General features: G+C 40.6%; 1 protein-coding gene and 1 pseudogene across 4 annotated transcripts; one reads left to right on the plus strand and one right to left on the minus strand.

The window, feature by feature from the left end:
* The first annotated feature begins 31,292 nt into the window (after positions 1-31,292).
* Positions 31,293-96,824, plus strand: Cpeb4 (cytoplasmic polyadenylation element binding protein 4). Of its 4 annotated transcripts, NM_026252.4 has the most exons (10): positions 32,129-34,601; positions 51,047-51,128; positions 70,014-70,064; positions 79,990-80,013; positions 81,598-81,771; positions 85,815-85,904; positions 86,538-86,656; positions 88,830-88,944; positions 91,227-91,408; positions 92,494-96,824. In NM_026252.4, exons 1-10 carry the CDS (start codon positions 33,477-33,479, stop codon positions 92,719-92,721), a joined length of 2,190 nt encoding a protein of 729 aa, NP_080528.2. In that variant the 5' UTR covers positions 32,129-33,476; the 3' UTR covers positions 92,722-96,824. The 4 variants fall into 4 exon arrangements, with proteins under 4 accessions (XP_006514856.1, NP_080528.2, NP_001277605.1 ...); XM_006514793.2 differs by lacking the exon at positions 70,014-70,064 and having other exon boundaries at positions 31,293-34,601; NM_001290676.1 differs by lacking the exon at positions 79,990-80,013.
* On the minus strand, positions 74,116-74,650 carry Gm18743 (predicted gene, 18743; annotated as a pseudogene).
* Positions 96,825-111,189: the final 14,365 nt, after the last annotated feature.

Genomic DNA, 111,189 nt, shown 5'->3' on the forward strand with positions numbered 1-111,189 from the left:
AAGATGAGGATGGCAACCTGAGAGTGGCTGGGGGAGGGGAGGGACACTAGGTTGGTAGTGAGTCATAAGACCCAGCGGTAACTCCTTACAAATACAAATACACAAATAAAGGACCAAGGGACTGAACCAGCTCTCCTAAGGCATGCATGTTACTGTTTTCCCCAATGATAGACTTGGATGAACTATGCTTCAACTCCCTGTCATAAAAAGCACAGAGGGAATTGTACAGCATATTAGAGATAATTAACTTCAGCCAAATCAGGGCTGCCAGAATTCAGAAAGGACAATCTTATCCTAAACGGGCACTGAGGCTCACGTACAGGAAAGAAAATAGAAGGCAATTGATTCAAAACATTCAGTACCTCGCAGCCTCAGGAGGTTTGAATGGAGGCATTAGTGCCTGCGACTAAAATAGCAGGTTCATCTGGCCGCATGTGACAGGCTGGGGAGAATTTCCTTGGCCATTGTGTAGTGGCTCAAAGTGGTGTCTGTTATCTAGGGACTGTTAAAGCAGAGGCAGCAAGATGGAGCTTCCTTAGGGCAGCTGGGTTCTGATGGGGAGATGACACAAGGCATCTCTGGGGAGCTATGTCTCAGCTCTCCTCTATCCACAAAGACTGAACGATGGCACATCTGCCATGATGGGCTGACAGGGTCGGAGGCAGCATTGCATCCTCAGAAGCAGCAGAGGCAGGAGAGGAAGCAATACTCAGGAGCTTTGCCTGTGTGCTGTCTTAACCAGAGAGGAATTCAAACTTAGGTTGTTCTCAGCACCCCACCATATGACTCAAACACATTAGCCAGGCTCTTGGGGCATGGTCTTGGCAAGCCTTAAAGAAACAGTGTTGCTGTACTATGGACAGAGATGTTAAGATCGCCTGTGGGTGTCTGGGGCTGGCCTCCGAAGGTGAAGGATGCTGGAGACCCACTCCTTCAGAAAAGGCACCAGAGACATTCTCCTTTACTTTCACATGGGTCTCTATATCCATTGGTACCATGGGGGGACGTGGTGCTGCTGGAGCCTGAAGGGCAGTGGTACAGAGGATCCCTGAGCCCTGATGGCAGGCCTGAGCAGAGCTGTATCCTCCCACTGCCTACCTTTCCACATCAGCACTTGCAGCTCAGTAAGATGGAGGTGGCCTTCTTAAGGAGGCCATCTTGAGCTTGGCATTTCTACTTCTTTCAGTGTGGGGGGGTGGGAGTGGGGCTTTGGGGGGGCTGTTCTAGCTGGTACTCAGCTTCAGAGCGGTGTGACACTATTTCCACACATGACTCCTACTGATCCTATGGTGTCCATCAGGTCCCGGTCAAAGTTATTCCTCCCTGTTAACTATGTGCCTCCACCTATCACTCTATCCCATCCTGTCTGCTTTCTGCAGAGGCCCTGGGTCTCATTTGTGTCTCTTCTTTGGAAATAGCAACCCCTCCCCATATTACTAGATGGGCCTGAGGGCAGGAGCATGTCTGTCTTCTTCTCTCCACATCTCCAGGATTTAGCACAGTACCTAGCATATAGTAGGTACTAAATAAGTCATTTCAGAACCATAGGCAGACGGCTGGGGTTCTAACCCAAGCTAGATGCTTTTCAGATCTCTTTATCTGCCTCTTGGGATTCAGGTTTCTTGGCTCTCCAGCAGTGCCTGTTTCTGTAGCTCATGGATACAGCTTCCCTGGCACATGCTGCCAACTATAAGCATGCTTTCTTTGCACATGAACTCCTAAGAAATAGACAAGCAGCACTTCCACCGGGGCTGCACCTCATTTCAGGTTTGGAGACTATATTCTCTAGGCCAAGATCTTGGATACTGACCTGAAGGGCCTTATCATCTCCCTTGCCACCTCCCCTCTCCCTACCAATTCCTCTACCCAATCTGATCCTAGGGGAGTAAACTGAGGCAGCAATGACATCATGAAGCCCAAGAATTATCCAGAAAATGGGAACTGAGGCTCAGATGGAGAAGTGAGCTTGCTATAAGCAGTAAGTAGTTGATGGAAGAGAAACTGAGTTCCCTTTGGATCCATATTCCGTGCTTTTTCCAGTAGACTTCACCAGATTTTATCTCTAGGGTGAACCAGAGCCCATCAGGATAATCCTGTTGTCTCAGCTTTCCCATCAGCAGATTGGGTGGTGCTCAGTCAATTTCTGTATGTTATGTGTGTGTGTGTGTGTGTGTGTGTGTGTGTGTGTGTGTGTGTGTGTGTGTGTGTATGTGTGTGGGGGGTGGGGGGGTGTGCGTGCATACAGGTTCACACTCCTTAGAAGTCTGTGTAGAGGTTGACATGAGGGTAATAAAAGCGCCAAAGTAGCTTTCCCTTGACATCTAGGTTCAAAGATCAAACCGGGAGTTTTGTGATTCGATCACTATAAATACACAGATGTGTCCTTCACAGGATGCCTGGTGTGAAGCGCCCATTGTCTGTTGGCTTCTCCACTGGGCCATCTATCTGTCCCCAGCTCCAGGACATCTGGTGCCTGTGGTTGATCCATTAGCAGTCCTGCCTGTCCCAGAGCAGAGCAATCCAGGACACCATGAAATATTTACGCAGTCTTGACAGCAGATAGCTTCCTTTAACTGGATTCTGTTAGGATCATGGGTTGGGTTACAGATGAGGCCTGACCAGCTAAGGCTGAGAAGCTGAAGGCCTAGTGCAGGATTAACCACACCCAGCAAATGGACAGAGAAACAAACAACAGCTATGGTTCCCTTTTGAAAGATACATGGATAGAGAGCTCAAATGTTGGTCTTGCAGACCCCTAATTTTTAAGTCCTTGGTAAGAACCAAGGACTTACAAATCCATCCCAGACTCTGGAAAATCACAGTCCTGAGTCAGATCTGGGTTCCAATCCAGCCTGGCCTATTTCTAGCTCCTATGGTGAATTACTGCAGTGGGCCAAGACTCGGTTTCTTAGTGTGTGAGTTGGGGAGGAGCCACCTTACCTTCCAAGAATGCCATGAAACTTAACTGCTGTAAGGTGTGGGGAGGTGTGTGGCAGGCACACATGTTTGTCATGTTATGTTATGTTATGTTATGTTATGTCATGTTACGTCATGTCATGTTACGTCATGTCATGTTATGTTTCTCTCCTCGCTCTGTGTTAGAAGGTACAGCTAGGGCATGGTCTGGGAGGTGGAACATGACTGTGTTCAAGGTCACCTTCACTGGAATTTAATCCATGCCATTGGGCATCAGAGCACAGTACTAAGTGTATTTTACGAAACAACAAGTCTGAGGAACAGTTAATGCTCAGAGGTGTGAGTTGGGTACTGTGTTAAGTGCTTTGTCCACCATGCTAAAGGATAAAGAGTCATAGAGCACACTGGCAAAGCCTGTCTCCTAAGAACTGATGGCCCTCACCATGCTAAAGGATAAAATGTCATCACAGCACACTGTCTCCTAAGAACTGATGGTCCTCACTGGCTTTGTAGGCAGACCAACCCTGACTTCAAGTTCAAGGCTATAAAGTAAATTGTTTCAATGGGACTGAGGAAAGCTGGTTGGGGAGTATATAAGAGTGCTTTAGAGTCACAATAACGAAAATTATTTTTCTTGTAGAAATGCCAACACTGAAAGTGTTTTTATAGCTGCATGTTCATGGCCATAAAATCCAAATTCTCCCAGCTCCCTTAATGTTACATCATGTTGGGCCTTCCCTTTCCCCACCAGCTCTGGTACAGGGAAGCATGCTGCCCCCCTCTTACCCTCTTTGTCATCTTTCCTCACATGTGATGATGAAGTCTCTCCAACAAGGCCTGTGTATGTTCACAGCTGCAGCCTTTCAATTTGTTGCTCCTGTGGTTTGGTGAGAGGAAGAGGGACCCTATAAAGCCAACTGTGTGTCATTTGTAAGACAGACACTCAGTGCAGAAGAGACGCTTATAGTTAAATGGCTGTGGTCTCTCTAAGCAACCTGGCAGCCACAGCCCAAACTCTAAAGTCCGAGCAGTCCACTTCTGCTGAGAGAAGCAGATCCTCTGGGCATTATCCCTGTTAGTGCAAAGCAGGGTGCAGTGGGACAACACTTTTGATTCGGTGGTAACGCTGCACATGGGGTCTGTCAGCCTCTATATAAAAACAAAAAAACAATAACCAAGTATCTAGAATCTGGATGACTCCTATCTCCATTTAATAGCCCAGGGGGAGGTAAGAGCCTTCTGAAGCTCACACGGGAGGAAGCAGTGGGGTTGAAATCTTCTCCAGAGAATTACATCATGTTCATTCAGGGCAGGATTCAACGCCAGCTCACACCCAACTCCACCACACAACCTGCTGGCTCCTATCACTTGCCAGGGATGATTGGAGATATTAGAATATGGCAGTGAGCAAGAGGGGCAGACCTGTGCCCCCAAGGGGTTCCCTTTGAGAGAGCAAAAACAAGCAGGCAGGTTCTACTTGAGATGAGTCTTGCGGTAAAAATGTTCAGGTCTACAACAGGCAGAAAAGATGAAAGCACATGGCCACTGTAGTAAGGGAAAGTTCCTCTGGGAAGGTTCTATTTATGACCCAGAAGCTGTGTGGCGAATAGGAGTCAGCCATAGCAAGGACATCAAGGGTGAAGGTCCAAAGGTTAGAACTAACTCACACTGGGACACGTGTGGAAGCAGGAGCAGCATGACCAGAAGGGCATAGGATGATGGTGGACAGAGGCTGACACAGGGTCCAAGTAAAGAGATAGAACATCAAGTTGAGTTCAGGCCTGGAAGGTTCTGGCATGGGGGTGACAAATCAAAATGTATTTAGACGAGCCTTTGATGCTAGTGTGTCTGTGTCTGCATGCGTATGCATACATGTGCGGATGTGCATGCTTATGTGCACTGAAGTGGCACATAGGAGGCTGCATAGAGATCAGGGAAGCAAGGTGACACTGCTTTAGGCACCAAGGCAAGCAGGAGTGAGCTCTGTGTCCTAAGATAGGGGAAGATGTGGGATCCATTTGGAAACAAAGCCATCTGGACTCAGAAGGCTTGGAGATGAACGGCAAGGGAAGAGAGGACACTCAGAATGGCTGCCACACTAATGATTCCAGTCTTGTGCCTTGAACACAGCAGGTTAGGTATAGGGCTGTCTGCCTGGGCCTGTTGTAGCACAATGTGGGAGCACTGAAGAGCCCTGTTTCAAGACAGGCATGCCCCGCCTCTGCTCACATAGCAGGCAAGACATATCCAAGATAACACTCCTCTCTGCCCAGCGTCTTCCCGGAACACCAGCCAGCCAGGCCCTGCAGCAGCCAGGGTGCTGCGCTCTCTAGATTGGGTTCCTGGAAAAACTGTTCCATTATTGATAAGGAGCCCTCCTGACATCACAGCAAGATGAAGAAGCGTTTCTTTGCTGCCCTGCAGATCTGAGTTCTCTGGCTCAGCAGCAGGCTGGGGAAGGGACAGTTTAACCATGAAACACTGTCATCTGAAAATGCCAGAGAAACATAGCATTGTAATAACTCACATTTGCTGGACACTTGCTCTGCATCAGCCATCTCCTTCCAAAGAACCATGGTCCTAAGAACTCTTAAGACAAAGGGCCAAGTCCTCCCCACCTCACAAGACTAGAAAACTGAGGCAAGGGGAAGCCAGGCAAGTTGCTCCAGGTTACCAAACTTGAAAAGGGAAGGGCCAGGATTAAACTCTACACATATGGCTCCAGTTTGCGGCACCCCACTCTGCTGAATGGTCCCAGCCCATGTGAGAGGTAGGTCAGAAGCAGAAGGTGCTCTCTGCCTTTCCTAACGTAAAAGGAATTAGTTCGAGCTAGGGGGGCTGCTATGTGGTAGAGCATTAACCTAGCACGTGCATGGCCCTGGGTTCCACTCCGACACCACAGAAACATGAGTCAATGAGATGAGATGCCATGGAGAAACACTGAGCGAAGGCCATTGAGCCGCCTGCTTCACTCCTCTGAGTAAGGAATCATGCCTAAACTGGGACAGCTAGGAAGCAGAAGTACTGGGATCTGAACAGAAGTAATATAACCTGAGGGCAGAGACTCCCCAACTCCACTGCACATTCTCATGTGTGCATACTGCACAGAATATTAGTGTCTCAGTGAAGAGCCCCCTCACAAAGCCCAGTCGAATAATCACTCCAGAGTTGGGCTCCTGATGCCCTGCTGCTCCTTAAGTGTCTCATCCTCTGACCTGGAGTCAGTGACTTTCTTCTTGTAACCTCAGAAGAGAGCCTAGATCCATTCCTCTAACATGCCAGTGTGCTGCTTGGAAATACTGGCTTGTTCCTTTTTAGTTTGCTGGATCCCACACTTTTCACCCCCCCCTCCTGCCTACTGACTTTGGCTGGGCACCTGCAGACTAGTGTGAGGCTGGAGAAAGATCAAAAGGAGAAGCAAGCTGATTCTCAAGGCCAGTCTCACCTTTGCTATCTCTGTGGCCTGTTCTTTCACCACTCTCCTCTACCTACCATGTACACCATCTAAACTGTCCCAAAGAGGAAGCAGTCCCAGCTCTGACATACATGATAAGCTGTGTCACTGCTCTGACATGCATGATGTGGTGCATCACAGCTCTGACATTCATGATAAGCTGTGTCACAGCTCATACATGCATGATGCGGTGCATCACAGCTCTGACATTCATGATAAGCTGTGTCACTGCTCTGACATGCATGATGTGGTGAATCACAGCTCTGACATACATGATAAGCTGTGTCACTGCTCTGACATGCATGGTGTGGTGAATCACAGCTCTGACATACATGATAAGCTGTGTCACTGCTCTGACATGCATGGTGTGGTGAATCACAGCTCTGACATACATGATAAGCTGTGTCACAGCTCATACATGCATGATGCGGTGCATCACAGCTCTGACATTCATGATAAGCTGTGTCACTGCTCTGACATGCATGGTGTGGTGCATTACAACTCTGACATACATGATAAGCTGTGTCACTGCTCTGACATACATGATACGCTGCCTCCTACTCCCATATTCTAGGTCAGGAAATGTGAGAGTTTGGGCCTGGAAGGGGACAAAGAAGGACTAGATGCTGAGCTGCCTTTAACTAGCTTCCTGCTTGGAAAGGAAGGTAAGGAGTAACCTGAGACAAGGGCTGCCCCACAGGGCTAGAGAAAGAGCTCTAAGGACTCAAAGGAAGAAGAAACACTTGTCATGCAAAGCCTTAGGTTTTAGAAAGCAGTCTGGAAATAAGACTCTCCCTGCCTGCCTCCCTATCCCAACCCCACACCACCTACCACGGTCAGGAACATGATTTTCTAGACCAGATCCAAATCTTCTTTGAATCCTTAGTAAAATAAAGCAAAAAATGATGAGCCTAGGTCTGGTCCCACCCAAGGACAAGAGCCAGACAGGCAGATATGCCCCGAGAACAACTCCCTTATCACCGCAAAGCCATTGTCTCCAAAACACAACTAACATATATGGGGAATGGGCATATATGGACCCTCATGTATCATGTATCATGTATCATGTATGTCAGAGCTATGCGTGCCTCCTCTTTGGGGCAGTGTAGACGGAGGACACAATAGGTGAGAAGATAGAGGTGAATGCAGGTTGTGTTCAACGGGGAGCCGCTTTCAGTATTTATCCTCTCTTTACAGTTTTAAAGTTGTTTGTCAGTGGTGGGAGGCAGTGCAGGCATGTGGACCACTGCTCCTCTGTGCAGGTCAAAGGACAAAGGACAACTGTTGGTTCTTCCACTAGGGATCCAACTCAGGTCCTCAGACTTCCACACTTCCACACTACTCAGACATCTTACCTGCCCCTGTTCTCTCTGTCTCTGTCTTTCTCTGTGTCTGTGACTATGTCTCTCTGTCTCTGTCTCTGTCTCTGTCTCTGTCTCTGTCTCTCTCTCTCTCTCTCTGTGTGTGTGTGTGCGCGCGTGCGCGCGCGTGATTCTTCTAAGACAGGTGGATGTCACTGGCAAATATTTTGGCAGCTCCATTTCAGATCACCCAAGGGGGATGCACTTGACAATTTCATTTCAACCATTCCTCAGAAGAAACTGCCAGCAATGTATGTGTTCTGAATTAATGGAGAAAGCCAAATGTGACATCACCAGGCTCTTGTCTCTAAAGTAGAACCAAGACCAGCGCCAGCATCCACCTTACTGGATCATCGCAAGCTCATGCCGCATAATGGGTTCTAGTTAGGCAGACACTATGAATGCTCTTGTTGGCAGTGTGCTCAGAGGAGATGAGCAGTTTGGGCATCAAAGACATTTAGACAAAAAAAATAAGTGCTAGTGTTCTCCAGCACAGGGGAGGACTGCACCTCACAACGGTCCATTGTCTGGTTTATGAATAAGTAGTGGAGAGAAGCTCAAAGGCCCCAAACAAAATAATGACAGAAAGGGAAACAGAAACTCCCTGATCAGTTCACATGGTGTGCATGTATTGAGACATCACACCACAGCCCCTAATTATGGACAACTATGTTAACTGAAATTATTTTAACTCGGTTTTAGAAAGTGGAATGACAACTGCCAGCAAGCCAGCACACTCAGTGGTAGGCTCAGAGATGCACAAAGCACGCTGCAGACTCTGGGGGACTCATTCATGCCGTCAGCCCATGCATATGCATGAAGTAACTGTTCAGTGACCAATCCAGAGACGGCTTCAGAACAGAAGAGGATGAAACATTCAATCAGGGAAGCAACCAAAAACCTTATTAAAACCCACGGTCTGCCTCTTTTGTCTTTCCGAGCCTTGGTTCCAGTGTTTATAAAAGTGAGGGTAAGATAAGTAGAGTGGTTATGAATATTAAATTAGAATACTGAGATGAGAATGGCCAGAGACAACGCTTGGAAAGTAGTAAGGGCTTAATAAATGCCACTCAGTGGGAATCTGAGGGCCACAGAAACACACACATAATAAATGCTTATTGGAATTCTATGGTATGTCAGCCTTGTGGCAGGTTCTGGGCATACGGAAACAAATAAAACATGGCATTGTGCGCTGCAGGTGCATCCCATACTTTAACTGGAAATACTTGCCCCTTTCTATCTATGGCTCCCGCAGCCATGGATTCAACCCAAGGTCAAGAATAAATAAAGAACAACAGTACTATGGCCAAACACGTATAGACTCTTCCCCATTTTTTACTTCCTAAATAATACAGTACAGTTACTATGTACGGAGCACTTACATTGCATGAGGTGCTGAGATAATCTAGACATGTACACAGGCACAAATATGTGGTTATATGTAGGTACTGCATTGTTTTATGTAAGGGACTGGAGCATGTGCAGACCTTGGTACGGGGGAGGGCTCTCCCAAATAAACTAAGGAATATCACATGCTTTATTTGTGCATATGAAACGAACACAAACAAATCCATGAAGACGAGCTGATTGTGAGGGACATAAGGGACTAGCAATCCTCTTGGGCTATCTCTTGCGTGGCCCATCAAGAGCATGGCCATTTTCAGACCCAACTCACTTTGAGTGGGTTAAGAGACTCTCATATGATATGTAAGGGACAGAAGGCAATGTCAGGCATGCCTTAGTTCCCTTTCTTCACAATACAAGAATCAGACTATTATCTCTGGGACCCCAAACTTACGCTTTGCCTGGAAATTTTCAGTTTCAAAGTAACAATAGCTTTCCTGGGTACCAATGTTCCTGAGACTTCCCCTCGGGAATTGTACCCAGACCCTTGCAGCCTGTGCGCTCTGTCTTCCTGTGCCTTGGGAGACTGCGACTTCCCCTGTAGGTCCTGGTGAAGAAAACAGGATTGAGAACTCTGATGAAATGAGGATGGCTGGGATATTTACACCCCCATCTTCTCACGTACAAGTCCACAATGTGTGGTGTGGGTCCCTCTGACAAAAGCCCTACTTCCTGCCAGGTGGCTGCCTCCAGGGTGCTCTCTATCCCTGGACCCAAAGGCCCAGGGGAGATGACCAGCCCCAGGGAATTGTACCCTGTCTCATGGGTCTCCCCTCACCTTTGGTCCACGTGAACTCTGTCCCCACGTGTGTGACAGGCGCACAGTTCCCATGGTCCATGTAAACTCTATCCCCACATACTTCTGAAGTTCTTGGTCTGAGAACAGACCTCTTCTTTATTAAACTCTCCTCACATTTTGTTTAATTTGAATGGTGCCATCTGTTTCCTCCAGGCCACTGACGGACACCTCTAGGTATCTGGCCTAGAGGCTGCTATGCCTTGTGCATATATTTTTGCTGGACTGGTGGAAAATAAGCCTGGAAATTTGGCCATTCAAATCTTCACACATCCTGTGTGCTGGTCAGCTGGGGCTGACAATTGGAGTTGTTTTTCTTCCCACCTCTTAGGAAAAGCTCTCAGGTCTGTTCTCAGACCAAGAACTTCAGAGGTATGTGGGGATAGAGTTCACATGGACCATGACCTGTCACTCATGGTGTTTCACAGGACTCCATAGCATCATACCCGCTAAGCTCCCAGGGGAACAGCCAGCACTCACTAAGGAGTTTGGATCCTTTCTTCTTCCATAGTTGCCTGGTTTCATTTCCCAAGGACTCCATGGATGCTGCTCTAAATAGCTGTTAGGCTCTGTAGCCTCTTTTTTTGTTTATACTTCAGCAATGTGTAGAAATGTCATTCTTATTTTTTAAAAATCTCCTACTCGTGCCAAGCACCTCAAACCATAGAGAAGACAGTGGTCATTGGCATGGTAAGGAGTCTAATTATCCACTTACTAACTTTTGGGTTGAGCCAGTTTCTTAACCTACCTATTAATGCCTCTATTTCCTTGTGTGTAAAATTGCATATATTACCTATCCTTAGATTTGCTAAGAAGAATCAATGGGTAAGATTTGAGAGGCGCCGATGCATATGGGTGAGTATACCCATTGTTCCAGTTCATCCCTATGACAGTCCTGGAAACATAGGAGACTGCCACAACTTTGCAACTTTCTGATGAAGCTTGGTTCCTACAGGCTGTTACTGAGGAGATGTTATGTGACCAAACTCAAGCATCAGAGTGTAAACTATATATTAGCAATGGCTGCTGGGTATTAGGTCATTACCATGTACCAGGAACCACGATAAGCACTTCATATGCAGTGTCCTGATTTCAGGTCAAAATGATTCCACAGAGAACCTGAGAACCCAAGGGTTAAGTTTCGTGCATAGGACCATGCAGAGAAAGGGCCTCCAGTGGAACTGCAGCCTAGTCTCTTGACCCAGGCTACCATGCTTTTAACTACCAGGAAAAGACAGAACCCACCAGGCCCCTCCACTTCAGGGATCCTCGGAAGTTGTCTCTGTAGTATAAACTACCATAAACCAGGTTGGCTTTCTGCTGTGACAGTGAGAAGCACAGCTTAGTGCTGAGGCTGGCAAGTGCAGCATCTGATGTAATCTGCTCTAGTATGGAATGTGCAATGGCTCACATTAAAACGAAAGATGGAGAAATAGCAGGAGCACAGGGATGTCTAGAGCTTTACCAGCTGAAAAGTGACAGTTGACACCAGCAAAGCTGATCACAACAGCCACCAAATGGAGACATGAGAGAGCCCTAACTATCCAGGCCATGGTGTCCCCAGCCTGCAGAGCAAGGAAGATGGGTGCTCTGACAAGGGCCATTCAGGCTCCCATGGCTAGACCCAGCTGTACAAGCAGCATCCCTGCCTTAGAGGAGCCCACCCAGAGAACAGCAGTTGTAGTACAGTCACCCTTTCAGTGTTCTGTTACTCCTGGCTCTGTCTGAGCTTGTAGCATGAAGCAGAACAGGGAGAGTCCGCATTTCCCCTTTAAGAAGGTTCAGTCACTATCCTAGCTTTCTTCCTGCTGCTGTGACAAGCCAGAGCAACTCAGCAGGAGGAAGGATTTATGTGGCTTCCACATCTAGGTCACAGTCTGTCACTGAAGGCAGACAGGGCAGGGACATGAGGCAAAAATGATAGAAGAATATTGCTTGCTGCCTCATTCACCAGCTCAGGCTTAGCTAGACTTCTAAGACATCGCAGAATCACTTGCCCAGGAAATGGCATCTTCCACAGTGACCTGGGTCAGTCTACAGCCATTACCTATTAAGACAATTTTTCACAGACAAACCCAAAGACCAACACGATCAAGAAAACTGCTTGTCTGAAAGTCCTTTCTAAGGCGATTCTAGGCTGTCAAGTTGGCATTTAGTGCTAACCAGGACACTCCGGTGGAGAAGGCGAAAAGTATTTGGAAAAGATGTGGTTTAGTCAGTTACAACACGAATATGGAGCAACTGTGGGTCAAACGTAATATGAAAGAGACCAAGATGAGGATAAAAATATAGGGCACCCGGGACAGAACACCGATGGGACCTTGAAAAAAGCAGTACCATGATAGCGGGGCTGGACTTTTGTTAAAACTAGCTCAACTGTGTATTGAAGCCTTCTGGTCCAAGGGACTTCCAAGACAGGCAGGGCAGTCTGGATTCCTCATCTGGCTCCTCCCCCGGAACTGGCTTTTAGCCAGGGCCACATGACTCTTCCCCTGGGAATGACAATTGGATTAGCAATAGAGATCAGCTGACCATTCATAATCTCACTGGAAGTGATACCTCCAACAGAACTGGGACTTCTCTTCTTCCTCTTTGTTCCCCTTTAAAATCTACACTACTATAGCCCAAGTGCCCCAAGTAAAGCTTAACACTCGCAGGTGCTCTTTCTGCATGTTTCAGGCCAAAGCGCTCTCTAAAGAGAGAGCTGAGGTTCCTTTAACCCAGGAGTCCATGGGTGCCCGTGCTGTGTAAAACAGATGGAAACCGTCTGAGGGACAAGGAGGAGAAGAAGGAGAAGGATGGAGGTCACGACAGGCTTCTAAAACACCTTTCAATACTCTTTTCTCCTTAAGCTAGCGTTCAGGTGTCTCGATATTTAAAACCACATAGCAATGCCCCACTGAAATGCCTTTCTCAAAGGAACTGAAGAGAATTCTGTGAACTCTAAGTGTTTTTAGCTGAGTGCACTTGGGGGCCCTAGGGACAACTTCAGTGTTTTTCCCCAGATACCTTGTCTGACCTGCCTCACAAGACAGGCACAGGAAGGTAGCAAGGATGCCAGCTCCAGAGTCTAACAGCCTGCTTCCAATCTTGGTTCATCTCAGACACCCTGCAGCTAGAGACAGCTAATGCAACTGTGTTGAGTTTCAAATCCTTCCTAACAAATGGAGGCTGAAGCTGCACCCATTCTGCAAGTGATCTTGGGAAAAGAAAAACACTGTGGACATGCTGGTACTGGATACTGTATGAAGACACCGAACAAGCAGGGCTTCTCCTTTCTCCCACCTTTCTTTGAAGGTGCTCACGGTGTACCACATGTCTCTTGCTCCTGAATGATTGTTTTACAGACAGATCCATGCACTCTGTGATCTCTAGTAATGACAATAATAAGAGGCCTGTGGCCTCTCTAAGTCAGAGACACTGCCTAGTTCATTGTGTAATTCTTCCTTCTTCTTCTTCCCGCTTGGGCTGCTGCCAGCCAGAACCTGTGGAGCTGGCATTTCTGCTCTTCCACTAGCTCGGGGACTTAGTTTCTCATCCCTCCAGGAATCATGTGGGGGTAAGGAAGGAAGTAAAGGGGGTGGAAAAACTCTTAATTGGTTGGTACTGTCAAAGGTTGGCTTTGTCCTCTCAGAGGCTGGCAGGTGCTTTCAATTAACATTCTCCTTCCCAGATGAGCTGTACAGTTTCTGGAGGCAGCCTTCCCTGGGCACCTGTGATACTAGCTCTGTTAATGTGGGCAGGTTTCTCATTTGGCTAGCCCTTCTCATTTCCCAACATGGCCTCTCCATTCAGGTATTTCCTCCTAGACAAGGTAAGTTCCTCCTAGATCCTAGGCTGGCATTGCTATTGCTGCTCTAAATATGATGTTCCTTCTTCCCCTCCTTTACTTGTCAACAATATGGGTCACACCCCTACTTCTTCCATGCTGCCACCAGCCACTGTATCTTCCATAAGCAGGGACAAGACTCAACCCCATCTCATACCTCAGTTGCAAGCCACAGAGCTCTCCCAGACCCTCCCTGGACCAAAGCTGAACAAAAGAATATATTCCTTCAGTAGAAGTCTTCATATATCCACCCCTAGTCACCAACACTCCAATTCAAGCTTTGAGAAGTTTGTCACTGGCTTTTATACTATACTTTAAAAATTCTACATTTGCTCAGCTTTCCTCAGCTAGATGCAAAGTGTAGCAGCCATGGATCTCTAGGTCTCCTATGGGTCAAGGAGCTCTACTGATTCTGAGGCTATCCCAAGAGGCCTGCCTGAAGAGGCAACAGCAAGGGAGACGCACAGGGGAACTTCCTTGAAGTGTATGGAGTCAGTTTGTACGAGGCTGGAGCTGGATCAGAGAACTGGCCAAGGAAGGCCTTATGTTTTTCACACATTACCTTCTCAGCCACCCACATTGGTGGACTCACAGACCAGAGCTGCAAAGTCTCAATAATTAAAAGGACATAGGAAAGAGCAAGAGTTTTGCCCCACCCCCTTTTCTGAACCCAAACCCAACTAAACACAAAACACTTATATGCAATGCTCATATGCTTTTAGCATTTTCATAGAGAAGGTTGAGATTACTTGTATCAGATTTTGAGAGGCAGATGGTAGGGGAAGGTATGTACAAAGATGGCTTGACAACCTATGAGCATTTCTTCAAAGGGTGAAAAGACAGCAGGTCTTTTCCTGGCATGTCTTTAATACCTGCTAGCCTCCATTCCTGAGCTAGCTAGCTACAGTACCATGAGATAATCAACCCCTTCCCACTTTCCAGAGGCACCAATTCCAGTGAGAAAAGCTAACAGAAATCCAAGGCAACATTGTAATGATTGATATGGTCTAGAGCCACATGGTGACATCACAGTTATCCAAGGAAGCACTTATTTAACAGTGATCCCACAAGGGTAATAGAGCACTTGAAAAAAATCCTTGTTGGTTCAAATGAAGTGCGCCTACTGTGTGTCTGTGATGCTGCAGACATAACACTAGTAGGTAGTACATTTGGTTATGGACAGTACCTAGTTCTTGATTGCATACCACCACCAGTAATTTATTTACTATTCATTTGTCACTATTTTAGAGTCTGCTCTGGTACTTATAAAACAAGAATTTACTCTAAATGTGTGCTGTTACCTCAGTAGCAACCATATACTTCATATTTGTCTCACAGCATCAAAAAGATCACACCAAGAACTTGACCTGAACCTACAGGTACATTTCCCAGAATATCCTGCATCCCTGCTGTGGGCACACAGAGTGGGGTGAGCTCTGAGGTGATCTTCCAGTGTTTCATGACTGGTACTGACTGACCAGGCTGAAGACTGCCTGCCCATGAGAATAGACTGCAGCTCAGTGCTGACAGAAGCCGTTTCACGAAGGACTGATGCTCGTGGCCAGTCATGACTTGTGTGCTCACTCTCCAGACCTACTTTGAATAGGAGCTGCGCTTGCTAAAGAACCTGCAAAGACAGAGGACACCGGGCCTATTAGGGGAATGCTCAGGACCTCTTCTGTTTTGACCCATTACAGCTAAATGCAGCCAGGAGATCTTAGTCGAATTTACAAAAGAATAAAAAGTGACTGAAAGAGGAGAAAGTGTCATAGAGAGCCACAGCGGAGGAGGCTGAACAGCAACAATGTAGCAGTGTATGGTGTGTGCCATACATTGTATGATTCCATCCTGCCTGCCATGGCAAGAACAGCAGCCAGGATTACAGATGTGAAGCCATGTGGGATGCCTACACTAGTCCCTGCCATATATTCTTACATAGGGATTTGTCTTATGCAGAGAGAATATCAGCTTGTACAGACAAAATCTCTTGTAGAGACCCAAATCTCTTCTCTTAGCCCATATTCCCAGTGTAGCAAGGCAACTCAGTTTAGGTGAATTGGGCACAGAAAGAAACAAAGTCTTTTGGTTTATGTGTATGATTTGCATACAGCGTCCACTATGTCACATGGGTTTCAAAGATACCACAATGAATGTGGGCCAGCTGTGGGAATCTAACAACCCTTACTATGCCCTGAGCACCCAATATGAAAGATAGGACCCTTTGAGAGGTGATTTTGGTAATTTGCAAGGCAGTCAAAGCTGTCTTTGGAAGGTAACAGACTCAATAATTGCAACTGTGTTGTCTGTAGCCTGTGGGTCAAAGGATCTTGGCAGTAATCTTGATGTGTTGGGTGCCCTGTGGTCTTCTGATTCTCAGTGGCCAAAACGTCCAACTTTTATCTAAAATCTCGTATTTTTTCTAGCTCTGAGAACATAATCGCATATAATAAATGGCTTCCTGGTTTTGTAGATGCTATTCCCAGGCTCTCTCCACAATTCTGGCATTTCTGTAATTAGCCTTCAGATCCCAGAAAAGGCTCTGTAGCAGTCCAGGAGCTCTGAGGGTGGGCCCTTCCCCCTGACAGCCTGTGCATTCAGCCCACAGAAAGCAGCCACTGCAGGATGCAGCTCTCTGAAGTACACCAGCCTCATGAGGCACCAACATTTTAACTTGTGCAAATGTTGCCTTGTACAGCAAACAGAAAAGGAAAGCAAAGCAAACTGGTAGCTACTCCACGTGTTTCTCTTGAACAGAACTGATTAATATTTTCCTTCAAATGACGGATGCATTGACATGTAGAAAACCAGATTTGTGTGCATTCATTAACTTTGAAGCATAGTCTGGTACTAATTATTTTTAACTAACTAATCAGAACATTTCATTCATAAATCAGGATTTATCAGTATAGTACATGAAAGGAGAGAACATATTATTATTTTAATTTGGTTAATACGCAGAATTACACTGTATATGGAATCACCTGCTGTAGCAGCAGCTGGAACCACCAGTGGCTGTGACTGAGAACAATGGCTTCCAGTACCAGCAGCTCAGGGCTGGACATGTAGTTTGCAACCTGACCTTTGATGTACATGCACTCCCCCAAAGCTACAGTCTCCTGTTACTTCTAGAACCAGTTACATTTGCTTTGGTGGTGGCAAGTGTGGGGAGTGGTGGCAGTGAGAAAGGGTCTCCCTTCCTCTCCCATCTGCTTGCTCATTTCCCTCCCCTTTTTCTCTCTCCCTCTCCCTCCCATCTCTTGCCTCCAGATACTGACAAGAAGAAGGCCCGAGGGAAATGCAGCTCAATGGCAAGAACATATTTATAATGCATGCCATTTCTTGCACCAAAAGTTAGGTGCAAGGACCACTAGTTGCATTTCTAGCACCCACATCTGGTGGCCACTGTCATACGAAACCCCAGCTACAGGGGTATATGACTCCTCTGCCTTTGTGGGCACTGGTACTCACATGTACGTACATACATGCATACATGCATGCATGCACACACACATGCCCCTCCACACACACACAGAGAGAGAGAGAGAGAGAGAGAGAGGGAGAGAGAGAGAGAGAGAGAGAGAGAGAAAATTAAAAATAAAATAAAATTTGAACTAGGTATAGTGGCTTGAGCCTTTAATCTCAGCACTTGGGAGGCAGAAGCAGGCAGATCTGATTTTGAGGCCAGACTGGTCTACAGAACAAGTTCCAGGACAGTTGTGGCTACATGGAGAAACCCTATAACAACAACAAAAAAATGAACTTAAAATAAAGATATTTTTAAAACTTAATGATTGCAACTCAATTACATTAATAAGGGATTCCACACTAATCTACTGACTCTTCCCATACTGTGCCTGGTCATCACGCAGCCCGTCTGCTCTGCAAGCCAGCTCCCTGCTCTTATGTCCTCCCACAGCATTTCACTCATGGATGTGTCCTCTCACAGTCTGATTTGAAGACCAATCCGGACCTCGGGGTTATGTAGTCTGTAAGGTGTCTGGGTTACCTCCCCAGGCCCTCTACACATGCTGTTTACTTCAGAACTGGGGTCTGCATGGCTCCCTCACCAAGACAAGAGAACTTCTTTGGCCTCACCTAGCAATGAAGAGTGGTGGCTAGTAGGGATCACTATGGCCTTTCTGTGACACACTGAAGCTAGGTCCAGTCATGTTCTTTCTGTCCAGTTCTGAAACCAGACTGCTGAGGTCTCTAGCCTGGGGACATCCTGCTGTAGCACATTCTAGACATAGGCTTTGCCTTTGTGTTTTAAAAGAGGACAACTCCTCGTATGTTTTCTGGCTGGTTTGAAACTCTTCACTAAGAAGCTCTTTTTAAATTGTGGAATGCACGTTCACTGAAGAAGATTCAGAAGGACAGAAACCTATCTTCTTGAGAGCTTGTTCTAGCAGGGGGGTGCAGCTACTCAAATACCTTTGACCGAAGACCGGTCCTCCTTTATTTGGGGAAGGTTGTCCTCTTCGACTGAGCGCACGGCTTTGGGAGGGACGCGCGTGTAGCGGTGAGGGAGGAAGGAGATATTAGCCTAGCCAGCCAGATCAGCAGAATCAACCCTGGCAGATCACCCTCACATCCGAAATCTATCTTATTTAAGTCTGAAAAGAGATATGGCTAAGAATGGAGATGCATACTTTTAACCCCTGCACTGAGGAATCAGAGGCTGACAGGTCCTTCTGAGTCTAAGGCCAGCCTGGTCTATATAGAGAGATTCAGGACAGCCATATGTAAAGAGACCCTATCTCAAAAATAGATAGATAGATAGATAGATAGATAGATAGATAGATAGATAGATAGATTAGATAGATAGATAGATTAGATAGATGATAGATAACAGACTAGATGTTGATAGATGGATAGATAGATAGATAGATAGATAGATTAGATAGATGATAGATAACAGACTAGATGTTGATAGATAGATAGATAGATAGATAGATAGATAGATAGATAGATAGATAGATATAGAGAGATAGATAGATATGTTAGTCTGTAATCCCACTACCAGGAGCTAGTCAACATGAACACTCACCTTCAGAGTAGCCGCTTCAGGCTGACTGCGCAGTGACAGAACTCAGCAGTAGGGGAAGCCTGGACTTCCTCTCTCTGAAGCTAAGAGGGTTTTGGTGTATATGTACCATAATAAGAGTCTCATGAAAAAACTGCACGCTTATGTCTGGGATTACGCCTGATATAATTCAGAACATCCTTCTGCACTGTACAGCTGCACATAAGAAGCTGTGTCAAAGTCTAAATAAATACAGGCCCTGGTCAAATGGCTCTTCTGGCATCTAACATCCCAACCCTCTGTATGTACTGCTATTTTTAATCTCATATACGAGAGCACACTATCTTCATATTTTTATATTGATTTAGTGTTATTTTGTGAACCAATACACAAGTCAATAAAAACTCTTCTATAGCAAGGACTTAACAGCTACCCATAATTCCATATAAACTTACCATTTAAACTCTTACCCACTATTAGACAACTTAGATGAATCTGTTCCCTTTGTCATTATAAATAATAACCACATTGAACATCTTCCTGTGAAAATCACTATTAATAAATAGGGCTATCTTGTTTGGATAGATTCCTAAAAGAAAATTACTGGGCCATGGAGTAGAAAATGTTTTCTGAATGTCATGTTTCATGTTGTTCAATTTTTTCCCAAAGAGATGGTACTGAGTTACCATGGAAATTAGGGCATTTTCATTATTTTCACTAATCTTTAGTTATACAAGTGATTCATGGAATACAATCTCCTTGCAAAAAAATATTTTTAAAGAGTTATGTCTCTCTTAATGGCCTCTTGAATGTCTTCAGCCTTTGGGACTTACCAGTTTTCAGTTACACAAGACCTCTAGCAATATACTGGCTTCGTTATCTGTGTCTCCTACAAACTGTGTTGGTGAACTAACTGAGTATATGCCTCTATTTTTTTCCCCATTTTAATTAGGTATTTAGCTCATTTACATTTCCAATGCTATACCAAAAGTCCCCCATACCCACCCACCCCCACTCCCCTACCCACCCACTCCCCCTTTTTGGCCCTGGCGTTCCCCTGTACTGGGGCATATAAAATTTGCGTGTCCAATGGGCCTCTCTTTCCAGTGATAGCCGACTAGGCCATCTTTTGATACATATGCAGCTAGAGTCAAGAGCTCCGGGGTACTGGTTAGTTCATAATGTTGTTCCACCTATAGGGTTGCAGATCCCTTTAGCTCCTTGGGTTCTTTCTCTAGCTCCTCCATTGGGAGCCCTGTGATCCATCCATTAGCTGACTGTGAGCATCCACTTCTGTGTTTGCTAGGCCCCAGCATTGTCTCACACATATGCCTCTATAACTACAGATAGGCAGCATTTCTGTATAGGGACAGCCTCTACAAGGGCAGCCTCGCCTCCACACGGGTGATCTCCACAAGGGTGGCACGCACATTTTGGTTCATGCCTCCAGCAGTAGGCCTTGGAGGTTTCTGCAGCAATATGGATATTCCCATACTTTTCCATGGAACAGACATCCATCTCCTTAGTCATTCCCTACACAAACAGATTTGAAACACCCCAATCTAGTTTCCGCAAGCTGTGCTGCCAACAGTACTCTCTACAGGAACTGTTCTGTTGTTATTTGTTTGTTTTCTCTGCTTGAAACTAAGCGGTGGGATTTCTGAGTCATTCATGGGATAGTCACACTTTCAATTTTAATAGATTCTGTCGATTGTACGGGGTATTTGAAACTACTTTTATCGACAACTCAGATATACTTATCAAGGCTGTAACTGGGGTGTTCTGTTAGGTAGATTGCCACCTAAAGGCCTCTTCACATTTTATCCATCAGCTCTCCATCCCTGTCTGTCCACTGTGGTCCCTGAGCTGTGGCTCCTGAGCTGTGGTCTTCAGTGAACAAATGTGGGTTAGGTGCTCTCCATCCTCTCAGGGCCCCGCTGGACACCTGAATCCTTTCGGCATCTGCCAAACCCCGGCTCATCTTTCCAGACAGCACTCAAATGTCCATTCTTGGAAGCGTTCCTTGGAGATGAGGTAGAGCGAGGCAGCTAAGCTTCCCTGTCCCCGTGGCACCCTTATTATTCATGCGCTCTTCTTGCTTACTTCAACTTGTGCTCAACTCTAAACAGAGTGATCTGGATAGTCTGTCCTTTAACGGTGCATCAGAGTTGGGGGTCGCCTTAAACATGTTTGCGGGTCACTGAAAAGGGTGTGTTGAAAGGAAGGGACCAAGCACATACAATACAAACAACACAGACAACACAGACAACACAAAAAGAAAATAAAAATTAAATCGCCAATAGTTGACTCTCCACGGTGCTCATGAGTTCAATAAAAAATGATGAAAAATCGGAAAGTAAGGTCAGGCAGGATCTCCCACATGCACATAGAAACTGAGCCACATCCACTCCTCTGGAAAGTATAACACTCTTGGTTCACTAGATCTTCATGAAATCTACAAGAGTTTAATAGAGAACGAGAGAGACCTGCATAAGGTATTGGGATATGACGAGCTCGCTGTCCTAATGGTCTAGTGAGGGTGTCAACTCTGAGGGGATATGGATGAGGAAAGGGGTCTGGGAGCAAATAGCACAGACACCCAGGGCAGCCACTGCTGGGGGGCTGCATGGCAGGGCAGCTGCCTGTATTTGCATTTCTAAGCATCCAGCTTGTTTTGCCATGAGCCTACTTTTAAACCAGAGAAACAGAAATGACCAAAACACTTTTTAAGACAGTAATCCAGTTTCTCAGAAGAAAAAGTCAGGTATACTTACATGGATATGTGTGTAACAGGAGAAAACAATTCCAAAAGAACTTACTCCCCAAATCCCTCTCTCAGATTAGATAGTCACTTCTTCGGGATGGGGCAGAGAGTATGGTGGCAAACAAGTCAGGTACAATTCCTCCTCTCACAAAGCTTCCACTCTAGTAAGCCAGCAGCTCAAATACCAGGCAGGGTGGAGAGCAAGGGGGAAGGGCGAGCCCACCAGCAGGCAGTGCACTAACATCTCAACACTTGGGAAAAGAAGTTAATGGAAGCCTATCTCCCACATGCTATGCCAATATGCAAAAATACTACTTCCAAGACCCCTCCAAACATTAAAATCTGTGGGTGTTCAAGCTCTTTATGTAAAATAGCATGGTATTTGCATGTAACCTACACAATCATCGATGACGTGTTTCATCACTTCTAAAGTACTAACACAACACATTTTATGGAAAAAGTTTGAGAAAATATAGTTTGAAGAATAATACACGAAAATCTCCATATTCAGTAAAGATACAGCTTTTCCCAAATATTTTGACCAGTACCGACTGAACCTACAGATAAGAAAGGCAGCCAGCTTTTGTGTAGCATCTAGGAGATCTCTGCAGAAGGAAATTAAGAATTTTATTTATATGCTGCTTGACTACTGTCTACTTCTGAAAATGATATTCTTCAATCCTTTAATACCATGTGGGTCTGTAAATAAATGATAGCAGGCTCAATGTCTGTCTAGACACATGCTCAAACTTCATGCATCCTTTGCTCCCCAGTAGGAATCCTGTACTTGGAATTTGATGTGTTCCCAGGAGCTATCAAAGAGAGGCCTGACGTAGGAATCTGCACGTCTTCCTCTCTGGTGATGACTTGGACCACATTCTCCTTCTCTAACCTGGTGTCTTAACCTAGGCACATGGCTCTTAATGCATTATATATACACTGTGGTCATTATCTCTGGCATACAGTTGTCACTTCAAAAATTATCAGCACGTCCCTAGGACCTACAAAAGAGTCTGTCAGATGTAGATACCTGGTAGATTTTGTTTGTTCCTGGGCATATTCATTGGTGTTTGGCACCGTAGAACGACACATATGTCCCCAACCAAAGAGTTAACAATAACCATAGCCGATACACTGCTAGAGCCTATAAACTACCCTAAGAACTTGGCATGTCTCCATTTATTTAACTCTAGAAAACTGCCTGGACATCTCTGTCATTGTTTTCCAGGCATAGAAACTGAGAGTCAGAGAGACAAAAGGCCACAGAAGTCACTCAGCTGGTGACAGAGAGGGGACTTGAACCATTACCTAATTAAAACATCTGTTTTTTTACCCAGTGACCTAGTATTTCCTGAAATGTCCCCATCAGACAGTTCACAGAGCAACAGTCTCTTTGATTACAACATCTGCTGGACTCAATGTGCATTTATTTCAGCATGTATTAGAAAACAGTTAAGGATGGCATAATATATGTGCTATGTTATACTGAGCTTTTAAAATATGTATCAGCTACACAAGTTTTCTTTTAGCTTATTTACTTACATTCTAAAAACTATGTCCATTTAAATATAATGTTGAATAACAGGCAGTAGGACAATGAATACAAATTATGGATCTGCATATCTTAAAGGAGAACTGGAAAAAATGCCTCATACAACCATATATGGATTTAAAAGAAACACACATACACATGCATTCACACACACACACACACACACACACACACACTAGGAAACTAAATTTTATATTCTCACTATGCACTTACAGGGTTATATAATGCTGCTTATTATTTAAACTGTATCTCAGATGTTGTCAAGTGAGACTCTACACACTCCCTAAATTTCTGCATTTGAAGCATATTTCTTTCTTTTTTCTTTTTCTTTTTGGAGCTTAAATAGCTGAATAGATTAAAAATTGCCTTTAAATAAAAAATGAGCTTGGGGCCCTGAGCTCTCTCCTCTGCCTCGTTTCAACTCCGAGCAAATGGTGAATTACTACACCTCGGGATGTGGTGGTTTCTAACTACCAAGCTGTCAGCAGCACAGAGTGTGGCCATAATGCTACCTATTTTCCTTGCTAAAATATTTATGCACTTAGTAGACTTTACACAGGCTGCTGTACGTGAAGGTGCTCCAGTGGGGGCTGGGTTGTTTCAAGAAACCCATTACTGAGACTCACCTCAGCTACATTAGAGACTGAAGCATCCACTTATCTGTGAGATCACTCATTAATATTAGACAATTTCTGTCTCTGCACTTGTTCGGAGGTGCTGATAACATTATGTATAAGCATGCATATGTGTAGACACGCATTGGCTGATGGCTTCTGAGCAAGCCACTTCATTAAGAAGTAGTTTAACTTGGAGGGTGTATCAATACAGACCAGCTTAATGCAACTACAGCACTGTACCTAAGATGATTCAGCCATAATAATCGAAGCAATTATTATGTATAAAGTGTTTTATACAAGGTTGAAATGGCTCACTATTTATAAACGAAATCTCTGGGACTTATAATGACTGACTTGCTATGAGATCCATGGCATAGCAGAAGTTCTATGTTGATAGGAACTTCACATATGCTTGTAAGACACTGCTGTATCTCCCCTCCTGGCAAAAACCAACTGAAAAATGGAACAAGGAGTGCTGTTTGTAAAATGGTCAATGTTGTTTTCTTTTTTTTTTTTTTAACCTAATGTATATTACTTTGGACTTACTTGTGTTTTGTATAGAAGGAAAAAAAAAAACCTTAATTTCAAAAATGCTTGCTAAAGGCCTACCACGGCTGGTACAAAAAGGAGGGAAGAGCCCTAAACTTGAAGGATGGTTAGTCAGTGGGAGTCAGTTGATTACACAATGGAGACTACATGCTGAATGTGAATGTCCACCTTGGAAGAGAGACCACATCTGCTGGTGGCCAGAGAAGGGCATTTAGGAAAGGACCCTGGAAAAACCAAGTAGGTGCTCTTGGCAAATGGGCACAAGTGGGCACAAACACAAAGCTGTACAATGGCGTGGCTGGTGTGGACATACCTGCTCTCTCAGAACCTCCCCTCCTCTTGTCTAGAGCAGCTTACTGTTTCAGCTTGACACTGGATCCTCTAACTTAAGGGAAAATTGGTACAGATCCGAGTGTATGACTCAGCCCCCACCAAAAAGTTCTAAGAGTGTGTTGTTAAGGATGTGGTGGGCCTCTGGAAAAGATCCTCAGACGTGGGGAGAAATTAGGCTCTGCAGCCCTAGTTTCTGAAAGGCACTATATGACAACTGGGCCTGGGGACTGGAATTGACATTTTATGACCTCAAAGAAAGCCAAGAACCCTGACATCACTAGCCGGCCAGCATCAGCAAACACACATAGTCTTCTTTAGGTGTGACAGAAATCTCTTCAAATGGCCCAGAGCGCTGTTGCCTATGTTTTGTTGCTTATAGCAAATGGCACTCATGGCTCAGAGTTCAGTTCATGGAGACAAGTCTTGTGGGACAGTGTCCCACACAGCAGCAAGAGAGGTTCTGAGACAAGTCTTGTGAGACAGTGTCCCAGGACAGCAGCAAGAGAGGTTCTGAGACAAGTCTTGCAGGGTGCTGGGCAGTGACCCAGGAGAAGACAAGAGAGGTCAGGTGGCAAGTAACAAGTGATGGGCCCTTTCACTACATTCTAAGAGTTGGGCATTGGCTTTCAAACAACGAAAGACTTTCTACAGGGTAAGTGAGGTGACTGTGGTGCACAGACAAAGGCAGGACATTGAATCATACAATGAGGAACTTCACTATTCCTTTCCAGTACTTACTGTAAGAGGATCTGACACAATTTAGACTAGTACCTCTTTAAAATCCTCTCCCACCTTATTACTCTTTCCTTCAAAACAGAAGCTCTCAAAGCCAGGGCCTTTGACATGCACACAGGGTCTAGGAGAAAGTCAATACCATCCTTTGTTCCCATTGGTATAATTCTCAGAATTGTTTTTTGGTGATACTAAGTGATACTAGGCTTTTAAATCTCTGTTTCTTTAAAAATATATTTACGTTTTTTGAAATAAGCTAAGTAACAGAAAAATATCAAGTAAGACAAATGGTGATTTCAGAATGAAAATCATCAAGGTTTGATCGGAGTTGAATACACATGATAGCCACTGAAAACACTTCAATCGTATAGTAATATAATTAGATTTCCCCCATAAAGATTCTGTGAACAAAGCCAGGCATTAAGTCTGAAGATTGCTTTGACAAAAGAATGAACAAATGAGAGAAAGAAACAAATATACAAGATGAGACACGATCATACTAGATCCAAAGGAGGAGAGAAGAAAATAAATGGTAAGGAAAGGTAAAGGAAAACAAAAACAAAAACAAAAACCTTAAGGATGGATCAGAAGAAGGTTGGGACGATGTCTTAAGGTTGGTGTAGGTGGCCAAAGGATGAGTGAGCTAGAGAAAACAGGAGGAGGGTGGGAGTGAAGGAGGGCAATGCAGACAATGGGCTGCATGAGCCCATTACCCCGCAAAACCCAGATGAGAGCCAAACCCTATAGTCCAGTTCTCAAAGTGTTTTCACCAAATCAACATTGCCAGCATCACCTGGAAACCCGAGGGCCACAGGGCCAGGTAGAGAGCACCTAGCAAAGATTCCTGTGAAAAACCAGCTATATGATTCCACATAAGGCCTTTTGTCAGGCCCCAGTTTCCTATGAAATCAATGGCTGCAAGACTGTGAGCAAGTCACTAAACCTTGCTGCTTCTGAGAGCCCAACACTCAACCACCTGTCACTTTGCTTTAATAGCAGAGCCAGACCTTTTTTGTTTGTTTGGGGTTTTTTTGAGCATTGTTTATTGATACCTGGTTATATAGACACAAGGGAATACAATGGCTAGACTCAGGCACATCTATTATGCAGTTCCCAGGGACTGGCAATTCTTTTAGAGAGGACAGAGACTATTGGAGTCCTTAATATGTAGGAGGCCAATCGGAGGTGAGGAGCCCTGAAGAACAGAGCCTTACAGGTAGTCTACAAGCTGGCCTTGGAGGTTATCTGTCAGCAACCTCATTAATCTGTAAGTGGAGGGAAGAGGGAAGAGGCATTCAAGGCCAATCTAAGCTATAATACATCATTAGAAAGAAAAAGGATTTAAAAAGGTTGCTGAGGCCCCATTCCTTTGTTCTTCGTTGTTTCTTCTGGCAGAGCCCGACTTTTAACAGAGAGTTAGGGAACACCTACACAGCCATGCTTTCTGACTCCTTCCATGTGGTCTGTTGTGGCCAAAGGGAGAATGGAAGTGATGCCTGCATCTTCTGAAAAGCCTCCTCAAAGAGAAGACTTATATCACTCTTCATCTCCTTCTCTGCCCTCCAGTCTGGAACACAGACCACACATCTTGGCTATAAGGGGTAAGGTACACTTTGAGGAGAGAAGAGTCATGGAAGAGAAACCCTAGGTCTCATGAGTCCTGAAAACCACTCACTGCATCAACTCTCTTTTAGTCCCCAAACTATTCTATGTACAAAGGGGCATTATTGTTTTACCAACTCTTAATTTGGCTTCTCTGTGTTCTTACATTATCACGAAGAAGCCTGTTCTACCTTGTAATGTTATAAGAAGATGCTGTGAGAAAAAAACCCCAAAGATTAAGCCAGCACAGTTAGGCAGAGCTCTGTGAGTCTGAGGCCAGCTTGGTCTACATCGAGTTCCAGGATAGCTGAGGCTACACGGAGAGACTCTGACTCAACAAACAACAAAAGCATGATCTCCTGTATCTTGGAGCCCAGCCTGGGAATCTGCATTTTATGAGTTCCCATAGACTAATATTTGCTAGTAACATATGTTCATAGGATAGGAGAGGAAGAAATTTGGACACAAAAGATAAGAATCATTTTTAGTCACCCTCTTCCATAGATAGATAGCACATTTTTAATATAGAAAACAAAATTCAGAATTGAGGTTCTCTTTGCAATATGAATTTCAGACATGACCAAATCGTAAGACCAGCTAGACCAGTATTTGTGAGTTTATTTATATATTGGAACGAATTGTGATCCCTGACTAACAATTTTCTGTTCTCTGGACCCTATAGTTGGCAGCATGATCAACGGTTTCGACGCAAGACAAAGTGAATCTACTCAAAGCAGCAAGATTTGATAGAGATGAGATAGAGATCAGCATCCTGCCCACATAGGGGGCTAGAGTCCTGAGAGAGACCAAGTTACTCTGTGTGTGATGCCTGGCTGAGTTTGCAAGAGGCAGCCCTGCTCTTGCTAACCTATGTCTGCAGGATGAGGCACTTCATGGGCAGCATGTCTCCATGCTGCGCCTCACCTTTTCAAACCAGTTGTTTGGTAAGGATGCATTAAAGAAGCTGGCTATTCCCACCCAAACAGCTTGTTAATTAGTGCTCTGTGCCAGAACTCTGCGGGAAGGTGGGAGGAAAACTCAGAGGCTTGCACACATTACAGAACATCAAGCAAGAGAAGAAAACAACCTATCATTAGTCATTAAAAATGGTGTGTTCTAAGTAGATATGCACCATTTTCCAGTTCTGGGTCTCAGTGAAGAGCAGAAGTGGAATTTGAGAAAAAATCTGTGCTGGGGGTTGGCTCCACCTCTAGCTCACTTTATGATAGCGAGTTGCAGGCACTCCTAAATGAGATGATTCAAAGTTATCCCATCCTCTCTTTGCCTTCACAGGAGTTGCCTTTAACCCTTGAGATCTTTATATTCATTAAAAAGTGTATCGTGGCATTTTATTAGGAAGCTCATTAATGTTGCTAGTCAAGTAGCTATTGAGTATTCATTTCCTATACAGTCAGCCTTTATACCTGTCTAGACTTACCTTTTTACTAAAACCAATACTAAAGACACTAAGTTCTTCAATTCAGTTAAAAACCTTCTGGGTTGCTGACTCTAAAAAGATAAATTGCTTTAAATATTTCTGCATGCATAGATATGAGCTTATATCATTTATGTTAGTATCTGGTAGCTTCTTCCGTAGGGGTGCCATACTTTTTAATGTGTCCCTATGTTTTATAGAAAGGAAAGGTACCAGGGCCCATGTACTGTATAACTCTTGTGGATCTCATTCATATACTAGTCTATGGTACCTTATGGAACTGCACTGTACACAATATAAACAGCCTTGGGTGGAGGCTATGACTGCTAAAGTCATTAGATAGGCTTCTAGGTAGCTTGGGTGTGGGCTATTTGGAAATGGCTGGCAATGTATGCTTCAAAAGCAGTAGTGAGGACATTAGAGCTCTAGGGGGCCAGAGTTTACCCTGTGTGATTATGGTATGAGAATTATGTCATCTGCCAAGCTTTAGAAGAAAGAGGCTGGTACAGACATTAACATTACTTCCTGGAAGGCTCCAAGTTTGGGGTATGGTTGGCTTCAAGACCTAGAGGGGGCTAGGCAGCAGCTAGCAGGCTATAGGCATTCCCTAGTCTATAGTTTCTTTAAGGGTCTGTATTCTAGACAGGAAGGGAGCTTTCAAAATTTATTTTTGAACCAGGTAGCACCTTAATGGTTGGGCAAAGAATGCTTTCCCTGCAACCTGCCAGCTTCCTGTTGAGCATACTTCATGGATAGGACTCCTACTGCAGGCTGAGTGCTCCATCCAGCTCTTATCTGCAACAATAGATCCCTTTAAAGATCCCAAATAGAGTCGCTGAATTGTTGTCATGGTTACCAGGGGACAGTTGCTGAGGCCACAATGTTTTCAAGAAGGATAGTCTTGGGTTGAATATCCTGAGTTTCTGAGTAGATTGCAGACTTAAAGGAACCGTTTCTCCCTTCCTTCTCTCTTCCTCTCAGTGTCTAACCACCAGCCTGACCCTTGATGACTCAGATGTCCCAGTGATCATCCTAGTCTCAGCCCAGACCAAACCTTAAACAAGTAGAGTGACCTGGTACGGAAGCACTGACTGATCCTGGAATGTCTTCTGCAAACCAAGAGAGGTTCCTGAACACTGGTCCATGCAACTTCTTCTAGGTAGAAGATGCCGCTGAAGCAACTCTCTGGACTCAATGTCTTAATAAGGAACACGTATCTTGATCCCTGCATGTGGGCACTGCGCTTACACAGACCTCATGTAACTCACTATCCTAGGAAGGTCTGGGGATACTGTCCACATGGCTCTATGGGGAAGAAAGGACTTGGAGTGGTGATGCTGAAGGCTACATAAGGAGGAAGCAGCAGATCTGAGTTCAAATTGAGGGCTGTTTGGTTTTCAGGTCAGTTTCCTCTAAGACACAGTTGCCATTTTAAGATACTGAGAAGAACTGATAGCTCCAAGTGACCCACAACCATCTACTGGACACAGAACATCCAGCTAGTCATTAAGTAAACATGTACTAAGTCTGTTCTGAGCCAGATCCTCTATTGGTCACTGGTGACATAAAGACAAATCACACACACACACACACACACACACACACACACACACACACACACACACACACAAATCACCCTTAAGAAACTAACTTACTGACACCCAGTAGTAATTTAAAAAGAGGAATCTTACAAGACTCTCTAGTAAGGGGAAGTTAGGGAAATCATTCTGAAAGAAATAGTACCTGGCTGAGCCAGCTCAGTCTCAAGGTATGTGTGTGTGTGTCAAGGGGAGCGGCAGAAAAGGAAAACAACAGAGTAAGATCCAACCTTACCTATGCTCAAAGAACTCACAGAACTGCAGAGGTCAGTATGATACATATACACGAAGGAGAATAACATCCCCGAATAAGATCCACATAGGCAAGCCATACAGGAAGTGTTGGAGAATTGAGACACTTGATATAGAAGGAAGGGTTAGATGACGGTGATGATGAGTCTTTGAGACAAGATGATAGCCCTGGCTAGCCTGGAACTTGCTTGATGTGTAGACCTGATGGCTTAGAACTCAGGGATTAAAGGTGTGTGTCACCATACTGGGTAGATAGATATAGATATAGATATATGATTTTGTTGGAATTACTTTGGGCTCTATCTTAGTTTTTTCTTCAGTTTCCATTTCCCAAAGGAAACATTTATTCAACACATATCTAAAACTTATGCTGAGGACAATATATTACTTCAGGCCCCAGCAGAGTAAACGATAGTAGGCCTATACAAAGGCAAAGACAGGGAGGCCTTGAGTAGACAGCAAATAACCAACATGTGAGCTCCAAACCAAATGGCATAAGAAACTAAATGATGAATTCAGATTTGAATATCAGACCTTTCAGAAAAGATTTCATTCTTGCTGCTTTTCTCTATGTATGTCTCCATTCAAGATTCCTCTCTGGTGCTTCCAATCTTCAATGTCAAATCTTTCGAGCAGTGGCTCTCAACCTTCCTAATGCTGCGACCCTTTCATACAGTTACTCGTGCTGTGGTGACCCCTCCCCACCATAAAATTACTTTTGTTGCTACTTCATAACTGTAATTTTGCTACTGTTATGAATTGTAATGTGAACATCTGTGTTTTCTGAGGGTCTTAGGCAATCCCTGTGAAAGGGTCATTGGACACCTCCCTGAAGGCATCACAACCCAGTTGTTGAGAACTACTGTTTTAAGCACTGATTTAGAGACATAAGCCACCAATGTAATATAATGCCATATAAAAGCATGAGCGGTATCGAGGGTCATGTATGCCTGTAAAAAGAGATTCCGAAGGCAGAGTAGGTAGGTTGGAGACTTACTCCTAAAACGAAATGAGAGTTTGCCAAGAGGAGACGACAAAGGCGTGGAAAAAGGCACAGAGAATACTGCCCACAGGACAATACGGAGTTTGGTCTTTATTCTCCAGGTAACGGACTGCCATTTTTAAAAAGGTATGAGCACAACAGGACCGTGACTGGAATTTCGTTTTTAGAAAAATCCCTCCGTTCTGCTTGGAAGGTGGAGTAGAAAGCTAATAGTTGGTGGCTCAGCCATGGACGCCTACAGCATCTGCATCTCAAAGGGAGGATGGGAGAGTAGGTGGTTCGGGTGGAGGAATGGAGACTGAAGGGAATCCCTCCGGAGACGTGCGTTCAGGATAAGGACTATGCAGTTCTAGGCACAGCACAGATGCCGGGAAAACCCGCCTCTCCTTCCATCCCTCGGGGGCGGAGCTCGGGCCAGAGCACGTGATGCCCGGGGCACCCACCTTTACTCAGGGCAGGCCTCTCGTTTATTCTAGGTTTCATGGGTTGCCACTTCGACCCCCAACACTTTAGCTCAGTGTTTCAGTGTGCAAGATGTCCATTCTCTTCCGAGCGTCTCTCTACGGACTTCCTAAGAAGCCTGCTTTGGGAACATAAATCGCAAAGGAATCTTTGCCCATAAAAAAGATGGCGGTGCACCGCTTGCACTGGGTGCGCAGACCCGAGGCCGACGCCGGCCCCGCTGGGCGAGGCGCAGGCGGAAGAGGCGGCTCTGAGATGACCAGAGACCTTCCTGGGTGGAGCTCTGAGGCTGGGAGGCGTGGCCTAGTCGGGATTGTGGTGTCGGATTGGTCTTCCGGCTGCTAGGCGTGGCCTCCGCAGCACCCCGCCCCTCCCTCATCGAACCGGAAGTGTCTCTCGGTCTTTCCAGCTGGTTGTCATTTCACTCGGCTCGGTCCTGAGGAGAAGGACTCAGCCGCGGCTGCGGGACCTGGGCACCGGAGGCAGTGGCGGCGGCGGCGGCGGCGGCAGCGGCGACAGCAGAGGAAGACGAGGAGGAAGAAGGAAGAAAAAGAAGAGCCAGACGGAGTCCGCAACGACGACAGCTGGGACTGCGGGACCGGGGAAAAGCGGCGGCGGCGGCGGCCCAGCAACCGTGAGGAGAAACAAAAGCCTTCTAAATTATAGTTTCCAATCAGTCTAGGGGAAAAGAGAGCGCGAGCCGAGGGGGGAGGCTTTTCTCCTGTAGAGTAACTACGGTAGCGGGGTTTTCCTTTTTGTCCATCCCCCTTCCCCCTCCCCCCGGCGGAGAATCGAACTGAGAGAACTGAACAAACCGCCCCTGGGTCCCATGAGGGAAAAAAATCCCGGAGCCGCAGAGAGGGGAAGAGGCAGAAACCGCAGGACCTTCCAGGTCGCCCCCTTGCTCCCCGCACCCCCGGGCCGCCAGCTTGCCCTTGTCCAGTCTCGCTAATCCCTCCTGATCGCGACACCCCCCAGAGGGAGAAACGGGTGTTTCCAACCCCTTTCATGGGGGAAAGGAGGCCGAGGGGAGCCCAAGAACAGCAAACGCAGCAAGATCTGCACCCGGAGCCCAAGGAACAGCCCCAGAGGCCCACACTGCACCCTACAAAAGAACAGAAACAGGACCAGGAACAGCAGAAATCTCCCTGCAATCATCTTTCCTTTAGTCAAGGCTGATTTCCTCTTTGGCAACCAGAAATTCACCTCCCGCCCCAGATAACCTAATATAATCTATCTATATATAAATATATAATATATAATGTTCTTAAATTATTCCTGATTTTTTTAACCAAGCTGCCAAGAAAAGAACGTATTCACCCCTTAATCCTATTCTAATTTTTATGTGAATCTAAACTGCTGAGGAAGACCATATGTGATTGTTAAATTTTATATATATATATTTTTACTCCGCACAATGCTTATTCTTCTATATCCATAGATGCTTGAGAAGCTGTGTTTTTGTCATTCATGAACATTTTCCTTTGGAAAAAGAAAGCGCCTATTTTACTAACCAAAGACTTGATTTTTACCTTTTTCCTTTTTTATTCCTTCCTTGAAATAAGCCCAATTGGATTCATATCAATATTTTAAGAGGTTTTTTTTTTTAGGTTCTTTTCCATTCAGAGAGACCAGAATTCCAAATCAGAGATACGTAGGGTGATAAGCTGTGATCTTTGAGTTAGCTATAAATAAGATACTTCAAGCAAACATATTTGAGATACAGGGGAGGAAAGACGTGAGACATTAGGTTGTCTTTTTTTTATTGTGAGATTCTGATCCTAAAAATAATAAATGGGGGATTACGGGTTTGGAGTGCTAGTGCAAAGCAATACTGGGAATAAATCTGCTTTTCCAGTCCGATTCCATCCACATCTGCAGCCTCCACACCATCACCAAAATGCCACCCCCAACCCTGCTGCTTTTATAAATAATAACACAGCTGCCAATGGCAGCAGTGCTGGGTCAGCCTGGCTCTTTCCTGCCCCGGCTACTCATAACATTCAGGATGAGATCTTGGGGTCAGAAAAAGCAAAAAGTCAACAGCAAGAACAACAAGACCCTTTAGAAAAGCAACAGCTCTCCCCGAGTCCAGGTCAGGAAGCTGGAATACTGCCTGAAACTGAAAAGGCAAAAGCTGAAGAAAATCCAGGGGACAGTTCTTCAGAAAACAGCAACGGAAAAGAAAAACTACGCATTGAATCACCAGTGTTGACAGGGTTTGATTACCAAGAAGCCACCGGTCTCGGGACTTCCACCCAACCCTTGACATCCAGTGCATCGTCCCTTACTGGTTTCAGTAACTGGTCAGCAGCGATAGCACCTTCTTCCTCCACTATAATCAATGAAGATGCAAGTTTCTTTCACCAGGGAGGGGTCCCTGGCGCTTCAGCTAATAATGGTGCTCTCTTGTTTCAAAATTTTCCCCATCATGTCAGCCCTGGCTTTGGTGGTAGCTTCTCCCCTCAGATCGGGCCTCTCTCCCAGCACCATCCTCATCACCCCCATTTCCAGCACCATCACAGCCAGCATCAGCAGCAGAGGAGGTCTCCTGCCAGTCCCCACCCCCCACCTTTCACACATAGAAGTGCTGCTTTTAACCAGCTGCCTCATTTGGCGAATAATCTTAACAAACCTCCTTCTCCATGGAGCAGCTACCAGAGTCCTTCTCCAACCCCCTCTTCTTCCTGGAGCCCAGGAGGTGGCGGCTACGGTGGCTGGGGAGCATCTCAAGGCCGGGATCACCGCAGAGGGCTGAACGGTGGAATAACACCCCTGAACTCAATCTCACCTTTGAAGAAAAATTTCGCAAGCAATCATATTCAGCTCCAGAAGTATGCTCGCCCTAGCTCAGCCTTTGCTCCAAAATCCTGGATGGAAGATAGCTTGAACAGGGCTGACAACATTTTTCCTTTTCCGGTAAGATGTTGTTCCATTAATATATTAAGATGAATAAGGAAGTAGTGTGGTGGAGTGTCTGTGGAATGAGAGAATCAGACTTGTCTGTGCTTACATTAGAGATCTTAGGAAATGAATCAGTTACCAGCCTTTATTTTAGCAAACGGGTGTAATTGGAAGAAAATAGTTAACTGTTTCTTGGGCCTTAATTTTTCCATTTATAATTACAGATACTGAGTAGTTAGTGATGTCCTAATTAATTATACCTTTCTTGCTTAACGAGAATTTTCCTCACTTGAGGAAGAATGGTAAAACAGTAATATGTAGCAGAAATGTATGAATTTTATTATGGAAACTAATGAATGTTTTCTGTCTAGGAAAATGACCTTTTTTTGACATTGTAAGGTAGGGAGTCACTGAAAGCAACGAGTTCCAGATTTCCTCCTGGTTATATTTAGATGTGGACCTTGCAGTCTGAGCAGTCTGAACTGATCAATTCAGCAATTCCTTTTAGACTTCTCTGCAAATTCTGACCTTTCTTGTGTCAGTAAGGACTACTAGTTAGGGAGAAATAGTACAGATGATTTCTTTGTCATGCTTAAAATGTATGTATGTATGTATGTGTGTATGTATGTATGTATGTATGTATGTATCTATCTATCTATCTATCTATCTATTTATTTATTTAGCAGTGCTGGGTATACCCGTTTCTTTTTGAATACCGTGAAGATGTTGGTTTCAGAAAGCCTGTTTTGTTTTTGGGGGGTTATTGTTTATTTTGTTTTTTGGTAGGTGATGCCTTTCACCTACTTGTTTATTTTCCAGTGTTAACACTAGGGGTGTAGATAATTAAACCATTCCTAAAAATAGGTCCAGGCAAAGATCACTTGTCTCTGTTGGTATTAGTATATCCTTTTTCTGGTAGGAATCACATTGTTTTTGAACTAATGAGCAGACAGTTTGTCTTGCAGAAACAAGGTAAAGGGAATTTCATGTCTTAGCTCAACATCACTTGCCACACTCAATTTCTATACTGTAGAACAGTCATTTCTATGTCTTTAGAAAATGTATAGAAAGTAGTAAGGTCCGTTGAGCCTGTCCTCATATTAACTGCGAAAGGTAAGTTCTGCCATTATCCTACTCACAGATGAGGGACATAAGCATGGGCTTAAAGCCATGTATACATGAATGTGTCATGCACATGTGTTACAGCAAAAGGTTTTTTTTTTTTAGATACACTTCTATAGGGACTAAAGCATATTATAAGACAGTTGTAGTGTTCCTATTTAAGGGAAGTAAAAGTTTGCTAGACAGAGAGTCCCATGTCAGTCCAAGGAGCTAAATAAATATCTTTTCATTCCTTAAGGGTACAGGTGTAAGGCATCTTAAAATATTTGGTCAAATTTAGTTTTAAATTTTTGCTTTTAGAAAACATTATTTTTTGCTCAAGCCAAGTTCAGTTGTCATTTAGTGACAGATAAATAGCTGTTCAGAACATTGACAGTGGCTTTAAAAAGTTGTTATTAATATTCCTTAGAACATAAATATTAAAACAATATTTAATTTAATTTAATGCAAAGGTGACTTATGAACTATTTATATATTGCTAATTTTAAAAAACCACACCTTTTAGCTAGATTATGATTAGAGTGGGAATTGAATCTAGATTATGATTAGAGTGGGAATTGAATACGCTTTTCTTTCTTGCTGCTTCTTATGCTAACATTAAATTTATGTGATGTTATGATCATTTTCTCATTCTGAGCATCCTAATTTATGATAAAGATTTGTTTGGGGAAAATGAGAAGTGCAGGAAATGAACTATCTATATATGTGTGTCATGTTTTCTCCCTATGGGACTGATAGTATTTGTTGAACATGTGGAATCCTTTTGATCAGTTTCACTAGTAATTAAACTGATTTATTAAATAACAGACTAAGATTGATACTAAAAGCGGTTGTTGGAAACTAGTTCTTTCAGAGGGTTGGGGATGTCACTCAGTAATAATAGAGTATTTGTCTGACCTGTAGAAGGCTTTGAATTTGATATCCAGCACTGAAAAACAATTAATTACTTTCCTCTTGTCTTTTCTTGTCTATTGTGCTGAGGATAGAAAAGGGGTGGCCAGTAAACCCAGTTCAAATACAGAAAAGCTGGGTATGATAGTGCATGCACTATCTAGTACTTGGGAGGCAGCTGGATCTTTGTGAGTTCAAGGCCGGCCTTGTCTACATAGCAAATTTTAGGCTAGTCAGGCTACATAAGGATACCCCGTCTCAAAGAATACATTATTTTTCAAATATGAAAAGATTAGAAAATATATTTTTTTCTTCTCCCCATCTTCATCATTTTTCTTAATGGGTTTAGTATGAGGTTATAATATTCATATATAATCAGGATAATTTGGAATTCTTATACTAAAAAGAAATTACCTCAAATATATCTAATATTGGGCAACAGTTATTTAGTTTGAAATGAACCAGAATGCTTTTTACATTCAGTTTTTACAGGTATGTTTATGTTAAGACTACATGCAGGGTTTAAAAATTAATAATATTTAAAAATTAAAATGATTTTATTTGTGTTTGTGTGTGTGTGTGTGTGTGCACATGTGTACATGTGGGGGTCAGAAGATAATTTACAGGGCTGGTTTTGTTCTGTCACCAGGACTCAAACTTTCTTTGTCAATTTTCAACTTTCTGTTTTGTCCACATTTATGAAACCTAATTAGGCATTCCAGTAGCCCCCAAACTGATCCACCAAGGAGATATAGTTTGAGAAAAAATAATTGATTAAAAGTTGCTTTTGACTTTTTATTTAGCCTAAAGCTTCAAGGTATGAATTGAGAAGGCATGACTTAAATCCTGTTTTCTGATACATTAAATTAATATGCATTTAATAATATGTAAGATGCCTTTATATTCTAAGTGCTTTATATGTATTTACTCAATAATCCTGTGAGGTGGAAATTATTATTTACATGAAAGATTTGGCTCTTAACTATTAGTTATACTATGGTGCTCTTCACAAAATCATAATATAGATGGGGATGAGAGGAATTCCTCCCAGAGCAAGTAAGATGAAAGAAAAATAGTTAACTATATGTATGACCAAAAGCTGAGTGTAAGCCAGATACAGTTTCTGTTACCCTGGAGGCTGAGGCAGGTTGGAGAGTCTAGAAGTTCTGGGCAGCCTGAGTAACATAGTGAGCTTTTCCACTAAACAACAAAAGTCGGCTTATGGAGTTTTAAAAGAAAAAACAAAAACATATTTATCAACTCTAAATGTTAAACTTCATAAAGTTAAGGTCAATACTTAAAATTTTTTATTACATTTATTTATTACATATATTTAGTTATATAGTATTACAATAATACTTAAATTTATTTATTACTTTTATTTATTGTATTTGTTCATGCATGCTAGTGCTACAGCATGTGCATGGAAGTCAGAGTACAGCTTGCAGAAGTTGTTTCTCTTCTTCCACCATGTAGGTCCCAGGGATTGAACTCAGGTTAGCAACAAGGGCATTCACCCAATCTCACTGATCCAAAATCCTTTTGCTTTTAATTCTTAGTAGTTACTATAAGTCAGGAATGGGTGAGGTGCTCTCACATAGGCTATCACAAGATCTCTCAACTCCATGACATTTGTTGTATTGTTCTATCTTTGAAGTAAAGAAACAAGGCCCATATTCATGTGACTAAGTAAGGGTATGGTTTGACCCTTATGTTTAAAAAAAAAAAGTCCTATCTGCCCTGCTAAACATATCCTGAAGCTTCAATTTCCAAATCAAATAATAGATTGGGATGCTTGCCAGTAATTTTATTTGAATATAGCACCTTTTTGGAATGATGCCTAGATCTGTCCTTATAGGAAAAGTAGGGCAGAATCCCTCAGTCTATATACTATAATCTAAAGCTCCATTTATGTTCCCATCTGCATTAGCTAAAAACCAGGAAAGTGGCCGCACAAAGATAGTCCTCCCTCTTGATTGGTAGAGAGAGAATTCAGTACTTTACTTAGGACTCTGTTTGCTCTTACTTCAGACACATTGCTTTGTTAAGTTTTCTAAATTACACAAGTAATTCTTGTCACTATAATAACTTACCTGGTGTTGTCAGCTTAGTATCCTTAAAATTATGTCTCACACTGTGTGCTTAGAAACAAGGTTACTGCAGTGCTTTAGGTCAACCAGACTTGGTGAATTATTAAAAATCATAATAACATATAACCTCATTCCATTTTATTTTTTTCTTAATGTGACTCCAGAGAGGGGTTTTTTTTGGTGGTGGTGGTGTTTGTTTGCTTGCTTGCATAGGAAATCTCTTGTTTGACTTAGAGAGAAACCAATTTTGTAATTGGGAAATATGTGCTGGATGGGGAAAATCCTATGAGGTTATAATATCTTCCTCTTTGTAGAGAGCTTCTAACTAGGTCCATTATTTCCCAATGGAGCTGAAAATAACTGGTTTTTTAAACTTTTTCCCTTCTATGCTTTCCTCATTTTTAGAAAAGAGATTTATTAGTTCTTATTTTTTGTGGTCTGGGTGATTTGCCTATATGTATGTCTATGTACTTTACGAGGCCTAGTACCTGCAAACCTGAAGAGGGCACTAGATCTCCAAGAACTGGAGTTGCAGATGGTTGTGAGCTGTCATATAGGTGCTGGGAACTAAGTCTAGGTCCTTTGCAAGAGCTCTTAACACCAAGCCTTCTCTCTAGCCACCAGGGTAGGATTTTTAACTGCATTTTGTGTGTATTTGTATGTTCAGGGAAGCCATGAAATGTGATCAAAAATTGTTGTAAAATCTATCAGGAAAAGTTTACTTATTGCAAGCCTAGTGAATGTGGTTGTTGCTAATTAAAACTAGGAAGGTAATATTTAGTTCACCAGGGTAAGCTTGTGAGAATAATCCTGGTGGTTCTCGTGAGAAAGAGACAGTTGAAAGTACTCTTAAAATTAACTTAGGTTTATGTTTGAATTTTACAGTCTAAATTCATTTTTCTTTCAACTTTTCTGTCTTGGTAGAGTGAAAATAATCTTGACAGCTCATGCTGTCACATTGTTTCCAACAATGTTTACAAGCATATGAAGAAGCTTATTTAAGAATTTATTTCCAAATTTCCAAATATTTTTGGAAATTTTGGAAATTTCTATTTTAGTAATTTAGCATTTACATATCACTTCTGTTATGCCTAAACTTCAATCTTTTAATTTACCTTAAAGCTTAATCAATTAGCTCCTGGATTAAAGTGGAATTAAACTACTAGGTTAGTATATGATTTCCTAATACTGTTAAAAAATGCATGCTAGTACCCAAGGAGCTAAAGGGGTCTGCAACCCTATAGGTGGAACAACAATATGAACTAACCAGTACTCCCACCCCCACCCTGAGCTCGTGTTTCTAGCTGCATATGTATCAGAAGATGGCCTAGTTGGCCATCATTGGAAAGAGAGGCCCATCGCTCTTGCAAACTTTATATGCCTCAGTACAGGGGAACGCCAGGGCCAAGAAGTGTGGGGGGTGGGGGGAGGGGAGGGGAGGAGGATATGGGAGGGCTTTTGGGATAGCATTGGAAATGTAAATGAAGAAAGTACCTAATTAAAAAAAATAAAAAATAAAGTTAAAAAAATGCATGCTGAATATTACTCAATCATTAGAAAATGTTAGAGAGAGATTATAAATATATTATCAGTTCATTTTTGTTAGAGTCCTGTACCTATTTCATAACATAGTTGCTCAATAAATTTATGCCAAAAAGTTAAAGTATAAAATTAAATTAAATTATAATAAAATAATATAAAAACCTAATATTTTAATATTATATATAAAATTAATATTAAAATATCACACAATATCCAGTTTACATCTCTGATACTAATTCCAACTTGTTATGAAAAGTTACACATTTTCTATTAAATATATTGTTCTTTTAAGATATAAATTTAATGTATGTATCCTTTAATATATACAGTTTCGTATTTACAGCAACACATAATAAAGTTCATTTTCATAGTTTAGTCATAGTGTCACTGTACAGTCCAGGATGACCTGGGACTTGCTATGTAGCCCAGGCTGGCCTTGAATCTGTTATCTCCTATATCTACCTCCCAATTTCTTAGATTATAAGCATTTACCACCATACCTGTGTCTAAAACTTTTAATAATCCAACTCAATTCAAACATTTGGAGAGCACAATTGTGGTCCTGCTTCAAATAAAACCCGATCAACCATTTAAACTTTGATTAGCATTAATCAGCCTGTTTCATTCAGTATTTTGAAAGATTTTTACAGAGAGTTGTTTTAGACATCAGGTATGGTGATAAATGCCTGTCTCATGTTTATGGCTCTAATTAGTAAACTTTAAAGGTATATATAAACTATGTAAGTATTTCCCATATTGTACTGTACTAAAGCTAGACAAATTTGAATTTGCTGAGTATTGTCAGTCATCTTATACACCTAAAGTAAGGTACAGTTAATCTTTTGGTATTATGTATTTCAAAGCCATACTTGTCTTTAAAATGTCATGTAATGTTTTAAATAATAGTTCTTTTAGGAATCCTAGAAGGGTATATCTACTTTGTAGGTTAATGGTGCTAGCTAGTGAAACATATGCTGTCATTTTGTTGTTTATGACCTCAAGAACATTTCTACCCCTAAAAGAATCTTAATTTTAATAAGTCTTATCTAGACTCTAAATATGGCTTTACTACCTAACTCATCATATAATCCAGGACATGCATGCTACTTTCCTGATTTTTCCTTTGTTCATTTCTTCTTTCTGGCCCTTTTGAGAATACAATGAGATGTCTAATATTTATCTTCGAGAAGATTCCGTTACTAAAAAAACAAAAAAGATTTTCAATAGTAGTATTAGTCAGGGCCAGCAAGTTGGCTCAGCAGGTAAGAGAACCTATAACCAAGACTGATGATGTAAGTTAGATTCCTGAAATATGTGAGGTAGAAGGAAATAGCCAACTCCTACAAGTTGCCCTCTGATCTTCATACATGCACCCTACTAGATAGCATTTATGTGTACATGCACAGAACACTCACTCACATACACACACACACACACACACACAAAAAAAAAAATTAAATTTGAAAAATAATAAGTTCTGGAAAGAGATGGATTATTGGTAAAGAGTACTTTCTACTCTTGAGAAGACTTGAGTTCTATTCCCAATGTCAAAAAACAGTGGTGAGGTAGCTTAGTGGGTACATGCACCAGTCACCAAACCTGGTGACCTGTGTTTGATCCATAGAAGCTTCATGGGAGAAGTAGAAAACTGATTCCATCAATTTTATCTTCTGATCTCTATGAGGGGTGCATGGCACTCATGCACCTGTACACATGTGTGTGCATAACCCCTACCCCTACATACACTAAATAAGTGTCATTTAAATGTGAAAATCATTGTATTACTGGTACATTATGATTAAACTTAAAGAATTTTTTAAACAAAATTGTTGCACATGAATAATAGTGGAACTTGGGCTACATAATAATCTTTATTTTTCTGAACACAGATAAACACAGTGTCTAACAGGTGGCTTTATCCCCTTTTTGGTAAGGTTTTCTTCCCCCATGTGATATTTAATATTATGGAAAATTTTAAACATTGACTAGACAAAATAGTATCCTGAACTCCCAAGTACATATCACATGGTTTCAGTAGTCACTGGCTCCTGGACAGTCCTTTCACCTACACGCAAAACTCTTCTCTGCCATATATCTTAAAGCAGTTAAAGGAACTCCTAGACATGGTAGGATTTCATTGTAAAAGAACACACTTCTCAAAGGTACAAAGTCTTTAGAGGATATACACAGTGTTTTTCCAAGGACCTTTTAAAGATAGTGATGGCTCACTTATCTGTCATGTCTGCTTTAGCCTATTTTCCTTGCTCAACCTAGTGTTACTCCCACAAACACCAGTGGTCTCACCTCTTTCTGAGACATCAAAAAAAGTAAATAAAGTAAGATCAGCTAAAGCAACAAATGAGTAGAGTGTAATATTTAATTTGGGCCTTCTAATTCTAGGCTTCCGTGGAATATAGGTATGTGATCTGAGACGAATTCAAAGGAACAGGACAGGACTGGGCTTTGGGGATTGTTTTTCTGTTTGTTTATAAAAGGAATTCAGGGATTTGAGGTCTTTTGGAGGCCTGTGGAGTTCTTTAAACCTTATTCATTCACCTCTCTTTCCATATACAGGTATTCACTTTTTGTGTGTTGTAGTAGAAATATGTCAATGGTCAAAGAGGGCCTTCTCATGAAGAGTACAGTCTGGGAAATTCCTATTTTGTTCTTGTGAGTTGAGTGTGTTCTGCGTAGGAGACTATGAGTATGGGGTGGCCTTGTTAGAAGCTTAACATTGGGTGCTTTTTGTCTCATTGTCAAAGGTCACAAAAAAGAAGAGATGTCAAGGGTTGCAAAATGTAAGTCTCAGCTTAGGCATAAAGATTGTACATTTTGATTTGTAGTCCCTTTGCTAACTGGGCCCTGAGCTGGCCAGGCAGACATTGGAGAAGAGGAACCCTCACAGCTATTTAGGAGCTTTCGTGTGTCTTTATGACCCAACTTAGTCTCTCAGGACAGCATTTTAGTTTTGTTTACTTTCTTTAAAACAATGGCCTCTTGTGGCAAGTAGCTTGTTAAATAGGAGAACATTGCCTGTGATCTCTTTTGGATGCAGAAGTTTAGGTTTATATGATAACCTGCATGAAACTGGCCATAGTAAAGCAAGGAACAACTGGATTATTCAGAAATGCCAGTAGCCTGTTTTCAAAATGTGACTTGTGCACTCTTTTCTCATCTACCACAGAGAGAAGGCATGCAGGAATGTATACTGAGTGTGCCTGCTAGCAGGCAGCTGTTGGGCCTCACTTTCACATACCATGTCTCTTTCATTTCTCACCAGTTTTTTATTTGTGTGCGTGCATGCATATGAGTGTGCAGGTGCAGATGCCTGTGTGCACACATGCATAGACACATGCATAGACCAGAAGAGGATATTGGGGAGAAAAGACTTCTCACTGTACAGAAAGCGTCACCATTTTGACTAGGCAGGCTGGCCAAACTCCTGAGATCTGGCTACCTCACAGTGCTGAAGTTACAGGCACATGAAGTTGTGTCTAGCTTTTTTTTTTTAATGTATTTATAGATCCTAGGTATTTTTCATTTTTTTGTTTTTATTGAAAATATATTCTTTTCTCATATAGTATGTCCTGATAGAGTTTTCTCTCCCAGTTCCTCCTTTCCTTCCCTTCCCTTCCTTCTGAATCTACTCCTTTTTTTTTTGTCTCTCATTAGAAAAGAACAGGTAACCACCAGACATGACAAAATAAGATATAAGAAGATAAAGGAAAAAATATCATATCAAAATTGGACAAGGCAACCCAACAGAAGGAAAAGAGACATAAAAGCAGTGAGCCTAGCTTTCCAAGTAGGTGCTTTGAGCTCAGATTCCCATGCCCTGCAGAGCAAGCAATCTTACCTCAGCCATCCTTTTAGTACCTCATCACAGTTTTACAAGATATTTGTGTGTGTATGTGTGAAGAGTGTCAAGATTCCTTGTCCAATAAGTAGAGATTTAAAAATCAAGTCTTACAATGGACTATTTTTTTTTCTTCCAGGCAAGGCTAGAATGACTAAATAGCCTAGAAGAAGTAAGTCCATTGAACTAATGGAATCTAAATTACCAGTTTTGTTTTTTAATTCAAATAAGTGGCAACAACTTTTTTAAAAATCACTTTAAGGATTTTTATGATATTAAAAATATATAAATACATGTTGCATTTAGTGAAGGGAAAATAAAAGGCAGTTTCCTCAAAGGCTTTCTGAAGAGATCTTCTGATTTATCAATTCATATGGGAACCAAATGGTTTATGAGCAGAGCAGACTGATTCATCTATAGTTTAGAATTCTGGGAGGGAATATTTAGTAACCTAAGCAAGACTCTTTACTCTTGTTGAAGGTGTTAAGATGAGAAAGTACAGACTCTGAATAGAAGTGGTGAAGAAATGTGAAGTGCTATTAAATGTCTTTACTTTGCTCCTCTTCACATTACATAATTACCTCTTTTATGTCAACCCCTGACACCTGCTTCCAGGCCATGCTGACCCAACAAAAAGTTGTATATCCTGTGGATGACACTAATGAACATTTTAGGTTATGGCATGACTTAGTTAAATAGATTTATTTTTTAAACTAGGTCTTCTGAAGCTAGACTTCTTGCCACTTACAGTGTGACCTTAAACTTATGGGATAACAACAGCTAGTGACTCCATATGATACTTGTAAGAAACTAATGCAGATAAATGAATACATAGTTTGTGAGAGAAATGCAGCTCAGAGCCAGGAGAAACTGGGCAGCCTCTTGCTTTATTGGTGGTAGCAGATTTTTAGCAAACTGTACCTGTGCTGTGGGAAGATTATAGTCCTATCCAGGGAGATAAGCAGCAGCCTGTCTGTCTGCTGCAGCCTGACAATGTGGAGAGACTCTAGGGAAAGAAGTGTACTCTGTGCTGGGGTGAGAGGCCTTTTGGAAGCAGAGTCCTGAAGGCTAACTGTACAGTCACCTCTCTGTGATTTGTGGACATAAATAGCATTTCATCTAAGACGAATATTTATATTTTGGAAAATCTTGGATTAAAACTCCCATAGTTAGCTTTGATTAACTATGAGCTCTCCCAAGGCTTTTCAAGCTTCCTATTTGCTTTGGCAGCTGACACACTGGCATAGTCTTTCCTTTTGAACCAAAATATTTTCCTTTCCCTTCTTCACCAGGGAAAATTTAAGCCAGAAAGAGAGACTTCCACAGCCTGATATGGATTAAGAGCAAGCTGAAAGTGATCATAGGAAGTGAAGGATGAAAGTAGGCAATTGAATTTTGGCTTGAACCTTATTAATCTAGTTACATTAAAATAATTATATTTTGTGTATCATAGCAGTCTGGTAGCGCCCAAATACAGGGACGCATGTTCATAAAAAGAGCCAATAAAGAGTTGTGGTAGTGGTTAGCATGGGATATATTTAAATGAGATTTAGTCTGAAGACAGAATCTCTGAACACAAAACCACATCCAGTACAAACATGATGGTCTGTTTTTACCTAGTGAGCATGAATATCCCTTTAAATAAGAGTGAAACATGAGAAAAATATGCCTCAGGTGTCTCAAATACTAGGGAATTGACAGAGGTAATAATTACCCTCTAGAACTGATTTTCAAGGAAATCCATAATGTTAAACAAATGGTAGGTACTGATATTTTACACAAAGATTCATTCTTGGTGTATGACGAGATCACATTTGGTAAACAGTGTGGACCAGGATACGCTGTACAATTCCTTAATGGTAGGCCGTGAATTTTAAAGAGGAATCTAACAAAAAGGAATCTAAGAATTTTAACTAAAGAGGAATGAGCATGTGTGTCACCTGCCTTTTTAAAGGGAGATGGGTCATAGGGCATTTGATCAACAGTTTTGAGAGGAGATACATTCAATTAATAAATGTCTGAAGGCAGGTATGCTATGTTGTTGGATGAGAACAGAATCATATGCCTAAAGTAACAGATTATAGATGCCAGAGGTAGTAGTGATAGTCCAGGTACCAGGTTTGTATTTTGTTTGCTGTTAATGGTGAACTACCTGCTTTCTTCAAGAGCAGCTCCCCATTTGTTGAAATTGAACTTGATTTGTATTTTCTGAAGGTATGTGCTATAGAGTTTGGGATTTTTCTGTTTGAAGAACAAAGCCCCCTCTCTGTAAGGAAACTTAAAATGTTTCTTGTTGAAGGTGAGAACTGACTCCTGCAAGTTATCTCTGATCTCAACATGTGCATCATGGCATACGTTCACCTTATCCCAACATGCACACAAAGGACGTAAATGAAAATGTAATTTAAAAAGGAAAGCTAGAGATCAGCTAGAGCTACACAAGAAGAATCTACCTTAAAATTAAACCTGTAAGATTACAAAATAAAGTGAAGTCAGAACATTGCAATAAAGGTGTTTGTGGAACCTTGATATTATTGCTGTTCTTTCATATTTATGGGTAGTTATTAAGTTCATAGGTTTTAGAGCTACAGGCCTGGGTTCAAATTCTGTTGCACTACATACCTGGCATGATAGTCATCTGTCACTGTAAGCTTGTTTTTTCATCTGTGAAAGGAGATAATTGAATATACTGGATTATATAAAGCTTTTGTGAGGGAAAAGTGAGAGTATGCATCTAATGTTTGAAATTAGCTACCAGCATTATTACTATTAGAACCAGTTCTGCTAATTTGGTTTGTAGTTGATAATTTGCCAATGTGTTTGTCATGGATGTAATGTGTATTCCTTACCTAACTGTCATCCCAATGGAGAGACAGGACAGGGCTTTGTGTTCTCATGTGCTTCTCAGATTTCTGTTGCATCCTTGTCACCATTACACATTTTGTTCTTTGTTATTGTTGCTGCTGTTGGGCACTATTTAAGTACTTACTGTTTTCCAGACATTTTCCATGTGGGTACCCTCAGAGACCTTTAAACAGGCCTCCTCCCCCACTTTGTAAATAAGTTTTAGCGATCCTGTGATGTCTAATGTAGGGTCACTGACTTTGGAATGAGGCTTGAATCATAGCTGTGCTGCTGAACTTAGCAGGGACTTGCTTATGCAGTAAATTGTATAAATGTTCCTTATTCTTAGCTTTTATTATTAAATGGGACTAACAGATTCTAACTTAGGAAGTCTGAGGCTTATAATAAAGACAGTGCTGATGCAGTACACAGACTGATTGTAAGTACTTACTTGGTGCTCAGTACAGAGAAGTTCAACTTTTTGTCCAAGGGAGCCTGGCAAAGGTAGTGTGAAACAAATATATTTGTTGGTTGTGGGGAGAGTGTTGTTTAATTTTTACAATATATTTATCTTCTCAACAAATTGAACAGGCAAACTTTTAAAAAAGTTTGTTATTTTGCTTTATGCTTGCATAATGGGCTGCTTATCCTTATTAAAGAGGGCTGGGGCTATAGTTCTGTAGTAATTTTTTTTTCTTTTTAACCCCACAGAAGGCCTCAGGTTCAACCTCTAGTATCTAAGAAAGAAAACATTCAATTTCTTACTTTCAATGACCTCTACCTTTTGTAGACTAAAAAGTGAACTTTGAATAGTAATTCAAATCCACATCTTTCATTTTTTTTACATAGATGTCAAAATTGATAAAATATACATCCTTTAAGAGCTCAGACAGTAATGATATTGGCAAACCAAAAGAAGAAAATTGGCTTAGGATATAGCTTCTTCTGTTTTGTTTGTTTGTTTGTTTGTTTGTTTTTTGTTTTTTCGAGACAGGGTTTCTCTGTGTAGCCCTGGCTGTCCTGGAACTCACTCTGTAGACCAGGCTGCCCTCGAACTCAGAAATCCGCCTGCCTCTGCCTACCAAGTGCTGGGATTAAAGGTGTGTGCCACCACATCCAGCAGGATATAGCTTCTTACCAGAACACTTGCCTAGCATATGGAAAGCCCTGGATTCTATTGCCAGATCTGCAAATACAAACAATTGAAAAGAATTTTGTGCTAAGAAAAGATAGTAGACATCTAATGAGATTCCTTCCTTTTCTGGACCAGGAAAACCTTTTTCAGGACAGCAGTGTCCTGCAAAAGTTGAGACTTCCTAGTGTCTAACACTCATGGCACTGACTTAGGCTAGTGTTCATGTTTTGGTCATTGGCTTAAGGACAATTAAGAAGAGCTGTCACTTGATAAATTTTCTGTTTTACAGATACTTTCTGGGAAATAGATCCTAGAAACAAATCAGCAATTATATGTGGTTCATTTTAGTTGAAAGAGGCAAAAGGGGAAAACATTTGGAAATCAAACCCTTTTTAATAAACTCCACTTTGAATAGGAAAACTGGCATTGTTTGTTCCATTCCTATGTGCTAGCCTTCCTAATGTATCTCTATCATTCTCCCTACTTCCTATTAGCACAAGATAGGATTGTTAAAAAATTAAATGTTAAAAATAGAAAAAAATCACCAAAGGAGAAAATTAAGAATGATAAACTTTGAATCCTCGTTAATAAAAAGCTAACTTGACAAAATATGTGCCTTTTGATCCCTTGAATTACCAGAGCATTGAGGAAACAAATGTTCTATAAATGTAGCTTATAGTAAGTCTAGTTGCTAGTATTAAAAATTGTGGGCAAAAATACCCATTTCAGTGAGGTTGGAAAGATGATGGTGCTGTACCACTGAGCTCTTAGACTTTGCATCTCATTATCAGAGATCTTTTGTGGCTCTCTTTCCTCCTAAATGGTATAGAATCTGGGAATCTGCCTCAGCACACTGCTCCTAAGTGTCAGTATCAATTGATCCAAGTTTATGTATTGGCATTTACTTGTGAGACTGTAATTACATCACAGTGAATTAAAAGAAGAATAGTATGATATAAAAAGGATTGAGGTAGGATTTTAATTTAAAATTACTGAAATTTACATTTTTCATTTAAGATTCTAGTTGGACATACTTTTTCAGTTAAAGTGAGTGGTTGTTAAATTTAGTAGATGTCTGTGTTCCAGGCAATATACATGGGGTCCAGGTAGCCATGGAATTGCTTACTACATTTTTTAGTAAAGTTTTAAGTAAGTTTACTAAGTCACTTACTAGTGTCCCATTAACAAACAGAAGCTTTCTTGACCTATTAGAAGTAGCTTTTATAAAAGAAGCTACACAAAACCACTGTTATATTTTGTATCTATATATGGAGGGGACAAGATAGGAAAGAGTGTTTCTGTTTCTCAGAAGTATAGTGCAAAGTGTCACAGAAGAAGAGGGGAGAATTGCCAGGTTAATCCGAAAATCATCTTAAGTGGAAGATATGCCCTGTTAGCCTAGAAGTTAGATATCAAAGGGGGAAAAAGTAATGTCCCAGCAAGTAAAAATAAAATCAAGAGCAAGGCAGAGCAGTCTAAGGTGCTGAGTTAAAAGAATTTTTTGGGGGGAGAGGGGCTGGCTTGTGTTGGTTGGTTGGTTTTGGTTTTAAACAAGCTGAAACTCTGAGTTAATAAGTAACTCAGAGCTATGTGGATTCTTAGCATCCATAAGGCCTGAGTTTACTACCAAGAAGAAAGCACAGAGACTAAGTGAAAAGTCTGAGTAACTGCAGAGAGGTGCAGAGCTTGTCAGGCTCCTGGGAAGTCCTCCTGAGACTCAGTGGCCTTTGACATTATCACCTCCTCTCTGAATTAAAACCTTCCCACTTCTCAAGCTGAGCTTCAGTTTTAGCCATTGCTACATAATTCCCTTCATCTGAGGAATACGAGCACAGTAGAGTGGTTGTCACTTTTCTTGTTCTCACTCCAGACTTGATTAAGGTGGGGAAGGCTCTACACTCTTTCTCTGCTTAACTTCAATGGCAGCAAAGTCTAGCCCAGCTTGGCAAGTAAATAGGCACTGAGGGGGATTTGGGGTTTCTTGTCCAGGTACTCAGTCTGATCATTGCCCTTTGTCCATCCAAAATAAGGCTAGGTTTATAAAGAGTAAATGCCTTTTTATGTTGGAGAGAGTAAGTGGACAAGCTTCATTCTTTTTGGGTTTTTTGTTTTTGTTGTGTTTTGTTTTTGCTTTTCAAGACAGGATTTCTCTGTTTAACCCTGGCTGTCCTGGAATTCACTCTGTAGACCAGGCTGGCCTCGAACTCCGAAACCCGCCTGCCTCTGCCTCCTGAGTGCTGGGATTAAAGTCATGCACCACCATACCCGGCACAGCTTCATTCTTAAAGCAAGCTCTGTCAAAGTGAGGAAAGCAGTATCTAGGGTCATTATTCTATCATAATTCATAGAGAGTGGAGGTCCTATCAAAATCACTATTTTTTATATGTACATGTATTTGTAGTGTAGTATATGCTCTGGTTATGGTAGGAGTGTGTGTATATATCTGTGTGTCCATCAGGTTTCTCCCCCCACCCCCCACCCATCACTCTCCTGCTTTGATTTTGAGACAGGGTCTCTCATTCACTTGACTGACTGAATCTAAGACTTATTCAGTTGGCTGCGCATTGTGTTTGAGGGACCTGCCAAATCGATAGAGAGCTACTGGAACAGTTTGAAAAAAGCTTACCCTAATATTAAGTGTGAGAGAAGATTAATTTTCTTTTACATTTATTCCTTTTCTTAAGGCGAAGGCTCATTTTAATGATTTAGGCTTTATTAATAAAAATGATGCTTTTGTTGAATTCTTGTCAGAAATAAAATCAGTCCCTAAAGAGCTCTGTGCATTTTTGAGGGTCTTGATGTTTTAGACGTGCTAGAGTATGTTCTGCTAAATGCAGCTTATTTTCCTCTTGTGTAGGTAAATATAGGGGAGGGGATTACTTGGAATGAGCCTCAACACAGAGCAGTGCTCTGCTGCTGTGCTATCTCCAAAACTTAAAATACTATTTTAAAGGTGGTCTGTGACTGTTTGTGTTCACAGGAACGCCCCAGGACGTTTGACATGCACTCACTGGAGAGCTCACTCATTGACATAATGAGAGCTGAAAATGATTCCATTAAAGGTAAGTTAAGAAATAGAACTATTCTATTTTAGTAATAGTTAAAAGTATATTATCTACATATTCTGGTAAGCAATATTATTACTATAAAGTCATTGTATCTAGTAAGTTGTATCAATTCTACACATAAACTTTTTGTTAAAAAGTCATATTTATTTGATGAGCATCTGCAGTAGAACCATTATGATACTAAGAGTACTGAATGAGTCCTCATTGCTAAGAGTAGGCACTTAACTCAGACCATACACATCACTGCTGTGTGACAGGCAAAAACCTCAGAAACCTAGAGGTTCTAAAATGTGACAGTAATTACATAACCAGGGAGAAATCACATGTAGTGACTTTTGGCTTAGTTTTACAACTTAAAAAATGCCCTACAATTTCTGATTAAAATCTTTTATAGTTATTTTTTTTCTATATATGATGATTTTAAAAATACTATTCCTGCTTATATTCTGGCCTCAAGTTTGTTAGTGACTATGTTACAGATTTTAACAAGTCTCACTAGGCCTTTTCTTCTTGCTAAGAGACTCACAGTCACTTGAAGCCTTAAAAGCTAAATACACAAGCATGGATGCCACCTCATACATGTAATATAGATTTATCATGTTCTTTTTTAATGTCTCAGATCATGCTACCATGTAGCCAGAGTGATAATTGTTCTCCAGAGTCCTAATGAAAACTACACAAAAGGAAACCTTTTCCTTGTCAGAATCTCAGTCTACTAGGAAGCGCTACACATAGAACTTTGCACTGAGGCAGGGTAGCCTGTTACAGTGGTGACTAATCAATCCATTTTCCCAGAGGTTAGTTAGCATGTCATATCACTGATACAGTAAAACCTTTAAGATTAAACTTATTTTTCCTTCAGAACTATTTGGGGTTTTAATTTTTTTTTTTAATTTTTGAAATAGTCATATCCCCCACCCTCACATACACACACATACACATTTCCCTCTTCAACTGCTTCCATATCCCCCATAAGGAATTTTTGTGTTTCCTGAAGATATGAGAAGTAATGTGTATACTCATCCATCTCATGAGGTCACTTAGAAATAAGGACGTTTTGGAGATGTTGAGGCATTTTTGAAGATCCTTACTGAATGCCTTGTGGAATTCTGGGTGCATGTTCCAAGATCATGTTCCATATGTGAAGAGACTCTTTAGAGTTTGCTGGGTTTAGTAGGACTGTAACTCAGCCTTTTCCACTTTCTCTTTTGTCATAAAAATGAGAATCTAAGGCCATTATTAGCACCAGAAAATTGTACTTTTTCAGAGTAGCTCAAAGAGGAACATGCCAATTTCCTGCTTTTGTACTCTATAAGAGGTTACCAGTTTGGGGATATAGAATAAAGGGTATATGAGGGTTTCTCTGTAGTGCTCTTTGTTACTTGTGAGCTTATTGTCATTGTAAAGATTAATTACAGGAAAGGTTTGTAAAGGATATTTAAAAAGTGTTTACTAGATTCTTATAGCAGGTTCTTGAGAACCTCCCTTGTACTAGATGCTGGGGAAAGTAGGTAGAACAGCAGTAGGTACAGTTTGTTAGGTTATGTTTCTGGGAAGCAAGTCTCTAATTAGGATTTAAATATAAAGAGTTTTGCACCCATTGTATAATTAACTGAAAGATTTCTTTAGTTTATCAGTTTTACCCAGGGTTTCTAAGGTTAATTTTTCTTTTTTAGTTTGATAGATTATTATTGTGTAAGCTTCACTTTTATTTTATGTTCTATATAAAACTTATTCTCACTAATATTTACTTAGGTCTCTTCAGCTGATTCTGTATGGAAAGTCAAAAGTTAACTGACAGAAAAAAAATCTGTGTAGATGGTCTAATGTGGGAACTTAAGGAGGCTGTGGAGCTGTAGCAAGGCGGAGTGGCAAGAACAGCTTTAGACTTAACTGTCCTTCCAGCTGTGCTGATGAGTGTGCGGTTTACATGGCAGCATGTGTCTGTCAAAGTTGACATATGACCTGGCTCTGGAAGATGCTTAAGAATTAATGTGGATTTTACTGTTATCTACTAAGTCTTTCATTGTGCTTTATCACATGAGAAAGCCAGGTTCAGTTCTTTTCAGTATTAAATGAACCTGGTGGCTGTCTTTTTGCCACTTTGTGGATTATTCTTTCTTCCACCCTTCTCCACTTTTTCCCCTCACCCTTTCAACCCCCTAACACTAGATAAGAGAGAAAAAAGGGTAGAAGGGAAAGGAAAGAGTTCCCTGAATAAAGTCAGGGTGTGGAAAGGGGGTGATGTTTATCATTAGAGTACTTCCTGCTGATCGGGAGCACGAGTTCCTTAGTGCAAGTTTGATCTTTGATGTCAGGATATCTCATTTCTTCTTGTTTCTTTTTTGCACACAACAACCAACAACATCCCTGCCCCCTTGGAGCCCTAGCTTTTATACACCCTCTGAAAAGTCCCCAAAAGTCCAAAAGTCACACAGTCACAGACACTATCTGCAGATGGCAAAACCACTACAAAGAGCACAAGCCAAATCCTAGAGCACAAGCTACAGACAGCTGCTGGGGACAGTCTGAAGCAGCACCGTATCCTATACCTGGGATTAAAAGGAAAACATAGTCTTATAATATTTCTGTGTTTTTTTAAAGAAACAAAACTCCAAAATTGTAACCACAAAACTTCACATTTTTTTTCTTTAAAAAAAAAACCAAGGAAGAATTCATAGATGGAGGCATGAGCCTAAAACACCAGTTCATAATTCTGCTTGGCTTTGAAAAGTCCTAACCCTTGTGTCAGTGCAGTCTTCACTAGCAAATGAGGCTCCATTCAGGGCACTGCTTCATCTCCTGCAGACTCCTCTTTGACCTTTCATACTGTGATGCTTAATTCTAATAGTGATTCTATCTTAAGATTTTGTTAAAAAGTGATCATTACCTTTACCTTAAAAACAATCCATTGTCCTCTAAGTCAGGCACTAAATCCTGCCAACCCATCTAAACAATAAATCATCCTCCTAGTGCTCCTTCCTCAGAAACAGGGCAGAAAGTCACCATTCATTCTGTGAGATCATCATACCTCTTAGAAAAATGTAGATTTTAACTTGAGAATAGTGTTAAAGATTTAATCATACACAGACATTTTGCATTTGGGCTAATTTTGCATTGAAATAATTCCATAGAACATGAATGACCTCATTTATTTATCTCTTATCTGTAGTTCCTCCTAGATATCTGTGTTTAAATCATAAAGCCTAAACTTTATGCGGACACTATAATGCGAGTCATTGTTGCTACATATACTAGTTTAAATGAGGGGAAAAAAGTTACAAAGGAGAACTTACATTTTTTGTTTAGGACAATATTTCCTTGGTATGGAGGGTTAAATTTTTTCATTTTTCCCATAAACAAATAAGATACTTGATATGTCTAGAGCTTCAAAGGTTGTGTTTGAATTTTCTTATGGATGTGTTGTTGATTCCAACTGGTTTCTTCAAAACTTTTAACAGATATTCAAAAGAACTTAGCTTTCTTTTGACCATGAATATCAGAGTTCTTTGTGGGGTTTTTGTTGTTGTTGTTGTTTTGGTTTTTTGGTTTTTTGGGTTTTTTTGAGACAGGGTTTCTCTGTATAGCCCTGGCTGTCCTGGAACTCACTCTGTAGACCAGGCTGGCCTCGAACTCAGAAATCTGCCTACCTTTGCCTCCCAAGTGCTGGGATTAAAGACGTGCACCACCACTGCCTGACCTTTGTGGTTTTAAAATAATGTTTAAGTACTGGTTTTTTTAAAAGAGCTTTTAAGTTCCTGTCATTTGCTCCATGGCAGGGGCTCAGCTGTTTGGGGAGGAAAAAAAAGTCCTCCATAGGCTTTATCTTTGTGTCATTGCTAAGGTCAGTTGGCAAGTCCTTATGTTATTTTTATCCTGGAAACTGTATTCCCTTCTCTATAACCAGTGGCAATGACAATCCACAGAAGCTTGTCCCCACAGACCAGTTTTGTTTTCTTTGTTCCACACCCAGACTCATATGCCAAGAGCCTGAGTCTGTGAGTTTTGATTTCCCCATGTGGCATCTTGAGCACGGCTATAATCCTGTTAGATTATCAGAAACAAGCGATGTTCTTCTATTTAGATGTCCAGGAGATTGTTTGGGGAAATACTGATATTTACTGTACTTTTTTCTTACCTATGACATTGGTACTTTTTACAAAAGGAGTAATAGGTCAGAGCCAAACCTGAACACAGCTGTTTTCAGCCTTCTGAAGCATAGGTGGATACATGAAGTAATCATAAAATGTGTTTCTCTTATGTGTATATAGTAAAAAAGACCCTTAACAAGCATGGAGCTTTCTGCCTCAGCATGTGCAAGGAATAAGCTGAAGTAGGAATAAAGTAGGAAGTAGTTTATGGAATGAATCAGATGCACTGGGTAAAGAGACAAAGTTAGTACTTAGAATATGTCAGCAATTCCATATCATATAGTATTGAATATTTTAAATCTAATATATAAAGGCAATTTAATATCCAATTTGCTTCATTTCATTAGAAAGCAAATTAAATAGCAAGATTACTGCAACAGCAAATGCAGTCCATAAGTCTTGCAACACTGCGGTTGTTCTTCAGTTATTAACTAAATTATGAGTCAATACCATATTTTTCCTTTGAATATAATGAAAATTAAGTCTTTTGTATTGTTTTAGAATAAATTTTGCTTTCAGTTTTGGGGAGGAATGAGACTCAACATACAATGATTAGCAATGATTTTTACGTGTGTGTCAGACATGTCAAATGCTAAATCTGCATGTAAGCAATAATGGTTATTTGCAGTGCCTGTTGTTTATGAAACCTCCCGTGCCTAAGGACTCTTTTAGAGATGTATGTGATGCATGTTTCTGCCTCACTTACTTCATAACTCATAAGGATTTATTTTAAGAACTGTGGACTTAACACAAGAATGTTCTGCATTTTAATTCCTGATTGCCAAAGGTGTTGTGACCTTCCACTGTAAACACTTTGGATGCTTTTCTACATCTTCATATATTAAATTTCAGGGTCTTTCCCTACTACAGTAGTTTTCATTACTGTACATTTTTCCCCTTAAACAAAAGATTAACTGCATGGGCAAGTGGTGATTCCATCTGTGCCTTTTCTTTGTTGCTGAGCAAAAGAACTTATAATAGTTTTAGAAGAAAATCATGAAACTCAGTTGAAGTTCAGTGCATAGTGCTTGTTTCATTAATTTCATATGAGTGGTGGTTAGGATAATTATGCAAATTCTTTATCTGTCATTCAAAGAAAATGAATTTAGTGCTACTTTTTTGAGAGAGATTAAATAATGACTGGCAAACCTTTCTTATATACAGTTCTCTTAATGTTTTTATGTTCCAAAAGGTAGTCACTTAGTTCTCTATTTTAGAGACCAGATAATGTATACTGCTATGCTGAGGCCTTCAACTTGATTTCATGTAGGTTCTGATTCTGAGAGAACTCTAGACTGAAAGCTGTTGAATGAGGACTACAGTTGGTCATTTATTTGTGTCATGTTTTATGAACCTGAAATAATTTGGCCATAAACAAAATTTTCAAAAATGAAAGGAGTTCCCATGAAAACAGGCTAGACTTTAACATAAATGTTTAATTTCCAGTCAGAAGTGTGTATGATGTGGGATGTGTGTGTGTGTGTGTGTGTGTGTGTGTGTGTGTGTGTGTGTGTGTGTGTGTGTAGTATTTTCCCTTTTCTATTTAAATGGTGGCCTCTGTCTATATGAAGGCAGATCACTGCAGCCTCACTCTACCAACCATTTAAAGGGTTAGACACTTTCCTTCAAGGGGCAGATAGCAGACAAGATACAAACTGCCATGAAGAAGAGCCAAAAAGAACAGGGCAAAACACAACTAGTTTATCTTGGATTCACAACCAAATTTTCCCTCTCAATTACATTACTATTTATGTTATCAAGTGTCTTTTGGAAAATTGGGGAAATCTTAAACATTACATGTATTTGAGTACAGACTCAGCCAAGCAGCTTCCCTGCTTATGGGACAAACCTTCTGAGAACACTGGTTTCTTCTTGTCCCCTTTGGATGATACCAAGTAGCTCAAAGCAGCTGAGCAGGGAGTGGTCGTGGTTTCCAAAGTAGAAAATTGCCCTACTTCTAAAAGTCTCCTGAGGAATGGAGTGAGAGACATAGCAAAGAGTATAATTTCAACTGAACTACAATTAACTTCGTGTGCGGGTGGTTTGAAATGAAGGGTGTTTCCTCCCCTGCACTTTCCCTTTCCTAGCTGGGGACGTGGAACCTCCTGAATAGCCTTCTCTTGGATTGATAGTGCCTAGGACTGGACCTTGGCTCTGTATGGAGGCAACAGCACTCATTGTGAGGAAGAAGAGGTCGGTGGGTTACCTGGAGTCACTGCTGGGGTGGGTCCTGCTGAACTCTGAGCAGCTGCTAGTTTTCAAGGTTACTTCTGAGCAGGATTTATTGGATACTTCAGTCACTGGGTCAACAGAGGTAGACTGTGAACTTGCTGGTTTACCCTTTCAGATTTGGAGGTTTCTATCTTTAAAAAGGAGGGGAGGAGAGACTAGGGAATGGCCTAGGTGAGAGGGAAATGTGATGTTGAACATTGATTTGCTAGTAGAATTGAATTGACATCATCCCCATTGTGCTTCTGAACTGAACCAGTTACACAGAGCACACACATCATGTTTACCTTCAGAGCCACTGTGTCCTGCTTGCATACACAAGCTGAAAGTAGTGATCCTCTTTCCTCTGCCATACATCTGTGATAGAATATTTGATACTTCTTTTCATTCTAAAAATTATATAAGCAGTTGTCACAAAGCAGGAATTTATCTTATGTTATCTATGATGTGAGGTCAAAATTGCCTAAGCAGTTCCATATCTTCTTTTTGAACATTGAGCACAAAGAATCCTATTTTGAGTCTGCAAAAATTGGGTGGTCATAGTCACCTTAGAACGGTGCCACAACTCTGACTTTATCTGGATGGCAGGTGAGGGTAAGGAGGGCCAGGGCAGAGGAGTAATACTAAACTATTTATGTTATTAGAAGGTTAATGATCATAAGCATTTTCAAAAGTTACCGCAGAACACTGTTATTTTTCAGCCTCACTAAGGCTCCCATATCCTCTAGCTGTTGTGACTTAATTTTGTTTAACATACAGTGGGGCAGTGGCAGGGGTGTGTGTGTGTGTGGAAACTGATAAAGGTACAAACCAAATTTGGTAGACACTTTTGAGATAACAAGCACTAGTAAAGTAACACGTTGCAAATAATTTAGTGTTTTTACACTGCCACCTTAAGTATTGGATGTAGCTTAAATAAGCATGGGTTATACCAGACAGACAAAAAATAGTACTATTCTCCTTTTACAAGTGAAAGCGGAGTGATATTTTAGCAAGTTTTCAGATATTGTTAGCAGTTTGTCAGTGATAAATATTAAACACTTCTGCTCTATAAACAAGAAAAGGGGTTCAAAATTATACAGCCCCGTGCTGCTGCCGTTTCCTGCCCGTATTAATGCATGCACTATATACTTTTTGATGATGTCATTTATTTTTCTAGTTTTTTTCTTCTCAGAAGTTTCTATGAAACTTTTATATGGAGGCATTCTTGCTAGTGCATTTCCTGAGAGCTATTAAACAATCCCATATGAACGTACCCATTTAATAAATACTTTGTTGTCTTTATTGAGTGGTCCTTAGGCCTTCCTTGATCATGGTGTATAGCCCCACCTATGGTATTGGAGGATTTTGGCAAAGGGAACCAGGTTGCTTGGTTCATACCTGTCATAAAAACATCCAAGATTCCTTTAACTTAGCTACAGCAAGGAAAGAACAGTCCAAAGTGTGAAGAAATTACTTCCTGGGAAGGGAGAAATGGCTCAGTGGGTAAGAGCCCTTGTCACAGAAGCATGAGGACCTGAGTTCAGATCTGAACCCCTGTAAAAAGTAGTCATGTGCCCACTCATTAACCATGGCAGTGTAGCTCCAGGTTCAATAAGAGTTCTGTCTCTGAGGAGTAAGGCAGGAGAAGGATAGAACCGGACACCTGATGTCCTCCTCTGGCCTCTGTGTAAGCACCATCTGCACATACACTACACTAATGTGCACACTGTGCACTCATACACATGCATGAGATTTTTAAAATGTTCCTGATCTGCTTGGAATACTTACCTAAATATTGTGTACAGTTAATTCTTTATCAGCTGTTTATGCCTGACTTATATTTCTTTTTTACTTCATGGTGCCCATGTACTCAATACCAAAACTTAGAAGGGAAGAAAATGGCAACAAAACCCAGTGAATTGTTCCTGTTTGGCAGTACAGTTTGAATAAACTTAACTAGTTTTACATTATTTACTACTCTGAGAAAGACATGAGGATGGCAATGTTGCCTCCTGAGCTTCAGTATTCTAACTGGCTGTTCTACACTAGTGTACCCAACTCTAAAAGCCAGGTTTTGTTTTATTCTGAGTTGCCTGGAAGCAGCCCAGTTGGACTCTGAAGGAAAGGTAGTTCTAGAATCTTTCTGGAGCCCTGGGGGGAACATGCCAGTGTTATACATCAAAAAAGAGGAGTCAACTAATTAGAAGACCTCCTTTTTAGTGCCTGAGAAATTAGCAATAGAGTGTAAATCTTTGTTCTAAAGAATAGTCCTGACTAATAGAAACTATAAATAACTCAAAAATCTAAAAATATCTACTAGCTATAAAATTATGAATAATAAATGTCTGGCATGATTGAGTAAATAGACATGTGTAAGTCAGCTGATCTCACCCTGATGACCAGAAGCTGTTCACTTAGTGGTTCTCAACCTTCCTGGTGCTGTGACCTTTTAATACACTTCCTCATGTTGTGGTAACTTCCCAGCCATAAAATTATTTTGTTGCTACTTCCTAACTGTAATTTTGGTACTGTTATAAATCATAATGTGAATATCTGATATGCAATCCCTAAAGGGGTTGTGACCCTAGGTTGGGAACCAGTGGTCTAGAGGCAAAATCTTCACATAACTGATTTAACCCTAACAAGTTTTGGATTATATTCTTTCTGCAAGCTACTCAATACTAAACATTGTCAAGTCTACTAATGTAATATACAGATGGCTGATGATAATTTAAAGATTGATAAGTTCTACCCTTTCATTTATAAGTGAGGGAAATAAGATCTAGAGGAAAGCTATCAACACAAGGCCACATCACTGGTAATCAGAGAGCTAGGTCTGAACACAATGCCAAATGTGTTTCTTAATTATTTCTTAATATTTCAGGAAGTTTATTATAGGCTAACACAGGGGTTCTCAACCATTGCAAACACATAATTCTAATGGTGTTGGGAACTAAATACTGCTCAGAAGTGTTCCAGAGCATTAGAGTCCATGATGGTGGCAGGAGCAGCTAAGAGCTCATATCTCAAACAACAAGCAGGTGGTAGAAAGTACAGTGGGAGTGGCACAGGCTATTAAACCCTGCAGCCCAGTCCCACTGACATACCTCCTCTAACAAGGCCACAGCCTTGTTAACAAGGTCTTCTCAGCCTCCTTAAACAGCTCTGCCAGCTGGAGACCAAACATTCAAATGTCTAAGCCTATGGGAACATTTTCATGTAACTCACCACACTTTGCATATGCATGATTGTTTTCCAAAGTGTGTGGATACTGACATAATGCAGTTAAAATGCATTTATAGGTGTTACTGAGTTCTTACTGATACTTACTAAGGTTTTAGTTGTTTTGTTTTTATGTCCTGGTTGAGGTAGAGCTAGGTGTCTTTGTTATGTAGTGAAGCCACTATGAAATATTTTCCTTGTAATAGGTCTTAATATTTGTTAAAGATTATAAGATAGTTCTAGAGAACTTCTCTAATTGTTCTGCTTTATGCTTCTGCTGTTAGGATGTTCCCTAGGACCCCAAAGAACATAGTACTATAAAGGAAGAAGAAATAGAAGATGAGGAAAGGAGAATGGAAATGTATAAGTCACTTACCTTATATTGTCATCTCCAGCAAATAGCATTTTGGAGCTTCATTTCTATATTTGAAGCGTTATTTGTCATTTGAGACAATTCTAGAAGAATGGGGACAACTCTGATATGATGAGACATAGCCACGTGGCTTAGACGTCTCCTATGTTTGGCTCCTGCCTCTATTCCAGCTCCCAAGATTGTTCATATGCTGTGAGATCCCTTCCACTATGTGTTTCTGCTTTGAAGTTACGTGGTCACTATCTGTGGACAGTAGTGTTGATGTGTGTGTGTATGTCCAAGTGGGAGGATTCTGCTGGCACCATCTCTTTTTAATTCTCTGCTCTTTGGAGAATTGTCTCCAACCTAAATCCTTACAGAACTTTTTCTCTGAATTTTGTGATCTCTAGTTTATAATTAAAAACAGATAAAGCCCAGAAAGGTAAAACAACTTTACAAAGGTAAAGTTACTCAGTTTCCCAGTAAGGGGGAGAGGATCACTGAAAGGAGCATTGCCTCGTGCCTCATATTCAGTGGCTCAAGCATTTGTAGTGTAGCTGGAAAGAAGGAAACAAGCATAAGATGTAAGCAGTGTGGCTTTACATGCGTCCATGGAATAGGCATTAATGTTTCTTAGCTTCAGTTTAGGAATTCAATTTAAAATATGTATTATCATGATTCACGGTAATCTTCTATAGAAGGTGTGGTCCTCACACTGTCTGACTCCTTGTTACAGAATGGATACTGGTGTTCTAGCCACTGATTCTGATGCCTCAGGGCTGTCCTGGAGCCTATGTGGCCTGTTCCCTAGGTGACTCAGACCCACTGCTTCCCCTTCCCTTACTTGATGGTCTGTTTTTCTACTTTTCTTGCCATTAGTTACACCTTCCCCTCCTTTTTTTTTTTTTTTAACCAGCTATGGCTTCTTTAATTGGACAAAACAACCATGCCTGTTTTTTTTTTATTTAAACTTTTGTCATTAATCACTGGTATCATAACATCCTCTTAAGGCAAGCTACCCTGTTGCTGTGTCCTCTCACTGCAGCATCCAGAGTCAAGAAGGCTTCTGGTGAGGATAAAAATAGCCTTCCTGCTTGCTGGTTTGTTGTTAGCTTTCCTGGCAGTCGGAAATCTTTTGAATTCCTTAATTAGGTCAGCTCCTTGGTAGCTTCTCTGCAGACATTCCCTTATGCTTGGAACTCTTAGTTGCTTTAGACCTTGCAACTTTACAGCTGCCTTGAATTAGTTGGGTAGTCTTTCATTCTGTAAAAATATATTACATTGGCTTTTACAATCTTGCTTTCCACTGTCCTATTACAATTTAAAATTGGAATTTGAGGTTTTGGTACAAAAAGAAGGTGCCCTTTGTTTATATTAATACTCGGAACCTAAGTGAGTTTTGAGGTTTCCCTTTCCTGAAATCTTTCTGCTGCTGTGCTAGTTATGGTAAAAGTTGGGTGCTTGAGTTTTGCTTTCTCTTTTTTTCTCAGAAAAGACATACACCCCTGTTTGCAACCAAAGATACTAGTAAACATCTAATTCCCTGAAGCCAAAAGATTCCCTGGATTATTTTTGCCTTCTCCAAAATTCCAGTTTAGTACTTACTAGACAAAAGAAGCTGCCTGGCGTCCTTTCTTGTGAAGGTGGAAAATCATTGCTTATCTTTGCTTGTTGTTGGAACCGGGAAAGGAATTGCTGTTAATTGCTGAACTACTACTACACACTAGGGGTAGAGGGGTCTTATCACTCTACAGAGCTTATTTTAGGACTCTCTCACAATGCCTATAAATGGAAATAGGGATCTCTGTGTCCCTAATATTCAGCAATATGAAATAAATTACAAGACTGTGATTTTATCCTTTTTCCTGTATCTTCTAAGGCAAGAGACATCACCACCTGCGCCCCCCGCCACCACATTCATCCAGCAGCTAATTACTGAGTACTTTTCTGTGCCTGGGTTCTGGAATCTAAGAGTTTAAGTCTGTTTTCAAAGAGTTTGCTTCCATGGAGGAAGAGATAGCAAGTCTGACAGTTAGTTTTGATTGACAACACAACTAGAATCACTATGAAGAGAGGCTCAATGAGCCTCAATTTGGCCTGTGCAGGATTGTTACTTGAGTTAACTGAAATAGGAAGACTATATCCTGAATGATAACATTTTAATGGGCTGGGCCTTGAACCGAGTGAATAGGAGAGAATTAACTGAGCATTAGGAAGCCTGCTCTAGCTGCTCTTGACTATGGATGTACTTCAGGTTCTTGCTGCCTCGATTTCCCCACAATGATGGGTTGTAATTTAGAATTATGAGCAAAATAAAACCTTTCTTCCCTAAGTTCCTGCCTGGGGTATTTTATCGCAGCAACAGGAAATGAAGCTAAGACAATATGTATGAGACAATATGTAACCTTGTATGAGAAGTGCTACCATACAGAGTGAACCAGAGCATGGGTGCCATGAAATTGGGAAGACTTCCATAGGAAATAAGGCCAACGAGGAGCTGCCTATAGCAGCAGGGTAAGAGATGGTAGAGGGAATGGAGGTGGAGCTTGGGTGGTGAGACAATGGGACTCAGAGAGAGGAGGGCATTCCACAGGGGAAGTGGCCAGAAATAGAGGTGATGAGTTAGCAGGTCTGGATGTCTGGTGGATTTTGTAAGGGTAGGGAAATGGCTCTGTGAACAGATAGGAAAGAGCACAAGTGTAAGGATTTTTCCTGGCTCTCACATTAATGGCCACATCCATCTTAACTCTATGTATAAAATGTTTTAAATGGGTCTTTAGAAGGAGCAATAATCTATAGCTGGTATCAGTGCCAGTTCTTCCTTTGTGATTTTACATAGAAATGCTATAAACAGTTGGTTCTAGGACAGGTAGGTCATGAGACCAAGTAAGGTTATGGACTTTGATTGTTAAGCAGTTTTCTTATCATAAGGTACAGAGCATAGTAAGTACATTGCATTAGGTCATACTGACATTAGTTCAGCATTTGTGTAAATACAAAGTTGGTATCATAACCAGTGAATTTATAATGAGCCTTTAGCCTTTGCTATATGTTATCCAGGTATCCATAGCACCATCTTTCTACAAGTATCAGGTAGTGTTGATTAAAAACAAAATTATGTAAAGGCCATTTGTTACCTTGTGATAATCAGAATTTGTGATAGTATAGCTTTGACTTAGATGTGAACTAAATAAAATTATCACTCTCAGAGTTTTTCTTGAACAACTACTACAATGTATGTTCATATACAAACATATATGCATATGTGTATATGTATGGAAGTTAGGAAATTTTAGTGTGAGTCACTGAAACCCTTCTCCTTTTCTTTTGGAGTATCTAGGTTATTTAGCTTGAGCCAATTAAAAGAATAACTTAGAATGTCATGTTAATTGGGATTGTATAGAACCAACACAATACGTAGGATTGTATAGTTATGTTCTACACAGCAAAGCTGTTATTTCTTATAGAATTTGACTTGTACCATGTTACAAATTGACTATGAAGAATAGGTCATAGCATGATATCCAGTGGCACTGTAGAAATCTTGATAGTTTTCATTGTTTGTGTTTGAAGTATATGCTTTTATTATATCATTTCCTGATGAATCATCTGCAGTGATAATATCTGGGCTTCTCCTTGGAAAATAAGTTCTAATTATGAACATAACCTGTATATTTATTACTAATAAAATAGAGCACTGCCTCTTATCTCCTTGGACTTGCTTAGTCCTAAAAGAATATGATAGTACATACTGTTGTACTCTTCTTACTAGCTATTAATTCTATTTGCTAAACAGTGGTTCTTTCCAACTAGCAGATGCCCAGCATGGAACTGTCAAGTTGGTACACAGACCTTTTCTAGCTGTAGAATTTGGTAATGTTTCCCAGAGTCATACTGTATCGGTTGCCTATATTTGGCTAGGTTGAATAGTGTCTACAAATATAGCCTCTGGCTTCTGTATGAGATGTGCTAGGCTCTGGCTCCAAATGCCATAGCTGTCTCCAGAGACACATTGCATCTCTGGTGATAGTGTCCTTTAAGAGAAGGAGTGCTGATCAGGTAGAGGGTGTTCTGGGTTTTGGTTTGGTTTGGTTTGGTTTTATGTCTACAACACAATCAATAGCAAAAGCCTTCGGGATTGAATTTTAGCCATCAAATATGTTCATTTGCTTAATGTCCTAATGTCATCCTTTTTCCTTCAGGAACTAAATAAATGTACAAACATATTTATATATAGACAAGTTATCAAAAAATGAACCCAGCAAGACCGCAGGCGCTCTCCAAAAAGAAACTGAAAAGAGCTTACACTAGTAGCTTGACAGCCCAAAAGCTCTAGAACAAAAAGAAGCAAATACACCCAAGAGGAGTAGATTGCAGGAAATAACCAAACTCAAGGCTGAAATCAACCAGATAGAAACAAAAAGAACTATACAAAGAATCAACAAAACCAAGAGCTGGTTCTTTGAGAAAAATCAACAAGATAGATAAACCTTTAGCCAGACTAAGCAGAGGGCACAAAGACAGTATCCAAATTAATAAAATCAGTAATGAAAAGGGAGACATAACAACGAGATATATCTTAAAATGATTATTTTGTTTCTTGAATATTAACAGTTGAAAATATTTAAATCATGTTCTACAAACATCATGGAAATATTATTGATAAATTTTCTCACTTTGCTTGAAATTCACATTTTCATAATGTTTAACTTCAAAGAGTTTTTGCTATCTTGAAATTTTTAAAATATACTTTAATGATAAAATAATTTCTCTCCTAGAAACACTGATAATCTTTTTTAAGTAAACTGATTGTTAGAAAATGTACACAGATATAAAACACGTTTTAAATACTTTGTCACTGTGTCAGATGGTATCATATAAGGGCTTTTGAATATATTTCTTTTTTAAGATTTATTTATTATTATATCTTAAGTACACTGTAGCTGTCTTCAGACTCACAAGAATAGGGCATCAGATTTCTTTACAGATGGTTGTGAGCCACCATGTGGTTGCTGGGATTTGAACTTAGGACCATCAGAAGAGCAGTCAGTGCTCTTAATCACTGAGCCATCTCTCCAGCTCTTGAATATATTTCTTAATGATTCATTTTTAATATTTTATGCTCTTTTACTATGCTTAACTCCCCAAGAATATTTTATATGTTTTGTAACAATTTAGTATTCAACATTAGATATAGGATCCTCAGTTATAGATAGTATTAAATATTCATTAATGATATTTTTAGGGTATGAAAGGATATAAATATAAAAGTTGGACAAAAATTTTATGTATTATTTGATTCTCAAAATACTCAATATTATTAATATGTTATATATATATATATAAAATGTATTTAAATAATAAAAAATTGTAGATAAAAAGACCACAGGTACTGGATTATATTTATGTTCACCTATCCCAATTATTTTTTATTTTATCCTTTATTCATTATGAAATACTTATGTTTTAAGTTCAGTGCAATGAACTCTTTGTTTCTGGTGCCCAGACAGGAAATGGAGAGGTTTGGTTTTTTAAAAATGTTTTAGTTCAAAAGAGCATTTATTATATAAAAGAGATGAGAGAATTTATCCACTAGCTGAAATGGTTACATAAGACTGGCTACTGCTATGACTGGGATTTAGAGAGCTAATATAAAAAGAGGTTTCCGTTTTGGGAAAAGTGTCTTGAAAAAAAGACAGCCCTGAAAATGTTTGGAAAAGCTCCTCAAAAAGCTTGTCTCCTTAACAAAATCCAACACAGAGGTGTTTCTAACAGGTTAGCTAGTAACTGCCATACTCAGAAGTATTCAAAATAGCCTTTAGTAGTTCCATACTACTGTACCAAACTGTAATGTTATACTAAAAGAAATGAGCTGTTGAGCTCTAGAATATAGATAGAAGATATAGATATAGAAGAACCATAAATCCACAGTAAATGAAGGAAGCCAGTCTGATAAGGCTTGGTTCGCTGGTTTCAGCCAATTGATATTCTAGTAAAGGGAAAGCTATAAAACTAGCAAAAAAGATCTGAAGTTTAGGTGATAGGACAGAATGAATAGGCAGAACAGAGAAATCTTAGGATAGTGAAACTACTGTGATTCAGTATCAATAGGTGTATGTGGTTGCATATTGTTATACATTTCTCTGAACAGTAAGAATGAAAGTAATGTGATCTGTGATTTTTTTTTTTGGTATTAATAAAATGCTTATTTAGATTCATCACTTAAAACAAATGTACGACTCTGGAACTAACTTTTGCTATGAATTAAAAAAAAAAAAAAGAACTGTTTAGATAGGAAGATAGGTACCAAGACACATTAACATGATAGCCAGTCTTTGGCTAGGAGCATGCAATGAATCCCACTGTGGATCTATGGGATGGGCGAGTCAGGATCTTAGTCACTGAATAGGAAAGGGAAGACAATGAGCAGTATTGGCATCCAGAGGGCAAAGAAGACAGAAGGCACAAAAAGACACTAGGGGTAGCTTGTAGAAGGTTCAGGTCCTCCATAGTATGATGGCACTTTAGGAGAATTTCCAGAGAAGGAGAGATAGTACCCATAATTATGAATGACTTTTTAGATTTGTTATATATTTATTATAGAAAGAATTTACAGAATTGGAAAATACTGTGAAACTTTTTTTAAAAAAATCTTTTAATGTCACTGCTGATTCTTTAAAAGTAGAGGGAGAATTCTTGATTGTTTTAGTAGGATATCACATGCATAGTATATGGGCCTCTCAGGATCAAAGCAGATGCTCTCCTAGCAGTAAACCTTATCAGAAGGCAAGTTAAAGCTGTTAAAGGCTCACAGGCAGTGTTCCAGCTGGGACTATGCTGACAGTGGCAAAAAGTGTCATGTTGTATCTTGGGTGCAAAGTAGAAGGCTAAGGAGCAGATCAGCTGTGAAATGTCACTCACCTAAAAGTAGGCACATACCTGAGCTGAGCCAAATTTTTGTGTCTGTGAAGTCAAAATATTTCTCTGTCCTCCAAAAATACCCAGAAGACATGTTTCTGGTAAATTTGAACTTTGTTCAACTGGGCCAGGCAGTATGGTAATCTGTCACTTGGATTCCCATTGTTGTTTGTAGCCTTTCTTAGCCCAAAATAAGAGACGTTCTGGTTCATGTGGAACAACCCCAGCTTTGACTACAGTGTCAGCTCCAAAGAAATTAGAGCATGTCCTCAGAATTACAAAGACAACTCTTCTCAGCTCTTAATTTTAATCAATATAAATGCTTTTATTTATGTGTTGTCTTCTTAGTTCATATTTTTAAAAAATGTTTGATGATGAAAGAAAGTGGTTTTAATAGCTCCTGTTAACTCATTTCCTTAGAGGATTACATAGCAACAAAATCTAGACATGTTTCATTAAAGAAAACAGGTGAGGTTTAATGGTTCATGTCATGCTCCTGTTTCACGCATCTCAGATCTTTTTTTTTTAAGTATGTTGTGACAGGAGTAGAATCCAAGCTGTAGTTAAATCAGCTCCAGTAGCATTTACCAGAGTTGAGTACTTGATCTGCACATCAACAGTAAAGAAACAAAACAATATTTAGTCAGAAATTGAAGTATCAAAATCAGGTTTCACTTTTTCCTTAGCTCCATTTCTCCACTCATTCCCTAAATAGCAACAAGCTTAAATCATAATGAGAGCAGCTAATTTTATCTTGGAAAGCCCCTTTATTTGATTTTAAATTGGTTGCAAAGTTTAACCAGTTGTGGTGTTGGATATAGGTTAGTTACAGATTCTTCTCTTTTTGTGACATGGGGCATTTCTGTGAGTTCCTTTCCAAGGCAAGAGTCTCACATTGAAACTTCCTTCTGAAGACTTGTTTGTCCATGGTGTTGGAGTGGTGGGACCACATTAGCTCTGGTTCCCAGAGTGTTCTCTGAATTGAGTAGAGACTTGCTGGCAGTTAGAGAAGGCTTGGCAGAGTCTCTGCCTCTTCTCTGCTTTTCCACAGCCCATAAGCCTCACTGCTCCGTGAGGCCAGAGCTCAGTGCTATTTCCTAAAGGGACCTTTGTACTTCAGAGTCAATTAGATATTGGCAGCTACTCCTGATCATTGTAGAGAGTTAGCAGCCAGGTTTTTCAGCCTTTGCTGAACATGCTGAGGGCTCTCCACCATTTTTTTGAAGATTGGTAAAAATGGGTACATGGGGTATGGAGGCTTAAAAACGTTGCCACAACAATATTTATTTTGTAACTTATTGTGTACACAATGGGTATTCAGTGAGGATTTGTGGTCTAGATAGCTCACTTTACATATAGAGGTACTTCAAAAAACAAAAATACAGTTTCTTAACGGCACAGAAATTCCCTGGCCTTCCCTGCCCGGGCGAGAAGTTCTTCCAGCACCTTGAGAGCTTTCACAGCTCTGTTTTGGGAATAGCTTGAATAGTGATTTTAGTTTCAAAATTTATGAACCATTTCAAACTTGGAAGTTAAGTGAATATTCACTTTGCATGGCCCAAAACCCAAATTCAAAGCCTCCTACACGCCTTTACCTGTGAAAGCCTTTTTCCTAAGGAAAAAGCCACATAGGAAAATTTGTGGTTAAGTGCATCCTTTAAAAAAAGTAACAACCAACACAAAATGAAAAATATTTCATACTTACAGGGCATACATATGGTGTAGAGGAGCATATTTTGGGTGGTGATTTGGAAACAACAATGACCTTACTACTTAGCTAGTTCTTATGTTTGAGTAACTAAATTTGAGAGACACTTTATCACCTTCAGACTTCCCCTTTGGTACATCGATGCTTGGCACATCCTCTGATTAGCTATGTTCCTTAGAACAACAAATTCATGTCCCATAATGGAGATTTGTAAATATTTTGCATATTAGAAGCCACCAACTCCGCTCTGTTATTGAATAAGTTTAAACTATCTATGAAAAAAAAATTAGTAACAAACGGCCTTCTTTTACCTTCAGGTCGTCTAAACTATTCATACCCAGGATCCGATAGTTCTCTGCTTATTAATGGTAAGTGATAATTGATTTACCTTAGTGAAGTGCACAGACCTGAAATGAGTATTAGGCTAAGAAAATATAGTATTTGTGCTTCAACAAGTGCAAAAGTGGCACTCATTTGCTCTGCAGTGACATTTATTGATTGCTGTTACTCACCTATTTTAACAATAACTTTTGTCCCTCAAAATTGTGATAGAAACTTTTCTCTAAAAATATTGTGAGCCACTTGATTCTCCATTCTGAAATTAATGAAGAGAGTGAGTGTAAATCCCATGACAGCCCACCATCATCAAATACTAGTTAGCTTCTGTAGAGCAAATGAAAAGAGAAGGTAACCAGAAACTTAGAACCTGAAAGAGGCAGCCCAAGAAACACAGTATTTTATGTTCCAAAGAGAAGGTCATGTATTATTTACCATCAAGGAGAGCATGAAGAAAGATGTATTAGCCTTTGTAGTTCTTCCATAGTCTCCTTCCCTGACCCAAACACTAGTAATGTGCCCACAAATCCTGTTTATGTGTGCATGCCAGAAAAAAGCTAAAGGTCACAGGGAAGGCAACTACTCACAGAATTAAAGAACTTTAAAGTGCATAGATATTTTTGGTATCACAGTTTAGAATAAATAGATAGAATATAGAAATCTTTTTTTCTTTTTATTTGCTAATTGTGTGTGTGTGTGTGTGTGTGTGTGTGTGTGTGTGTGTGTGTGTGTGTGTGTAGTTAAGATTTATTATGTGTATTTGTCTGGATATATGTCTCATGTGTGTGGGTTCCTGTGGAAGCTAGAAAAGGCATTGGATTCTTTGGAGCTGAAGTTATAGGCTGTTGTGAGCTGCTGTGTAGGTTCTGGGAACTGAACTCAGGTCCTCTGAAAGAGCAGGAATCACCCTTAACCACTGAGCCATAGTTCCAGTTCCTGAGGTTTTTTTCCCCCAAATTTCTGATAATTCAAATCTCTGTTAATATCTCTGTCCAAGAATTATTTTTGCTGTATTCTCATCATTCATCAAGCAAACAGAAACAACAAAAAATACCTTGTCTGATTCACATGGTAACGAGTGGTTGAAAATAATTATTATAATTGGATCTCCTTTTGGTTACTACTTGAAAATGGTAACCTATGTAGAATATAGGTTTCTTAGCCACCCCCAAAAAATCAGCAAGAGAACAGATGAGTGAGAGGTGCCAAGCCCCACAACATTTCTGGAAGCTATGTAGTGCATTAAAACTTCACTCTTTGATCAAAGTCAGGTCTCCTTATGCTCAGTGCCAGAAATTTATCATCATTGTTACTGTCATCAAGATTTTCATCATCATCTATAAAATAATGCTACTGTACTATTCTAGCAGGAACAATAATAATATACTCATAATATAATATAGCAGGCACAAAAGTATCTACATTAAAACCTACCAACCTACCACCTAATGGTGATGGCGTAAGGAGGACATCCCGTCGTCCACAGAGCAAGGTTTACCTTTTCCTATAAACTAGATCCAGACTCAAGTCCAAGTACTGGAAATTACAGTGAGTTGAGATTTGGGATATGACTGAATGATCCCAGGCAAAATATTCATCTTTTATTTGTGTTACTTCATGAAGTTGTTTAGTTGGATCAGTTGCCTCTGGGATTCATCTTTGTGAAGTGTGAAAAACTCTCTAGTAGCTTTTCCTTAAAGATCAACACATTTAAATTTTAAAAATTCTTTTGTTATACCTTTCTTTTTTCTATTAATATTTATTTTTTATGAATAGTTAATTTTCAGTGACTCTTATTTGGCAAAAGGGAAAATAATAAGGATAAGCTTTTCCCCCAAGTATTTATGTTTTGAAATTGTATTGGTTCATAGACAATAGAGGGAGCCTAGATACTTCCTTTTCATTGCTTTTTTTTTTTTTTTTTTTTTTTTTTTTTCCTATGACAGTTGAAGCATCTATAAATTTCTTTATTTCTTTTTTTTTTTCCATTTTTTATTAGGTATTTCGCTCATTTACATTTGCAATGCTATACCAAAAGTCCCCCATAGCCACCCACCCCCTCTCCCCTACCCACCCACTCCCCTTTTATGGCCCTGGCGTTCCCCTGTACTGGGGCATATAAAGTTTGCGTGTCCAATGGGCCTCTCTTTCCAGTGATGGCCGACTAGGCCATCTTTTGATGCATATGCAGCTAGAGTCAAGAGCTCCGGGGTACTGGTTAGTTCATTGCTTTTTATATAGAGCTTTTATTTATTATAAAAGTATACTGACTGGGGTTAGTATCATCTCAAACTGAAAGATATAAAGATGAAAAAATATATATTTATATACAAACAAACAAACAAACAAACTCTGGCTCCTTAAGCCAGACCCAAGCATGTGAGGTCATGATTGCCAGGGTCTCAGGTATAGTATCCAGGTTCAGAGGGCCCAACAAACGAGGATTGGTCAAATGTGACCTAGTGTTAGTTTTCAGTAGGAAACCAGTAGGACCAGATGCTGATCTCTTCATTTGTAGCGAAGAATGAAACCTATGGTTAGACCAGATAGCAGAACTGCCAGACTCATTCATTCTCCAGTATTAAAGTCAAATATACTAGAAGATTGTTTAAGTGGGGCCAGGAGAGATAATTCATATAGTTAAAATATAAAGTAAAATATTTTTAAAAGCGGCTTAAATCAGAGGCTTTTAGAAAAGGACAGTGAGACTCCAGCACATTGATTTAGGTGTAGGCGTTGGCTATTCCTTCAGCCATGTTTATGAAACACTCTTGTGAATAACACTCTTAGGTTAGGTTTTGGATGGATTTATTTTGGAAATCTGACATGTGGAAGTAAATGTGCTTAATGAAGAAAAATTCAGAATTACAGAAACCTCCCTTCTCGCAGGGTTGAAGATTAAATAAATATAGTTAAATCACTTATCATCATACCAAACACATATGAAGTCAAACTAAAATCATTCATTTTTAAGCTAAGAATAATAACACTAAAATTTTACAAAAGGGAGCAACAACAACAAGGGATTTAAAATGAGTCTATAAACTCAGCCTGGGGTAAACACGAGTTTTTGGTTTTTTGTTTGTTTGTTTGCTATTGAGATAAATAACACAAAACACTACTTTTTTTGAACATCACTGTTTTAATAACATGAACTACAAGTACAAACCATTGTACAAGTATACTTTCTACTACACAGAGATGGAATAACATGCATGTGTTTTTACCAGAATCTATATCACCAAGTACTTTTACCACAGTCAGTACCAATGACTTTCCAGAGATTATATCCATCCTATGTAAATTTTATCATGAATAAAAAAAGCTTACAACTTTTTTCAAATAATGCAGATTTATATTTATGTTACTATTCCTGTTCGAGATGCCTTAGAAAACTGTTACATAATATAAAATTAGCTTAGCTTACAGTTTTGAATGGGTAGTACTCTCTCACATTGATCAAGTCTCCCTTATACTGTCATTGCAGGCACAGTATACTTACTTGGGATCAAAATGTTATGTATGTCAATAGCCCTCATACTGTGTAGGAAAGCAAATAACAATTTTCTGAAAAGTTCAAAGTATTATAAAAGCTACTGGTTAGGCAGAAATGCATGAAAACCCATTTACAGAACAAAACAGCAACAAAAGATGGTAATGTCTTTTAAGTACTAAAGAAGAACAAGCTTACAAATATTAGAACTGTCTGTCTTTCCTGCCTCTAAAAGATTTGCCACATCAAGTGAGAGTAACATCAATCACTAAAGAAAAAGAAAACTGCTCTGGTGCCCAGCATTCAGCAGCTTCCATAGCATTTCTCACGATTCTTGGCCATTTCAGTTAGGAGTTGTCTTATAACAGATAAAATAAAACAAAAGCAGCATTACATTTTAGGGAAATATGAAAAAATACTCTTAATTTCATAAAATATTTGAAAGTAACTCTTTTCATAAATAAATAAAACGGTGTTTTTAAATTTTAATCTTGCTGTGAAAAAAATCAGTGAAAGTAAGACCAATCTTTAAACCTTGGCTTATTTAACATGTTTGGAAACCTGAATCACATTTTCAATTGCCAGTTTTATGCTTTATTCTAGGTAGAATCATCTTTGTTTCTTCATTTAACATTCCAGTTATAAACCCTGGCCATATTGACTTCTGTGTTAGTAAACTGATCTCAAAGAAAGTCAAGGTCTTCTTCAAGAGAATCAAGATTTTTTTGTGGCAGTTGATAAATTCTTTTCCAACAATGCCTGAGCATCAATATCATATTCAAGCATTACACAGGCTCTCTTATCAGTAGGAGGAACTGAGCTTTGCAGTACAGGTTATCTGCCAGTAAGAATCAGGTCTCCATTGAATTGGACTCTTTTTTTCTTCTGCATGTGTTTCAGAATTTCTAAAGTCTGTTTAATTTCAGGAATCTGACCTTTCAGCCTCTCAGCCTCTTTTTTTTTTTTTTTTGAACAAGGTTGAGTTCCATGAACTTATACTTATGGTATTGTTCATCCAGCTTCTTTAACACTTTATCTGCAGTCTCTTTCCCAGGCTGTTTCATGAAAAAAATCTACATCTTCCACAAACACTGCTTTAGGAATCCCTAAGTGGAGCTGCTGCAGCAGTTTCCACATGCGTCCTTAGCCGCAGCCATCTTAAGAAATCACCAGAGCAAATAATTGCCTTCTGAGGCGTCGGCTGTTGGTGCCAATGATTAGCAACCACTACTTTTAAATGTAGCTCCCTCAACTTTTCACTGTCTTTTAAAAGGGACGATAAAAGCCTGATATCATGTCACTTTATCACCAAGCCTAGACAGGCTGCAGGGAGCCATCATAGTTTATTCTGACTTTTAAAACCATGGGAAGTGATTCTGTCTATGAAACACTGTATTTCTACATCTTCCAGAGCGTTATCTCACAAGTGTCAGTAGTCAGAGCCTTTCCCTTTTGTTTGGATTGGAAATAAGAGCTACTTACCCCCTCCTTTTGCACATTTCAATGTAAACATTCTAATTTTCACTGATTTTTATTATGTTACTTGTTTTGAAAATTTCAAGCAATCTCAGAACTTTAGATGGGTAATGGGTTTAATCCTAACAAAATAAAAAGAAAAGGGACAGAATCCTTTCCCAGTTTGGGGTAGTTTAGATTGAAATAACATTGGAATTTGTATGCACAATGCTAAAAGAGCTCACTCATCCGTAGATCCCATGACTTCTTGTTTTGCCTTGCTTTAAATTAATTTTCATACTATCAAGTGACCTTCAGGGACTGGTGACTTTTCAAAGATGAGCTAGTGTAATTCAACCAATAATAATTAAACCCTCAGTAATATTGTTACAGAATATTATTACACATCTTGCTTCTGTGTTAATTATAAAAGTTTTTTTTTTTTTTCTGGAGGGAATTCATGGGTTTAAATGAATTTAAAAACCCAAGCTTTCTAGTTACTTTTTGAGTGCCATGTTAGTGTATTAGTTTGCTGAGGGTCAGTAATAAGTACACAGACTATATGACTTAAGCAGTAGCTATTCCCCACACTTGTGGAGGCTAAAAGTCATTTTGTGGGGGGTTTAGAGACTAGAAGTCTGAGATCAAGGAATGCTCAGTAGTTATTTCTCTGAGACATATTCTTGGTATGCAGATGGTTTCTCCTTACGTGGTCTACCTTTTTAAACATCGGCATCCTGCTTTCTTCTTAGAAGGACAGAGGTCATGTAGGATGAGGTCACCAAATGCTCTCACTTAACTTTACCTCTTTAAAGACCATGTCTCCAAAAGCCATCATATTCTAAGACTTCAGTGTAGAAATGTGGGTGTGGGAAAATTTCAACCCACAATGAATGTCTTTACTAGTAAATTTTTATGTAATAAGCATATACATTTTATGGTTCAGAAACAAGCTTGAAACTTAGTTTCTCAGTTAAGTAACAGTGCTAAACATGAGCAGACTTACCTGTAAGCATTTTTCTCTGACTTAGCTAAGCACTAAGTTAAATGTTGTCTGAAAGATTAGTTGTACTCATCCCTATGTTGAAGATTAATTTTATCAAAGAGAACCAATAGTCACTACCACTGCTAAAAAAGAGAAGTCTGTCCTTTTGTTCTATCGTTTTTCCTTTAATTTTAATTTTCAATTCTCTATTACCCTCTATTTTAGCCTTTAGAATTAACTGAAAGATAAATTTTGAGCACAAGAAAATCCACACCAACAACACAGTGTTAGGGATTAGACTCATTTGTGTAGTTCTTTCCTCTAATGATGTCTGTTCATTTAGAAGCATCAAGCTTCACATGTTCCAGAGAAGGAGGGTTGAGACCCATCTTTTAAAGGCTGTCAAAGACATGTCTCTTAATGATAGGTTTTTAGAATGAAACAGGAAGATTATTTGCCTGAAATGTGGGCAGAAATCTTATCAAAAAAAGGAGGCTGTAAAATGTATCGTTTTGAATGCTACTGTCCCAAGAAACTAATGTGACATAGGAAATTACTAGCTATCTGTGTAAATTAATTTTGACAGTGAGGTTATTAAATTAGATTGTAATTGTAAAATCACTTAAAGTATAATTTTTGCAACTTTGTTGGACTGGATGTAGACATAGTGTTAACAGATTAGTAACTATAAGCTTCAGATCTTTGAATTTTATCTTTGTGTGTATGTATGCGTGTGTGTGTGCTGGCACATATATACAGTAATACTTGCATATGTTAAAAGGGTCACATAATAGATGTTTTCTTTTCATAGATATATTCTAGAATGGATACTTTCAAGTGAGGATAAAAGGGTGCTTATTAAGAAACAGATAGTAACTCAGCTTTATAATGATGAAAGGCATGCAGAGAGAGAGAAACCAATTATTCTGTACCTTTTTTACAATTCTATCCCACAGACTAATGGAATATTTTACTAGAGGAAATTTGACTGAATATAAGTCTTACATGAAAACCATTTGTAAGCAGTCCTGTAGAGGTGCTTTAGAAATAAAGCACCAATTAATAGATTAATAATATGGATCCAGAAGTTAGACATTTATGACCACAATTTTTCAAGCATGCTTTACCATTCTTGACTCTTGTTAATTCTGAACATTAAAGCAGTAACAACTCTATAATCCCAAATCCCAATAAAAATAAAAGTAGAGACACACAAATAGCATTCATTTATACTCTAATGGAGACTGGGAAGGCTTTTACTTAGCAATACTAGCATGTGTCTAAAAAATCATACCAGTCAGCCCCTTAGTAATTTTGGGAAAAGAAAATTCTTAGCAGAGAGTACTTCAGCTGACTTAATGAGAACTTTCCCAAAACATGTTTGTCATTGTGAACGTTCCCCCTTGTCACTTAACTCTGTGTTTGCAAAACATCAAATATGTTAGACTTTGTATCATAAGGTTAGACATCTGTGTGACATTTTCCCCAGGAGAGTATTTCACAATGTGTGTTCCAGACATGACTCTATGTAAAGAGGCAACATTTAGCATCCAGTTACTATATGGATCTGGTTTTATATGCATGTTCATCAAGTACAGTTTACTTACTTTTCCATATATGTCACATGTCAAAATTCACATGTACACATGTACAAAATATAAGTTGAAATAAAAAAAAGTACATTCTCATTTTTGAGTTCCAAACATCATTAGTTTTCAGTACTAGTTTACAATAATTTTGTTTGATTTTTTTTAAGTTCATATAAATATAGCCTACAGCCTACTTTTCCCTTAATATGAAAAAAGGTGTCTGATTAGCTTTCAAATATTAATCCCAGAACTTGACCATAAATGCCTGCACATTAACCACTTAATTTTATGGTATATAAATTATTCACATGTGAAGATTTTGTGGATACTTTATTTATCTGGAGCTCTTACTACTCATGAAGGTTTTGGGTTTTATTGATTTTTTTAAAAATGGGAGCCATGTGAGTTTTCTTGTTGTCTTTGTAGCTTTTAAAAGCCATTCTTTTAAAGAAATATCTGTTTTCCCAGGAATGGATGTAGTATCAACCTAATTTTAAAGATAGAACTCAGATTCCCAAGTCATTCTTTTCTCAAACTGCTTTGTCTTTGAAGTGGTTGTCTAAATAGAATGTTCTCAGCAGACTCCCACTATTGTGATGTCACTTGTCTTTCTAACCCCTGTCTGGTAAGTTGGAGAGTAGCTCATGACCTCCTAGCCTTGAAGTTGCCAAAATGAGCACCTATCAGACTTTCCTGGAGGAAAGTCTCAGTGCTGTTGTAGGCCATTCACCCCAGCAGTGCAGTGGACTATAGTGCTATGTAGTAATGGTAGAAAGGTATTTTTGTATGAAAACTAATTTTATTTTGCAAAATATTTGCCTGGTACTTCTGAATTAAACTGATTTGTATTGAGTCTAGAAGATTAGAAGTGAAAGTCCTGGCAGTTTTTAGAGTTACATCTGAAGAGTCTGCCTCAGTGTTCTATTTAAACCCAGTCCTCACTCGTGCTACATTCCTTGCCTGAACACGGCAGCACCCTTGCCTGTGCATGGCAATCCTAATACTCCTCCAGGTTTTCTTTAAGATCCCACCTAGGTTCCATCCCTGCCACCCCCTTTACTTCAAGGCATTTTTCCTCTTCTGTCCCTGTTGCATGTGCTATATAACCAGTAGAGCTATGTTCCCAGAGACATCCAAGTTAATGGTTGTATTATATACTGTGTTTTCTCCTATACATACATACATACATACATACATACATACATACATACATACATATATACATACATACATTCACACACACACCTATAATGAAGTTTAATTATAGATGAGGTATGTAAGAGATTAACAACAATAATGAAAAATAATTTAAATGTATTGTATAATAGAGGTTATATAAATATAGTCTCTCTCAAAATGTCTCAGAAGTGACTAACAGGCAGGTAGCACAGAACAGAAGCACATTGGACAAAGAGATGATTCATACCAGTTTGCATAATGCTACTCAGAACTTATCATCAATTGTATTTCTGGATTTCTTTTCCATTTGATATTTTCAAATTGAGATGTACCATTGGCAAATGAAACCATGGAAAATGAAAGTGAGTAAAGAGAGGTCTGTAGCCATAGGCATGGCTCATTATCATTACAAATCCTATGTGACCCTGTGGCATATGTGGTCACTAGTTCCTTGAGGTCAAAGCTTTAGATTGTTGGATCCACTGTGCTTAGCAAGACCACAGGGTGAAGAATTATTGAAGCGTGCCAAGGCCCTAGAACAGGATAAGCCTTCAGTGCCAGTTTATATCAGGGAGAGTGCATTTCCTCAGATATTCTTGGTCTAAAGTTGATGCTGTTTCTTGTAGATTCAATCAATTACCTTTTCTCTTCCTTTGAACTGCAACTGACTTGATGAGAGAATCCCACACTTTCAGTTTTGAACATTTGGGACTGGGTAGAAAGTTTCTTTTTGTTGGTGGTGGGTCATTTGTTTATTTGACTGAGGCCAATATATAAATTGTCTAAAATTTTCATTAGTTATGATCTTCTTCTATTTGGAATAAACATAAAAATACTGTAAATATGTATTCTGTAATGGTGAAAAGTCATGAATTCAATATTGATATGTTTACTAAATTGTTAGCATAGAAATCTGAGAGAAGATATAATGAACATAGTGGCACTTGGTGTAGATCATGTCACACACAGCCTTAGCTTCATATTATCTTGGTTCTTGGATGCTGACTACAGTCAAAGGTTTTCTTTAAAACAAGTGAGGTTTAGTAAAGATTTATAGTGTCTTTGAAGTTCTTTTTAAAAATGCATGACCACCACCGTCTAATTTCTTGATTTTTGATACCTAGACCAGGAAATATAAAGAATATGGCCATCTTTCCATTTCAAAAGCTCATAGATGAAATCTCAGTGGATTCTTTGACAATGTTTGAAAGGTTTTTGTTTGTTTGTTTTGTTTTTTCTTCTCATTTGACATGCAGCAAGGACTTATGGGCGAAGGAGAGGTAACATCAATGTTTCTCACTTTTGAATGTATCAGTTCTATATGGAGAGAATTGGGCTTACCCAGATTATAATCTCTGGGGGAAGGAGTGAAGGGAAGTGGCTGGGTTTAACCTATATAGAATCTCTGTGTTGTAGTTGGAGATGTAGACATTCTAATTGAAGAGACTTAAAGAGCTTGATAATGTGAATTTAAATTCCCTATATTAGATAGTTAGCTTACTTATAGCTAAAGATTTGTCCTTTTAACTCCTTAGAAGAATTTAAGATTTTTTTTTAAAGATTTGAATATTTAAAGGCTAGACTTGTCTAAAAATTATCTCATTAATTGGAAAGTCATTTATACTTAAGTAACTTACATGAGCTTGTTTTACTAAGTAAACATGATACATGTATTTAGTTTAAAATATGAACTGGATAAATGAGTAATTCTATAAATGCTTTAGAAAAATGGGATTTTAAAGACTCGTTTCTTAGACATTCCTAGCTAAACTTAAATTTTCTTCTATGTAATACTTTTGCTATTTTATAAGACCATAAAGTCACTTAGACTTAAAATGTGATTAAAAAAAAAAGATCATTCAGAAAGTAGTCTCCAATTGTAGAGCCATTTTGAATCATGATTTACTAATAGCATATAGGATACTTTTGTGGCAGAAACACTGTTGTTGTCTATGCTTGGGAATGGGACTTACAACTGTGGCAACCAAAGAGCTTGTGAGCATCCCAATAAAGGAAGAGACTTGAGATCATTTCTAGAGGTCCATTAACCATTCCTTAGAGAACACCTAAAAGTAGATGGAAGCCTGAGCAGGGCTAAAGGTTGAGAGATGCAGCTATCTGCCTTTGTGCTTTGCTTATAATATAGACATTTTTATTTTCCTGTCAGGTGAGTATGGGGAGACTTACCGACATTGGTGCTTCTAGTCTTTCTACTTTCTTATGTATTCCCAATGATTGGAATTTCAGTTTTTAGAGTAGTTTTTCAAAACAGATAGCATCCTTGGTAAGCTGATGATCATCAGCTTTAGCATGCCTTCAGATCTTAAATGCTGTAAGCCTAGAAGCTGAATTGGGTACCAACATTAAGTGGGCTTTGATTATATCCTGTTAGTTAAGGTAAATTAAAATGAGTGCTCATTTAAATTGACATGCTCATTTTAAATACATCCTTAGGAAAGTGTGCAGAGACTACATAGTTTGGTCCATTAAAGAAATGTATGTGACCAGCATTTTATAGCTAAATTTAATATTCCATGTCCTTGTATAGGTCGCCATGGGGCACTTGCCAAGGCAGTGCAGTCTGCTGCCAACTGGTTTCAAAAGAGTACTCTCTTCTAACAGGGCTACCATTTCACATCCTGAAGCTTCTGCACTCCTGGGAGATACTTGAGTAGCCCTCTGTTTAACCATAGAGTCTCTCTGATGCAGTAGACCTTAAGTTGATAACAATTCAAGAGCATAAGTAATCCTGTAGTGAACAAATAAAAGCAGCAGTTCTATCAACTCATGTCTTCTTTGGTGTGTGTAATAGTCAGTGGCAAGGAGCCTTTTCTATTAGCTTTCTGTTCTGCTTTCTGTTCCAGGTCAGTCTTCATTGTTTCCGATGGAAGATGGATTCCTGGATGATGGCCGTGGGGATCAACCTCTTCATAGTGGTCTGGGGTCACCTCACTGCTTCACTCACCAGAATGGGGAGAGAGTGGAACGATACTCTCGCAAAGTGTTTGTGGGTGGATTGCCTCCTGATATTGATGAAGGTATGTTCAGAAAGGACTGACTATTTGGAGCCACATGCCACTCTGTGGCCCAAGGGGAAGTTGGATCTAGGGTTTGCTGTCACGGCCCCTGTCTTACCTGGCTCTGACTGTTCAAGTCTCACTCACCTTGTTCTCTTGTCCTGTCATCCTGTGGTAATAAACCATGATACCGTCTACGGTAAGATTGGCTGCAGAAGGAGGAGGATGAGCTGAGGTCCAAATTCAATGGGAAGGAGGGAAGACCCCAGAGAAGATTCCCCAAGGAGTCTATTGTAGACAACATGGGTTTAACTGCCATATTTTATTTTCTCCTATTTTATTGTTATTTTTTAATTTCTTTCCTATTTTCCGTTGCTTCAAATTTTTAAATTTTAGAGTAAGCTTGAACTTCTTTAAAATGTAGTCTGTAGTTGTACTACAAGAAAGAATCTTAAAAGTGATTAAAAAATTCATATATATATATATATATATATGTTCAGCAAACATTTATATATTCTTTAAACAGCGGCACTGTTCCTCAGCTTATTTATAGAAGTAAATAAGATAGAGAAACCCTGTTAGTAGAATCTACATTCTAATGGGGGAAGGTGCATCAAAAATATGTAAACATAAGAGAATGTATCAGAGAACAGTGTTGGAAAGCAAACAGTTTTATGGGGTCTAACGTGCAAGGATTCTTCTTATTTTGAATGGCTAAGGAAACTCACTTTAAGAAAGCATTATCTGAACTGAGACTTGAGTCAGTAGCCAGCTATACAAGGAAATGGAAATAGACTAATTCATGTTCTATAAAATAGAATCAATTTCTGTAAAAGTCTGTAATATCGAAAAATATTTAGTCATTTGTCACTTAGACTGAGATCAAGTTTATCAAACTTCTAGAAGGTTGACGGTTATAACAAACACACTTGTTAAATATCTTGATAAAATTGCTGTAATTTTAGTTCCATTCACTTCCATTCTCCATACCACCCCCAGAATACAGAGCTTGAAAAATACTGTAGTCTACACAATTGTGCAGTACAAAATTACAGAATTTCTGTGGGATATAGGGTGAGAAGCAGATCAATTAAAGTTGAAACAGGAACAAAACCAGAATTAGTACTTGGACACTTTAATCAAGTCAGGTAGCATGCTGTGACAGTGATCCTAAAGCCAGAAAGTTGAAATGCTGCTCTGCTTGTAGTCTTGGAAACATGGTGAACACCTGGGGGGGGGGGTGTGCAGGAGCCCTCAAGGCCAGTTCCTCCTCTCTGGCAAGAGAGCCTTGCTTGTTGCATTTTGATTTAATCTTAAACTAGAGCTGAGAGGGTTCCAGCTTCTCATCACACATGCAGAGGCTCTCCCCGTCCTAGTGCAGGTTATGGTTACTTCTCCTCTCACAATCTAACTCAACTTGCTCAGGAAAAGTGACTTAGGAACCATACAACTCCCAAGTTAGCCTAGTAGCAATCTCCTGCAAGCCGATCTCATTTGAGCTAAATTGTACTGCAGGAACTGGTAGAGCAGAGTAGACTGCAGTGTTTCCCAGCTGGAGAGAGAGTAAAACAAGGGAAGGAAGGAATAAGGCTAGGAAAACCACAAAAGATTGGAGTTGCGTTGGAAATATCAAAATATGTTACTTTTATTATACATAGGTATTAAAAATAGTTATAAGCACATTTGTTTGCATGTATATTCATTTATTTCCTAGCTTTGTCTACTAAAGAAGACTTGGAAATAAAGAATACCCTCTATTTTATAGATTATAGATTATATAGAGCATATGGGATTTCCTTTTTGCTGTTAAAAGGAACCCAGACTACATTTTTTAAAAAAAGCATTCTAAAGGTTGACATGATTCTAGAGGTGAGGTAAGGAAACAAGATATGGAATATTTTCCTGTGCCACAAAGTATGGCAGTGCAAATGACAGGGAAAGGTCAGAACATCCTTGGAGCTCCCACTGGCCCACCCAGAAAAGGAGAAAGGAGACAGAGGGACGAATGGTTAGGTGAGTGGATGATAGAGATAGATAGATAGATAGATAGATAGATAGATAGATAGATAGATAGATAGATAGATAGATAGATAGATAGATAGATAGATAGATAGATAGATAGATAGGTAGATAGGTAGATAGGTAGGTAGGTAGGTAGGTAGGTAGGTAGGTAGGTAGGTAGGTAGGTAGGTAGGTAGGTAGGTAGGTAGGTAGGTAGATAGATAGATAGATAGATAGATAGATAGATAGATAGATAGATAGATAGATAGATAGATAGATAGATAGATAGATAGATAGATTGAATGAATATGAAAATAAAGAGGGAATTGGAATGTTTTAACTTGTTAAGTAAAGTAGGTGTGGACAGACATAATAAACAACTAGAAGAGAAAGAGAGCTCTTCCATACTGTGCAATACCGATGAGCAAATGTAGAAGGAACAGTGGCAACAGATCATCAACACTTGGCAGCCCTGGTGGTTCCCGATCTATCAGTGGGCACCTTCTAAGAGGTGCCATGACTAATGCAGCAGGATGTTGGTAAGTAACACAGTATTCCTTGTAAAGTGCAAGTCAGATACAGAGAGGAAAATGGTTTCTTGATAGAGAAACCAGGCAGAAGCCAATGACCAAGATCATTGTGTCTAATTAATGTTGACGTGACACAGCATCATTTGTGTTTGGGATACATAGCATGACAGTGGTCATGAGGGAGCAGAATACAAACCCAAATGAAGACACTGCTAGGTGGAAATACCATAGACCAAATTGCTTATCAACACAAGAACTTTTCATAGTTCTGGATTTTGGGAAGCTCAAGGTCAAAGCATTAGGCAGCTCCTTGCCTGATCAATTTTTTTATAATAGTCATCATTGTAAGTCCACATGATAGAAGTGGCATACTCTTAATGAGGCTTCTACCTCCATAACCCGGTCAACTACCTAAGACTCCTCCTCTAAATTCTCTTACATTGGGGATCTGATTTTAGCATAAAGATTTACAAGATTGAGTGTACATTTAGTCTATAGCAGCATACTATAGAACAGTGGTTCTCAACCTTCCAATGCTGTGACCCCTTAATACAGTTCCTCATGTTGTGATAACCCCCATCATAAAATTATTTTCATTGCCGCTTTATAACTGTAATTTTGCTATTGTTATGTAATATAAATATCAGATATGCAGATGGTCTTAAGTGACTCCTATGAAAGGGCTATTTGACCCTCAAAGGGGCCAAGGTCCACAGGTTAAGAACCAATGCTATATAGAATGAATGTAGAGAGCTATGAAGGGCTCCCACTTCAGAGAAGTGACTCTCATACAACATGTGCTCTGGATGGGATTCTTGATCAGATAGCGTCTCAGCACTGGAGAATAATTGAATCAGTATTGATTTCTTGAATATGGAAGCTACATATAGAGTTATAAAAGAAAGCAACCTTGCTTTGAGCTGATAACAATGGTAGCATTTGGGAATTATAAAGCATAATGTCAGTAAAAGATTGTGGATGGATGAGTTGATTCATTTATGTATCTAACTAGAAGGAGAAAGAGGAAGAGGAAGGCGTTGAAGGCAGATGTGCCAAGTCCTGAGTGTGATGTGTACGTGAAGCAATGCAGGAGCTCTTCATACTGTTGTTGGATAGATTTGTTTTAAAAGGAGAACACAAAAGGGTAGTGATGAGGTGATGAGGAAGGAGGGAGCATGAGTCATGATGAGAGATAGAAAGCTAATTGTGGTCTGGTTTTACCTGTCATTGTTCTCTTTTTTTCTGTGTTGGGTATATAAAAATGTATAGTATATAAAAGTATATAAAAATGAGATTGACAGTGAAAATGTGAAGCTGCAGGTGCAGCCCTACAGCTTGAGCTGTGTGTTCTGACTGCTCAGGCACTCACGGAGACACTCGGGTAGACTTGGGGACTGGGCACATACTTGTTTGAGTGTCCACATTATTCTAGCTACAGGCTATTTTATTTGTGACTTCATTACAGCAAAGTGATTTTATATTATAAAAAAAACATCTAAAACTAATACTACTTTTTTTGTTGTTTTTCATTAGATGAGATCACAGCTAGTTTCCGTCGCTTTGGCCCTTTGATTGTGGATTGGCCTCATAAGGCAGAGAGCAAATCTTATTTTCCACCAAAAGGTAATTCTTGAGATTCCAATATTAAAGTACATTTTATTCTCAGATTGTCTAATTTGGAGCGTTTTCATGAATGTTTACTTTGACTTCACAAGCTTTTGTTGTTAAATTTATATTTTTCTAAGTGTGTTTTAAATATTCTACCTAATATACTATTAGTTCAATTTTAATTACACAAGATGTTTCCAGATGCTACCAAGTAGAGCTGGTGAGAAGGATTAGTACTTCTGCCATACCTGACAACCAGTGTTCTGTGCTCCTACCCATGTGGTAAATAAGGAGCCAGCTCCTGCAAGTTAACCCTTGACCTCTCTCTCTCTCTCTCTCTCTCTCTCTCTCTCTCTCTCTCTCTCTCTCTCTCTCTCTCTCTCTCTCTCACACACACACACACACACACACACACACACAGACAGACAGACAGAGACAGAGAGTATGTTTCTGTGACCTATTAAGATTCTACTAAAGATTCTACTCAAATGAGGTTTTGATGTGTTCAGACTTTTAGTAGGAATGTTGTTTTAATTTTTTCATATTTTCTATTCTTTTTCCCTTCCTTAATTTTAATCTAAGCTTTTTATCCTATGTATGACAAAGATAGAAAAGCATTTAAGTCTTGTATTGTTTCTTCCTTCCCAGGCTATGCATTCCTGCTGTTTCAAGATGAAAGTTCTGTTCAGGCTCTCATTGATGCATGTATTGAAGAAGATGGAAAACTTTACCTGTGTGTATCAAGTCCAACCATCAAGGATAAACCAGTGAGTATAGTTTAGCATAAAATTGCCTTTTGTGTATGTATGCCTCCACTCACCTGCTTTATGTGAAAAGTTCTTATGATTTCTACTTAAATTTATGTGTTTGAAATTGAATATAACAGGTTTTATTATGTGTTCTTTGGTAATTTCATACATGAATACAAGGTATACCAACCCCCCCTCTGGCTTTTAGAAAACATCCTTCCACTACATCTTTCTCCCAACTACATTATCTCTTCCTCTTTCTACCCCTCTTCATCTTCCTCTTCTTTTTCTTCTATTAACTTACTGAGTCTAACTAGTGCTGTCTATGTATGTGTGCATGGCTGTAGAGCCATCCTCTAGAGCATGGTCAAGCAATAATGGGCCATGCTACTAAAAAAACTGACTGTCCCTTCCCACGTAGCCAATACCTACCAAAAGCATTACGAATGGGGCCCTATGAGCATCTCTCATTGGAGCAGGGCCTGGCTTCTCTTATGCAGGCAACCACAGCTGCTGTGATTTGGTAAAGACACAATTTTTCAGCATCCTTCTCAACCTCAGCTTTTATAGTTTTTCTACTCCCTCTTCCTGAACCTTTTGAGGGTAAGGACGTGTAAGATAGATGTCCCATTACCTGAACACTTCACAGTCACATATTCACAGCACTTTGAACAATTGTGAATCTCTGTATTAACCACCATCCACTGCTAACCACTATCTACTGTATAAAGACGGTTCTCTAATGAGCAGTGAGATATGCTTAATCTATAGGTGTAAGGATAAATATTTAGAAGGGAGTTTAATACTATATACCTTTAGCAAAATAATAGTAGGTTGTCCTCTTATAGCCAATGACCTACCCAGCTTGGTCCAGGTGATGGTACCATAAAGTGGGCCATATTTCCAATAGAAGGCTGTTGGTTACTCCATAACATTTTTGCCACTACTGTACCAATGGACAAATCTGGCAGGCTGGTTGTTATTGTAGCTCACAGGGTTCACAGCTCGGTAAGACTGTTAACATTTTTCTTCCCCAGCAGTCTACAAAGTACCTTTTAGGCTATAAGTGGGAAGGTATCATTGCAGAAGAGGACTGGGGATAGTGGGGAAGAGGCAGAGGAGGGGTTGAAGGAGGCAAACACTGAGGGTAGTTGAAAAACCATATGGAAACATGGAAATAAATCTTTAAATACATTTTTAGAATTAAAATTAATTTATTAAATTATTTACTAAGAAATAAAATAAATTAAAGCATTTAAATGAAACTTTGAACATTTTTTGCAAATATTAGCAATATTTTTACTTTGAAATAGTTTTGAAACTATTCTATAGACATATATATGTGACAGACATAGTGAGAAGGAGGGAATTAGAGCTACATTACATAGAGGGACAATGCTCCTACTTGAAGTCATAGGTTATCTGACAAAAGCCCAATGCCAGGTATGGGATAACCTCCCCCCACCTATTTGAGTTGTTAGTTGGGGGCCTCAGAGACCCCAAAACTAATATAGGCTATTATCATTGTTCTTGGCTACCCACAAAAACTTGATGGCAAGGCTTTATTGCTAAAGACAATCAGACACTCACAGTACCTGGAGAAGTCAAACTGGTACAGAGGATGCACAGGCTTGCAACACCAGGCCTGGCGTGTTATTCTTGATTAGGCTAATGGACACTAAAGTGTTTATCAACGTAATACTGCTCAGTGGTTAAGAGCACTTGCTGCCCTTGCAGAGGACCTGGGTTCATTTTCCAGCACCCAGATAAATAAAAATAAATAAAACTTTTAAGAATGTTTGCAAATATTAGCAATATTTTTACTTAGAAATAGTTTTGAAACAATGTAATAGTTTGTTAGTATCAACAGTAAGTCTGCATTGCCTGGAAATACCCTGAGTCCTATTTTATTTAAATTTAAATTATATATATCCTGTAAGGCTGGGTAACCTGAAAAACAGATAATTAACTTGTAGGTAATTAAGGATGTATAATGTGTTAAGGATTTGGCTTATAGTAAGTAAATACTTCATGGGATATTCTTACTTTGAAATGAAAGACAGGGAGAACTGTTTCTAAGCCTTTTGGTCTTACATCTCTATTGATCTGTGATAAGATGGGGATGTTGTAAAATACTCGGCAACAATTTTGAACTTTTTTTGATGTGAGCATCTTGATTTACACACTCTAGGTGCAGATCCGGCCCTGGAATCTCAGTGACAGTGACTTTGTGATGGATGGCTCACAGCCACTTGACCCACGGAAAACAATATTTGTTGGTGGTGTTCCTCGACCATTACGAGCTGGTATAGTTAAACAGGCGAAGTTCCTGTATTGTTAGCATATGAACTATAAAGATCTTAAGCTGAAATACTCCAGGAGCTTTGAGTTAATGTGAAAGAGAGAGAGAGAACTCTAGTGTCTAAGTGTTTAAGTTAGAATTAATGTGCTCTGTTTCCTATTAATAGTTGAGTAACCTTGGACAAATAATATAAATTTCCTAATTCTTGGTTTTCTAACCTGTTAAATGGAATCAAAAGTGCATAATTTTATAGAGCTGAGGAGTAAATGAAATGACTCCTGCAGAGTGCCTAAGTGTAGTACTACAATGCTGATCATGTTACTGTCCTTTATAGGAAATCCAAAGCCCTTTGTGTGCTGAGATGTGCAGGGCTTCTTTTCTATGTCCTCAATTTCTCAAGCGCTGTTTACGGAGTTTCTAATACAACTTCAGCCTCCCATAGTTTTAGAATAATAACTACAAAGGAATTACATCCTCAACTGACTTGAATAACTTGAGGTTTAAGAGTATAGTAAGATTAAAATGAAGTTTTATGTTTTAACATTTCATGGAGAAGATACATTGACTATTTCAAGTTTTTAAAATAGAGTGTCTTATTTATTTTCTACAATTTCACAGATGTAAACAGCATATCTTGATCATACCCACTCAGCTTTCCCCAGGCATCCCCACCAAATCCCCCTCCTCACTTTATGTCCTTTCCTTTTTTTTTTTCTTTCTTTTTTCATTTTTTGTCACCCACAAAGTCCATTCTATACTGTCTGCTGGAATTGCTGTCTGATCTTGTTGGCTTGATCATAAGCAGGTGACCACAGCTGTAGTGAGTCCATGAGTACAGTGGCCATGTCATGCCCAGGAGACAGCATTTCCCGTGCTCTTCCCCTTATGTTCTTACATTCTTTCTGTCCCCTCTTCTGGGATATTTCCTGAGACTTGTGAGAACAGATTGTTAGATTTCCCATTTAGGACTAAACACTCAGTAGTCACTTGTTCTCCCTTCTGTGACCAGTTAGGAGTCTCCGCATTGACTACAGCCCACTGCAGAGCCAAGCGTCTTTGGCTAGGTTGAGGGCAACACTAATTCATGTAAAGAAACAAACTTTTGAGAGGCAGTTTAGCAACACTTAGGAAGACAACAACAGTAGGTTACCCCTTGGGCCTAGGACCTAAGCTATAAACAGTACCTGGCATGAATTCCCTCCTGTGCAGAAAACATCCAATCCAATCCAAAAGGAGTTAGTTACCTCTTACCCTTGTGCTACTACTGAGCACTAGTGAGCACATGCTATCTGATAGGTTGATACAGCAGCATCCAAGGCTCACTGCAATGTGATACCGTTGATGGCTTTTTCTCCCATCAACCTTCACTGCACCTTCTAGTACTAGGAAAACTAGCCAGTATGTTGTCGCTTCAGCAATAAAGTTTAATCTCTAGTTATGGTGGACAACTCAAGAGCAGTGACTGTATTTTTTAATGGACCTCTAGGGTATCACTGATCAGTAACTGATAGGGAGGTTTCCCAAGCCTGGCCCTGAGGTTTTCATTCATTAGTCATTATCTTCTGGCAGAAGTGTTGTCCACCCGTGCAAGGTACCTATGCTGAAATTTTTTTTTTTGAAGATTTTGCTTATTTTTATCTTATGCATATGAGTGTTTTGCTTGCATGTATACCTGTTCACCATGTGTGTACAGTGTGTATATAGTTGCCCCAGAGGCCAGAAGAAGGCTTTGGATCCCCTTGGACTGGAGAGTTGTGAGTTGCCATGTGGGTGCTGGGAATCAAACACAGGTCCTCTGAAAGAGCAGCCAATGCAAGATGTGCTAGTGACTACTGTATGTAAACAAAGGTACAGACTTTGATGGTGAGAGGGCCTTCCAGAGAATCTTCCCATTAACTTTCTAATGTTCAAATTCTAGGAATCAATACCCAACTAACCAGTACAGATATGACAGCAGTGAGAAAGACATGAAAGCAGACAAACCTAGCTTCAGGCCTGGCCCTGTCACCTGGACAGACCGTTCATCTTGGAGCCTCAGTTTTCTCAGAAAATTACTACCTATCTTATGGGTTGTGAAAATTAAGAAAGCACATTTTAAACCAGCCAGCTTGCAGTTAAACAGTCACCCAGCAGAAAAGTTATTCTAATAGTTATTATAATAATGATTTAGATTTTAATAATGACTATAATCATATATACTCAGAGGTCACATAAACTTTTTTGGTGAAACATTAGGTGAGCCAGATGAGTTTTCCTGATAGTAAGTGTCTTGATCCTTTCTTTTAGTGGAGCTTGCAATGATAATGGATCGGCTGTATGGAGGCGTCTGCTATGCTGGAATCGATACTGACCCAGAGCTCAAATACCCAAAAGGAGCTGGAAGAGTCGCGTTTTCTAATCAACAGAGTTACATAGCTGCTATCAGTGCCCGCTTTGTTCAGCTGCAGCATGGAGAGATAGATAAACGGGTACGTCCTAGAATGTGTTTGGAGAGTTCTAGAAATGGTGCACCATCTAATGTAAGCCCTGTGTTTGATATACACTGGCACTTCCCTTGGAACTGGGACTGGCAGCCAGCACGGTGGCACTATACTCCACAGTCTTAATCAGTTGGTTTTTATTGTGCTGTTTACCGTCTGAGCTATAAGCAGGGTCAGTGGTGTTTGATATTCACTGTCTCAGGTCCTGTGTACTCAGTGTCTGTGGTCATTCTCTAGTGTGAGCAAAGAGGAAGCTCGTGCTGTAGCTACAAGTGACGGGCAGGACATGCTGTAGCACAGTCACCTGCCTGCCTGCTCTTCATTCACACATCCCTGCCAATGGGCGGGTCAGAGCTGGGGGTTATCATTAGAAATGATAATTTTGGTTTTCCACAGTGAAATCCCTAGGTCAGTGTTCAGCCTCTCTCCAGATCCTCTGCAGTGTGGGACTCAAGTCTTAGGAGGTTCCATCCAGGAGTCTCCCAAGACCTAGCATCATCAATCTTTTGTAGCTGGTAAGGTAGTGACCAGGTCATTTTAATACCTGAGAGGCTCAGGTGACAGCTGGCCTTTTGAACACTGGTATAGGCCCAGTTCTGTAAAGTCACCTCTAACTTTTAGATTCAAGTAAACTACTCTGACAGAGAACACATCATGTTGTACCAGACTCCCAACTGTGTGATTACAACCCAAGATGTAGACACTTAAACCACCAGCCAGGCTCAGCAACCACTCAAAAGTTCGTGAGGCAGAAATCAGACATCTTTTTGCCCACTAAATCTTGCAGTACACATTTTGTGAGAGATGGAAGTGCTTAGATGGTTTTGTTTAAATTATGATAGTTTCTGATAAAATTCTTCTTTTGTTTCTTTCTTGTCTGAAACCTTATTTTAACATGATAATCAATATAGATATCTTATGAAAAGCTATTTAAAATGGACAATCTTCATTGCAATAAGTGCATCACTGCTCCTTCCTGTGGCACCTTGGCACAGGGAGGTGGAAGCACAATACAGAAGTGGACTTGCACATGATACCAAAATGCCAACTCCCTTTTTGTCTCTCCAATGCAGGTGGAGGTTAAGCCATATGTCTTGGATGACCAGCTGTGTGATGAATGTCAAGGGGCCCGTTGTGGGGGGAAATTTGCTCCATTTTTCTGTGCTAATGTTACCTGTCTGCAGTATTACTGTGAATATTGCTGGGCTGCTATTCACTCTCGTGCTGGCAGAGAATTCCACAAGCCCCTGGTGAAGGAAGGTGGTGACCGCCCTCGGCATATTTCATTCCGCTGGAACTGAAGAATGAATGACTCCAGAGCTCATTTGCAGGCCTCAGAAGAAGTGCCCTCTTTTGTTAATTCCAACTCTTCCTCAGCCTCTTCACACTGGCATGTCCTGCACAGCAGTGTGTAACTATCAGTGGTAGAATGAAAAGAACAACCTACAACATAGGTATTTTGTAGACTCTCGTGTCACTGCAAACAGTATGTTCAACTCCATTTCACATTGCCATTATGTTGCATGCAGGTTTTAATTCTCTTGTTTTGCTGGAGGCCAAGAGGATCTAAACTTGCTGTAGCATTTTCTTAGAGGAGAGAAATATTAACAGAGAAATGAGACAATATTTTGAGGTTTTAATTGCTGGTAATGATATAACATATAAGAAAACTTTATTGAGATAATCACCAACAGTAACACTATCATCTGTTCTGACACAGTCTCCCCCAGGAAAGTGCTCTTGCCAGTTCTTTTCTTTCATTCCTTCTCTCTCTCTTTTCTATCCCTTTTTATTCTTTAACAGCAATGGAGGAAGTTAACAGTTATTAACAGGAAAGAGTATGTCAGAGCAAGCAAATGCATGAGCAAGATTGAGCAGTGTAACCATAAGAGCTTTGAGGCTGATGATAGCTTGATCATGCCTCAAATGCCTTCATACAACAGAAAAAATAAAGTAGGCAGAGCTGAGTTTGTTTTCTTTGAAATAATTCTTAAAATTCCGAATGTAAGAATTGGGTGACTTTACTACTGAGGGGAGTGCGCGTATTTATTTAACTGACTTCCTAATCACGGCCCCAGGAAACCTACCAAAGCTAGAATTAATGATTTCTGGTGGGGAACAGAAGAACAAATACATAAATTTTATTTTTGTTATTATATATAAACTCTATATCCTAATTTACTAACAGTCATCAGGTGTCAGCCTTTGCTCTCCATTTTGACATTAAAAACAACGTATCTAGACATACCTCAAGGATATCATTTTTGACTTTGTGTTACACTACACTTGTAGCCAAAACTGGAAGATTAAAAACAACATACAGATCGGCTGCCCATTGGCCTTGTTTTCCATTTGAAGTTACTTTGGAATCCTGTAATTTAGTTGTAACATAGAAAATGTGGGGGGGAAAGGTTAAAAAAAAAAGTCAAGTAGTTGCAAAGTGTTTTGCACTGTTGAACTAAGTAATTGTGTAAATCTGTGCAAAAGTCCGTATGGTTATCTTACTCTTCCTATAAGGTACAATAACATACACTTTCCGAACTTAGCATGGGACATAGTGTTTGAAGTGCCAACTTCATCAAGTAATGCATGCTTTATTATAAATACAACCCTAGCTTTGAAAGATGTTCTTATGTTTTGAACAGTCTGCTTCGGGGGTAAATTTAAAATAGTCTCTTGAAGCCCCGGTCATGGAAGTAACTTTTGGTTTAATTGACATTCTCTTATTAAATGCCCTACCGTAGTTCAAAGGATTACTATCAGTGTGCAAAGCATTTAACAGCAGCAGTCTAAGTGCAGTCTTGCTAGCTGTGCTGCCTAACAGTACCATCTTGGATCCTTCAGAACCAAAGACTTGCCTGCAGTGCTGTCACCGCCTGGCTGGTGACCCTTCTGCTGTCTGTAGGAAAAGCAGCCCTTTATTTTTAACACAGGCTTTAATGAACTACACCTGTTAAGTTCCAAAGGTCAAAATGGAGGCACTTGCTGTCTAAGAGTCCAACAGAAAGAGGGAGCCACTGTCAAAGAATCCCCTGCTAACAGAACAGCGGAGCAGCTGTGTGGTGGAGGGTGCTGTCTCTCGTGTAGCTGGTCAGGGACGTTTTTTGTTTTTTTCTTTTCTCCTGAACTACATGATTCTAATTGGAATGTTCATTTGCCTCTTTTTCTTCCTTTAATGCTTGTAGGTGGCTTGGGGTGTGCTATTGTGCTGGTCCTACTCAGTAAACAGGTGTGATGAGTTAACAAGAACTAACACTGCTTGAGAACTAGCTTTGAGTAATACTTTTCCCTTTGTACACGGCCTGCTGAATTCCGGTACAGTGTCTGTAGCTGACTTATTTTGTCATGCACATGATGTACATTTGTTATGCACTACTTTTGTATACCTTGTTTTTCCAACAGTGAACATTTTTAGGCACACTTTTCACTGACGGGATATCTCTTTATGCAATACCTCAATTTTTCATATTGCAAAGAGTAGCTTTTTGTACTTTTATTACTGAGAGATCTTCATATACTTCATTTTTTAATATAAATAATTTTAATAAATTTTATTTTCTTATATTCTGCTTTTTATACATTTCAGTGCTCTGCATACATTTTAAATTATGAATGTTGTGCACTGGCAATGCTATTTTAGAGTCTGCAGAGAAGAGAAAGCATGTTGCTTAAACATCCTTCCCCAGCACCAGCTACTGGTGTACCTATAATTTAAGAAATAGTCTATGTAAAGTCACAAATTAATGAAAAAAATTCGCATGAAAATGACAAAATAACACTGTAGTTCCTAAAAAAAATTAAATGCATAACCATAGGGTAGAAATTTAAAATAACAAAATTGTCTACAGCTTCTTACTAAGTTTTTTAAATTATTCATAAAATGCAGACATTTTGGGTGAATGTTTAATCATTTTTAATCTTAATTAATTGATGTTACATGTTTGATTCAGAGATGTCTGCTCTTTTAAATTCTATATAATAAAACAAAATCGCCTGCCACAGGACAGGTTTGTAATGTTAGTATGCATGACTAATGTAAGAAATTGTTATTCTGCTAATATTTACTTGTGATTGTGTGACAAGCGTGTTTACAGATGATTTGGTTCCACTTCTTTACAGGGCATAAACAATGATTATCTATTACTCTGAACTTTATGATTACATGTCCTTCAGATTACATGGGATTGTAGCTGGGAGTTACCATGTAACTCAAACATTATTAACATGTAATTAGTTTACAGGTTTTAGGGTATCACTTCAATTTACCAAGCATGTAGTTCTAGCGCACTAGCATGGCACCAGCCATGTATTTACAATGTAGTTACAGAGTAATTACATGGTTATTTTTGCAATGTAAAATAAAGTGTTTCTGATTATTTTCTATGTAAAGGACCCCCCACCCTACCCGTGCCCCCTGGCTTTGGTATAATATATTTACTTCTCCATACACAGACCTCTGCAGAATGCAACATAAAACTTGCAGTGAATGAACTTAGCATTTTATGAGAGTGCTGTTGGAAAGACTTGATAATTCACCCCTTTTTGTTTTGAAGAGTTGAATCTTCTGTTAAAAGGTGATTTAAAACTTGAATGTGATGAATTGTGGCAAGCTCACTCCAGTTATGTGCAATACTTATCTCACACTTTGGAAGATCTTTGCAGTGTAATTCTTTGTTTTTAATTGCAGACATTAAAAAATGTCATTTTCTACTGTTAAGAGTAATCCTCTTTCTTGCTGGTGTTTCTAAAGAAAAGAATCAGAAATCAATCTTTCTACTAATGTAAATTTGAGATTATTTTTAAAAATGGAATAAAAGAGGTTTTGGTCATTTGCTTTATTTTATTATCTTATTTTAAAGCTACTGTGATTGATAGCATTGTAAGAATTGGGACAATATTGTATTCAACTGTTTTATTTTTTATATTTTTAAAATTTAAAGTATAATTAGTTTTTATAATTTCATCAGATTTTTGTTATATTTTTTTGGAAGTGAAACTTTTAGCAAGTGGGTGTCTAGTTTTTACTAATCCCTAATTTTTCCAGTGTATTGCTCATATTATCAGAAGGGAACGTTATTTAAGTGCGTCAGTTAATTGTACTACTTGGCTGAATTTCCATATAGTTTTTACTGTGTATGGGGAGGTTGTAGTATTTATTCTAGCATTTTAAATAAGGGTAATTCATTTTTTATTAAAGTCATTTTCACGTTAAGTTCCTATTTTTGTATGTTCTACTCTTAAGTTATATAACACAGTTTCTTTTTTAAAAGAGTTCATTTGTTGAAGTGCTAGTGGAAAATTAATGTTATTAAATAGTTTGCAAATGACTATTTATACCAGTATGCATATAATTTTTAAATATTTGTAATGTGAGATGTTGAATGAATAAAACTTTTAACTCAGATTTCTTTTACTATACTTATTTCATTTTAGCATAAGTAGACTCCCTTTTGGGAATATGACATTTTTAGAACACTAAGAATGTCATGTTGGGCCCTGGCCGAACAAACCAGTATGAAAAAGTCTTTAATCATGTGAGTGCTCATGGCAGGCATTCCTGGCTTCGGGAAGTTGTAAGAGCTGTCAGCTGTAGTGTCTTTGGCCTGGCTGTTAGTTCATGTGCTGCTGTGTGGTGTCTGGGGGTGGGGTGTATCAGCCTGCAGTCTAAGTGTTCTTTCTTCCTCCTGGAGATTGACCCCTGCACCCCCATGTGATAAGCACATGCTCTACCACTGAATCATCTCCAATTTCAAAACGTTGAACTCTCGGGACTTTGAGAGACTGGGGTTCTAATCCCATAGCTCAGGAACTGCAGGTGTTCTCTTTTATTTGGCCCATGTCTCATGTAGACTACTGAGTATTGTGATGTGTTAATACTTATGTTTTAAGATACATTTAAGTTTTCAATGATAAGTTAACAACAAAGTACACCCGTGAATACCCTGTTTGGGAAGTAACGTATCTGCACTTCCCTCCCATGATAGACTATTCTCAAGAATAGGACGGCAGGAAGCAAATGGACTGTGAGATGTTTTACTTCTCAGGTTTTTCCCCAGCATGGAAACCAGCCACTGGGAATTGTGGGGAAGTGGGCTACATGGCGTATTTTTGCCCCCGGAGTTGTGGGTTGCAGGAGCTTCAGCAGAATAGGTACTGCTTTCTCTTAATTGGCAATTTCGAAGACTTGTCTTGACAGTATATTGAAACTGCCCTAGGGAGCCCATGCTCCTATCAGTCACACTCTGACAGCTGTTTCCATTGTCCACCCATATGTGACAGGTTCCAGGTTTGCTTCTATACCCTGCCACGCCCAGCTAGTCTCTTTAATCCCTATTTAGAGGGCTAGAAATGAGAAACTATTCTGTTGCTATTTGAATTAGCTTCCACTGACCTGGACCAGCACTTATATTTGCCACAGACACAAGCATATCTCCACATAAGCCACCAGCTTTGAGTCTGCCATCCTGGGTACGCTGTCTGCCTTCTGGGTCATATTGCCTCCTTAAAAATTATCCTCTGAGAATTCCCTCAGTATTCTCCCTCCCTCATATTCCAAGGATGGGAACTGCAAAGATTTGAAAAACTAAGAATTTGGGATTTATCTCACCATTCCAGGTCTCTTATTAGAGAACATTTCTGTTTTGAGATGCCATGAATCTTCTCTGGATAAATCCAAATCGTTCTCTAGTCAATTGGGCTTTACCACTGGCCGTCAGGGAACATGTCTTACTGTGATTGCGTGTGGTGACGAGTTACAAAAGGACTACTTGTCTCATGGAAGTTAAAAATGAGCATCAGCATCAAGTCCAGGATGCAGCACAACATCCATGGTTTGTGTTGCACAGTCTTCGATTAGGTGTCCGTGAGAGATGATGTAGGCAGATGGGGCCTAAGGGCGGTGAACTGGGGACACAGATGCTGGGATCTAAGCTTGAGCCTGCTTTATCCTCTGCCTTCTATTTCAGGAACTAGAGCTTTGATGCCATACAAATGTCTGTGTGATCAAGCAAATGTCACCATTTTAAAGAGATTATTTTCATCTCTTCTCCCACACCTCTGTGATATCAAACACAGAAGAAAAAAGAACCAGGCAGACCTAGAAATGATTCCCTAGAATCTGCCAAAGGCAGCAAGGCATCTGAGCTCATTCTGAAATAAGTTACCCGTAAAAATAGCTGGGGTGGGGAGGGATCCGTCATTTAAGTGTGTGAGGTGGCGTACATGATTTTAGGTAGCAACTAGCAAAGAGCTGATGCCTCCATCTTTGGGGGAATTGAGGCACACTTAATATGAGAGGGCCACCTGAAGCTACATCTCATGTCATCAGCTGTTGAAAGATATGATGACAGTGACGCGGGGCAGGATGGGGAAAGTGGAGCAGCCATAATTATCATTTGTCTCTCAGCAGCCCTGACTCCACAGTGCCCAAAAGATTTGGTTCTAGGAAAGAAATCAGTCATGGCCATGCACCTGTACCCATCAGTAAGACTACACCCTCAGAAGGACAGGCTATTTAAGTATCCTATGGGAAGGCAGACAGTGTAAGCAATTGTACACCACAGCTATGACACAGTAAAGCCCAGATTTACATTCTCATCTGTCAGGTCCCTGTTGTTTTCCCTGTGGTCCTCAGAATCATCACTGCCACCAGATCAAGGTTAAAAAATAAAACTGGGCCAGGCAGTGCTGGCGTGTGCCTTTAATCCCAGCATCCAGGAGGCAGAGGCAGGTAAATCTCTTGAGTTCAAGGCCAGCCTGGTCTACAGAGAGAGTTCCAGGACAGGCAGGGCTACACAGAGAAACCCTGTCTCAAAATAATTAATAATAATAATAGAAGAAGAAGATAAATAAAAACAAAAATTAAAAATTAAATTGGATTTTGTTTTGTTCTGTGTAAAAGATTTGGAATTTTTAAAAAGTGCCAAGCTCCTCAAATTCGGTAAAATATTTTTATTAATGACAAAAAGGAGTAACAACAGGCCATATGAGGGAGAGTACTCAAGAGCATAAACTGTTTTGGAGGGCTTGCTTTTACAGGGTTTAAGAGTAGGGGAAGTTTGGTTACTAAGGGTATTTGAGGGTGATTTTTTTTCTGTATTGATTACTGCATTTGGTCATAAGCGTTTTTCTATTTTTTCATGTACCTTCCCACAATGCATCTGCTTGTTTTTCATTTTTTTCTTTATGCTCCTGAGAGCAGTTTTCCCCTCCCTCCCTTTCTCCCAGTGCCTCTACCTTTCCCCCAGATCCCCTTCTCCTCCCATTCCCCTTCAGAAAAGGGGAGGCCTCCCAGGGATATCAACCAAACACAACATAACAATCTATAGCAAGACTGGGCACACTCCCTCATACCAAGGCTAGATGACATAATCCAGGAGGAAAGGGTCCCACAGCAGGCAAAAGAGTCCGAGACAGCCCCTGCTCTCACAGAAGAACACCAGGCTACCCGGCTATACCGTATATGCAGAAGACCTAGGTCAGACTTATCTATACAGCTTCTCTGATTGTCAGTTCAGTCTCTGAGTCCCTATGAGCCCTGGCTGGTTGATTCTGTGGGCTGTGTCTTGTGTCTTTGACCCCTTTGGCTTCTCCAATTCTTCTCCCCTCTTCCACGGGATTCCTCAAACTCCATCTATGTTTGGCTGTGGGTCTCTAATGCATCTGATTTTAATCATATACGTCTTCAATTATTTGTTAAGCATATGGTGATGATCAATAGAATTTTCCCCTAAAAATTCACACAGGGAATGCAATTTGTCCTAATCACAGTGCTCTCAAAACTAGTTTATGCCTAGTTGTACTAGAGTACAATTAAATAGAAACTGATAATTGTTGGGAGAGGAGGAGACTCCACTGTTCAAGGTAGGGAGGTATACAGCTCAGCCCAGGTCCTGGCTTGAGAACAGGTTGGTAGGTGTATTGTTTGGAGAGGGGTGTGTGCGCGTAGTCTATGCAGGTGAGGGTCTCAGAATGCCAACTGCATCATTAAAAGAGGGGTGTATGCATAGCTCACACCAAGCAGAGTCCCTATGTTTGCCTGCCTCTGTGTGAGTGAAGATAACACCTGCTGGTGTTGAGGTAAAGCTTCCCTCTTACCAAGGCTCCCTTCAACCTTCCTAACATCTAAGAAGCTATGTTCTATAATTACACTCAGCTTAAGGTGAACAAGGTCCAGATTGGTTAGGCAATCTGTAAAGCAGGCTTTCAACCAGGCACACAGATTGCAGGTCCTGTCTCACCTTTTTGTAAATTTCTTTTTTCATTTTTTTTTAATTTATTGACATTTATTTTATTTATTGACATTTCAAATGTTGTCAGCCTTCCCAGTTTCCCCTCTACAAACCCCCTATCCCCTCCCCCTCCCCCTGCTTCTATGAGGGTGATCTTCACCCACCCACCCACTCCTGCCTCAGTGCCCTAACATTCCCCTACCCTGGGTCATTGAGCCTCCACAGGACCAAGGGACTCCTCTCCCAGTGATGCCTGATAAGGCAATCCTCTGCTATATATCTAGCTGGAGTCATGGGTCCCCCCACCCTGCCATGTGTACTCTGGTTGGTGGTTTAGTCTCTGGGAGTTTTGGGGGTCTGTTTGGTTGGTATTGTTCTTCCTGTGGGGTTACAAACCCCTTCAGGTCCTTCAGTCCTTGCCCTAACGTCTCCTTTTTGTAAATTTCTAACCTATGAAGAAGTCGTCGCTAAGACGTTATGCTGAGATGATGTGCGTCGTCTCCTGAAACTTTGGTTTGACAAGAGTGCCTTTAACAATAGCAGGGTAGTGACTCTGAGGGAGTCAGGTCCCCCTAGATTGTTCAGACATGTTTGAATTTACCAACACCACATAGGTGCCAAGAAAGGATGGCCACCTGGCTAAGTACACTGCTGGATGCTGGCACTTAGGTGACAGAGACAGAACAGAGGGAGGAGGGAGAATAGTCAAGGACACTTTTTAGTTCAAACAAAATCCCACTGAGGAGAAAGACTTCAACTTTTTTTTTCCTGTAAAACTTCATAACCAAGCGTCTTACACATGTTCCATATTGATTCCCTGGATAGTCTCTGTGATACCACAAAACTAATTCTGAAACCCGCACAGTAGCAGACACTATTTTTTCCCAATTTTTTATTAGGTATTTTCTTCATTTACATTTCCAATGCTATCCCAAAAGTCCCCTATACCCTACCCCCTCCCCTACCCACCCACTCCCACTTTTTGGCCCTGGCGTTCCCCTGTACTGGGGCATATAAAGTTTGCTAGACCAAGGGGCCTCTTTTCCCAATGATGGCCGACTTCGGTAGCAGACACTTTTGCACTCTGTCCTTGTGAATTTTTCAAGTCAGTTTTTGCTTCTGCCCTGGAATGTCAGCAGGGTCAAAATAGATTCCTTTTGTAAATTTCTAATCTTGATTTTGTATATATTCACGAAAGAGAGAAAAGTATTTGCCATTTTTGGAGTAATGGGGCTTTGGAGCAGGCGCAGGCTTTTGATTTGTGCTCGGGCCTGAACAGCTGCTGCTGGACAGATGTGCCGCAGTGGAGCCTGAAAGAAGCAATTAGAGCATTTGACTGGATTACAGCAAGACACCTTCAGAGGCAGCTGGTCACGCCTTGCACCCAGTAAGCAAGTCCCTCAAAGTTCTAATCTGACTTCAGATAAATCATGGAGCTCTAAACGTGCTAAGGTAGGCTTTGACTTAGTCCCATAAGGGACCTTAGTAAGTCAGAATCAGTACCTTCCCTAAGGCTGATTAGGGATGTGAGTGAAGGGGCACTCATGGCTGGAGCGGAGGGCAGAGAGAATGAGGAGGATGGGAAGAGAGAGGAACACGCATGCGCATGCAGCAAATGCGGACTAGACCACCTCCACACTCCATCACACTCTGGGCTTGCCCAGGGTAGTGCAATTCCACAGTGATGAAGTCTTTACGCAAAAAGGGAAAGTGGAATCCTTCTTGGCTTTCCTCAATCCCACACTGCGCTTCAGTATCCTTTCCTCTGAGCTCCAGACAGAGAATGAAGTTTGCTGATCGGAGGATGTTTGAGTCTGTCATCTGTGCGGAAGCAGCACCAACAGCCACATCTTGCTGCAGGCCGCATGTCCGGCCTGTCAACCTTTGTTATACCAGAAGCATTGTCGTTGTTCCTGTGATTACCCCTCCTCTTACAGTTCCTGCCCCTGTGCTGGGTGAGGGCATGGGGCAGAGGCAGAGCCACTGCTGCAGGTGGGAACACTCACATGTCCCTTGCCCAGGTTGATTTTTCTCCTGTGTATCCTCTGGTCCCCATCCTTGGCAGCCCACGGCAGTTGCCATGGTAACAGAGGGCCATGAGACTCCAGGCTGCCAAGTTTTGCTATGCAAAGCCAGCTAGTCAATCAGTCTCTCTCTCTCTCTCTCTCTCTCTCTCTCTCTCTCTCTCTCTCTCTCTCTCTCTCTCTCTCTTCCTCCCTCCCCCTTCCCATTTCCCTCCCTCTTTCCCTTTTCTTTTCTCTCTCCTTTCTCCTTCCCCCATCTCTCCACACATACACCCATTTCCAGGAACAGAAGTAGTTCTCCCACTGCATGGGGCTGTGCAGTGCAGCACAGGGTATGAGCCTGTGTTGGCAAATGGGACACAAACCCCAGAAGGGCTGTATTCTGAGGCTTTAGTGTTCTGAGTATTTTTGGATGAGCCCAAAATCTCTTTGGAGGAAAATGTAGGAAAGACGTAGGAGCTGCCAAAACGTAGGCTTGTGCCCCTTGGTAGCCTATCAATGATACTGCCTTTAAGGAAATAACAAGTTTTTGTTCTTCCCTCCTTTCCCTGAATGTAAGAGTTAACATGAAAGTAAACCAAGGCACAGTTGGATGGAAGCATCCAGTTGGATTTGGGATTTACATAAACTTGGGCAAAACCCCAAAGCCTGGCATCACTGTGGATCTGGCTCCGGGTCAGTCTGAGTTTCTGTCCCTGAGCTGCCTGCCTATGACTGACCAAGTGACATGACCATATTAGTAAACCCCTGACAACCAGCTTTGGCATCACTAGGTTGAAGTGACAATGAAATGAAGTGTTTACAAAGGCACCTGAGCCAGGAACTCAGCGCTCCCCATTTTCACTAGCATTCATTAACAACAACTGCATGGTAAAGGCAAGTTCCTCTGGTCTCTAAGGTGGCCTATGCCACCAGCTTCCTGCAGCTAGAGCTCTGGTTTGCCTTTACTCAGCAGGGGGAGCTGTCTCACTGCCTTAAGAGAAAACCTCCTTCCCCAACCTCCACTGTAAACTCCCCTATTTCTTCTTGACCACAGACAGCTCCAGCCACTCTGCATGGGCCTCTGTGCATGGGCCTCTGTGCATGGGCCTCTGTGCATGGGCCTCTAATGCAAGGTCCCCATAGTGGTACAGGGCCTCTCCTTTGCCCATCTCCATCTTACCTATTCCTGACTTCAGCTCCACACAAAGCTGACTCTACATCCTTCAGGGCTTGGCTGAGATGACCCTCATCCCTGCACCACTTTCTGAAGACCCCTAAGTCCATGTTTTGCTGCCATCACAAAATACCAAAGACTAGAAAAATTATAAGCAATAGTTTTATTTGGCTTGTTGTCTGGAATTCTAAGAACACAATGTCTACATTTGATAAATCTGTTAAGGGCCTGAGTACTATATTGCAACATGATGAGAAGACAAGAATATGCTCTTAGTTTCCATACCATGAAATACCATGGTATGATTAAATACCATAGCGACTTGAGGAAAAAAAGGTTTATTTTATCCTACAATATGTAGTCAGTCCATTATCCAGGGAGGTCAGGAAAGGAATTCACAGCACAAACCTGGAGGTAGAAACTGATACAGAAGCCATGAAGGGATGCTGCTCACTGGTTTTCTCCTCATGATTTGTTCAGCCTGCTCCCTTACAGCATCCGGAACCACTAGCCTAGGGACAGCCCCTCCCACAGAAATGATCAATTAAGAAAATGCACCACAGGCTTGCCCACAGGCTAATCTGGTGGGAACATTTTCTCAGTTGAGACTCCAATCCCTCTTCTAAAATGACTCTAGCTTGTGTCAAGGCGACAGGTATATAGAGGACAGGGTAGGGGACACTGTATAGGTCAGAGGACAACTTCGGGGAGTTGGGTCCATTCTCTCCTGTAACCTTTACATGGGTCCCAGGGAGCAAACTCAAGTCCACAGGTTTGCCCAGAAAATGCCTTTCCCTGCTGAGCCATGTTGCCTGGCACATTCCACCTCTTTTTTGTTGTTTGTTTGTTTGTTTGTTTGTTTTTCAAGACAGGGTTTCTCTGTATAGTCCTGGTTGTCCTGGAACTCACTCTGTAGACCAGGCTGGCCTCGAACTCAGAAATCCGCCTGCCTCTGCCTCCCGAGTGCTGGGATTAAAGGCATGCGCCACTACACCTGGCCACATTCCACCTCTTAACATCAATGTCTCAGTGACAAATTAAACCAGAGTTCTGGAGAAGACATTCAGACCATGAGAACCCCCTAACCATCTTCCCCTTCCATCTGCTCTGTGCCCCCTTCAGAGGGCCCTAGTTACCACGCATCACATCAGTTTACTCTGGGGAAGAAGGGAAGACATGTCATGTTGCATATGCGCTCATGGTCTCTTGTGTATCTTGCATATGGTGGGGGGTTAATATATATGTACTGATTTAGTGACAGACAGTCCTAGAGTTTAGTTCCCTTTCATGCTAGCACAACTTCCAAGGAGAGATTTCTGCACTGAGGGGAGGGTCCAAGGCTCAGACATTCTGCCAGGCCCCTGGTGGAGAATGTGTAGAAGGTCCTGAGACTGATGTGCTCAAAGTGCTCCTGAGGATGCCACCCAAACACAGGTTCTGAGTCAATAGCTAGCTCTCACACCTGAGACTGCATTTCTTAACATTTGTGATGGTTTGTATGTGCTCAGCCCAGGGAGTGGCACTGTTGGGAGGTGTGGCCCTGTTGGAGTAGGTGTGTCACTGTGAGTGTGGGCTTTAAGACCCTCATCCTAGCTGCCCCTGGAAGCCAGTATTCTGCTAGCAGCCTTCAGATGAAGATGTAGAACTCTGAGCTCCTCCTGCACCATGCCTGCCATGGTCCCACCTTCATGATAATGGACTGAACCTCTGAGCCAGCCCCAGTTAAATGTTGTCCTTTTAAGAGTTGCCTTGGTCATGGTATCTGCTCACAGCAGTAAAACCCTGAGACACTAGCTGAACTGTGTTCTGCCCCATCTCTGAGACAAGTGGGCAGCTGCCTGAGAATACTTTGGCTTTTCTGAGTTTAGAGATGAAGATAGGAACCCAGAGAGCTAGAGAAGCCGGGATGGCCTATAGTGGGCATCCTGAGCTGAAAGCTGCTGCTGACACTGGCTTTGAGATTGGAAGGACACACACACGGGAAGAGCTGGTTCCTTCTATAAGCACACCTGATCCAGGCACTTTGGTTTGGAGTTGGCCTTAGTTCGCAAAAAGGAGTTTGTTCAACCTCACTCCCTACCCATCTCCCCCACCACCACCAAATTTTGCCCCTAACTAGTAGTTGAAGATACTGCAGGGAAATATATAGACAAAGAAAGCTCCTGTCCTTGTGGTTTCTCTACTCTTGAGACGAGGCTAGGGTTTGAATTTGCAGCTCTGCATGCTCATGTCTTGTGGGTTTGTGACTGTGTGAGTTGACATTGGGTGGTATGACTGGGCGCACTCAATGTGAACAGTTGCTGGTAGGATGCCTCATGAGCTTCACACTCAACAGTGTGCATACTGTGTAAAGAGGTGTGATTGGGTGGTGGTGGAAGGGGGTGGGGGGGTGCTGATGAGGGGAAAGTCTGCACATGCTCAGTACAGACAAGGGTGTCTGAGTATTTCTGATGCAAAGTTGATTGAATCTATAGTTAAACAGATCTGCAAAATTGGAACCCAGAACTGTGACGCATCCTCTATATGCAGAATACACCTGACTAAGGTCTGTACTTAGTGACTATTAGCTAAAGCTGTCAATCTGAAAAGGAGACTGTCACCCAGCAAAGTCCCCACCCTCTTGGGATTCATATTCTGAGAGGAGAATCCTGGTATAGCGAGGGTACACATGCATAGACTAGCAACTAGCAAGCGTGCTGAGCAGCTCGGTGATGTAGGAGAGACTCGTGTTGGGGACAGGAACTAAGGCCACTTTTCTTGCCTTTAGTATGAATTTAATTTTTAGCTTCATTTTCTTTAGAGTTCACATTACCTAAATTGTTTCCTATCCTAGCATTGTGAAATCCTAGCAGAAGTCCAATTCTCCCTTGTTCAAATGGAGGCTCCTTATATTGCAATTTCAATTACTTCGTCCCTTTCTGACCTGTACATTGGGGTTGGGAGGGCTTGCCCAGTTTCCTGTGTTAGCTGCCTCTTTGCAACATGCAGGTCAGTACAACCCCCCACCTGGGTGTAGAGGAAGCCAGAACACTGTGTGACATCATCAAGGGCAGCCACAGGATCTTAGACCTCAGGTCTACACTCACTTCCTGCAAAGGAATGTCTCCCTCCCATTCCACTCCAGGATGTCCCAGCCACCAAACAGTAGTTTGCCCTCTTCACAGCATTTCTTGCCGTGGCCTTTGCTTGGTCGCTGCTGTTCTTGTTTTGGTCCCTCCCTGAGTTGTTGGGGAGTCTTCAGTCCTGGATTTCTTTATCAGCCCAGGAACACCAGAAACCCAGCCCCAGGGACTGCTGTAATGGGGCTGTTGGGCAGTGTCTCCTGGGAGCTGATTCTGCTACCCCACATATGAGCTAAAAGTCCTGGGTGCGCCTCCAGATAGTTGGGAAAAAGACGGGTTGCAGATCAAGAAACCACTCAACTACTCAAATTAAATCCTGACTAGACAATATTACTCCCATTCAGAAGGGTGTGTGGCCATCCCAACATAGAGCAAGCTACCAAGTTGAAACAGCGTCCATTTTTAACTCCTAAAGCAAAAGGGAGCTTGGCTGCTCATTGATTGAGGTTTAACCTTAGCATCTATACTCAGCTGGCTTTTAAGAGGAAGGGAGGCCTTGAATGTTTGTTGTCTAGACAGTGTGATGGCTCAGCACATGCACAGGGTATTCATGAAGAAGGGAAGAAATTCAGGGGTTGGCAGGTGTGTGTGTGTGTGTGTGTGTGTGTGTGTGTGTGTGTGTGTGTGTGTGTGTATGTGTGTGTGTGTTTAAACAGGCACACCTGCCTGTGGGACTCTATGGGAAAGCATGGCTACTGTGATGGGTGGAGGGTTACCTACAGGAGCAGGAGCAGCCAAAAAGTAACCATCACTGAAAGTACATCCCAGCATGGCCTCAAAAGCTGCAACCCTGGAGCTCTCTGGATGGCTGCAGGCAGCTGGACGGGTCCAAGCATTTCCTCTGGACAGTTTTGATGGGTAGGGTCCTCTGCAGATGATGCCTTCTCCTCCCTCCCCAGCAGTTGTTTGCTGCTTCTGTAAACTGGGGAGGGGCTTTGTGAGTCCTGCTTCTTTCGACTTTCCAGGACTGGTGAGGTTTGCTAGCTCCCTGGTCACAAGAGCATTCCTCCTCTGGCTAGGACATAGGGTTGCCATCTGAATGCCCATGGAGAACAGCCATTCTATCTGGTGTGATGTATGGCTTGGTTTTTGCTTCCCTGGTGACATTTGCCTGTCTTCCTTTGAAGGTTGTCTATTCAGATCTTTTGTGCCCATTTTAAATTGTATTGTTTTCTTGCTCGTGGGTTGTTTTTAGCTCATTATATTCTCTAGATAACAATTTTATCAGTTTTATGTTATTGCAAATGCTCTCCCATTCTGCAGGTGGCTTTGCTTTATTCCGTGTTCCTTTGCAAAAGCTTCCAGTTTAATTTTTTTTTTTCTATTTGTCTGTGTTGCTGTTGTTTGGTTGGTTGCTTTGGGAGTTTCTGGAGTCTCTCTGTTTACTCCTTACTCCCCTGGAACTCACTATGTAGGCCAGGCTGGTCTTGAACTCATAGAGAGACTCTCCTGTCTCTGCCACCCAGTGCTGAGATTAAAGATGCACACCACCATGCTCGGCCTCTGTCTGCTTTTACCTCTGAGGTCTTTTTCAAAACATCCTTACCTGATCCAAGCTGTTCATGAAGTATCTGTTTCTTTCCAGTAGTTTTGTAGTTTGGGGCCTTACATTCTCAAAATACTTTGAGGATATATGTATGGAGAACCACTAAAAAAATAGGCCACAAGTGTGGGGCATGGCTGGCAGTCATGAGACACTAGGTTTCCAGGGTGGGTTATTTAGACCATGTGGGAGGGAAGGGCAGTGGTTTGGGTAAGTGATACTAGTGGACATTAGTGGGTAGTGGTGGCTTGAGCCAAGCAGGATGCTGGGAGCAGTCTGTAAGACATTTGGAGGAAGTATGGGTATTGGGGACGACATATTTGAGCCAGTTGGTTGTTGGCAAAATCCTGAATTCTCTTTTGAAAGGTAACACAGCTTACAATGCATTTCTAATCCCTTTTCCTTGGGACCCATCAGCAAAGGCAAAATATCCCAGAAGCAATCAGAACCTGCCCTAATTATGCCCCAACTGACAGTACCCACCAAAGATGGTGTTGCTTGCAATGGGTGGTATCCCTTGTAACATTTGTCTGGCTTGGCTGTTATTAGAGGGACAGCTAGTCTGGCATGAATGGTTCTGTACTTCTTACCTTCTCTGAGCTCTGAGGTCACATCGAAATTGTTCTTTGCTTGTTTGACCAAGCACAAGATTCTGCTTTACCTAGCAGTGGCAGTGTGTGGTACTTAAACGCTCTGAAAAGATTCTAATTCTAAATAAGCATGATACTAATGCAGAGGGGGGTCGGGGGGAATGAGGTCAAGTATGTGATGTGGATTGTCCAACTGCAAAACTGACCCTAAAAAAAACAGGAACCAGAGTGTGTGTGGTTTAGTGCTAGTGGGGCAGTTTCCAGCTACTGCATCTAAGGGAATCAAAGTGGAACCTCCTGCTGGGAACTTGAATGAGGGGACACCCTTTCACAGGAAGGGAAAGGCCTTTCTTTTCACAGGGGTTAAAATCGGAGTCCAGTTGCCCTTAAGACTGAGCCATAGCTGACCATTCACTGACCCAGGAATACACTTGAGCCATTGATCACCTTCAAGCCAGGAGCTGCACCCTGTGTCTGTCACACAGAAAGAAACCAGTCTTTAAGAGGAAATTGTTTCTCAAGAAAAGCACAGTTACTTCACAGTTCAATGTGAGAGTTGACATCATTCGCCTAAAGGAAGCATTGTTAGTTTGTCAGGGTTTCTTCAGACCAACAGGTAAACAAGACCTTCCCCGCCTACCCTCCCATGGAGTAGGATCTCTTGCCAAGGGAAGTCGTGGGGCTGGCTTTTCGGAGGTTGTGGTGATTGGCGGCAGAGATAATGGCAGCCCCACCCCCATTTCCCATCCGCACCTGAGGGTCAGGAACAGGATGGTGAGTGACATTTGAAATTGGTGGCAGACCCAGTGGAGGGGGAAGGGGACAGATAAGAAAGCTTTTTCTAACAGTCATCATGAAGTCTCCTGGGGGGCAGTGTCTGTTCCCATACCCATTGCTGGCTAATGGAACGTACGGCAAGGACTCTGTATCTCTAACATTTTTATTTTATTAGAATATATTAATTACACATAATAATGGATTTCATACATGCATGTATCACAGTCACGCTTACCGCCGTGTGTCATCCACCTCCCACTCCCATGAATCATCTTCCTCCTCCCAGTTAGCCCCGCCCTTCTTTAACTTTCGTGGTGTGTGTGTGTGTGTGTGTGTGTGTGTGTGGCAGGGTGGGGGCTCAGTAGGTTTCTTCAGGGTTATGAGCGGGAGTTTGCTTATGGGAGCGTGTGTATCTTACTGGTAGCTACAACACTGAAAAAGAAAAAGAAAACCTCTCTCCCCATCATCTCTTACCTGTGTGCTACCATCAGGTAAAGGGGGGTGGGGGGGGACATGCATATTCATGAATAGGAATCTTGGGTTTCCTCTTAGCTCTTGCCACTGTTTGGTGAGAATGGTGGGGGAGAAGCAGATCACATCCTCTGTGGACCAACATCACATCTCCCCTCCCTGACCATGGCTTCTGTGCTGTGCATTGCTGCAGCTCCCTTTCTGTGCCTGCACCCGGAAGACCCAGCCCTCCAGCACAGGGAGGGAGCCTGATATCTGTCCCACACTGAATGTGGGCGCGAAGTACCGCTCTCTCCTCGCACCGCTTCAGAAAGCTTGGTTGTGAGACTTTGCTTTTCTTTCTAATTCAGAACGCTTATTTATTTTTTAAATAATGATAAAAATCGAGTCACTGCCTCTAAGAGAGGGGGTTAAAAAAAAAAAGGAGAAAGACGATTTTTATCTGGAGACCGTGACTGCCACCTAGTGGATGATGTTAGTTGAGCAGCTACAAAAAGGCTTTGCTTTCAGTGTGGACTTCGTATTATTTCTTCGTGCTTTCCTCGGGTGCTTCCCTTGGAAGAGCAGATGGTTTGAAGGGTAGACACAGACAATTACAAGTCCGTGTGCGACTTTCGAGCACCTATCCTATGTACGCTTCCTCCCCACCCTGTTCAGAGACAAGACAAAAGACTGTGGGTGCTAGAACCTCACTATTTGCATTTGAATCCTCTAGTTCTAGAACTTTCTGTGGCTCTGGCTGAGCTATTTAAGCACTCCTCCGCTGTTTCTCCCTTATCTGTAAAACAGGGACGATTTCAGTTACCCATGGTCGGCCTTCAAGACCATGAAATGACGAATCCCAGGAGTAAAGCCA

The sequence above is a fragment of the Mus musculus genome, chromosome 11 (genome assembly GCF_000001635.26).
Source record: "Mus musculus strain C57BL/6J chromosome 11, GRCm38.p6 C57BL/6J".
Lineage (NCBI taxonomy): Eukaryota > Metazoa > Chordata > Mammalia > Rodentia > Muridae > Mus > Mus musculus.

Excerpts from the sequence above, each read along its gene's own strand:
- Cpeb4 (NM_026252.4), top strand. The coding sequence starts at position 33,477 with ATGGGGGATTACGGGTTTGGAGTGCTAGTGCAAAGCAATACTGGGAAT. Across the intron at positions 51,129-70,013 it reads TGAAAATGATTCCATTAAAG|GTCGTCTAAACTATTCATAC; the intron begins GTAAGTTAAGAA and ends TTTTACCTTCAG. Across the intron at positions 80,014-81,597 it reads GACTTATGGGCGAAGGAGAG|GTCAGTCTTCATTGTTTCCG; the intron begins GTAACATCAATG and ends TTTCTGTTCCAG.